Here is a 137,500-nt window from a genome sequence, read left to right on the forward strand (position 1 = left end):
GGGGGGGGGTTGTACTGACTGACACTGTAACAGCTGCCATGGCTGACAACACATCAGCTCAACACCCAGAGAGAGAGAGAGGGGGGGGGGGGTTGTACTGACTGACACTGTAACAGCTGCCATGGCTGACAACACATCAGCTCAACACCCAGAAAGAGAGAGAGAGAGAGGGGGGGGGGGGGGGGGGGGTTGTACTGACTGACACTGTAACATCTGCCATGGCTGACAACACATCAGCTCAACACCCAGAAAGAGAGAGAGAGAGGGGGGGGGGGGGGGGGGTTGTACTGACTGACACTGTAACAGCTGCCATGGCTGACAACACATCAGCTCAACACCAGAAAGAGAGAGAGAGAGAGAGGGGGGGGGGGGGGGGGGTTGTACTGACTGACACTGTAACAGCTGCCATGGCTGACAACACATCAGCTCAACACCCAGAAAGAGAGAGAGAGAGGGGGGGGGGTTGTACTGACTGACACTGTAACAGCTGCCATGGCTGACAACACATCAGCTCAACACCCAGAAAGAGAGAGAGAGAGGGGGGGGGGGGGGGGTTGTACTGACTGACACTGTAACAGCTTGCCATGGCTGACAACACATCAGCTCAACACCCAGAAAGAGAGAGAGAGGGGGGGGGGGGGGGGGTTGTACTGACTGACACTGTAACAGCTGCCATGGCTGACAACACATCAGCTCAACACCAGAAGAGAGAGAGAGAGAGGGGGGGGGTTGTACTGACTGACACTGTAACAGCTGCCATGGCTGACAACACATCAGCTCAACACCCAGAAAGAGAGAGAGAGGGGGGGGGGGGGGTTGTACTGACTGACACTGTAACAGCTGCCATGGCTGACAACACATCAGCTCAACACCCAGAAAGAGAGGGGGGGGTTGTACTGACTGACACTGTAACAGCTGCCATGGCTGACAACACATCAGCTCAACACCCAGAAAGAGAGGGGGGGGGTTGTACTGACTGACACTGTAACAGCTGCCATGGCTGACAACACATCAGCTCAACACCCAGAAGAGAGAGAGAGAGAGAGGGGGGGGGGGGGGGGTGTTGTACTGACTGACACTGTAACAGCTGCCATGGCTGACAACACATCAGCTCAACACCAGAAAGAGAGAGAGAGAGGGGGGGGGGGGGGGGTTGTACTGACTGACACTGTAACAGCTGCCATGGCTGACAACACATCAGCTCAACACCCAGAAAGAGAGAGAGAGAGGGGGGGGGGTTGTACTGACTGACACTGTAACAGCTGCCATGGCTGACAACACATCAGCTCAACACCCAGAAAGAGAGAGAGAGAGAGGGGGGGGGGGGGTTGTACTGACTGACACTGTAACAGCTGCCATGGCTGACAACACATCAGCTCAACACCCAAGAAAGAGAGAGAGAGAGAGAGGGGGGGGGGGGGGGGGTTGTACTGACTTACACTGTAACAGCTGCCATGGCTGACAACACATCAGCTCAACACCCAGAAAGAGAGAGAGAGAGGGGGGGGGGGGGGGGGGGGGGGGTTGTACTGACTTACACTGTAACAGCTGCCATGGCTGACAACACATCAGCTCAACACCCAGAAAGAGAGAGAGAGAGGGGGGGGTTGTACTGACTGACACTGTAACAGCTGCCATGGCTGACAACACATCAGCTCAACACCCAGAAAGAGAGAGAGAGAGGGGGGGGTTGTACTGACTGACACTGTAACAGCTGCCATGGCTGACAACACATCAGCTCAACACCCAGAAAGAGAGAGAGAGAGGGGGGGTTGTACTGACTGACACTGTAACAGCTGCCATGGCTGACAACACATCAGCTCAACACCCAGAGAGAGAGGGGGGGGTTGTACTGACTGACACTGTAACAGCTGCCATGGCTGACAACACATCAGCTCAACACCCAGAAAGAGAGAGAGAGAGGGGGGGTTGTACTGACTGACACTGTAACAGCTGCCATGGCTGACAACACATCAGCTCAACACCCAGAGAGAGAGAGGGGGGGGGGGTTGTACTGACTGACACTGTAACAGCTGCCATGGCTGACAACACATCAGCTCAACACCCAGAAAGAGAGAGAGAGAGGGGGGGGGGGGGTTGTACTGACTGACACTGTAACAGCTGCCATGGCTGACAACACATCAGCTCAACACCCAGAAAGAGAGAGAGAGAGAGGGGGGGGGGGGGGGGGGTTGTACTGACTGACACTGTAACAGCTGCCATGGCTGACAACACATCAGCTCAACACCCAGAAAGAGAGAGAGAGAGGGGGGGGGGGGGGGGGGGGGGGGGGTTGTACTGACTGACACTGTAACAGCTGCCATGGCTGACAACACATCAGCTCAACACCCAGAAAGAGAGAGAGAGAGGGGGGGGGGGGGGGGGGTTGTACTGACTGACACTGTAACAGCTGCCATGGCTGACAACACATCAGCTCAACACCCAGAGAGAGAGAGAGAGAGGGGGGGGGGGGGGGGGGGGGTTGTACTGACTGACACTGTAACAGCTGCCATGGCTGACAACACATCAGCTCAACACCCAGAGAGAGAGAGAGAGAGGGGGGGGGGGGGGGGTTGTACTGACTGACACTGTAACAGCTGCCATGGCTGACAACACATCAGCTCAACACCCAGAAAGAGAGAGAGGAGGGGGGGGGGGGGGGGGGTTGTACTGACTGACACTGTAACAGCTGCCATGGCTGACAACACATCAGCTCAACACCCAGAAAGAGAGAGAGGAGGGGGGGGGGGGGGGGGGGGGTTGTACTGACTGACACTGTAACAGCTGCCATGGCTGACAACACATCAGCTCAACACCCAGAAAGAGAGAGAGAGAGGGGGGGTTGTACTGGCTGACACTGTAACAGCTGCCATGGCTGACAACACATCAGCTCAACACCCAGAAAGAGAGAGAGAGAGGGGGGGTTGTACTGACTGACACTGTAACAGCTGCCATGGCTGACAACACATCAGCTCAACACCCAGAGAGAGAGAGAGAGAGAGAGGGGGGGAGGGGGGGGGGGGGGGGGTGTTGTACTGGTTGACACTGTAACAGGTGGGTTGTACTGACTGACACTGTAACAGCTGCCATGGCTGACAACACATCAGCTCAACACCCAGAAAGAGAGAGGGGGGTGTTGTACTGACTGACACTGTAACAGCTGCCATGGCTGACAACACATCAGCTCAACACCCAGAAAGAGAGAGAGGGGGGGTTGTACTGACTGACACTGTAACAGCTGCCATGGCTGACAACACATCAGCTCAACACCCAGAGAGAGAGAGAGAGAGAGAGGGGGGAGGGGGGGGGGGGTGTTGTACTGGTTGACACTGTAACAGCTGGGTTGTACTGACTGACACTGTAACAGCTGCCATGGCTGACAACACATCAGCTCAACACCCAGAGAGAGAGGGGGGGGGGGGGGGGGGGGGGGGGGGGGGTTGTACTGACTGACACTGTAACAGCTGCCATGGCTGACAACACATCAGCTCAACACCCAGAAAGAGAGAGAGAGAGAGAGGGGGGGTTGTACTGACTGACACTGTAACAGCTGGGTTGTACTGACTGACACTGTAACAGCTGCCATGGCTGACAACACATCAGCTCAACACCCAGAAAGAGAGAGAGAGAGAGAGGGGGGGTTGTACTGACTGACACTGTAACAGCTGCCATGGCTGACAACACATCAGCTCAACACCCAGAAAGAGAGAGAGAGAGAGAGGGGGGGTTGTACTGACTGACACTGTAACAGCTGGGTTGTACTGACTGACACTGTAACAGCTGCCATGGCTGACAACACATCAGCTCAACACCCAGAAAGAGAGAGAGAGAGGGGGGGTTGTACTGACTGACACTGTAACAGCTGCCATGGCTGACAACACATCAGCTCAACACCCAGAAAGAGAGAGAGAGAGGGGGGGTTGTACTGACTGACACTGTAACAGCTGCCATGGCTGACAACACATCAGCTCAACACCCAGAAAGAGAGAGAGAGAGAGAGGGGGGGGGGTTGTACTGACTGACACTGTAACAGCTGCCATGGCTGACAACACATCAGCTCAACACCCAGAAAGAGAGAGAGAGAGAGAGAGGGGGGGGGTTGTACTGACTGACACTGTAACAGCTGCCATGGCTGACAACACATCAGCTCAACACCCAGAAAGAGAGAGAGGGGGGGGGGGGTACTGACTGACACTGTAACAGCTGCCATGGCTGACAACACATCAGCTCAACACCCAGAAAGAGAGAGAGAGGGGGGGTTGTACTGACTGACACTGTAACAGCTGCCATGGCTGACAACACATCAGCTCAACACCCAGAAAGAGAGAGAGAGAGAGAGGGGGGGGGGTTGTACTGACTGACACTGTAACAGCTGCCATGGCTGACAACACATCAGCTCAACACCCAGAAAGAGAGAAAGAGAGAGAGAGGGGGGGTTGTACTGACTGACACTGTAACAGCTGCCATGGCTGACAACACATCAGCTCAACACCCAGAAAGAGAGAGAGAGAGGGGGGGGGGGGGGGGGGGTTGTACTGACTGACACTGTAACAGCTGCCATGGCTGACAACACATCAGCTCAACACCCAGAAAGAGAGAGAGGGGGGGGGGGGGGGGGTTGTACTGACTGACACTGTAACAGCTGCCATGGCTGACAACACATCAGCTCAACACCCAGGAAGAGAGAGAGAGGGGGGGGGGGGGGGGGGTTGTACTGACTGACACTGTAACAGCTGCCATGGCTGACAACACATCAGCTCAACACCCAGAAAGAGAGAGAGAGGGGGGGGGGGGGGGTTGTACTGACTGACACTGTAACAGCTGCCATGGCTGACAACACATCAGCTCAACACCCAGAGAGAGAGAGAGAGAGGGGGGGGGGTTGTACTGACTGACACTGTAACAGCTGGGTTGTACTGACTGACACTGTAACAGCTGCCATGGCTGACAACACATCAGCTCAACACCCAGAGAGAGAGAGAGAGAGGGGGGGGGTTGTACTGACTGACACTGTAACAGCTGGGTTGTACTGACTGACACTGTAACAGCTGCCATGGCTGACAACACATCAGCTCAACACCCAGAGAGAGAGAGAGAGAGGGGGGGGGTTGTACTGACTGACACTGTAACAGCTGGGTTGTACTGACTGACACTGTAACAGCTGCCATGGCTGACAACACATCAGCTCAACACCCAGAGAGAGAGAGAGAGAGGGGGGGGGGTTGTACTGACTGACACTGTAACAGCTGGGTTGTACTGACTGACACTGTAACAGCTGCCATGGCTGACAACACATCAGCTCAACACCCAGAGAGAGAGAGAGAGAGGGGGGGGGGGTTGTACTGACTGACACTGTAACAGCTGGGTTGTACTGACTGACACTGTAACAGCTGCCATGGCTGACAACACATCAGCTCAACACCCAGAGAGAGAGAGAGAGAGGGGGGGGGGTTGTACTGACTGACACTGTAACAGCTGGGTTGTACTGACTGACACTGTAACAGCTGCCATGGCTGACAACACATCAGCTCAACACCCAGAGAGAGAGAGAGAGAGGGGGGGGGGTTGTACTGACTGACACTGTAACAGCTGGGTTGTACTGACTGACACTGTAACAGCTGCCATGGCTGACAACACATCAGCTCAACACCCAGAGAGAGAGAGAGAGAGGGGGGGGGGTTGTACTGACTGACACTGTAACAGCTGGGTTGTACTGACTGACACTGTAACAGCTGCCATGGCTGACAACACATCAGCTCAACACCCAGAGAGAGAGAGAGAGAGGGGGGGGGGTTGTACTGACTGACACTGTAACAGCTGGGTTGTACTGACTGACACTGTAACAGCTGCCATGGCTGACAACACATCAGCTCAACACCCAGAGAGAGAGAGAGAGAGAGAGGGGGGGGGTTGTACTGACTGACACTGTAACAGCTGGGTTGTACTGACTGACACTGTAACAGCTGCCATGGCTGACAACACATCAGCTCAACACCCAGAGAGAGAGAGAGAGAGGGGGGGGGTTGTACTGACTGACACTGTAACAGCTGGGTTGTACTGACTGACACTGTAACAGCTGCCATGGCTGACAACACATCAGCTCAACACCCAGAGAGAGAGAGAGAGAGGGGGGGGGTTGTACTGACTGACACTGTAACAGCTGGGTTGTACTGACTGACACTGTAACAGCTGCCATGGCTGACAACACATCAGCTCAACACCCAGAGAGAGAGAGAGAGAGGGGGGGGGTTGTACTGACTGACACTGTAACAGCTGGGTTGTACTGACTGACACTGTAACAGCTGCCATGGCTGACAACACATCAGCTCAACACCCAGAGAGAGAGAGAGAGAGGGGGGGGGTTGTACTGACTGACACTGTAACAGCTGGGTTGTACTGACTGACACTGTAACAGCTGCCATGGCTGACAACACATCAGCTCAACACCCAGAGAGAGAGAGAGAGAGGGGGGGGGTTGTACTGACTGACACTGTAACAGCTGGGTTGTACTGACTGACACTGTAACAGCTGCCATGGCTGACAACACATCAGCTCAACACCCAGAGAGAGAGAGAGAGAGGGGGGGGGGTTGTACTGACTGACACTGTAACAGCTGGGTTGTACTGACTGACACTGCAACAGCTGCCATGGCTGACAACACATCAGCTCAACACCCAGAGAGAGAGAGAGAGAGGGGGGGGGGTTGTACTGACTGACACTGTAACAGCTGGGTTGTACTGACTGACACTGTAACAGCTGCCATGGCTGACAACACATCAGCTCAACACCCAGAGAGAGAGAGAGAGAGAGGGGGGGGGGGGGGGTTGTACTGACTGACACTGTAACAGCTGCCATGGCTGACAACACATCAGCTCAACACCCAGAGAGAGAGAGAGAGAGGGGGGGGGGGGTTGTACTGACTGACACTGTAACAGCTGCCATGGCTGACAACACATCAGCTCAACACCCAGAGAGAGAGAGAGAGAGGGGGGGGGGGGGGGTTGTACTGACTGACACTGTAACAGCTGCCATGGCTGACAACACATCAGCTCAACACCCAGAGAGAGAGAGAGAGAGGGGGGGGGGGTTGTACTGACTGACACTGTAACAGCTGCCATGGCTGACAACACATCAGCTCAACACCCAGAGAGAGAGAGAGAGAGGGGGGGGGGGGGGGTTGTACTGACTGACACTGTAACAGCTGCCATGGCTGACAACACATCAGCTCAACACCCAGAAAGAGAGGGGGGGTTGTACTGACTGACACTGTAACAGCTGCCATGGCTGACAACACATCAGCTCAACACCCAGAGAGGGGGGGGGGGGTTGTACTGACTGACACTGTAACAGCTGGGTTGTACTGACTGACACTGTAACAGCTGCCATGGCTGACAACACATCAGCTCAACACCCAGTAAGGATTACTCCATCCTCCAGCCCATGAGGATCATCTCATCAATGAAACACCTTTATTTTCAAAAAAAAGTTTAAAACAAATGAGACCAAATTATGAACAGCCACAAATTGCAGGTGTCCAAGTTTAGCGTCAATGACCACCTTGAGTCGCCTCTTATTGTTACAACACACGCTGAATTGGGCACATTTATTAACAATCTGCTACACAACCACTTACCAATTTACTTGAGAATAGAGTTTGAAGTTGAGCAATCCCAATGTACCTGCTGTCTGGGTGCATGATATAATTCAGGCTGCATCACAGTTAAGTTGACCCATCATATAATATGTGGCTTCCTTGAATATTTAAAGTAAATTTAAAATTTAATTTCCAATAGATGATGTTGTGTATGTTTTACGTATATCTCCAAAGGTTTGTGATCGTGATGCATACAAATCTACTTACTATAGAGGTCCCAATAAGGAGGTCATGCAGACCTGACAAATGAGGTCCCCCCTCTCTCTCTCTCTCACAGGGTGTTGAGTTGTAGTGTCAGTACAAACAATTCCCCCCTCCCTTCTCTGGGTGTGAGTGTGTTGTAGTGTCAAACAGTACAATACCTCTCTCTCTTGCGCTCTCTCTCTCTCTCTGTATGTAGTAGTGTGTTGTTGTAGTGTCAATCAGTACAATTCCCCTCTCTCTACGGGTGTTAATGAGTTGTGTGTCAGTCAGTATCATTCCCCCCTCTCTGTTTCCCTCCCTCTGGACGATAGTGTGTTGTTGTAGTGTCAATCAGTACAATTCCCCTCTCTCTCACCCTCTCTGGGTAATAGTGTGTTGTTGTGCTAATCGGTACAATACCCCTCTCTCTCTCTCCCTCTCTCTGGGTAATAGTGTATTGTTGTAGTGTCAATCAGTACAATCTCTCTCTCTCTCTCTCCCTCCCTCCCTCTCCCTCCCCCTGTCTTCTCCCAATGACAGCCACCGCTGTCCGCCGGAAAACAGGCGGACATTAACATCCTGCCGCTGACCTGACTGACTTCTACTCAGCACAACATAGTTACGAACTGCATCCTGCTTTGTGGAAGTGTGAGTAAGCAGTTGTTGACCCCTATACCCATGTGACTCATCTTTGACAAACCAGTAGATACATGAGATAGCTACATGGCACACTTCACGACACAGCTGTGACATACATACATGACATATGTGATTCAGTTACACTGCGCACTTCATGACACAGCTGTGACATACACACATGACGTGTGAATCAGTTACATGACACTTCACAACACAGCTGTGACATACATACATGACATGTGTCTCAGTTGCATGACACACCTCCTGACACAGCTGTAACATACACACATGACATGTGTGTCTCAGTTACATGACACAATTCACGACACAGCTGTGACATACACACATGACGTGTGTGTCTCAGTTACATGACACAATTCACGACACAGCTGTGAGATACATACATGACGTGTATGTCTCAGTTACATGACACACTTCAAGACACAGCTGTGACATACATACATGACGTGTGTGTCTCAGTTACATGACACACTTCAAGACACAGCTGTGACATACACACATGACGTGTGTCTCAGTTACATGACACTCTTCACGACACAGCTGTGAGATACATACATGACGTGTGAATCAGTTACATGACACACTTCACTACACAGCTGTGACATACACACATGACGTGTGTCTCAGTTACATGATTTCACGACACAGCTTTGACATACACACATGACGTGTGCGTCTCAGTTACATGACACACCTCCTGACACAGCTGTGAGATACATACATGACGTGTGTCTCAGTTACATGACTCTTCACGACACAGCTGTGACATACATACATGACATATGTGATTCAGTTACATGACACACTTCACTACACAGCTGTGACATACATACATGACATATGTGATTCAGTTACATGACACTTCACGACACAGCTGTGAGATACATACATGACATGTGCCTCAGTTACATGACTCTTCACGACACAGCTGTGACATACATACATGACATATGTGATTCAGTTACATGACACTCTTCACGACACAGCTGTGAGATACATATATGACATGTGTGAATCAGTTACATGACACACCTCCTGACACAGCTGTGACATACACACGACATGTGTGAATCAGTTACATGACACACCTCCTGACACAGCTGTGACATACACACGACATGTGTGTCTCAGTTACATGACACACCTCCTGACACAGCTGTGACATACACACGACATGTGTGTCTCAGTTACATGACACTCTTCACGACACAGCTGTGAGATACATACATGACATGTGCCTCAGTTACATGACTCTTCACGACACAGCTGTGACATACATACATGACATGTGTGAATCAGTTACATGACACGCCTCCTGACACAGCTGTGACATACACACGACATGTGTGTCTCAGTTACATGACACTCTTCACGACACAGCTGTGAGATACATACATGACGTGTGAATCAGTTACATGACACACCTCCTGACACAGCTGTGACATACACACGACATGTGTGTCTCAGTTACATGACACACCTCCTGACACAGCTGTGACATACACACGACATGTGTGTCTCAGTTACATGACACTCTTCACGACACAGCTGTGAGATACATACATGACATGTGCCTCAGCTACATGACTCTTCACGACACAGCTGTGACATACATACATGACATGTGTGAATCAGTTACATGACACACCTCCTGACACAGCTGTGACATACACACGACATGTGTGTCTCAGTTACATGACACTCTTCACGACACAGCTGTGACATACATACATGACATATGTGATTCAGTTACATGACACACTTCACTACACAGCTGTGACATACACACATGACGTGTGTCTCATTTACATGACTTTACGACACAGCTTTGACATACACACATGACATGTGTGTCTCAGTTACATGACACACCTCCTGACACAGCTGTGAGATACATACATGATGTGTGTCTCAGTTACATGACTCTTCACGACACAGCTGTGACATACATACATGACATATGTGATTCAGTTACATGACACACCTCCTGACACAGCTGTGACATACACACGACATGTGTGTCTCAGTTACATGACACTCTTCACGACACAGCTGTGAGATACATACATGACATGTGTGAATCAGTTACATGACACACCTCCTGACACAGCTGTGACATACACACGACATGTGTGTCTCAGTTACATGACACTCTTCACGACACAGCTGTGACATACACACGACATGTGTGTCTCAGTTACATGACACTCTTCACGACACAGCTCTGACATACATACATGACATATGTGATTCAGTTACATGACACACTTCACTACACAGCTGTGACATACATACATGACGTGTTTGTCTCAGTTACATGACTCTTCACGACACAGCTGTGACATACATACATTAAACCATTTCATTAGTCGGCCAAGAATCACAAAAGGTTGCTCTGGGTGAATGTCCTCAGATCTTTATTTAGTGATAGCGCGAACTAAGATCTGATTTTAATGTGATTTGTCAAAATGTTTTACACAATTTGCTTGCTTTGTCTCTAACAACACATATATCAAAATCTTTCACACACCTTGCTAGCTCTGTCCCTAACCATCACATGTGTGTCGGAATGTTTCACACATCTTGCTAGCTCTGTCTCTAACCAACACATGTGTGTCGGAATGTTTCACACACCTTGCTGGCTATGTTTCTAACCAACACGTGTGTCTGAATGTTTTACACACCTTGCTAGCTCTGTCTCTTACCAACACATGTGTGTCTGACTGTTTCACACACCTTGCTAGCTATAGCTCTAACCAACACATGTGTGTCTGAATGTTTTACACACCTTGCTAGCTCTGTCTCTTACCAACACATGTGTGTCTGACTGTTTCACACACCTTGCTAGCTATAGCTCTAACCAACACGTGTGTCTGAATGTTTCACACACCTTGCTAGCTCTGTCTCTAACCAACACATGTGTGTCTGACTTTCACACACCTTGCTAGCTCTGTCTCTTACCAACACATGTGTGTCTGACTGTTTCACACACCTTGCTAGCTCTGTCTCTTACCAACACATGTGTGTCTGACTGTTTCACACACCTTGCTAGCGATGTCTCTAACCAACACATGTGTGTCTGAATGTTTCACACACCTTGCTAGCGATGTCCCTCACAAATACAGGTGTGTCTGTGTCACAAACCGACAGGAGCCCAGGTTCAACGATATCTGGAGCTGTTTTTGTCAGAAGCAACAAGCATTCGGTTGCCAATTTCGTCATTTCATCTTTCACAGTCTGAGGCGTTACTGTAGTGTCAGCCCCAACATCATACAGAAACTTGAGAAGACATTTCAGCAAGACGTTGGCATGGACTGGGATTCTCGGCCAAACAGTCAGCAGTAGAGACTTCAAAATCGATAACGCATTCAACCTGGACGTCTCTTCGGGCCCATCATAGATTTCCAGGTAGTTGGAGACAAGCCCCACGACACTGGTCATGTGACACACGACACTGATGCCCATGACGTCAATGAAGGCTGGTATGTGAGCAGTGAGCGAGCGCCGCAGGTGGATGTTGTTCTCCATTTCTGAATCGTAAATTATCATCTTGAAGATTTCATCATGCCTGAAACAAAGAAGACATCTTGATCATTGTAAATAAGTACAACTGAGCTTCTGTTTCTGTTTCTGCCTGGCCAGGTAACTGCATGGGAACGGATTACCTGCCACTCTCTGGGGCACCAGTGCCATAAGCCAATTGGCATTTCAAGTGGCCAGACTTTTCTCTGGTTGTAAACAAACATGTCAAACTGAAATCAGAGCAGTTTATGCTAATGGAAGTCATTCAGTGTGATTCACAAAATTGTTTGCATAATTATACTACAAAAGTCCTAATGGCTAAAGTCCCAACAGTGGGGAGTGTGAGAAACTATCTCAAGTAAATGTTGAAATCATAAAAGTCTGCAGAATAAGGCATTTTAGTAAAATGACAAACTTACTTCATGAATGACTTTCACTGTGACCTTGACCTTACACATAGGTCACTCACAACCCTAAGTTTCCAGGCTTATATGGAGAATGACTTCGACTCTTGACATGACATGAATGTGCCAAAATGATATCCCAGGGTTACAACGGAGGTCTAAATGATATGTACATGGTATGATATCCTTGACAAAACCAAGCATCTTTTGGTTTCAATAATTAAATTGTATATGGTACACACAGAAAGAAAGGTCAAGGTGCCCTACTTTTGATATCAAAACATTGGCATCACTTGTCAATCGTAAGTTATCAAACAATATAACAATATAACCACTACAGCCAAAATGTTAAACATACTTTACTAATGACTTTCACTGTGACCTTGGTGATCACAAGCTTTTCACATCAGGGCCCCACCTCAAGGAAGATGTAGCACATTTCATTAACATACAGGAAATGAGTTATTGTTTAAATGAAGTTATCTTTAGGTTATGACATCAAAGATGACCTTGACCTTTGACATGACAGGTCAATGGCACCAAACATAATTCCTAGGGCTATAATGGAGATATACCAGATATAATATCCCTGGGATGTTCCAGTCTCATTAAAATCAGATCTTAGTTCTCACTACCGCTGAACAAAGATCTGAGGACATCCCATTAGGGGTCACATCAGAACAACCTTTCAACTGACCAATCAGAGCGTTGCTTACCAGATCATGAAAGTGACAATCGGAATGTGATTTCTTATCATGCAACCTCGAAAACTTTAACATGGGGTATTCCGAACGATAGTTACAGGCTTAACGACTGAATCCATACAATCTTGACTATGTATTAGCCATTCCAGAATGTTCTTTTGTTCAGGTTTTAAACATTTTTATCAAGAATTTGTCAAAATATGTTTCAAAGCGTAGTTGCCAATTGAAATTAGTGCCGTAGAGCGCGAGAAAGCTGCCTTCTGATTGGCTTATGTTGACTTCTTGTCAGTCATTTCATTGGTCGGTCAAAGTTCGTACATGGTCGGTCTGACACGACCTGTAATGGGATGTCCTCAGATCTTTGTTTAGCGGTAGCGAGAACTAAGAACTTTTTTTAATGAGATTGGGGATGTTCAAGTGCTGAATGGTTTCAAAAGCAGAGTAGAGTAGTGGCTGTCAAACTCAGACAAAACCTAAAAGCATCACATTTACATGGGGCTGCTTAAATAGATAATTTGTCCTTTTTTGGTCAGATATCATTTTTGTCTCTAAAAACTTGACCTATGTACTCATGCCACTCATTAAAATTTCAATTTTGTATGTGTATATATATATATGTAAATACTACTCCACAAGAGTGACTGAGTGAGTGAGTATGGTTTTATGCCACTTTTAGCAATATTCCAGCAATATCACAGTGGGGGACACCAGAAATGGGCTCACACATTGTACCCATGTCGGGAATCGAACCCGGGTCTTCGTTGTGACGAGCGAACGCTTTAACCACTAGGCTACCCGACCGCCCCCTACTCAGTCAGTAAATTGTTCCCGTGGTTATCTTCATGAAGATGAATGTCACTTTATCCCAGAATGTCCATTTTTATTATTGGTCCTCATACTTCCACATGTCTTGCAAGTATGGGAATGATATTTTGTATAATAAATAGCCCTGACTCAACTCAAGCAAGACAAACATAGCCTTTTCCTCAATCTATAAATAAAACTTCCTCTCAAATTGAATAGTTTTATTATGAGACCTCTGCAAATGAGTACAGATAACCATAGACCATGCACATTTGATGGTCATTCAATATCCATTATCATGATTATGCTATAAATTATTTTGTACATTGTTAGTTTTTATCCATTATCACTGATTATGATGTATAAATGCACATTTTGTTATATATATGTTTAAGATGTTTCAGGAGAGATGTTCTAATTGACATCTAGCTGTCTGTTCATTGTTCCTCCACAAGAAAATGGAATATATATTTTCAAAACTAGATAAAATTTCCATGAACCCTTCATAGCAGTAAATGGGTCTTGCACCTGCTTATTAGTCCTTACAAATAGAAATTCCTTATTTCCTCGAGAAATTTGAAAGAGCATACATAAATAAATAAGTTAAGGATTTAGCACTTCTCGGTTTTGGTTGAAAATGTGAAACTGTGAGCGAGGGAAAAGCCTGAGGGCCATAGACCCATCGATGGGCAGGATATGAGCTCGTTGTTTTTTACATTTTCAACCAAACCAAAGGAGGAATGTTTAATCCAACCCATGAACCGTCCTAACATGCTAAATACAAAAAATAACATGATATGTGGAGGTTGGAGGTTTGATTCGTGTCTTGGAATTTTCAAGTGAAAACTTTTGGTGACTTTTTACCAATCAAGCATCATACCTAGGTCTTACAATTTAAATGTAAAATCTCAAAGCAGGTTTATAAACGTCAAATGTAAAACCTAGGACTTACAATTCAAAATGTAAATCCCCTAAGCAGGTCCTGAAAGTAGGACCTCTGACAAAGTTACTATGAGACACGAAGATACATACACTATAACAGGCAAAAGTGGCAGTTGGTTTATAAGGTCCTTTATGATAAATTATTTTTAATTAACCAACGCTGATAACAAAAACAGAAACACACAATGCCCTTTTAGGAAGATGTTAGAGAACAGTAACGATTATAACGTGCTTTGTTTGATGTATATTCTTCAAAAATGTAACTTTGATACAACCAACACAGATTTTATCCATGTTCTTAAATCAACATGACAAACTGTTGTTGTCTCCTCCAAGCCATCTTTCCGCATCTTCCTGGGGCAAGAGAGTTAACTGGCTTTAAAAGTCCAGTTTCCACCCTTGCCAAACTAGGCTGGAATTCCTTGGCTTGATCGTAGCGCCACCACTAGCTGCTACGAGTTATGTCCCTTCTATGCCTCTCCTATGGACCAATCAGATTCTACCTCTCGTATCACTTGCATTTGCTTCAAACAAATTGGTGGCGCCCAGTCAAGACAATCTGATCAATAATCAAGATCTATACTGTGATAAAACAGGTCTTACATCGCAAGGTGCATCAAATCATGTGAGCACCTTGATTAAAAACATGAAAGGTATTAGAAAATATCTGTTGACAGCAAGTTGGCTGTGCAAATGATTTGCAAATCCTGCAATCGACCAAAAGCTGCATGACCGGATTTCGATTTCGTTGCACGATTGTGATTGGACTATGCATAGACTTGTCAGTCAAGCCAAAGCGTAACTCCATAATACCAGCCTAGTTCGGCTAGGGTGAAAACTGGGCTTGGTGGAAAGATGTCTTCCCGAGGCAAGGGAGTTAACAGCATTTGCTTCATACAATATGGCGGCGCCCAGTCAAGACGATCTGATCGATAGTCAAGATCTATATTGTAATAAAACGGGCCTTACATCGCAAAGTGCATCCAATCATTTGTGCACCTAGATTAAAAACAGAAAAAATTCGGAAAATATCAGCTGATGCCAAGCTGACGGTACACATGCTTTGCAAACCCTGCAGTCGATCGAAATCTGTACGTTGAATTTCATGTTGTTTATGAACCGGATGTCTAGTTCATTACTCTATTTTGTTTGGACTATGCACAGACTTGTTAGTCCAGGCAAAAATGTAACTCCGGAATTCCAGCCTTGCTCGGTAAGGGTGGAAACTGGACTTTTACAGTCAGTTAACTCCCTTGCCTCGGGACGACACCTCCAATCAAACAGCTCAACATTGTAATGTCACCCTGTTTACAGAAGTAATAGGAAACACACTTAGTTTGGGGCCTAATGCTCCTTCTGTTGAGTTAGTTACCCAAAGTACTAGTTGAAGGCAGGTAAATATCTTCTTGGTTTGGGCTATATTTCTTATTTTCTATTTCACCATATACATCAGCATCAACTATTGCCCTCTTCTGTGGTAACAAATCTCCAGTAACGACATCCCATTCTTCTCATCTGAGCAAGTTTGACTTTATCACTTTGAATGGTTGGAGTGAAATAAATTGGGAGATCTCACTTCCTAAGTAAGGAGGCAGTGGGGCAGTCTAGTGGTTAAAGCATTTGCTCGTCACACCGAAGATCCAGGTTCACTTCCCCACATGGGTACAATGTGTGAAGCCGATTTCTGGTGTCCCTCGCTGTGATATTGGAGGAATATTGCTAAAAGCAACGTAAAACCAGACTCACTTCCCAAGTAAGGCCTGCTTTGAGGTTTTATTTCTTTTGCATAATACCTAAGGTTTTACTTTGAATCCTATATAAAACCTAATTTGAGGTCTTACTTTTGAACCATATCAATTGAATTCATATTTTTGATTTGTTAAAAGTGAAGACATTTCACATGAAAATTCCATGATGTGAATCGAACCTGCATCCACGTATCACATTTAGTATTTTAACCAAGTGTTTTACCACTGAGACACCAAGAGAGGAGATGAAAGAAGGGTCGACTGAGCACATGGGTTATGGCCGCATGCCTCGCCCCCAGGGTGGTGCACATGCAATGCCGTTACAACATGTGCTAGCATATCAATGCACCTCAGATGAACACACTTGAAACTGGGGTATACGTATCAAATACAACATATTTGAATAATGCATGTAAAACCTTAAAAAAGTACCAGACCTTGAGTGTGGTCAGGCTCGCTGACTTGGTTGATGCATGTCGTCGATCCCAATTGGGTGGATCGATGCTCATGATATCAATCACTGGATTGTCTGGTCCAGACTTGATTATTTACAGACCGCCGTCAAATAGCTGGAATATTGCTGAGTGCGGCGTTAAACAACAAACCAGACCTTGAGTAAATTGTTCCAATACCATAACGTGCACCAAGTATCACTCTGCAATGGTGACCCCCTCCGTGGTCTAGTGGTAGAGCGTCCGTCCGGAGAGCGGAAGGTCCGGGGTTCGATCCCCGGCCGCGTCATACCAAAAGACGTTAAAAGATGGTACTTGTTGTTACCCTGTCTGGCGCTTGGCATTAAGGGGCTAAAACAAGAATTTCTCGGCTCGGAGTATACTGTGTCTGAGTGGGGTATTCATGTTAAACTGCGGCATGGTATCTCAGTGAGCTAGCACAATAAATCGGCATCAGTCCAGACTAGTACAAGCAGCCACACAAACACACACATACATGCACGTCGCTATATAAGTGCAATAATCTTGGACGCGACGTAAAACCCCATTTCACCTCACCTCACCTCTGCAATGGTGTGCCAGTTCTTAGATCATTGATGCCCACATTACCTGCTCATTTCTCTGGAACTTGCTGATGTAGCTGCCCTCTCCACAATGCGGAGGACGAGGAGCAGCGCCGGGTGGAGGACCGTCATCAAGGTGGTGTTCTTTGTGTACAGCTGATGCCTCAAGGCTGCATACACGACATCAGCCCGGCCATACCAGCGTAGTTCCTCATGCGACACATTCTGCAGGATGTGGTACAAACATTTCACACCGACAATCTTGTTCTCAACCGTGAAATCATCCACCATATTGAGAGGCAAGGGTAGAACCTGTCCTAGGTACTCACTGAGCCAGGGGGACTTGGTGTGAAGCAGCACCCACACAAACGAAGCAACAGAAACAGGGTTCCTCCGCCAGCTGTCCCTGGTCAGTACGTGTTGTACTATAGCCAGGTACAGACCGTACAAGGAGTCTGCTGGAGAAGGCAGGTCATGCTTGGTTCCAGTCAGGCTAACCTGGACGGAATGACATAAACACAGCCATAAAATCCAAAGTCAAAATTGTCAAATCAAATAGAAAAATTGTCATAGTCTTATGGTTCTATGATCATGAACTTCAATAACTTGAAATTATTGAGATAATTGATACCTGATTGATTACAATACAGTTATTTCCTAAAACTGAGAAATATTCATCATTGCTCTCCACCAAACCTAAGCTGTGTGGATTTGTGTGAAATCTAATATAATGCTACCACTAGTCACTGACTTATGTACATGTACATAAGGTGAAAGTAAGTAAAATAAACTGAAAAATGTCATATGTATGAAGACACTTAGCATGGAAAGTATTAATCAATCTGAATAAAACAATTCTATCAAACAATATAAAAGGCATGCAGATCAGATCAAGCAATATATATATATACCAATATCATTTGTTAGTTTCTATATTTATTTAAATGAAACAAGTATTAAATAGATTTATATAGAAATAAAATTAATTGATGTCAGATTTTAACTTTTAATGTATGTTTTCACTTTGTTAGCCCATGACCATTTTGACTAGGTGGATCGGGATGATCATACATTCATGTATAAAACGTCAAAGCAAACGGAAGGATGTAAAGTCTTTACACTATTCGTCATATGAAATCATGATATTCTTAATAATCCTCATGTTTGGTGTGCAGAGAGTGTCTCTATGATAATTGGTTGTACCCCAAACCCATTGTTGGTGATTTTCTTTTTGTTGCTAAATGTTTTCTCGAACAAATAGTTGGTTGAAAGTTGTCGTCATACTTTAACATATACCCTGACTGAAGTATAATACTTTGACTGCAGACCCATGAAGATCCGGGGTAGAATGGGTCTTCAGCAACCCATACTTGCCATAAAAGACGACTATGCTTGTCGTAAGAGGTGACTAACGGGATCAGGTGGTCAGGCTAGCTGGCTTGGTTGATGCATGTCATCGATCCCAATTGCGCAGATCGGTGATTATGATGTCAATCACTGCATTGTCTGGTCTAGACTCGATTATTTACAGACCACCGTCATATAGCAGTAATATTGCTGAGTGTGGCGTTAACCAACCAACCAACCAACCAACAAACAAACCTTGACTAATATATACCCACTTGAAGGAGGTCGGAGTAAGCATCTACTCTGTACAGCGTCTTCAACTGCTGCAGCACCTTAGTGGCCTTGAGGACAGAGCTGGCGCTGGTCCATAGATTCTTCACCACATTCCCTGAGGCCAAGTGTACTACATGTGGATTTATCTTTCTCAATGTTCTTGTAACTGCCGCATCTTCAGGTGATATGCACTTCAGTAAGCAGAGGACACTCTCCAAAACATTTTCTGACAGCGCTGCCCTACCTCGGAAGACATCCTTGGTATACTCTGAAGGTTCGACGTCAGATATCTCACAATCGACTGCTCTGTTAATTAACTGATGTAACGTTTCATGTATTGACACTGAACCTAAGCATGATACAACATAAGTGTTTTCAGCATTTTCAACTTGCTTGTTGAAATTTGTCAGTTCAAATTGAAACCGATCTTCGTTAGTTTCCTTCACAACTAATTTCAGTCGCTCGTGCAATGTCTTCCCCGAGAAGGCACCTTGGTCCATCGTAATGTTGTTGAAATTGACGAAAACGCTCAAACTTTACTTGTACCGTCAGTTAAAAACACTGCCTTGACAGCCATGCTCTCTCTGACGACGCCTGGTGGGGTAAAGGGAAGAAATGGAGTTACCTCCCCTACGGTTAGCCCCTCATGTTTGAGGGTTTACCAGGGATCTATCTTAAATTCCTTTTCAGACATCGGGTTTTGCAGTTCGTTTTGACTGAGACTTTCTATGGCATTTATGCCGTTAAGTGAGAGGAATTATATAAGTGATTACAACTGACATGTAATTACTTTAGTGTTGTGACAATGACAAAAATGATAATACGATACGCACATCGTTGGCAAACTGTACCAATGTGGAAGGGGGTTTATGCTGGAAAAGAAATAATTTTAACGTCTTTAATTCAAATCTTTCTATGAGTGGCACAGAATGCATCAGTCAACCCTTGTAAGATATCGGATGGGGTCAACTCATGGTCACTCAATGTTTTTTTTCCCTTTAAAGTCTCTTAAACGGCTTCAATGACCTTAACGACTACCCCCATTTTTGACTGCAAGGAGAAGATATTTGACAATATGGTTGAGGCGTGTAAACTGAAGACAGTAAACGTAAACATACCCTCAGCAAGTAAAACACGTTCTAAAATCGTGGAACAGTGAATATCCTATGTGGAAGATATACATGTGTTTCCTGAATTTCACTGGGATTTGGAAAACACTACAAGGGAGACTATGCCTTTATGTCTGTACATGTATATGCCTGTCGATATGTTCAGTGAAAATAAGCACCGTATTACATAAGTTGAAGAAATAGTTCTTGAAACTAAATTATTTCCATTGAAAAATATCAACTTGAAGTTAATTCGTGTATACTTGATGGTATACATGATTTAATGTTATCAAAATTTGAGACACAAGAATATTTTTTACACACACCCTCCCCTATATTTGTTTTAGCGAATTAGTCTAGTATACGGCTCAAGATGTATTGTGTAAATATCTGCATACGGAATTCGAAAGAATGTCAAAATTTTAAGATGAATATTATTTAAAGCCAACACCCAATTCATGTAAATATTGATGTATGTGTTAACAGCCAAGGTGGTCTGATTATTAATATTTTTCATTTTTAGAAAAAAAAACAATTACCATGATTACATTGGAAACAATAAGAGCAATTTTCCTCAATGTACAGCCATTTGGTTGTAAAAGATGAATTCTAACTGCCCGTCTACAGTACGTTTTAAAAAAAATGTATATAACAATGATATATCTAGCATTGCCATCTATTACTATGCACATTCTTTTCTAATCTGTATTTACTTCCAACAAAACAACTCCCGACATTAAACCAGTGTATGTTTCGAACATACTGTTATACATGATACAATAGTTTGCGATAAGCGAGACATATCATATATGCCACATGCTGATATCTATGTCAAAATATAACATATCTGAGGAAAATAAACAAAAATATCAGTTCCTGTAAAAAAGAATTACCCAAATCAATTTACAGCTTTTATACCGATCAACTTAAATGGTGTCGATTAATATGGAAGTCACGATGTAAGGCATTGATATACAAACCCGGATGTTGATGTGAATACACTCAGGTTGGGGAACACATTCGCCCTCCAGCGTCAACTGTGTGGATATTCCCGCGGAGCTCTGTTTTCTAAGAAGTGGACCACACACCTACGCGGAGTGTCTACGCGGGTTGAAGGATTCCTGGAAAGCGGGAGCTGTCTCGTGCTATAAGTGCACTGGTATATACCGTTATACTGCAAATAGGGTGTGAAAGGGTCAGGCGCAGAAATCTCCCAAACTCAAAACTCTCTACCCTTGATTCATACGAGGTAAGTGTACTTATCGTATCTCAAATGGTGAACATTGTTCGACCTACTACAGTTTAGGTCCAGACGCCGGATGTAATGCCTTGGGTGAAAATGTGATATATTTGGTAATCTTTTAACAGCGAGACTGATTGAATTATATATATACCTGATACCCGAATACCATCTAATTTTTCACCCTGGGTCCCTCTTAACCTGATTCCCGAATACCATCTAATATTTCACTCTGGGCCCCTCCTATATCTCTGCTAAGTCCCTAATATCCAATAAACAGACCCACGAATTCCCGCGTACCAAAAGGTGAGGTCAGGTGAAATGGGGTTTAACGTCGAGTCCAAGATTATTGCACTTGCATAGCGTCGTGTGTGTGGCTGCTTGTACAAGTTCAGACTGATGTCGATTTATAGTGCTTGCCCACTGAGAGACCATGTTGTAGTTTAACATGAATGGGTCACTCAGACACAGTGTACTGACTCCGAGCCGACCAGTCCTTGTTTAGCACCTTAATGTGCAGCACCAGACAGGGTAACAACAAGTACCATCTTTTAACGTCTTTTGGTATGACGCGGACTGTGATTGAACCCCGGACCTTCCGCTCTCCGGGCGGACGCTCTACCATTAGACCACGGAGGCGGTCCTCATACCAAAAGGAAGCTACTCGTATTTAGAGGGTATTCAGAACTCAGAAGTGGGGTTCACGGAACGCAAATAAAGTCGTATTTGGTACACAGATTTAACATTTTTAAAAAACATTATTTGATCTTTTCGATATTTTTCAGTAATTTAACTTTAACTCGCATCCTTTTCTCAATACTTTTGAGTTTAGAGTGCAATTTAGAGTGAAACATTAGATGGTATTTGGGATTCAGGAGAAGGGGAAGCTGGCATCCCACAAAAGGGGGTTTGCAGCCTTTATACTGAACACGAGCCGGTCATTCTTTGTTTTACCCCCTTAACGCCGAGCGCCAGGCAAGGTAACAACAAATATATTCTTTTTACATCCATTCGTCTTTACCGACATTGCGTTCTCAGGACAAACTCTCTATCCACTACACCACCGAGGCAGTCTCATAGTGTTGGCAGAATATTGACGATGTCCTCAACATTTTTAACACGTTGATGTTCCAGGTCAGTCTGATACAGGATACTATTTGAAAATATACGTTTTTTCGGTTTCGAATCATGCACGCGAAAGTGTTTCTGTCACATGCCCGGTTTACTGTTACCTTGAGTGACATCACACCTAAATCTACACGTAAATGCTTACTGACTGTTACAAGCTGGATTTGAACTTGCCTTTTATCCAGAGCTGTGATGTTATCAAACAGATTCATGATTGTAATACTGGTGGTTATAAACATCTAGTGACGTCATCCTATTGTTCTAAGAAGGGGCGTTATATAGAAAACCCCACTGCCCGAGGGATATTCAACAGAAAGACTTCCTGCCCGAGGGATATTCAACAGAGACTCCCTGCCTCAGAGATATTCAACAGAAAGACTCCCTGCCCCGGGGATATTCAATAGAAAGCCTAGCTGATCAGGTATATTCAACAGAAAATCTGATTTATGATATTTATATTTCATTTGAACACAATCCATTTGACACATTACAATTCTAACTTCAGGGTATATCCTGAATGGTGTATGCCAAGTGATGTAGTTCAATACACGTATGCCAGCAAGATATATTTTACGCCCGTTTCCTAAGGTTTCATTGAGTGAGTGAGTGAGTGAGTATGGTTTTATGCCGCTTTTAGCAATATTACAGCAATATCACGACGGGGGACACCAGAAATGGGCTTCACACATTGTACCCATGTCGGGAATCGAACCCGGGTCTTCGGCGTGACGAGCGAACGCTTTAACCACTAGGCTACCCGACCGCCCCTAAGGTTTCATTGAAGTGTGTTCGAAACATACAATTGTTGATACTTGTGTCAAATTCTTTCGGCTTTCAACACAGATAAAACATTGTCCCATGGATTTGGCTTAGAATGTAAACCTCTTTTTCTCGAATTCGTTTTCCCACCCTTCCTCTCACAGCGGCCGTCGGACCGTGTGATGTCCCCTTTCCCTCGTGTTTATATACTCAACCAAGCCATGGGAATAGTGTTTTAACCTTACATACTAAATCCGTAATTGTATGACCTCAAACTATCCCGCTTTAATGACCCGAGTCAAACCGCTTTAGCAAGGAATACATTATATTAAGATGATGTTCCTGTATGTCATATTCACCACAAATGTATGATGCTTCGCATATGTTAACTTTAATCAGTCCAAACTCAACATTAGATGCAAATGAATTGATATACATGTGTAGTTCAAAAATAAAATCTCAAAGCAGGTCTTACTTATGATTTAAAGGAAAAATCTAAAAAGCAAAACCTCAAAGCAGGTCTTACTTCGGAAGTGAGCCCTCCCAATGTATTCAAGTATTCAAGGTGATTAAGTCCAACTTACTCAAATAAGAAAACCCCGAATAGAACAATGGGATGGCGTTACCGGAAGTTATAATCACGGAAGGGGGAAGTAGGGCTAGAAGTATTCTGAGGTATATGGCGAAATAGAACAGGACATCTATATCTTCAAATCGTGGTAATAAATTAATTACAGTCAAACTGAAACAATGCCATCACTTGCCAAGTACAACAGTCACATTCCACACACACACACACACACACACACACACACACACATATATATATATATCTATATCTATCTATCTATATATATATATATATATTTGATGTCATTAGTAACACTGTCAGCGACACCCATGGAAAAAGTCAAAACCGATACGTATTCCTCACTTAGATCCGGCACAGTTCAGGCAGAGTTTATACTTGTCCCTTACCAGACACCATGACGACGTACAAAGTGAGGCTGTACCTGTCCCGCACAACACCCTCCCATACACCGTTCAAAACCTGTCCAGGGGCACGGGTGGCCCAGTCGTCTAAGGCGCCGCGATTCTCTGTGCAGAGTTGCGTCCTTTGGGCACGACAGAAACCTATGATTGTTGCTTCGAATCCCGGTTCGCCCCGATTATGTTTCTAGGTTTGTCAGCACCTTACCCGTGCTCGTGGGTTTCACCGAAGTGGTAAACGTCTGAGACCTGCATCACCCCGCTTTCCTCCCACATTAAGCTGGCACGCCGCGATATAACTGGAATACTGTTAAAACCACTCACTCACAACCTGTCCTGCTCCGACCATCGTGGCGGACGTGTTACAGAAATTAAACTCGATTTATGAATCATGAATGAGTTAAAGGGATAACACCAGGGATATTATTTGTATTGATTTACTGAATTGCTGATAATGGTGTCGAATATTAGATTGTTTTGTTCAATTATTAATATCATATCACAAACGTATTTCGACTGAAACACATGTTTGTGTTGGTAGACAAGACACGTTGGTCATATTATCTTAATTATCGGAGTTGACATATATCAAAAGATGGTAATCGAATTAATTTCGTGTCACCAAAGGCACCTGTTTGTCTTACATGACAGGAGTATGTAGATGGTATTCCGTTCTCCAGAATGTTTCCATAAACAAGGTGAGGTGAGGTGAGGTGAGGTGAGGTGAGGTGAGGTGAGGTGAAATTGGGTTTAACGTCGCGTCCAAGATTATTGCACTTATATAGCGATGTGCATGTATGTGTTTGTGTGTGTGGCTGCTTGTGCTAGCTCACTGAGATACAATGCCGCAGTTTAACATGAATACTCCATTCAGATACAGTTTACGGACTCCGAGCCGATCAGTCCTTGTTTTAGACCCTTAATGCCAAGCGCAAGACAGGTTAACAACAAGTACCATCTTTTATCGTCTTTTGGTATGACGCGGCCGGGGATCGAACCCCGAACCTTCCGCTCCGGGCGGACGCTCTACCACTGGACCACAGAGGCGGTCTTCCACAAACAAATGCCGAGATGTTGATCTGTCGTTCACGACATCGGTATAACTGCACTGCGGTCTTACCTAACTTTCTTCAAGACAGCTATATATACAGTACACGTCATTGTTTCCGGATGTTTATGACATGATGTCCTTACATAATGTGAGTGTTTTTCCAGGTCAAGAGATTGCGATGGCCTGCTGCGTTGACTGCCCCAAACGCTACTTGGTGGTGTTCCTGGGGTTTATCGGGCTTCTTGTTTCCATTGGTTTCCGCACATGTTTTGCTTTAGTCATGGTTCACGTGACCAATCACACATCAGCAGAACGTGAGGATGATTCCTTGTTTCGCAATGTAAGTGTTCAGAAGGGCTGCGATATTTATTTAGAGATAAAACAATGATGCATCATTTTGATTGACGTAGTACAAACTGAGGGAAGCAGTGATCGAAGGCTTTACTATCGTAACCAATGAGGAGTGCTTTATCCGACTTATGAACCGTAGAAATAACTTTTGTTAATATTTGTTCAATATTATGAATAAAATTGCGTTACGGCAGTCAAAAGAAACGCTCGTATAATTTTTCTGTCTAGGAAATATTCGCTGAACGTGGCACCTTCTAATGAACCACATATATTTTACCAGTTCTGTGGTCCAATTGTTAGAATGCATGACTACTGATCTAGAAACCCGTGAAGATCCGGGTTAGCATTAGTCTTCAGCAACCCTTGCTTGTCGTAAGTTGCGACTAACGGGATGGAGTGGTCGGGCTCTGTTCAAATGATACAGGGGCGGTCGGGCAGCCTAGTGGTCAAAGCGTTCGCGCGTCACGCCGAAGACCCGGGTTCGATTCCCCACATGAGTACAATGTGTGAAGCCCATTTCTGGTGTCCCCCTAAAAGCGGCGTAAAACTATGCTCACTCACTCACTCAAATGATACACAGGTTGTAGGAGACTTTTACCATTACCTCTAATACTGACAAATGCGTTACAGTTGCGGATGTGTATGGTTGGGTCGAGTAATGTATTGACGTTGGCAAGATGGTAAGAAATATTCCCTGTTTCTAAGGTATGGCATATTCTCTGTCATGCTGGTTGTCGTAAATATGTTATATCTGGTAATTAAAACACATATTTACATATTTTTGTTCAGTTCTTTCATAACTCCTACGGATATTCTTTATTCTCCGTGACAGTGCACAACAACAGGCACCTCTCGAGACCTGCAGCTGAACATAGATCCAAGTCACGTGTTCCTTTTGCATACTGTATTCTACTGTGGTGGCTTCGTAACTCAGATACCAGGCGGTATTCTGGCTACCAAATACTCCTCTAAGTGGTAAGTTGTATCCTTCAACAATGGCGGTCTCGTCACTCAGATACCTGGCGGTATTCTGGCTACCAGATACTCCTCTAAGTGGTAAGTTGTATCCTTCAACAATGGCGGTCTCGTCACTCAGATACCAGGCGGTATTCTGGCTACCAAATACTCCTCTAAGTGGTAAGTTGTATCCTTCAACAATGGCGGTCTCGTCACTCAGATACCAGGCGGTATTCTGACTACCAGATACTCATCTAAATGGTAAGTTGTATCCTTTGACAATGCAGGTCTAGTCACTCAGTTACCTGGCGGAATTCTGACTACCAGATACTCCTCTAAATGGTATGTTGTATCCTTTGACAATGGGGGTCTAGTCACTCAGATACCAGGCGGTATTCTGGCTACCAAATACTCCTCTAAGTGGTAAGTTGTATCCTTTGACAATGGCGGTCTCGTCACTCAGATACCTGGCGGTATTCTGACTACCAAATACTCCTCTAAGTGGTAGGTTGTATCCTTTGACAATGGCGGTCTCGTCACTCAGATACCAGGCGGTATTCTGGCTACCAAATACTCCTCTAAGTGGTAGGTTGTATCCTTTGACAATGGCGGTCTCGTCACTCAGATACCAGGCGGTATTCTGACTACCAGATACTCCTCTAAGTGGTAAGTTGTATCCTTCAACAATGGCGGTGTAGTCACTCAGATACCTGGCGGTATTCTGGCTACCAGATACTCCTCAAAGTGGTAAGTTGTGTCCTTTGACAATGGCGGTCTCGTCACTCAGATACCTGGCGGTATTCTGGCTACCAGATACTCCTCTAAGTTGTAAGTTGTATCCTTTGACAATGGCGGTCTCGTCACTCAGATACCTGGCGGTATTCTGGCTACCAAATACTCCTCTAAGTGGTAAGTTGTATCCTTGAACAATGGCGGTCTAGTCACTCAGATACCTGGCGGTATTCTGGCTACCAGATACTCCTCTAAGTGGTAAGTTGTATCCTTCAACAATGGCGGTCTAGTCACTCAGATACCTGGCGGTATTCTGGCTACCAGATACTCCTGAAAGTGGTAAGTTGTGTCCTTTGACAATGGCGGTCTCGTCACTCAGATACCTGGCGGTATTCTGACTACCAGATACTCCTCTAAGTGGTAGGTTGTATCCTTTGACAATGGCGGTCTCGTCACTCAGATACCAGGCGGTATTCTGGCTACCAAATACTCCTCTAAGTGGTAGGTTGTATCCTTTGACAATGGCGGTCTCGTCACTCAGATACCAGGCGGTATTCTGACTACCAGATACTCCTCTAAGTGGTAAGTTGTATCCTTCAACAATGGCGGTGTAGTCACTCAGATACCTGGCGGTATTCTGGCTACCAGATACTCCTCAAAGTGGTAAGTTGTGTCCTTTGACAATGGCGGTCTCGTCACTCAGATACCTGGCGGTATTCTGGCTACCAGATACTCCTCTAAGTTGTAAGTTGTATCCTTTGACAATGGCGGTCTCGTCACTCAGATACCTGGCGGTATTCTGGCTACCAAATACTCCTCTAAGTGGTAAGTTGTATCCTTGAACAATGGCGGTCTAGTCACTCAGATACCTGGCGGTATTCTGGCTACCAGATACTCCTCTAAGTGGTAAGTTGTATCCTTCAACAATGGCGGTCTAGTCACTCAGATACCTGGCGGTATTCTGGCTACCAGATACTCCTGAAAGTGGTAAGTTGTGTCCTTTGACAATGGCGGTCTCGTCACTCAGATACCAGGCGGTATTCTGACTACCAGATACTCCTCAAAGTGGTAAGTTGTATCCTTTGACAATGGCGGTGTAGTCACTCAGATACCTGGCGGTATTCTGACTACCAAATACTCCTCTAGGTGGTAAGTTGTATCCTTCAGCAATGGGGGTCTCGTCACTCAGATACCTGGCGGTATTCTGACTACCAGATACTCCTGTAAGTGGTAAGTTGTATCCTTGAACAATGGCGGTCTAGTCACTCAGATACCTGGCGGTATTCTGGCTACCAGATACTCCTCTAAGTGGTAAGTTGTATCCTTCAACAATGGCGGTCTAGTCACTCAGATACCAGGCGGTATTCTGACTACCAGATACTCCTCTAAATGGTAAGTTGTATCCCTCAACAATGCCGGTCTAGTCACTCAGATACCTGGCGGTATTCTGACTACCAGATACTCCTCTAAATGGTAAGTTGTAACCTTTAACAATGCCTGTCTAGTCACTCAGATTCCTGGCGGTATTCTGGCTACCAGATACTCCTCTAAATGGTAAGTTGTAACCTTTAACAATGCCTGTCTAGTCACTCAGATTCCTGGCGGTATTCTGGCTACCAGATACTCCTCTAAATGGTAAGTTGTAACCTTTAACAATGCCTGTCTAGTCACTCAGATTCCTGGCGGTATTCTGGCTACCAGATACTCCTCTAAATGGTAAGTTGTAACCTTTAACAATGCCTGTCTAGTCACTCAGATTCCTGGCGGTATTCTGGCTACCAGATACTCCTCTAAATGGTAAGTTGTAACCTTTAACAATGCCTGTCTAGTCACTCAGATGCCTGGCGGTATTCTGACTACCAGATACTCCTCTAAATGGTAAGTTGTAACCTTTAACAATGCCTGTCTAGTCACTCAGATGCCTGGCGGTATTCTGACTACCAGATACTCCTCTAAGTGGTAAGTGGTATCCTTCAGCAATGGGGGTCTCGTCACTCAGATACCTGGCGGTATTCTGACTACCAGATGCTCCTGTAAGTGGTAAGTTGTATCCCTCAACAATGCCGGTCTAGTCACTCAGATACCTGGCGGTATTCTGACTACCAGATACTCCTCTAAATGGTAAGTTGTATCCTTCAACAGTGGTAGTTGGACATACAGTCGCGGTGGTACAACTCGTCAAGCGGGTCACTGCTGCACCATCACCTGCATCACTGATGTACATTGTCGGAACTGAATACATACAGCTTGTATGCATAAACAAGCCACTACAAGATGATACAGATAAAACACTATACAACAGCCACAGTAAGAGAAACAGAAACCTGCGCCATCTTGCTTCTCTGATAACCTGCCTTGATGATGGCAGAATGAGGTTCATGTTCATAAACCCACTTCCGGTAACAACAGGAATTATCTAGAAAGAATTCTCATTGTTCTGTAATGTCTTGCGATTATGACAATCAATTTCTTACATTTTTTTTTTCATTGTGTGATTTATGTCCTTGTTTTTGGTTCGGCTCCCATTAGTGTCGGCGTCCGTGTTCCCGTCCTATTCCGAGCCATAATTTGACAACCTTCACATATTCATTTGTCAGCTTAACTGGTTCCTTTATCTTGTTTGACATTTGTCAAAAATGTAATTTTTATGTTTCCATGGACAAACAATTCTAGGCTTCGTTTCCGAGCCATGGCCCTGTCAAACAATCTTTGCATAAACTTTTGCCTTTTCATATCATACAAATTTCTTTTTTTTAAATTTTAATTTGTGTATCCATGGAAACTATTTGGACTAAGTCTCAAACAAATAGCGTCTTTTCACGCCAAAACTCTACAACTAATGTATATTTCTGCATGAAACCATGATCTTTCCAGACGATAATTTGCTAGTATTGTTTACAAACACATTGACAGTAACAACTTGAAATAATGTATCCAAAAAAGGAGGGGAGGCGGTTTCTGGTCGTTTCTAGTCGTACATTGTTTTCCCCTTTCACCGGGCGTATCATTTCACATTGTCTCCTCCTCTCCCAGGGTGTGTGGACTGAGTATTGCGGTGAGCAGTGTGCTGTTCCTGGTGCTTCCCACGGCCATCAAGTACAACCTCCCAGCTGTGTATGTCATCAGGGTCCTCCAGGGTCTAGCCGAGGTAGGTTGTCGTCACACAGCTGTATATGTCATCAGGGTCCTCCAGGGTCTAGCCGAGGTAGGTTGTCGTCACACAGCTGTATATGTCATCAGGGTCCTCCAGGGCCTAGCCGAGGTAGGTTGTCGTCACACAGCTGTATATGTCATCAGGGTCCTCCAGGGTCTAGCCGAGGTAGGTTGTCGTCACACAGCTGTGTATGTCATCAGGGTCCTCCAGGGTCTAGCCGAGGTAGGTTGTCGTCACACGGCTGTGTATGTCATCAGGGTCCTCCAGGGTCTAGCCGAGGTAGGTTGTCGTCACACGGCTGTGTATGTCATCAGGGTCCTCCAGGGCCTAGCCGAGGTAGGTTGTCGTCACACAGCTGTGTATGTCATCAGGGTCCTCCAGGGTCTAGCCGAGGTCGGTTGTCGTCACATAGCTGTGTATGTCATCAGGGTCCTCCAGGGCCTAGCCGAGGTAGGTTGTCGTCACACAGATGTGTGTGTCATCAGGGTCCTCCAGGGCCTAGCCGAGGTAGGTTGTAGTCACATAGCTGTGTATGTCATCAGGGTCCTCCAGGGCCTAGCCGAGGTAGGTTGTCGTCACACAGCTGTGTATGTCATCAGCGTCCTCCAGGGTCTAGCCGAGGTAGGTTGTCGTCACACAGATGTGTGTGTCATCAGGGTTCTCCAGGGCCTAGCCGAGGTAGGTTGTCGTCACACAGCTGTGTATATCATAAGGGTCCTCCAGGGCCCAACCGAGGTAGGTTGTCGTCACACAGCTGTGTATGTCATCAGGGTCCTCCAGGGCCATGCCGAGGTAGGTTGTCGTCACACACCTGTGTATGTCATCAGGGTCCTCCAGGGCCTAGCCGAGGTAGGTTGTCGTCACACAGCTGTGTATGTCATCAGGTTCCTCCAGGGTCTAGCCGAGGTAGGTTGTCGCCACACAGCTGTGTGTGTGTCTTTAGGGTTCTCCAGGGTCTAGCCGAGGTAGGTTGTCGTCACACAGCTGTGTATGTCATCAGGGTCCTCCAGGGCCTAGCCGAGGTAGGTTGTCGTCACACAGCTGTGTATGTCATCAGGGTCCTCCAGGGTCTAGCCGAGGTAGGTTGTCGTCACACAGCTGTGTGTGTGTCATCAGGGTTCTCCAGGGTCTAGCCGAGGTAGGTTGTCGTCACATAGCTGTGTATGTCATCAGGGTCCTCCAGGGCCTAGCCGAGGTAGGTTGTCGTCACACAGATGTGTGTGTCATCAGGGTCCTCCAGGGCCTAGCCGAGGTAGGTTGTCGTCACACAGCTGTGTATGTCATCATGGTCCTCCAGGGTCTAGCCGAGGTAGGTTGTCGTCACACAGATGTGTATGTCATCAGGGTCCTCCAGGGTCTAGCCGAGGTAGGTTGTCGTCACACAGCTGTGTATGTCATCATGGTCCTCCAGGGTCTAGCCGAGGTAGGTTGTCGTCACACAGCTGTGTATGTCATCAGGGTCCTCCAGGGTCTAGCCGATGTAGGTTGTCGTCACACAGCTGTGTATGTCATCAGGGTCCTCCAGGGCCTAGCCGAGGTAGGTTGTCCTCACACAGCTGTGTATGTCATCAGGGTCCTCCAGGGCCTAGCCGAGGTAGGTTGTCGTCACACAGCTGTGTATGTCATCAGGGTCCTCCAGGGTCTAGCCGAGGTAGGTTGTCGTCACACAGATGTGTGTGTCATCAGGGTTCTCCAGGGCCTAGCCGAGGTAGGTTGTCGTCACACAGCTGTGTATGTCATAAGGGTCCTCCAGGGCCCAACCGAGGTAGGTTGTCGTCACACAGCTGTGTATGTCATCACGGTCCTCCAGGGTCTAGCCGAGGTAGGTTGTCGTCACACAGCTGTGTATGTCATCACGGTCCTCCAGGGTCTAGCCGAGGTAGGTTGTCGTCACACAGCTGTGTATGTCATCAGGGTCCTCCAGGGTCTAGCCGAGGTAGGTTGTCGTCACACAGCTGTGTATGTCATCAGGGTCCTCCAGGGTCTAGCCGAGGTAGGTTGTCGTCACACAGCTGTGTATGTCATCAGGGTCCTCCAGGGCCTAGCCGAGGTAGGTTGTCGTCACACAGATGTGTATGTCATCAGGGTCCTCCAGGGTCTAGCCGAGGTAGGTTGTCGTCACACAGCTGTGTATGTCATCAGGGTCCTCCAGGGCCTAGCCGAGGTAGGTTGTCGTCACACAGCTGTGTATGTCATCAGGGTCCTCCAGGGTCTAGCCGAGGTAGGTTGTCGTCACATAGCTGTGTATGTCATCAGGGTCCTCCAGGGTCTAGCCGAGGTAGGTTGTCGTCACACAGCTGTGTATGTCATCAGGGTCCTCCAGGGCCTAGCCGAGGTAGGTTGTCGTCACACAGATGTGTATGTCATCAGGGTCCTCCAGGGTCTAGCCGAGGTAGGTTGTCGTCACACAGCTGTGTATGTCATCAGGGTCCTCCAGGGTCTAGCCGAGGTAGGTTGTCGTCACACAGCTGTGTATGTCATCAGGGTCCTCCAGGGCCTAGCCGAGGTAGGTTGTCGTCACACAGCTGTGTATGTCATCAGGTTCCTCCAGGGTCTAGCCGAGGTAGGTTGTCGCCACACAGCTGTGTGTGTGTCTTTAGGGTTCTCCAGGGTCTAGCCGAGGTAGGTTGTCGTCACACAGCTGTGTATGTCATCAGGGTCCTCCAGGGCCTAGCCGAGGTAGGTTGTCGTCACACAGCTGTGTATGTCATCAGGGCCGGACCTAAAATTATACGCATGGTGTCAGGCGACCAAGCAAATACTAGTATCAGGTAAGAAACTAGTTGTAATGTGCGAGAAATCAAACATGACACGTTTCGCCATAAACACAATATTCCTCTAATCACTGGTAATTTTTTCGCTACCATTGCGCATATGCACTTTAAGGAAGACATTTGAGTGAGTGAGATGGGTTTAACGCACCTTTTAACAGTATTCTAGTTTTATCACGGCGTATCAGCTTAATGTGGGAGGAAAGCCCGAAGTGATGCAGGTTTTAGACGTTTACCACTTCAGTGAAACCCACGAGCACGGGTATGGTGCTGACAAACCTAGAAACATAATCGGGGTGAACCGGGATTCGAACCCACAATCATAGATTTCTGGCATGTTCCAGGGACACAACTCTGCACAGCGGCTTGCGGCGCCTCAGACGACTGGGCCACCCATGCTCCCTGAAGACATTTGGAGTACAACCCTGGCCTTGAATATAAGCCAGTTCTTTGAAATAATAGAAACCATTTGTCTGTGGAACAGATTGATACTTTCACTGTAATTTTTATGTGGAACATAATGAACTCAATACTGATATGTCTGGCTTATGATACATAGTAATATCTACATGTGACTGTGTTTCAGGGCTGCTCGGTGCCTGCTCTGAATGGCGTCATATCTGCCTGGGCCCCCAAAACGGAGAGAAGTCGGATGATAACCATAGCATACGCTGGTAAGTGCTCTAATTGTTAACAATAATAGTACATACGCCCGCACGCCAGCACGCCCGCACGCCCGCACGTACACACACACACATAAACACAGACACATGTTAGATGTTACGTGTCAAGTCCTGGATCGATTAATCAAAAAACAGGCTTTACGAACTCGAGGCCAAACAGCCACTCAAATCGATGTTGACTAAAGCCAGGGATACTAATCTGCATGTTCGGCGACAACATGTTTACTACCGTTAACAAATCGACACATTCTACTTAGATGCCAATGGTGTTTAGAGCGTACAGACTGGGGGAACTGTCGATGGTTTCGTGTAATGTTTGTTGATGATCCAAATTCTGAGTGTTTTGAGGCATCCTAACGAACGTCATGCGAACGAAAACGTAATCAAGACAACATGACAGATTTGAAGGAGGGGAATGTCTGTCATGGTTGGTTTGTTGTTTAACGCCGCACTCAGCAATATTCCAGCTTTATGACGGCGGTCTGTAAATAATCGAGTCTGGACCAGACAATCCAGTGATTAATACCAAAAGCATCGATCCACGCAATTGGGATCGATGATATGCATCAACCAAGTCAGCGAGCCTGACCACCCGATCCCGTTAGTCGCCTTTTACGACAAGCATAGTCTCCTTTTATATTACGGCAAGCATGGGTTGCTGAAGACCTATTCTACCCCGGAATATTCACGGGTGACATTGGTTGGGATCACAAAGGCTGCCAGAACGCCACCGCATATCCTCCATGGAATGGTCACTAGACAGCATAGTCGAGACATGATCGGGCGGCATGATCCATTATTCATCAGTTTATCTAAGACGTTCAAGTTTTGACTACACACCCTGTCGTCTGTCTTGGTTGTTTACCCTTACAATGCACCGTCAACATGTCGATTCCTCTTTGTATTTCAGTAATCATCTATTCCAAATATATACCCTTTTATTCTGGAGAGTATATTGTAAAATCGCGTAAGAAAATGTACCAGTACTGTACACGAATGCTGGATGACTAGCTCATAATGCAAATATGTACTGTAACACTATGTAACACTATGTTACACTATGTAGCAATATTGCAACTCTACTCTTCCAGTAACCCGTGAAGATCCGGGGTAGAATAGGTCTTCAGCAACCCATGCTTGTTGTAAGAGGCGACTAACGGGATCTGGTGGTCAGTTTGTTGGTTGATGCATGTCATCGGTCCCAATTGTGTGGATCGATGCTCATGATATCAGTCACTGGATTGTCTAGTCCAGACTCGATTATTTACAGACCCATATGTCAGTTCATTTACTGTAACAAACGTGTAACAATAGCATACAACTTAGTAATATTGTAATATTTTATTTTTATGCGTTCGATGTGTAAGCATATACTAATATCCAAGTATTTTCACACATTTATTGTGTGTTATAAATATTATTGTTTTTTTTATAAACAATTGACATTAAACATTTAAAGTTGACTTAATGAGCAAACGATATGCTGTTATAAAGTAGACACAATGTATGGATAACAACTTCTTTAATTACTGTAAAGGCGACGTTTCGGTATAGATCCCTATGCCGTTGTCAAGCAAAACTGTCTTGTTTGACAACGGCATATTGATCTATACCGAAACATCGCCTTTACAGTAATTAAAGAAGTTGTTATCCATAAAGTGTCTACCTTGTCATCCGTCAACTTCTAAGTAATGCCTTTCACAATTGACATGCTGTTAGCTCCACTGGAAATTTCACAATGCAGGTGCATACATCAGCCCCGCCATCGGCCTCATCACAACGGGCGCTTGTTCCTGCTACGTCAGCTGGAACAGCATCATCTACATCTACGGTACGTGTCTACTTACGTCTTGGTAATTGTGGGGCTATATTTGAAATACATTAAATTATGTTCAAATTGTTTGTACCTATTTCATCATATCAACTGTTTTTTGCCCTGGCCCTGCAGGTGCGTGTGGTGCGGTATGGTCACTGGTCTGGATGGCCTGTGTCTATGACAAGCCGACACTTCACCCTAGACTGGGGGAGCGTGAGAGAGGACTGTTCAACACGGACCACGTCGCCATTAACAGCCCTGAGGCGGAGGTACGGCACCAATCTGTGTATTAAATCAACAAGACGTCAGCAAACTACAAACGTCTGTACAACCCACATCCACAATGACACACAACGCTTTCCTCGATGTCTCATCGATTACAAACCGTGTGTTTGTTATGTTTCAACAATTCTTCATTGAGGGCCAGGGTGGTCGGGTAGCCTAGTGGTTAAAGCGTTCGATTTCCGACATGGGTACAATGTTTGAAGCCCATTTCTGGTGTCCCCCGCCGTGATATTGCTGGAATATTGCTTAAAGCGGCGTAAAACCATACTCACTCACTCAGGGCCATAATATGAAGGTGTGACAACAGACGTTGGCTAATGACAAACTTACGCATTCATTATAAAGTCCCTTTAGTTTTGAGGTGAGGTGAGGTGAAATGTGGTTTAACATTGCGTTCAAGATAATTGCACTTATACAGCGACGAGCATGCACGCGCGTGCACGTGGCTGCTTTTACTCGCCCGGACTAATGCCGGTTTACATCGGTTTACAATGCCAGTGAAAGTCCACCGAGATACCATACCGCAGTTTAACATGAATGCCCCACTCAGACACAGTAAACTGACTCCGATCTGGCCACTCCTTGTTTTAGCCCGTTGATGCCCAGCGCCTGACAGGGTTACAAGTAGTTCTATCTTTTAACGTCTTATCGTATGACGCAGCTGGGGATCGAACCCTTAACCTTCCGCTCTCCAGGCAGACGCTCTACCACCAGACCACAGAGGCGGTCCTTTATATTGTGTCGCCTATTATAAGTTATGAGTAATTGAAAAAGAACGGGTAGTGTTTCATTTATTCCGTCTCAATCTTGTAGGAGGAGATTATTCCGTGGAGGGGTATCCTGACGTCACTTCCCGTGTACGCCATCATTGTCGGCGCCTTCTGTCGGAACTGGATCTTCTCAATGTTGATAACACAGCAACCCCAGTACTTCAAAGAGGTGTTCCACATGACCACAGCTGAAGTAAGTATGTCCGTAGTAAAAGTAAGTTTGCATAAGGGTTATCAGGTATACCCACAGCTGATGTAAGTATGTCTGTAGTAAAAGTAAGTTTGCCCAAAACTTATCAGGTATACCCACAGCTTATGTAAGTATGCCCTCAGCTGATGTAAGTATGCCCACAGCTGATGTAGGTATGTCCATAGTTAAAGTAAGTTTGCCCACAGCTGATGTAAGTATGCCCGCACGGCGGGGGACACCAGAAAATGGCTTCACACATTGTACCCATGTCAGGAATCGAACCAGGGTCTTCGGCGTGACGAGCGAACGCTTTAACCACTAGGCTACCCGGCCTTCACAGCTGATTTAAATATACCAACAGCTGAAGTAAGTATGCCCAAGGCTGATGAAAGCTTTCCGTTTGCCCACATTAACCACATGTATTCCGTGAATACGACTTATTCAGTTTCTCACTTATAACGTGTAATAGGTTTGTTTATTTAGTATAGTGTTAATGCCCAAATACTTGATACAACCGACAAAAAGATGCAACAACACTCACACTTGAACAGGCTCATACATGTACATATTGGAATGGGACAATAATTCGTCACGAAATGTTGGACATATAGATACTTAATCACTGATAGGGTACATTTACATATCTATACATACCAGCTTCATCTCATTTGAAAATCAGTTAATGGAGGTAATATATCGTCTACTGCAGTTCGATGTCACCGACGGTACTGGCACTGACACTGCTGTGCTTACCGTCACTGTCACTGCTGTGCTTACTGTCACTGTCACTGCTGTGCTTACTGTCACTGTCACTGCTGTGCTTACTGTCAATGTCGGTGCTGTGCTTACTGTCAATGTTGTGTTTACTGTAACTGCTGTGCTTACTGTCACTGTTGTGCTTACTGTCACTGCTGTGCTTACTGTCACTGTTGTGCTTACTGTCACTGCGGTACTTACTGACACTGATGTGTTTACTGTCACTGCGGTACTTACTGACACTGCTGTGTTTACTGACACTGCGGTACTTACTGACACTGCTGTGTTTACTGTCACCGCGGTACTTACTGACACTGCTGTGTTTACTGACACTGCGGTACTTACTGACACTGCTGTGTTTACTGTCACTGCGGTACTTACTGACACTGCTGTGTTTACTGTCACTGTCACTGCTGTGTTTACTGTCACTGCTGTGCTTACTCTCGCTGCCACTGCTGTGTTTACTGTTTACTGTGTTCATGTTGTGATGTGTACACGTGTTTCAGATCGGGTTTCTGTCGGCTGTACCCCACGTCCTGATGACAATTGTGGTGATAACGGGCGGTGTTGTAGTAGACAACTTAATCAGACGAGGCCTATTTTCTACAACGGTAGCCAGGAAGCTCTCGGAATCAGTTGGTAGGTCACTGATTTGTCACCACCCACCATGTCTCAGGCATAGGCCGTGCGTACAACTCCGTGAATCCCCGTTCCCAAAAACGCCGCTGTCTCAACAAGCAATAACCACATTTCAGTGAGTGCGTGAATCGTTTTAATTTAACGGCGCATTTACCAGTATGTCAGTTATTTCACGGGCGTGTCAGCTTTCTAACGGTAGGATATCCCACTTGATGCATGGTGAAGCCCAGAAGTACGTGAATGGCATAAGACGTTTCTTTAATACGATACATACCACAATACTTCTTACCTCGCGAAACCATGAATACCACCACACTTACCTCGCGTTACGATCCATACCACCACACTTACCCCACGATACCATGAATACCACCACACTTACCTCGCGTTACGATCCATACCACCACACTTACCCCACGATACCATGAATACCACCACACTTACCTCGCGTTACGATCCATACCACCACACTTACCTCGCGATACCATGAATACCACCACACTTACCTCGCGTTACGATCCATACCACCACACTTACCCCACGATACCATGAATACCACCACACTTACCTCGCGTTACGATCCATACCACCACACTTACCTCACGATACCATGAATACCACCACACTTACCTCGCGTTACGATCCATACCACCACACTCACCTCACGATATGATACCATTATATGCTTCCGTCACGATACGATGAATACCTTCATACCTACTACACGATACGGTGCATACCACAATATCTACCTCATGCTACGATTCATACCACCAAATACTGGCCCCACGATACCATGAATACCACCAAACAAACTTCACGATATTATGAATACTATCACACTTACCTCACAGTACAATGGGTTTGTTGTGGTAATTAACCCTATCCCCTGTGTGATCATATGAAGAAACAAGTTGCAGGTAACCCAGCTAACAGTTTCAAGTCGTGTGGTCATATGAAGGAAGTGGCCCGTGAAGGTCCGGGTTAGAATAGGTCTTCAGCAACCCATGTTTGCCGTAAGAGGCGACTAACGGGATCTAGTGGTCACTATCGCTGACTTCATCCAATTGCTTAGATCGATGCTCATGAAGGAACCATTTCTTGGTTCGGTGTGGAAATTATATCTGTCAACAGTGAGATCATATAAAGGGTCCTGTTGCAGGGTTCGGTGTGGTAATTATCCCTGTCGCCTGTGTGGTCACATGAAGAGTCTAGTTGCAGGGTTCGGTGCGATAATTACCCCTGTCCCATGTGTGGTCACATGAAGGGTCCTGTTGCAGGGTTCGGTGTAGTGATTACCCTTGTCCCCTGTGTGGTCACATGAAGGGTCCTGTTGCAGGGTTCGGTGTAGTGATTACCCTTGTCCCCTGTGTGGTCACATGAAGGGTCCTGTCGCAGGGTTCGGTGTAGTGATTACCCTTGTCCCCTGTGTGGTCACATGAAGGGTCCTGTTGCAGGGTTCGGTGTGGTAATTATCCCTGTCCCCTGTGTGGTCACATGAAGGGTCCTGTTGCAGGGTTCGGTGCGATAATTACCCATGTCCCCTGTGTGGTCACATGAAGGGTCCTGTTGCAGGGTTCGGTGTGGTAATTACCCCTGTCCCCTGTGTGGTCACATGAAGGGTCCTGTTGCAGGGTTCGGTGTAGTGATTACCCTTGTCCCCTGTGTGGTCACATGAAGGGTCCTGTTGCAGGGTTCGGTGTGGTAATTGCCCCTGTCCCCTGTGTGGTCACATGAAAGGTCCTGTTGCAGGGTTCGGTGCGGTAGCTACCTCTGTTCCCTGTGTGGTCACATGAAGGGTCCTGTTGCAGGGTTCGGTGCGGTAGCTACCTCTGTTCCCTATGTGGTCACATGAAGGGTCCTCTTGCAGGGTTCGGTGTGGTAATTACCCCTGTCCCCTGTGTGGTCACATGAAGGGTCCTGTTGCAGGGTTCGGTGCGGTAGCTACCTCTGTTCCCTGTGTGGTCACATGAAGGGTCCTGTTGCAGGGTTCGGTGCGGTAGCTACCTCTGTTCCCTGTGTGGTCACATGAAGGGTCCTCTTGCAGGGTTCGGTGTGGTAATTACCCCTGTCCCCTGTGTGGTCACATGAAGGGTCCTGTTGCAGGGTTCGGTGTGGTAATTACCCTTGTCGCCTGTGTGGTCACATGAAGGGTCCTGTTGCAGGGTTCGGTGTGGTAATCACCCTTGTCGCCTTTGTGGTCACATGAAGGGTCCTGTTGCAGGGTTCGGTGTGGTAATTACCCCTGTTCCCTGTGTGGTCACATGAAGGGTCCCCTTGCAGGGTTCGGTGTAGTAATTACCCCTGTCCCCTGTGTGGTCACATGAAGGGTCCTGTTGCAGGGTTCGGTGCGGTAGCTACCTCTGTCCCCTGTGTGGTCACATGAAGGGTCCTGTTGCAGGGTTCGGTGTGGTAATTACCCTTGTCCCCTGTGTGGTCACATGAAGGGTCCTGTTGCAGGGTTCGGTGTGGTAATTACCCTTGTCGCCTGTGTGGTCACATGAAGGGTCCTGTTGCAGGGTTCGGTGTGGTAATTACCCTTGTCGCCTGTGTGGTCACATGAAGGGTCTTGTTGCAGGGTTCGGTGTGGAGGCAACCTGTGTAATGGCCATCGCGTTCATGGACGACTGGAAAAAGGCTTTCGTTCTACTCTGTGTGGGGGTCGGATTCAGTGGCTTTGCAATCTCAGGTAAAACATCCACGTAAATATCCCAGTGTATGTCAGGTTTCGCCATATTTCATTTTGAAAAAAATATTTTTGTTATCAATGTCAACAATTTTCCGTTATATCCACATATTAAATATGTTAGGCCTTTAGAAGGGCTACAATGTGAAACGTCTTGTCCCCACGTGAATGTGTGTTTGAAGAATGGACCACAATGGGAAAAACTTATTGACATTACAAGCAGTGTCTGTTATAGGTTTAGACTGTAATTGGAAACAGAATGTTGACATTTTAATATTTATCCCCAGAATGTTTTGTGAGGTTTTGCGTGGTCAACAGAGCCAAGTCCAACGCACCACTCTAATTCCAAGTATGCTAAACAAACACTACCCATTTTTGTCAAGTCTTTTCATATGTCTATTTATTCTTTATTCAATAATCAATATCTGCTTTTTACCCATCAGGTTACCAGGTGAATCCTCTTGACCTAGCCCCCAAGTATGCCAGCGTAGTGACAGGTCTGGCTAGACTGGGGATGCTAGGTGCCGTCCTCAGCACCCTAGTTGCCTACTTCGTGAGGGACATGGCCGTAAGTTATACTGTCACTCCCCAACCTTTGTTAAGATGCCACAGCCTTCAGGCCCCGGTTCTCTGTTATTCTCTTTGAGATGAATCGAGGGAAGTTTGTCCCCTGATATAAGTTAGGCCTCCGGTGTCTCTGTGTCCTCTGATACAAGCCCGGTCCCCAGTACCCCTGTGTCCTCTGACACAAATTAGGCCGCCAGTACCCCTGTTTCCTCTGACACAAGTTAGGCCGCCAGTACCCCTGTTTCCTCTGATATAAGTTAGGCCGCCAGTACCCCTGTTTTCTCTGACACAAGTTAGGCCGCCAGTACCCCTGTGTCCTGTGACACAACTTTGGCCGCCAGTACCCCTGTGTCCCTGTCCTCTGATGTATGATAGTTCACCTGTACACGTATGTCCTCCGATGCAGTGTCCTTCTCAGCACCCTGATTGTCTTCAGATGTTGGATAAGCCGACAGTACCCCTGTATGTCTTCTGATAATGCATAAGCCCCCACTACCCCTGTATGTCTTCTGATGTTGGATAAACCCCCAGTACCCCTTTATGTCCTCTGATGTTGGATAAGCCCCCACTACCCCTATATGTCCTCTGATGTTGGATAAGCCCCCACTAGCCCTGTTTGTCCTCTGATAATTGATAAGCCCCCAGTACCCCTGTATGTCCTCTGATGTTGGATAAGCCTACAGTACCCCTGTATGTCTTCTGATAATGGATAAGCCCCCACTACCCCTGTATGTCCTCTGATGTTAGATAAGCCCTCAGTACCCCTGTATGTCCTCTGATGTTGGATACGCCCCAAATACCCCTGTATGTCCTCTGATGTTGGATAATCCCCCACTACCCCTGTATGTCCTCTGATGTTAGATAAGCCCCCATTACCCCTGTATGTCCTCTGATGTTAGATAAGCCCCCACTATCCCTGTATGTCCTCTGATAATTGATAAGCCCCCAGTACCCCTGTATGTCCTCTGATGTTGGATAAGCCCCCACTACCCCTGTATGTCCTCTGATGTTGGATAATCCCCCAGTACCCCTGTACGTCCTCTGATGTTAGATAAGCCCCCACTACCCCTGTATGTCCTCTGATATTGGATAAGCCCCAACTACACCTGTATGTCGTCTGATGTTAGATAAGCCCGCACTACCCCTGTATGTACTCTGATGTTGGATAAACCCCCACTACCCCTGTATGTCCTCTGATGTTGGATAAGCCCCCACTACCCCTGTATGTCCTCTAATGTTGGATAAGCCCCCACTACCCCTGTAGGTCCTCTGATGTTAGATAAGCCCCTGATATCCCTGTATGTCCTCTGGTGTTGGATAAGCCCAAACTACACCTGTATGTCATCTGATGTTGGATAAGCCCCCACTACCCCTGTATGTCCTCTGATGTTGGATAAGCCCCCACTACCCCTGTATGTCCTCTGATGTTGGATAAGTCCCCACTACCCCTGTATGTCCTCTGATGTTGGATAAGCCCCCACTACCCCTGTATGTCCTCTGATGTTGGATAAGTCCCCACTACCCCTGTATGTCCTCTGATGCTGGATAAGCCCAAAGTACCCCTTTATGTCCTCTGATGTTGGATAAGCCCCCACTACCCTGTATGTCCTCTGATGTTGGATAAGTCCCCACTACCCCTGTATGTTCTCTGATGTTAGATAAGCCCCCACTACCCCTGTATGTCCTCTGATGTTGGATAAGCCCACAGTACCCCTTACGTCCTCTGATGTTGGATAAGCCCCCAATATGTTGTCCTTCAAAACAGGAAAGGTCTCCATTCCCCCGTGGTTCCATCGATGCGGGATATGTACCCAATACCCCTGTGTCTCTGAACTAAAATAACACAATATTGGAATATATTATTCGTGATATAATAATGTTTCCAATTTAAATTATTTCGACCATTGCAACCAAATTCCAGGAAGTTCTATTATTGGGTATTTGTAACTGAATCGACGATAGAATGGGAGAAAACGTGAGACATCGTATTTCCGGCTTAGTTTACGAGAAAATACACGTGGTAATTTTAATCCCTGCATATAAGACAATGCTTTTTCAGATGCTATTGTTTTAGCTCTAACCGTCATGATTATGTTATTGCAATATGAACTGGTTGTAACAGTACCTATCTCTGCCCATAGTCTGACCATGCTGACATCGAAACGGCTTGGAAACGACTCTTTATCATCGCCGCCTCCATCCACTTCGGTGGCGTCATCGTCTACGCTGTCTTCGCATCTGGACAGCGACAGCCTTGGTCAGGGTCCTCGTCAACGTTGTCAGTCTCCATTCCTCAACCAGTCGCTAATGACGACGACGATGATTACGAGACCACAAGACTGTTACGGAGGCGCTTACGGCTTCATCGACCTCAGCTTGTGGATGCCGACAGTTATGAGTATGGTTCAACAACTAGATTCCTCAATACTATTTGATATATATACGTAGATACATGTCGCAACCATGTTGTCAAACGTGTCATTCAATACACCAGTATATTGAAGACCCCTTATCAGAAACTGACCGATTTTATTTAGACAACTGCGTTATTGTGAAATGTTATCAATTTTGACGACGACTGCAATGCTTGTATATTTTTGTAGATTATTACATACGAATGAGATAAACTGAGTGTTGGGATTGTACAGATTGTTGTGCTAGTATTGCATCACACATACCACTCAGCCCAAATCGTGTACCGAGGTTTTAAGGGATGTTGAGAGTCACAAAGCACAGCGAGAGTTAATTGTTTGTTGGGTCTGTAGGGGTTATGGCGGTGGTGCGAGTTTTTATATGTATATATGGAACAGCAGTGGTCTGTGAAAATCTCCCATTGTCGTGGGGCTGTGTACATATCGTTGGTAAATAAATCTGATGAATATGTTCTTTGTTTCACTGAGTCAGTGTCTGAGTTTTTACGCCGCTGTTAGTGTCACCTCGGTAAAACCATAAGCATGCTTACGTGATATACGGCTTGATATGAACTTAAGGCATATTTGGAAAGCAGATTTACGGGTTCGAGATCACTTTTATACAACTTATTGAACATTAATGTTCATTTCAAAAGTGATTTGAACGATTGACTCTGCCTGACATCAACAAATGACACGAATCAACATGGCGTCCACCTGATCAACAACTAATACCGACATACAGTTAAACAGCGTGAGTTATCCTTACCCTACATCAAGACTTACATCTGGTACTGACAGTCCCCCTGCTAACACAATACTCTCACAAAATCAACAAGCACCTGATTGGCACAAAACTATCATTACACTTTGTAGTAATGAGAGGAAAATGGAGCGGAGGTTTAGAGAGTTGAACACACTTGTGAGCCAGATGCATGAGAGAGTGAAGAGAATCTGTGTGAATCATGGAGAAGATGATCGGTGTTGTAAAGTTTGTTTGTTTGTTGTTTAACGCCGCACTCAGTAATATTCCAGCTATATGACGGCGGTTTGTAAATAACCGCGTCTGCCCAAGACAATCGACATCGACCCACGCTATTGGAATATGATGACATGCAGCGAGCCTGACTACCCGATCCCGTTAGTCGCCTCTTATGACAAGCATGGGTTGCTGAAGACTTATTCTACCCGGGATCTTCACGGGTAGTGTTGTAAAGTAGAGAGTGTGGGCTAAGGACGGGCGAGTGGGTGAAGTACTGGCGAGGATAGTACTGGTTTCATGGGTACTCAGTATGAGAAGGCAAAGAAAAAAGAAAAGAGAACGTGAATAGACTACAAAAAGATCGTCATGGTGGTATAAATGGATGCACAAAGGCGTTGACTATTTTCATAATTAGGTGGGGAGGATGAAGAATAAGAATAAGAATAACCTAATATGCCATGGGATCTGGGAGGGGAAAATTTGAGGAGATTATCTCAAACTTTATCAGAAAGTAGTTGGAAGTCACAGAGAAGATTTTTCAATACTCAGATCACGCGTCAGGTATTTCTGTGGAAAAAATAATATAATATCTGAATCACAGGCAGGATTTAGAAAAGGCTATCAAACGGTAGCTCGTATTTTTACATTATGCACTCCAACTGAACTTCTCAAAGGTCGGAAAAAGAAAATCATGCGCGTTCATTGATTTGAGAAAGCCTTCGACAGATATTGACAACCTATGGAGTAAACGGGGATTATTTATTTATTGCATTATTCTTTTGTAAATATACATATGCACAAAGCTTAAGCGCCACCCACCATATTTGTGAGCTGTTACTTTTGGCACTTAATGATGACTATTATAACGAGATGTACGATTGTTATAAGCCGTATATGTAAACCTCATGTGATGCAAAAGTTGTCCCAAAGCAAGTTTGTCTTGTGTTCCAAAAGAATATGAGCAGAAAGGAATTTTACCGAAGACCAGAAATTGAAGGATTAGAAAACATTGCAAAACTTTTTTTGTCATGTAACTGTCATGATATCAGCAGACCATATCAGGTGTCACATAGACACCCTAGGGAGTGCAGAGTCTATTGCAAGACAGAAACGTCAGTAACGTGTGTATGATCCACGGACATTGACCACAGCTTCAACCCTACGCCTCATACTCATTACAAGTCGTTGAATGCTTCTCTGAGTGCGGCTTCAAGTGCAGCGAGATTTTGAACTGGGGGATCACGATGTCTGATTTTCCGGCCAAGAATGTCCCAGAGATGCTCAATCGGATTAAGATCCCGACTACAGGCCGGCCAAGGAAGAGTGGCAATAGCTTCTTGACGCAAATAAGCCCAAACTGCCCGAGATCTGTGTGGTCTAGCATTGTCGTCCATGTAAATAGGTCTTGTCTGAAGAGGATGGTTGTCAAAATGAAGGACTACCACTGGACGAAGAACGGCATCTTGGTATTGTTGGCCATTCAGGTTTCCACGAATTGTCACCAGCGGAAGTTTGCAGCCGAAGGAAACACAACCCCATATCATGACAGATCCCCAGCCACATGCTAAGGTCTTCTGGATGTTCCTTGGTGCAAAACGAGTGTTACGTTGCCTCCAAACATGTATTCGACCATCAGCAGTTCGTAGCAGCATTCGACATTCGACAGACAGATGGATCCTTCTCCAGTTGGCCAAGTTCCACCGAGGGGCACGATACTATATCAGACTATTCCGTGCCTCTCAGTCAGTTGAGGACTTTTTACGGGTCTTCTGGCGTTATAACCAGCCGCTCTGAGGCGACGCCTTACGGTCATCGTCGAGAGTCTTTGGTGGGTAATCCACTGCAGTCTTAAATCTGTTGAAGTGGCAAATGGACTGACGAGTGATAACACTGTGATGACGACCCATTTGTCTTGAAATAGGCTCTGCATGACATGCCAACATTTTTCATGCCTATCACTTGCCATCTTTCAGCGTTCGTTAACTTTCTCCTCACCATGGCTGATTTTCAACCTCTATTGGAAGAGGAATCTCACACAGGAGCAAAATGCAACAACGTGTCTGAAACTTGAATTTCACTATTTATAGGGTAGGGGAACTGCAGCAACAAGTAAAGCACGCTTTCCTTGTGGTATCTGGACAAATTTGGGTTCATGAAACTACGGAAGCCTAATTCAGTCATACATCATCATATTTCGTATTTCTGATTCCCACACGTGAAATCAAGAGACTATGAATATGGTGGCGCTTAACTTTTGTGCATGTGTATACTTTAAAGAGGTAAGAAGTAATTATGCTGACATATATTATTTTTGCAAACCAACTATTATTAAAGTAATCAAATTATTTCAGAGCACCTATATTAGATGGTGAAATGGGGTTTAACGTCGCGTCCAAGATTATTGCACTTATATAGCGACGTGCATGTACGTGTGTGTGTTTGTGTGGCTGCTTGTACTAGTCCGGACTGATGCCGATTTATAGTGCTAGCTCACTGAGATACCATGCGGCAGTTTAACATGAATGTCACAGTATACTGACTCCGAGCCGACCAGTCCTTGTTTTAGCCCCTTAATGCCAAGCGCCAGACAGTGTAACAACAGGTACCATCTTTTAACGTCTTTTGGTATGACGCGGCCGGGGATCGAACCCCGGACCTTCCGCTCTCGGACTCCGGGCGGACGCTCTACCAATAGACCACGGAGGCGGTCACCTATATAAGAACCTCACGAAAACACTCTAAATTTTGCCAAAACATCATAGAAACATTAATCTCCGTAAATACTGTCTGGAGCCTGATTGAAAACAAAAGTTCAGTTCAGTAATATTGCGGCAGTGATACGACGCGGGACACAAGAAATGGGATTCATACATTGTACCCGAGAGGGGAATCGAACCCAGGCATTCGGCGTGACAACTGAACGCTTTTTCTGCTGGGCTACCTTATCTAGCTTTTCCGACTTGTACGTAGTCACACGACTTTTCTTCGAAAGTTGTTTGATCAAGGTTACAATATTTAAGGCCTCAGCAAGGCTTTCTGATTCGTCTTATGGTAGACATGTGGTAGACATATACTTGTGGGGTTTTTTTTCAGGTGAACAATTGACTTGCCTTTGCATGTGTTAGTGACGGATGCCATCTGTGGGGCAGGACATGGCCATCACACAACACAAGGCTCGCTAAATACAATGTTTATTTCTAATGCAGGATATTAACCATCCCCAAACACACTCGCGTGATAACCTCTATGTATCTCACTGCAACATGTAGTCACAGGACACACAATAGACTGTGTCTCAGTGTAACATGTAATCACACAACACACAATAGACTGTGTCTCACTGTAACATGTAGTTACACAACATACACTAGGCTGTATTTCACTGTACCATGTAGACACACAACATACACTAGGCTGCATCTCATTGTAACATGTAGACGCACAACACACAATAGGCTGTGTCTCACTGTAACATGTAGTCACACAACACACATTAGACTGTGTCTCACTGTAACATGTAGTCACACAACACGCAATAGGCTGTATCTCACTGTAACATGTAGTCACACAACACACAATAGACTGTGTATCACTGTAACATGTAGACACACAACACACAATAGACTGTGTCTCACTGTAACATGTAGTCACACAACACACAATAGACTGTGTCTCACTGTAACATGTAGTCACACAACACACAATAGGCTGTGTCTCACTGTAACATGTAGTCACACAACACACAATAGGCTGTATCTCACTGTAACATGTAGTCACACAACACACATTAGACTGTGTCTCACTGTAACATGTAGTCACACAACACACATTAGACTGTGTCTCACTGTAACATGTAGTCACACAACACACAATAGACTGTATCTCACTGTAACATGTAGTCACACAACACACAATAGGCTGTATCTCACTGTAACATGTAGTCACACAACACACATTAGACTGTGTCTCACTGTAACATGTAGTCACACAACACACATTAGACTGTGTCTCACTGTAACATGTAGTCACACAACACACAATAGGCTGTATCTCACTGTAACATGTAGTCACACAACACACAATAGGCTGTATCTCACTGTAACATGTAGTCACACAACACACAATAGACTGTATCTCACTGTAACATGTAGTCACACAACACACATTAGACTGTGTCTCACTGTAACATGTAGTCACACAACACACATTAGACTGTGTCTCACTGTAACATGTCTACGCACAACACACATTAGACTGTATCTCACTGTAACATGTAGTAACACAACATACACTAGGCTGCATCTCACTGTAACATGTAGTCACACAACACACATTAGACTGTGTCTCACTGTAACATGTAGTCACACAACACGCAATAGGCTGTGTCTCACTGTAACATGTAGTCACACAACACACATTAGACTGTGTCTCACTGTAACATGTCTACGCACAACACACAATAGGCTGTATCTCACTGTAACATGTAGTCACACAACACGCAATAGGCTGTGTCTCACTGTAACATGTAGACACACAACATACACTAGGCTGTATCTCACTGTAACATGTAGACACACAACACACAATAGACTGTGTCTCACTGTAACATGTAGTCACACAACATACAATAGACTGTGTATCACTGTAACATGTAGACACACAACACACAATAGACTGTGTCTCACTGTAACATGTAGTCACACAACACGCAATAGGCTGTGTCTCACTGTAACATGTAGACACACAACATACACTAAGCTGTATCTCACTGTTACATGTAGACACACAACACACAATAGACTGCATCTCACTGTAACATGTAGTAACACAACATACAATAGACTGTGTATCACTGTAACATGTAGACACACAACACACAATAGACTGTGTCTCACTGTAACATGTAGTCACACAACATACAATAGACTGTGTATCACTGTAACATGTAGACACACAACACACAATAGACTGTATCTCACTGTAACATGTAGTCAAACAACACGCAATAGGCTGTGTCTCACTGTAACATGTAGACACACAACATACACTAAGCTGTATCTCACTGTTACATGTAGACACACAACACACAATAGACTGCATCTCACTGTAACATGTAGTAACACAACATACACTAGGCTGTATCTCACTGTAACATGTAGATACACAACATACACTAGGCTGCATCTGACTGTAACATGTAGACACACAACACACAATAGGCTGTGTCTCACTGTAACATGTAGTCACACAACACACAATAGGCTGTATCTCACTGTAACATGTAGTCACACAACATACACTAGGCTGTGTCTCACTGTAACATGTAGTCACACAACACACAATAGGCTGTATCTCACTGTAACATGTAGACACACAACACACAATAGGCTGTGTCTCACTGTAACATGTAGTCACACAACACACAATAGACTGTGTCTCACTTTAACATGTAGTCACACAACACACAATAGGCTGTATCTCACTGTAACATGTAGTCACACAACACACAATAGAACTGAGTGTTACTGCAAACAGCTGCACTCCGTCGTCAACTGTTTCCGCGGTTGTCTGTGGACTGATACGCCTGCGCTGGGGGAAGCGGAAAGCTGCCCAATGCTATGAGCAGAGAAGAGTGTGTTCATCTTCTACAGGGTGATCCCAGGGCCAGGGAGATAAATCTCCCAAATTCTCCGCTGTCTACCCGTTGTATGATACGAGGTAAGTGGACCTATTATCTCTTACAGAACACAGATCAGAATTATATAGTGAAGCTATCGAAAAAACTGTTGCCATGACTTTTCTGGTTACACATTACAACTATGTCAGATCTTAGAACGTCGTCAATACTGCAAGAGAAGAAATACGTTTTGACACAATCATCTGAACAAGGCGCATGGCAATATAGTCATATACTATTGACAATATAGTCATATACTATTGACAATATTCTACTGCCGCTATAACAACACTGTCCAAGGTCAGTGGGACCCAGTTACCCAACAGACACTGAAAGCGAGGAAAGGCGGAAATGCGTTCAACAATAAAACTGACGCCTATTTTTATTACGTGTTATCGGTTTATCTGTAACAGGAAATTATTTGTAGATTTTGAAAAAAGGTTTTGACCCTGTAAAAAAAGAGCCAAGTTGTGGTCCCTCTTTCAAAGGCGTGGATTAGCAGAAATGGAAAGTTATTGTGTTCTATATAAAGATGTGAAGGTATGTGTTCGAACACAGACCTTATATGGGAAAGTTGTATGAATAACATCGGTGGGGTCACGGGTGGCCCAGTCGTCTAAGGCGCCGCAATTCAATGTGCAGATTTGGGCACGCAAGAAACCTACGATCGTGGGTTTGAATCCCTTTACATACTTCTAGCTTAATCAGCACCATACCCGTGATCGTGGGTTTCACCAAAGTGGTAGACGTCTAAGACCTACGTTACATCGGACTTCCCTCCAACATTAAACTGACACGCCGTGATATCACTGGAATAATGTTCAAACCGGCGTTAAACCACCCTCACCCTCACCCTCACCCTCACTCTCACCCTCACTCTCACTCTCACTCACATCGGTGTTCGCCAAGGATATATACTAAACCTTTTCCTTTTCCCTTTTTCATAAAGGAATTGGCATATTAAAACATAATTGCACCAATGGTATACTACTATATCCGAAACTAACTTGCAAAAGCGAATAAATGTATCAGAAAGTTATTTTGAAGTGTCGAAGCTTACTGTAAATATGGTCAAAACCAGAGTTGTAGTTTTTGACAATGGAGGTAACGAATCTAGAAACCAAAGAATGCACATAAAAATGCATTGCGTGCCAAGAAAATTTTAGTAGGCATATAAAAACATCTTAAAGTTTTGTGCAATATTACATAATATGTTTACCTTTAAAATATCTGATGCAAAGATAAGCCCTATTCTACTGTGTGGATAAGAAATATGCGTAGAATATTTGATTGTTATCGAAAATCTACATGTATGTGCATGTAACATTTGTTTGGGTGAATAATCTAGCACACAAAACGCAATGATACATAGTGAATGTGGATGGTGACTTATGTGTATCTTTAGTTATTTAAAGGTTATTAGATACTTGGTTAATACTTAAGTATGTCTCCGAACTGTCTGTGTCGGAATCTTGTCCTCTGACACTTCTTGTAGATCGTGGAAGATATTGCTTGAGCAAACCGCTTTCTCTGGACTAATACACACAAGTAGCGGCCTTCTGTTATCCTTGGACATATCCTAGGCCATTCTGTGAGCAGGTACGTTGGGGAATGTGTGGCACCGCTATTGACATGACGCTTGGAGAAACATTTTATTGAATTACCACGGCTCTTTGATTCATATTCCACATGCACCTTCCCTATGACCCGAGGCACTTCGGTGACAGTAAAATGTCACTTATCCATCTCTCAAATCGTTTTGACATCAACTGCTATATAAACACTTTCAACCTACGTGGTGGATATAAACACACGTGCGTAATCCAACTATGGCCCAAGTCGAATTCCGTTGTAATAACCACCAGAAAAAAACTTCCGAATGTTCCGAATAATGAACTACACACAACTTTAATACCTTCGCAATGAAACGACTTCAGTATTAGAGAAACAGCACATGGACTGGTCCCGATTTATACAAATTACTTGATCAATCCATCAGCCATGTACTGCCCTGTACTGCCCTGTACTGCGACGATATGTCGGCTACACGCTTGACTTCCTGTGGTTCACGTCAAGGAAGTAACGGGCGGTAGTGATACAATGTGTTGGAAGAGATGACTGATAGAAGAGAATATCCGCAAGTGTCACACTTCACTCCGGAAATGATATTAATAGTAACATGACGAAGTAATTACAACAATCTCACATAAGGTCATTCGTTTGAAATTTGAAGACATCTGTAATATTATCAGCGGAATACAAGGAAGTCGTGATCAGTGAAGTTCACTAAGAGCCAATCATCCTAAACAGTCCAAGAAAGGCCTACGAGGGGTGTCCCATAAGTTTCCGGTCTCAACATGAACGGATAGCCCAAACTCAACCAAACTGCACCTCTTGCTAGAACAGTATCTCTGCACGTGGATGACATGCAAAACATGAATCCCACGTGCTACAAGTTCCTATAAATTGCTATCAAACAGCATGATCCCCTAACATTTCGAAAAAATGGAGAAGACCGAATGTAGAGTCGTTATTAAGTATCTACATTTAAAAATGTTAACGCCAAAGCAAATTCATGATGACATGGTACAAACAGTAGGTGACAATGCTCCTTCGTATAGTACGGTCAAACAGTGGTGTGCTGAATTTACAAGGGGCAGGCACAGCACTGAAGACGAACCACGGTCTGGTCGCCTTGTGAAGTGACTACCCAAGATGAAGTTGCAGCTGTTCTTGATACAATAATGCAGGACAGACGAGTAACTGTTAGACAGTTAGCTACTGCACATGACATGAGTAAAACATCAGTGGAACGAATAATCCATGAACATTTACACATAAACAAGGTGTCAGCCCGTTGGGTGCCCAGAATGTTGACTGAAGAACAAAAACGTCAGAGGGTCATGATTAGTCAACAGCTTCTGGAAGATTTTCGGAGAGATCCACGTGCTTTCATGGCTCATATTGTTACTCAGGATGAAACCTGGGACCTGAGACAAAAAGTCAGAGCATGCAATGGAAGCATGTGACGTCACCAACACCCAAAAAGTTCAAAAGCACATCTTCCAGTGGCAAGGTCATGGCCTCCGTTTTCTGGGACTACGCGGGCGTAATCATAATAGATTATCTACAGAAGGGTTCCACCATTAACGGTGCATATTATGCAGATGAATTGCGCAGATTGCGTAATGAAATCAAAGCAAAGCGTAGTGGTTAACTAAGCCGAGGAATCTGGCTCCTCCAGGACAACGCACCAGTTCACACCGCCCAAGTAGCAGTGAGCGCTGCACATGAATGTGGCTTCAAGATCCTGCCACCCTGCCTATTCTCCAGATCTGGCCCCCTTTGACTTCTTCCTCTTCCCTCAACTCAAATCTGTACTCAGGGGCCGAAGATTTGGGAAAAAATAAGGAGGTCATCACTGCTGTAGAGGAGTTTTTAGGGTCACGTGACAAACAGTGGTTTTTTGACGGGTTAAATATGCTGGAGAAACGGCGGAACAAGTGCATTGAGGTCAAGGGAGATTATGTTGAAAAATAAGTAAAACAGTTTTTATATAAATCGCAAATTACTTTGCGGAAAACTTATGGGACACCCCTCGTATGTCTGTCCAGCCCCGACCTTCCTGACGCACACAGTTCAAGCAGAGTGTATGTCTATCCCGCCCCGACCATCATGTCAGACACAGTTCAAGCAGAGTGTATGTCTGTTATCCCGCCCCGGCCATCCTGACAGACGCAGCTCAATCAGAGTGTATGTCTATCCCGACCCGACCCTCCTGACAGACACAGTTCAAGCAGAGTGTATGTCTATCCCGACCCGACCCTCCTGACAGACGCACTTCAAGCAGAGTGTATGTCTATCCCGCCCCGGCCATCCTGACAGACGCAATACAAGCAGAATTTATACGTGCACCCCCCGGCCATCCTGACGTACACTGTTGAAGCAGAATTAGCATCTGTCCCGCTCGACCCTTATAATATACACATTAAAAACAGAGTCTTTACCTAGCCCGCCCCGGCCATTTTGACGTACTCAAAATATATTTTATTTCTGTTAGTAGTCCACGGGTACATTTTCACAGATACAAGCTACAATATATCTGAGGCTCGCCAAAGTTATGGCAGCACTAACAGCCTATGTCTTAAAGTGTCCAACGTGATAATTGATCAATGGATGTATATTAATGACATAATATTTATCATAGTATATATCTACCGATAGTTTCAGATTACGAGAATATTTTTTTTAATATTTTCCAGGTCAAGATATGGCGATGGCCTGCTGCGTTGACTGCCCCAAACGCTACTTGATGGTGTTCCTGGGGTTTATCGGGCTTCTTGTTTCCATTGGTTTCCGCACGTGTTTTGCTTTAGTCATGGTTCACGTGACCAATCACACATCAGCAAAACGAGACGCCGACACTCTTTTTCCCAATGTTAGTGTTCTTAAGGGTTCCGATTGTAAGATCCGGTTTAGAATAGATCTTCAGCAACTCATACTTGCCGTAAAAGGCGACTATGCTTGTTGTAAGGGGCGACTAACGGGATCGGGTCGTCAGTTCCGCTGACTTGGTTGATGCACGTCATCGTATCTCAATTGTGTAGATCGATGCTCATGATATCAACCACTGGATTGTCTGGTCCAGACTCGAGGAAGTCTCTTGTTGAGACCCGGAGGATGTCTCTTGTTGCCCTCGCAGTGTGGGCATGGGCGTTATCATGCTGAAACTCATGGTTGCGGCGACGTGCCAAATGAGGTTTGACGTGTGGTCTCAAGACTTGATCTATGTACCGAGCTGCTGTAACACCATTGCCCCTCCCTGGACCGACCAAGACCAGTTCCATCCCACACCATGATGCTCGGACCACCCCACGAGTCTCTCTCAACATCACAAGCATCCGAATAACGTTGCCCATGGCGTCGCCAGACTCTCTGCCATCTGCTGTTGAGATACAGTAACTCTTCTCCACTGCTGGTGGCGCCAATGCTGGTGCTGTGTTGCCCACTGAAGACGGTTCCGGCGATTACGTGGGGTCCTCGGTGTGGCCTGTGATAGTGGAAGTGTCTGCTCGTCAATCGTCCACGCACGGTGTCCGCACTATATTGTGTCGCTGGTGTGTCCCCAAGGTCTGTCGAGCAGTTTCCGCAGCAGTAACAAAACGATCTTGAAGACACTATCGCACAATCTGACGATCCTGAAGACCCTGGTCTTCCACTACGTGGTTGGGCATCTTTAGTGTTGGTGGTCTGGTACAATTGCTGGAGGCTGTATATGGTCCTTACGTGGACTTGAAATGCATTGGCTACTTGCCGGGCGGTTTGTCCAGCTTGCAATCGTCCAAGGGCTTGGTGTCGCTGATTTCTTGTCAATCTTGTCAATTCAAAAACGAATGAAAGATATCCGATCTGGATGGATTTTGATTGGGCAAGAAATGGGGGAACGCCTGTACATTTCAATTTGCACGGAACTCACGTGCATCGAGTTACCATGGCCGGTGCCGTGATGCGTTTGGGCGATCGGATTTATTGTCATCTGCTTTGTTTCTTATCAAATTTCATTTTTGTTAAATTTTAGAAACTTTAACAAAAATTACCCTGATATTTAAATGACAACTTTTCATGCAGTGTTACTTGGGGTGGCGTTTCTTTTGCGGTTCAATATATATTGCGTAGTACTAAATCTTCCTACCTCTGTACCTTCATTGCACTGGTAGATGTCACAGCAATGTGTTTATAAACACTGGTTGACAGTGTCAGGGGTTCAAATCGATTAAGGACATCGTGACAGTGGACTTTTGTTTAATTTGGTTCATTAATGTCGAGGGTTTAAAACAGGATGTGATTTGTTTTGCTAATTTCTCTTTCCCAAAACTTATGCCCGTATGTACCCTGATCGGTACATGTAAGGTATATACCGACGTTACACACACTTATGTTCTTGTACGATTATCCCACCTCACAAGTCGAATACCTTTTAGGATAGGATTGCTAGGGTCTGGTAATGTATTGAGATGGTTGGCTGGATCTCTGCATGTTAAGAAATATCCCCTCTCCTTATCATATTATAGGATGACCTTCCCGTATGCCTTCCCGGCCTGTACAGCTGGGTATCAGAAGGGTGAATTATCTAGGTAAATGTATGCTTAATTGTTCGTCTATTTTAACACATGAAAGTATTTTCTTTCTTTCTCCTTGGCAGTGTACAGCAACAGGCACCTCTCGAAACCTGCAGCTGCACATAGATCCAAGTCGTGTATTCCTGTTTTACACCGCTTTTTATTGCGGTACCCTCGTAACTCAGATACCAGGCGGTATTCTTGCAGCTCGCTACTCCTCTAAATGGTAAGTTGTATCTTTTTAACGGTGGCAATTTCGCCACTCAGTTACCAGGTGGTGCTCCTGCAGCTCGCTACATATCTAAATGGTAAGTTGTATCTTTTTAACGGTGGCAATTTCGCCGCTCAGTTACCAGGTGGTGCTCCTGCAGCTCGCTACATATCTAAATGGTAAGTTGTATCTTTTTAACGGTGGCAATTTCGCCACTCAGTTACCAGGTGGTGCTCCTGCAGCTCGCTACTCCTCTAAATGGTAAGTTGTATCTTTTTAACGGTTGCAATTTCGCCACTCAGTTACCAGGTGGTGCTCCTGCAGCTCGCTACATATCTAAATGGTAAGTTGTATCTTTTTAACGGTGGCAATTTCGCCACTCAGTTACCAGGTGGTGCTCCTGCAGCTCGCTACATATCTAAATGGTAAGTTGTATCTTTTTAACGGTGGCAATTTCGCCACTCAGTTACCAGGTTGTGCTCCTGCAGCTCGCTACATATCTAAATGGTAAGTTGTATCTTTTTAACGGTGGCAATTTCGCCACTCAAATACCAGGGGGTGTTCTTGCAGCTCGCTACTTCTCTAAATGGTAAGTTGTATCTTTTTAACGGTGGCAATTTCGCCACTCAGTTACCAGGTTGTGCTCCTGCAGCTCGATACATCTCTAAATGGTAAGTTGTATCTTTTTAACGGTGGCAATTTCGCCACTCAGTTACCAGGTGGTGCTCCTGCAGCTCGCTACATATCTAAATGGTAAGTTGTATCTTTTTAACGGTTGCAATTTCGCCGCTCAGGTACCAGGCGGAATTGTCGCTACAAGATGCTCCCTCTCTCATGACGTGTGATTATAAACATTACTGTATCTTCCTCTCTCAGGACGTTCAAGTATGTATTCTATCTTCCTTTCACAAGAAGTACTCCCTTTCTCATGACGTATATTAAAAGAATGTATCTCCCTTTCTCATGACATGCAATTATACGTGGTATCTCCCTCTCTCAGGACGTGCACTTATAAGTAAAATGTATCTCCCTTTCTCCATCTTCCCGAGGCAAGGGAGTTAATCGAAAGTCCAGTTTTCACCCTTGCCGAACCAGGCTGGAATTCTTGCCTCGATCGTAGCGCTACCAGTGGTTATTACGAGTTATGTCCCTACTAAGCCTATTCTTTGGACCAATCAGATTCTCGTATCATGTGCATATGTTTCAAACAAAATGGCGCCACCCAGTCAAGACAATCTGATCGATAATCAAGATCTATATTGTGATAAAACGGGTCTCACATCGCGAAGTGTGCCAAATCACGTGAGCACCTTGATTAAAAATATGACAAGACTTGGAAAATATCTGTTGACAACGAATTAGCGGTGCACATGCTTTGCAGATCCTGCAATCGACCGAAATGTGCACGACAGTTTACAAACCGGATTTCGATTTCGTTGCGCGATTTTGATTGGACTATACATAGACTCGTTAGTCCAGCCAAAATGTAAATCCATACCAGCCTAGTTCAGCAAGGGTGGAAACTGGACTTTTATAGTCAGTAAACTCTCTTGCCTCGGGAAGATGCCCTTTCTCAGGATGTGTAATCATAAATTTTCTCCCCCTTTCCAAGGGTGTGTGGACTGAGTATACTGGTGAGCAGTGTGCTGTTCCTGGTGCTTCCCACGGCCATCCAGTACAACCTCCCAGCTGTGTATGTCATCAGGGTCCTCCAGGGCCTAGCCGAGGTAGGTTGTCGTCACACAGCTGTGTATGTCATCAGAGTCCTCCAGGGCCTAGCCGAGGTAGGTTGTCGTCACACAGCTGTGTATGTCATCAGGGTCCTCCAGGGCCTAGCCGAGGTAGGTTGTCGTCACACAGCTGTGTATGTCATCAGGGTCCTCCAGGGCCTAGCCGAGGTAGGTTGTCGTCACACAGCTGTGTATGTCATCAGGGTCCTCCAGGGCCTAGCCGAGGTAGGTTGTCGTCACACAGCTGTGTATGTCATCAGGGTCCTCCAGGGCCTAGCCGAGGTAGGTTGTCGTCACACAGCTGTGTATGTCATCAGGGTCCTCCAGGGTCTAGCCGAGGTAGGTTGTCGTCACACAGCTGTGTATGTCATCAGGGTCCTCCAGGGTCTAGCCGAGGTAGGTTGTCGTCACACAGCTGTATATGTCATCAGGGTCCTCCAGGGCCTAGCCGAGGTAGGTTGTCGTCACACAGCTGTGTATGTCATCAGGGTCCTCCAGGGTCTAGCCGAGGTAGGTTGTCCTCACACAGCTGTGTATGTCATCATGGTCCTCCAGGGTCTAGCCGAGGTAGGTTGTCGTCACATAGCTGTGTATGTCATCAGGGTCCTCCAGGGTCTAGCCGAGGTAGGTTGTCGTCACACAGGTGTGTTTGTCATCAGGGTCCTCCAGGGCCTAGCCGAGGTAGGTTGTCGTCACATAGCTGTGTATGTCATCAGGGTCCTCCAGGGTCTAGCGGAGGTAGGTTGTCGTCACGCAGCTGTCTATGTCATCAGGGTCCTCCAGGGTCTAGCCGAGGTAGGTTGTCGTCACGCAGCTGTGTATGTCATCAGGGTCCTCCAGGGTCTAGCCGAGGTAGGTTGTCGTCACATAGCTGTGTATGTCATCAGGGTCCTCCAGGGCCTAGCCGAGGTAGGTTGTCGTCACACAGATGTGTATGTCATCAGGGTCCTCCAGGGTCTAGCCGAGGTAGGTTGTCGTCACATAGCTGTGTATGTCATCAGGGTCCTCCAGGGCCTAGCCGAGGTAGGTTGTCGTCACACAGCTTTGTATGTCATCAGGGTCCTCCAGGGTCTAGCCGAGGTAGGTTTTCGTCACGCAGCTGTGTATGTCATCAGGGTCCTCCAGGGTCTAGCCGAGGTAGGTTGTCGTCACACAGCTGTGTATGTCATCAGGGTCCTCCAGGGTCTAGCCGAGGTAGGTTGTCGTCACACAGCTGTGTATGTCATCAGGGTCCGCCAGGGTCTAGCCGAGGTAGGTTGTCGTCACACATCTGTGTATGTCATCAGGGTCCTCCAGGGTCTAGCCGAGGTAGGTTGTCGTCACACAGCTGTGTATGTCATCAGGGTCCTCCAGGGTCTAGCCGAGGTAGGTTGTCGTCACACAGCTGTGTATGTCATCAGGGTCCTCCAGGGTCTAGCCGAGGTAGGTTGTCGTCACACATCTGTGTATGTCATCAGGGTCCTCCAGGGTCTAGCCGAGGTAGGTTGTCGTCACACAGCTGTGTATGTCATCAGGGTCCTCCAGGGTCTAGCCGAGGTAGGTTGTCGTCACACAGCTGTGTATGTCATCAGGGTCCTCCAGGGTCTAGCCGAGGTAGGTTGTCGTCACACAGCTGTGTATGTCATCGGGGTCCTCCAGGGTCTAGCCGAGGTAGGTTGTCGTCACAAAGCTGTGTATGTCATCAGGGTCCTCCAGAGTCTAGCCGAGGTAGGTTGTCGTCACACAGCTGTGTATGTCATCAGGGTCTTCCAGGGTCTAGCCGAGGTAGGTTGTCGTCACACAGCTGTGTATGTCATCAGGGTCCTCCAGGGTCTAGCCGAGGTAGGTTGTCATCACACAGCTGTGTATGTCATCAGGGTCCTCCAGGGTCTAGCCGAGGTAGGTTGTCGTCACACATCTGTGTATGTCATCAGGGTCCTCCTGGGTCTAGCCGAGGTAGGTTGTCGCCACACAGCTGTGTATGTCATCAGGGTCCTCCAGGGTCTAGCCGAGGTAGGTTGTCGTCACACATCTTTGTATGTCATCAGGGTCCTCCAGGGCCTAGCCGAGGTCGGTTGTCGTCACACAGCTGTGTATGTCATCAGGGTCCTCCAGGGTCTAGCCGAGGTAGGTTGTCGTCAAATAGCTGTGTATGTCATCAGGGTCCTCCAGGGTCTAGCGGAGGTCGGTTGTCGTCACACAGCTGTGTATGTCATCAGGGTCCTCCAGGGCCTAGCCGAGGTAGGTTGTCGTCACACAGATGTGTATGTCATCAGGGTCCTCGTGGGTCTATCCGAGGTCGGTTGTCGTCACACAGATGTGTATGTCATCAGGGTCCTCAAAGGTCTAGCCGAGGTAGGTTGACGTCACACAGCTGTGTATGTCATCAGGGTCCTCGTGGGTCTATCCGAGGTAGGTTGTCGTCACACTTGACATTGCTCTGTTGTACGTTCTTCTTTCAACCTTTCAAAATACATCATTCTGTTTTTCAATACACCCCAACCAACAATCGCATAGTTTTGGAAAAAAAGTTAGTTACCTGTTGTATTTAATCAACATGTGACTGTGTTTCAGGGATGCTCGGTGCCTGCTCTGAATGGCGTCATATCAGAATGGGCCCCCAAAACGGAGAGGAGCCGGATGATAACCATAGCATATGCTGGTAGGTGATCTACTTCATTTGTGTAACGACAAGTGAGTACGACGTGACATGCTGGTAGATGCTCTGATTGTGTAACGATATCGCAAGTTCACAGCTTTACTTGCTAAACTATTAGAGGATATGCCATTAGCTACCCAGAAATAATGGTGGATGGTTCTACTATTGGTGAAGTTGCATAACGTGTCCTTATTACAACAGGTGCTTACATCAGCCCCGCCATCGCCCTCATCACAACGGGCGCCTGTGCGTGCTACGTCAGCTGGAGCAGCAGCATCTACATCTACGGTACGTGACCACTTCAGTCATGGTAATTGGGGGTTATACTTTATAACACCTGCTGCTGACAATGCTTTGTACCTATTCCACCATAATTATAAACTGCCAATAAGATAGTGTCCTGTCTCTGCAGGTGGGTGTGGTGTGGTATGGTCCTTGGTCTGGATGGTCTGTGTCTATGACAATCCTAGACATCATCCTAGTCTTGGGGAGAGGGAGAGAGGACTGTTCCAAACGGATCACTCCTTCAACAACAGCACAGATGGGGAGGTATGGCACCAGTATACTAACTCTACGAAACGTTAGCAAACCACAAATTTCTGAACATCCCAATCTCAATCACGTGCTACGCCCACCTTTTCAACGCTACGTCGATTATAAGCCGTGTGGACCCGTGAAGATCCGGCTTAGAATAGGTCTTCAGCAACCCATGCTTGCCGTAAAAGGCGACTAACGGGACCGGGTGGTCAGACTCGCTGGCTTGGTTGATACATGTCATCGATCTTGCGTGGATCGATGCTCATAATGTCAATCACTGGATTGTCTGCTCCAGACTCGATTATTTTACAGACCGCCGTCATATAGCTTACTTCAGCTGTAGCTGTACTTCATGTATGTCACAACAATCGTTTCAGGCGGACATTATTCCGTGGAGAGGTATTCTGACGTCACTTCCAGTGTATGCCATCATTGTCGGCGCCTTCTGCCGGAACTGGATCTCCGCCGTGTTGTTGACCCAGCAGCCCCAGTACTTCAAGGATGTGTACCACATGACCACAGCCAAAGTACGTACGTCTATAGCTGATGTACACATGACCACAGCCAAAGTACGTACGTCTATAGGTGATGTACACTTGACCACAGCCAAAGTACGCACGTCTATAGGTGATGTACACATGACCACAGCCAAAGTACGTACGTCTATAGGTGATGTACACATGGCCACAGCCAAAGTACGTACGTCTATAGGTGATGTACACTTGACCACAGCCAAAGTACGCACGTCTATAGGTGATGTACACATGACCACAGCCAAAGTACGTACGTCTATAGGTGATGTACACATGGCCACAGCCTAAGTACGTACGTCTATAGGTGATGTACACATGACCACAGCCAAAGTACGTACGTCTATAGGTGATGTACACATGACCACAGCCAAAGTACGTACGTCTATAGGTGATGTACACATGACCACAGCCAAAGTACGTACGTCTATAGGTGATGTACACATGACCACAGCCAAAGTACGTACGTCTATAGGTGATGTACACATGACCACAGCCAAAGTACGTACGTCTATAGGTGGTGTATGCATGTTTAAAGCTAAAACACGTATGTCTACAACTGATGTACGCATGTTTAAAGCTGAAATAGGTAAATTGTTTGATAATTACTTAGAAGTTGACGGATGACAAGATAGACACAATTTTTATGGATAATAACTTCTTTAATACTGGGAAAAGCGACGTTTCGGTATAGATCCTTGTCAAGCAAGACTGAATGAGGGACATAGTAATGAATATATATAGTAGGTGGAGGATTAACAGTAGAGGATTAACAGTAACAACAATTGCATACATGAGTGGGATAACATTGGTAGGTGTTGACAACAAAGGGATGAAGCTGTCACAACACGATGGACAGAGAACACATAGGTGGAAACCAATAGGGACATGAAGCCGATAAACAGGATAAGTGATTATTGTTTGATGAGTTCATAGTAGGCGGATGGGTTGAAATAGCCTTGATCTCTGTTGATTGATTGCTTGTGGCGGCGAATGTGGACTGCTTCTGTTAGTTTTCTTTTAGTGAAATCATGGAGGCTGTTGGCGAGGATTTGGACGTTGTCCCAGTTGATGATGTGATTGGGACAGTTGCTGATATGGTCCGAGATGGCTGATTTGCTGTCGGATTTGATGGTGGAGGTTTTATGCTCTTTCATTCTGGTGTTGATTGGGCGGGATGTTTCACCTACGTAAGATTGTCCACAGTTGCAGTCAATTTTGTACACTACACCTTTAGGCTCTTGGGGTTTGGTTGTGTTCCTGCCGTTGGCTCTTAGCAGGGTGTTGAGGGAGTTGGAGCTGGTGAAGTGGGTGTCGATGTTGGCCTGCTGTTTGAGGAGGCGGCTGATGATGTGGGAAGCTTTTCCTATGAACGGGAAGGCGATGCGGAAGGGCGCTGATTCGGGTTTTCGGGTTTAAGGGTCGCAGGTCTGGGTGTGGGATGGAGTACAGAGGCGATGACTTTGTCGACGAGATTGGGTGGATCATTGTTGAGGTGGGTGAAGACTTGGCGGAAGTGTTCGATCTCAGGTTTGGGGTCAGCAGAGGAAAGGTTGATGGCTCGTTTGGTGAGGGTGGAGATGATGCCAGTCTTGGTTCTAAGAGGGTGGTTAGAGTTGAAGTGGATATACTGGTCGGTGTGGGTGGACACTGGTTTGGATTCTGTTTGTTGGGCTTCTGGAGACGAGGACATCTAGGAAGGGTAGTCGGTTGTCCTTTTTTATTTCGATGGTGAACTGTCCTCGGGGGTGTTGTTGATTAAGATGTTGTAGTAGCAGGGTTGGGTTTTGGTCTTGTTTAAGGATGACAAAGGTGTCGTCAACTTTCCTGTACCAGCAAATATGTTGGATGGGGGATGTTGTGAGGGCTTGCTGTTCGAAGTAGGTCATGTAGATTTCAGTAAGGATAGGAGAGAGTGGGGATCCCATGGGTAGGCCGTGTATTTGTTGATAGTACTCGTCGCCCCAGGTGAAGTAGGTGGAGGAGATACAGGCGGTGGTGAGGGCGATGATGGATTCGGTGGATAGGCTGGTTTCACCTACCAATGTTATCCCACTCATGTATACAGTTGTTGTTACTGTTAAATCCTCTACTGTTAATCCTCCACCTACTATATATATTCTGTACTATGTCCCTCATTCAGTCTTGCTTGACAACGGTATAAGTATCTATACCGAAACGTCGCTTTTCCAAGTAATAAAGAAGTTGTTATCCATAAAAATTGTGTCTATCCTGAAATAGGTATGCCTACATCTGATGTATGCATGTTTAAAGCTGAAACAGGTATGTCTATAGCTGATGTATGCATGTTTAAAGCTAAATTAGGAATGTCTACAGCTGATGTTCGCATGATTAAAGCTGAAATAGGTATTCTACAGCTGATGTACGCATGTTTAAAGCTGAAATAGGTATTCTACAGCTGATGTACGCATGTTTAAAGCTAAAATAGGTATGTCTACAGCTGATGTTCACATGATTAAACCTGAAATAGGTATTCTACAGGTGATGTACGCATGTTTAAAGCTGAAATAGGTATGTCTTCAGCGGATATAAGCATGATTAACGCTGAAACAGGTATGACTACAGCTGATATTAGCATGATTAAGGCTGAAATAGGATATGCCTGCAGCTGATCTAAGCATGATTAACGCTGAAACAGGTATGACTACAGCTGATATAAGCATGATTAACGCTGAAATAGGATAGGCCTACAGCTGATATAAGCATAATTAACGCTGAAATAGGATATGCCTACAGCTGATATCAGCATGATAAACGCTTAAATAGGATATGTCTACAGCTGTTGTACGCATGTTTATAGCTGAAATTGGTATGTCACAACTAAAGTAAATATATCTACAGAAGTAGGTACATCTACGCACACCAGTTTACTAACACCTGAAATATGATCGCAGCTGAAGCAAATATACCCACAGCTGGCGTAAACGTTCTCAAGAGGAAGAAGGTGTGCCTTCACTGACCTGCAGCCATCAACGTTAAAGTAAGGGTGGACTCAGCTGAATTAAATATGGCCTTAGTTGAAGTGCGTTTAAAGCTGAAGTATATTTGGCTATTTTCATATAATTTAAACATGCGCTCTTTGAATGAGTTGAAAATCAAATAGCTGAGTTGTTCCTTCCCAGGCTAGTTTAACTATCTCTTGTCATGCAATTTGTGACGTGCACGTTTCTTGCAGATCGGGTTTCTGTCGGCTGTACCTCATGTCTTGATGACAATGGTTGTGATACCTGGCGGTTTCCTCGTCGACAACGTGATCAGTCGAGGCATATGTTCCATAACTGTCGCCAGGAGGCTCTCCGAAACACTGGGTAGGTCTCCAATACCTCACCGTCAGTCTTCCCCAAGTTAAAGGCCGTGTGCTGTATGGGTGAAATGTGGTTTTTCGTTTATCCCAGGCTGCTGTCTCTTCTTGCACAAACAACACTGACGTGACATCAGATTAAATTCCCCAGCAGACCATAAACAACATGTCTGCCACATAACTGATATCCTAATGCGTCCTAAAACATTAAAACCGTATTGTGATTATGCATTATAGAAACCGTTCTATATCTCCGTTCTGTCATTTGGTGCTATGTATGATAGTTTAATTTTGGTCCGTGAGGAGGCCGACAATATCTGTGAAAAAATGTAAATTCGCGCACAAAGAAATAATTGGATCATGCTTGCTCACACAATCAATTTCCCACGTTACTCTTTTATGCTTGTTAAAGATAATAATTTTTTTGCAAGAGCAACAGTGGAATATCTGATAGTGATGACCAAGTGAGTGAGTGAGTGAGTGAGTGAGTGAGTGAGTGAGTATTGTTTTACGCCGCTTTTAGCAATATTCCAGCAATATCACGGCGGGGGACACCAGAAATGGGCTTCACACATTGTACCCATGTCGGGAATCGAACCCGGGTCTTCGGCGTGACGAGTGAACGTGGTGACCAAGAGATACCATCATTGTAAAGGTTATCATTAAATATCATTACTCGTTAAAGAATCTAACTAACTATCTGATGGGCCAGTTTTGGTTTTGCAAAAAGTGAAAACGACAACAACCATTCCATAATCATAAGAAATTTCGTCCGAAAGCAGAGTCCATTGTATGATTCCAACTTGGTATATCTAATCATAAGCATGTGATTATGTGAGACGAGAGCGTATCCTGCCTGCCCCATCGGTGGCAACCATCATAATCTCATTTAAGTCAATTGATCACCCGAAAAAACACGGGAGCTTAATCATGGTACAATTCAAAATGGGAAATTGCATCATTTTTGTCACTAAGGCGTCAAATATTGAAATGTCATCCACATGTCTACAACAAAACATTTGAAAGCTTCGCTGAGGCCTTGAAAACAACTTTTGAGTAACTGTGGTATGACGCTTGTGTCCCTTCTATGTCCCTCCTATTGACCAATCAGGTTCCACCTCGCATATCACTTGCATTTGCTTCAAACAAAATGGCGGTCAAGCCGATCTTTTCAATATTCGATGTCTATATTGTAATTATAAGCGTTTTACTTCGCGAAGTTCATCAAATCACGTGAGCACCATGATTAAAAACTTGAAAAGATTTGGAAAATATCTGTTGACGCCGAGCTGGTGGTACACATATTTTGCAAATCATGCAATCGACCGAAATCTGCCTGTCAGTTCACGAACGTGATTTTTATTGGACTATAGATAGACTCGTTAGTCAAGCCAAAAATTTAACTCCATAATTCCAGCCTAGTTAGGCAAGGGTGGAAACTTGACTTTTATAGCCTCGGAAAGATGTAAGGACATCAACTGCCAATGAACATAATTTTAATCTGACATAACAAGTTTTGCACAAAAAATACCCTGTCCTGTGCCTAAGGATTTAACCATGAAACTTATTCAATGCACGTTTTGTTACCATTTGTGGCAATTCAACCAAACTGTTGGACAAAAGATAATATACACTTGAAAATTGGATTTGGCCAACCAAAATATTACAAACGATATCAAAACATTATTAGGCTGAAAACAGTTGCCGAAACACTGCACACTTAAGGTCCAAAACACAACTATAATACCCGTGATCAATTGCATAACCATGTTCGTTTGTTTCACCCTCATCCACCATTAAACATGGAAGTTTACTTTATTTTGCCAGGCAGTTTAGACAAACCATGGCGTGATACGTGTTATGAAGTGGTGTGGAGCGGGTAACAATAGCCATAACTCAGTGTGGAAAGCTGCTTTAGCACGTGTTGTTTTCTTTATGCAAAGGCAACAGTATAGTGAAAAGTTAGCTCACTGTCACTCAGGGTTTTTCAAATGGATGGATGTTTTGTTGTTGTTGACAAGGAAGGTTGGAGTAGAGGGTTTATCTTACAGTAGTTGTATAATGCTGTCTGGACTACTCATTGTTATGCAAGGAAAGTGACGAGGTGTAGCAGGTTTGGGAACTTTCCTGATTAGACTCTTGACGCTGAGTAACAATTGGTAATAAGTTAACATCATTTGAGAAGTTATTTATTTAGGTTAATATTTTGACAAAGTGTGGAAGTGAAGAACCGAAATGTGCACCCTTGTCTTTTGTTCCTAGTTGGTCCGCAAAAATAACTGCGCCATGAAACTATTTCGAGTGTGTTTCCCTCGTAGTTTTCGAAGTACGTTCCTGCTCGCAAAACCTTACAGATTTACAGTAAAGTCTTAAGGACATATGTACACAAACGTTCGATGGTATGAATTTACTAAATGTGCCTCGTCTACGTCATTATTAAAAAAAGGGGCGGTCGGGTAGCCTAGTGGTAAAAGCGTTCGCTCGTCACACCGAAGAAACCGGGTTCGATTCCCCACATGGGTACAATGTCTGAAGCCCATTTCTGCTATCCCCGCCGTGATATTGCCGGAATATTGCTAAGAGCGGCGTAAAAACCATACTCACTCACTCATTAGTAAAAGGCCCTTTTCATAACTCGTCCTTTGCCACGTCAAGCGAGTTCGTTTTTCTTGAGATGAGACTTCAACAACAAAATCAGATGATTGATTTGGCTGGATAGTAAGATGTACAGTGACTCATTTACTTCACATTTACCGTTCTTTAATGGTAAAGAGGCTGAAGTATCGCGAATAATTTATCAAGGTATTTACATCTATCTTCAGTGTGATCAGATGATGGGTCCTGTTGCAGGGTTCGATGGGGTATTTACCCTTGTCTTCAGTGTGATTATATGATGGGTCCTGTTGCAGGGTTCGATGTGGTAATTACCCTTGTCTTCAGTGTCATCATATGAAGGATTCTGTTGCAGGGTTTGGTTTGGAGGCAGCTAGCTTGATGGCCATCGCGTTCGTGGGAGACTGGAAAAAGGCTTTCGGTCTTTTCTGTGCGGGTGTCGGTTTCAGTGGCTTCGCAATCTCAGGTAACTCATAATACAGACGTAACGTAGTTTCGTGTAGACGGTGATCAAATATCTAGATTCTTAATGTTAGGACATTAATCTGTTCGTCATGAATGATTACAAAATCCGACTCTTGTCTTATATATTTTCTTCAAACATTAAACACTTTCAACGCTCCCCCTTCAGTGTTCCCAAACCAATAGTGGTATAAGAGTTTTGTGGGAAACATATCCACATTCCAATATTAGCAAGATGAAAGTGTGTATTTGTGTATGTTTTTATGGTTTAGTCTTGTCGGAAAGGTAAACACACATTTTAGACGCAAATGTGAGTAACAGTACAAATATATCAAAGTTCATACGTGTTTTCATTCAATAACGGTTCTTGTTATAACAAAATATTTATTTCTTAGGTTATCAGGTGAATCCTCTTGACCTAGCCCCCAAGTATGCCAGCGTTGTGACAGGTCTATCTAGACTTGGGATGCTGGGGTCCATCCTCAGCACACTGATCGCCTACTTCGCCAGGGACGTCGTCGTGAGTAGTATTGTACTGTAAACTTTCACAATGTGCATTCGCCTTCACCCTCTGTTCGCTGTTATTCCCTCTTTAAGAGTGCTCCGTGAAATCTTGAATTCGTGAAAACACAGTCAGCCGTACGCTGACTTGGCTTGTCCTCTGATGCAGGCCCCGTACGCTGTCTTGGTGTGGCCTCTGATGCAGATCCTGCACGCTGACTTGGCCTGTCCTCTGATGCAGGCCCCGTAGGCTAACTAGGCCTGTCCTCTGATGCAGGCCCCGCACTCTGACTTGGCCTATCCTCTGATGCAGGCCCCGTACGCTGACTTGGCCTGTCCTCTGATGCAGGCCCCGTACGCTGACTTTGCCTGTCCTCTGACGCAGGCCCCGCACTCTGACTTTGCCTATCCTCTGATGCAGGCCCCGTACGCTGACTTTGCCTATCCTCTGATGCAGGCCCCGCACTCTGACTTGGCCTATCCTCTGATGCAGGCCCCGTACGCTGGTTTGGCCTATCCTCTGATGCAGGCCCCGCACTCTGACTTGGCCTGTCCTCTGATGCAGGCCCCGTACGCTGACTTGGCCTGTCCTCTGATGCAGGCCCCGTACGCTGACTTTGCCTATCCTCTGATGCAGGCCCCGTACGCTGACTTTGCCTATCCTCTGATGCAGGCCCCGTACGCTGACTTTGCCTATCCTCTGATGCAGGCCCCGTACGCTGACTTTGCCTATCCTCTGATGCAGGCCCCGTACGCTGACTTTGCCTATCCTCTGATGCAGGTCCCGTACGCTGGTTTTGCCTATCCTCTGATGCAGGCCCCGCACTCTGACTTTGCCTATCCTCTAGCGACACCGTATTATCAGTGGTTCATATTGGGAAAGGGAGGTCACTCTAATTTCAATCGGGAGCTATCTCCGTTGTTTTCGTATTTGCAAGAAATGGCGTCATCCACGCTGTACGTTGTTTGTCCAGCTATTAAATGCCCAGCTTATCCCTAAGGTAAAACGTATTCTTAATTTAAATGTTTGAATGCATTATATATTTATGTTTCCATCCGTACATCTTCTAAGATTGGTTTAGTGCTGATAACCATTTTCTAAAATGTGGGCCCACATTTTTCCCGTCATCTATGGTGATCGAAACAAGTGGGCCCACATTTGTATTTCGCCTAGCTTCGTTAGGTTGTTTCGTTAGTTCTGATAATCAATTCCTAAATGTGGGCAGACGTTCTTCCGTCATATTGATTGCAACAGGAGAGACGACATTTATTCATCGCGAAATTCTACTTAAATATTGATAATCATTTTCTCAAACGTGGGCCAACATTGATCCCGTCATATATGGTGATCGAAACAAGTGGGCCCACATTTGTATATCGCCTAGTGGGAAGACGTTCTTCCGTCATAGTGATTGCAACGGGAGGGACCACATTAAAAAAATCGCCAAGCTTCATTACCTTGGCTTACTTATAACCATTTTCTAAAATGTGGGCCCACATTGTTCCCGTCTAATAGTGATCGAAACAGTTGGGCTCACATTTGTAAATCGCTGGGTTTCATTGGGTTGACGAAGTCATTTAGGCTAGGCCTAGTTGGCTCACATTTGTCATTACTTTGCATGGGTATGTGACAATATATATTATTCTTATTTTGTAATATTGATGGGAAATATCTTTATAAATCATTTCGTGTAACGTTAATTTCACGAAAGGCACAAAAGTCTTTGAAGTTTGAATAACGTCATCATAGCTGACCACACTAGTTTACAAAAATAGTTACAAAGCAAGATCTACTTCAAATTAAATTTACAGAGGCAATACCACTCTTTCTACTTTTTCCAGTATAACACATCAATCTAATCATAAGTATTGGTGGCGATATAAGCCTGAAAATATGTCTACACTTGGATTGATCTCGGACATGATACAAGCCTCAAACGTTTCCGAGAATTTGTTCCATAAAAGGAATAGCTCATGAATATTAATGACCCCACGACCTAGTTTGGCGATGTTCGTAGAAGTGAGTTCTGCTGTATTGCCATCGCATTTGTACATTTTAATCCAATTATAAGTCACAATACTTATTTTAAGTAGACAAAATAGCAGTTCCAAATGCGGGTTTGTTTATTTAGTACATATTCTCAACAACAAGTGCGTTTAGTTTCGAATGTGGGCCCACCTCGAACTTTCGATAAGGTAAACGGAGTTAGCTCCCTTCTCGAACCACCGCTAATGCGGTTTCGCCTATCCTCTGATGCAGGCCCCGTACGCTGACTTTGCCTGTCCTCTGATGCAGGCCCCGTACGCTGACTTGGCCTACCCTCTGATGCAGGCCCCGTACGCTGACTTGGCCTGTCCTCTGATGCAGGCCCCTTACGCTGACCTGGCCTATCCTCTGATGCAGGCCCCGTACGCTGACTTGGCCTACCCTCTGATGCAGGCCCCGTACGTTGACTTGGCCTACCCTCTGATGCAGGCCCCGCACTCTGACTTTGCCTGTCCTCTGATGCAGGCCCCGCACTCTGACTTTGCCTGTCCTCTGATGCAGGCCCCGCACTCTGACTTGGCCTGTCCTCTGATGCAGGCCCCGTACGCTGACCTGGCCTATCCTCTGATGCAGGCCCCGTACTCTGACTTGGCCTATCCTCTGATGCAGGCCCCGTACGCTGACCTGGCCTATCCTCTGGTGCAGGCCCCGTACGCTGACTTGGCCTACCCTCTGATGCAGGCCCCGCACTCTGACTTGGCCTGTCCTCTGATGCAGGCCCCGCACTCTGACTTGGCCTGTCCTCTGATGCAGGCCCCGTACGCTGACCTGGCCTATCCTCTGATGCAGGCCCCGCACGCTGACTTGGCCTACCCTCTGATGCAGGCCCCGTACGCTGACCTGGCCTATCCTCTGATGCAGGCCCCGCACTCTGACTTTGCCTGTCCTCTGATGCAGGCCCCGCACTCTGACTTGGCCTATCTTCTGATGCAGACCCCGTACTCTGACTTGGCCTACCCTCTGATGCAGGCCCCGTACGTTGACTTGGCCTATCCTCTGATGCAGGCCCCGTACGCCTGTTTTGCCTGTCGACTGATAGGTCCCCAGTACCCATGTAACCCTAATGAATCATTTAAGTACCTGGCATCCTTTCTCTGTGTCATAGATTGATATACGAGCTACAAAGACACTGTATCTTTTTGTCACATGCCAAGGATACCCTTACAGCTCAAGCCGTCATGGTTATGTTACAGCAACATGAATTGGTTTAAACACTTACTCTAGTTATCTCTGCCCACAGACAAACGCCGACGTCGCCACTGCTTGGAAACGACTCTTCATCATCGCCGCCTCCATCCACTTCGGTGGCGTTATCTTCTACGCTGTCTTCGCATCCGGACAGCGACAGCCTTGGTCAGGGTCCCCGTCAACGTTGTCAGTTTCCATTCCTCAACCAGTCGCTAATGACGACGACGTCGATGACGAGACCACAAGACTGTTACGTAGGCGCTTACGGCATCGTCGACCTCATCTTCTGGATGCCGATAGTTACGAATATGGTTCAACAACCAGATTTTTCAATACCATTTGATACAAACGTAAATACATGCCGTAATCATATTGTGAAACGTGTCACTTGCAAACGTTTTATGGTAGGCATGCGGATGATATTTTCAATTTGACACGTCAGTTACAAAAAGTATGTCCTTTGCAATTCCTATTTTAATCTGACTTGTACCATAGTTGTTTTAGTTATATTTTTAGTTATTTTTTCAAGTAAACTACTTACTTGCCTTTGCATGTGTTTGTGACGGGTGCCACAAGTGAGGCAGAATACAGCCACCTTTTCGCGAACAGCTGTTGTCATCACTTGATAGTGATTCATAAACACATGTTCATGATAAGGTCGGAAACGTACAATGGACTACATTTCTTATGAATATCGAAAGGGTTTTGTTGCTTGTATTATTGTATATTCATTTAATGGTATCCGCCTCGCGCAATGTCTTGACTAAATTATAATTCCATAACAAGACTAAACATTCTTACTCATCATTCAATGTGCGGTGGCACGTTCTCCTCATTGGTAGCTACACATCTGATAATTTTCATTACAATTTTTATAGGTTTTGTTAAATTATTGTTTACAGCATCTGGTGGAGATGTTGAGATTTTGAAACACACCTCAAACTCAAGCTTGATTCCCTTGATTCCGTTATTAATGGTGTTTTCAAAAGAAATCATGTCCATGGTAGATTATTGGATTGACGAAAATCGTGTTACACTATTCAGCATAATTCACTAATAATTGATTGAAGACATATGCCGTTGTCGGATGCCATTGGATGGCCTACTAATAATCTCGACCCAAACGTCGTTACTGAACTAACTTTATCATTTAGAATTCATCAGATCAGAAGATGATATATATATATATAATAAATAATAGTATTTGTTCATTGAACCACACGTATATCATTGTTCAGGCAGGAATAAAAAAAGAGATAACGTCGTTAAATCTCATCATCATCATCATCATCATCATCATCATCTGCTCTGGAAGAGAGTCATTCATTGTTCATCGACCAGCCCCGGGCTGCGGCAACAAATCAAAACTTAATCTCAACTCCTCTCTCTCCTGAAACGACAACCAACAACTAAAGTCTCCATACCAGTTCCCACACTACAGCCAATCTTACAGTCAGTCAGCGGCAGGCCAAGCAGCCTTCCTCGCCACGATAACTTCTCTTGTTGCCTACTGTGCACTGTTATTAAAACACTGATAGATATGAAACGGTATCTTTGATCACCACGTTTTGTAACAAAAGCCCCATGGGTCACGGAATTAAGTTCTTTCTTTAAGTTTGTCACGTGGAACAGAGGTGTACAAGGTTGGAAAATCAAATGTTTTGAGAAAATTAAACTTGATTCTTTTCTTAGATTGTAAACAGTCAAGCAAATCCTTTGAGTTTGAGAAGAGTCAAATATTATTTTTTTAAATCCAACCCTTATTATTGCTGTTCAGGAAATCAGAAATATCTAGGATAGACCTCGCTGGGCTGTTCATGACGACGCCTGGGGCAGTGTCTACTGCCCATTCAAAATTACACTTAATCTTCCCAATACGTCTTATCAGTCCCCAAACCGAATTCTTGACACCAACACCCAGCGAAAAACTTACAACTTTAAAAAAACAGATTGGCAGCAGTTCACAAAACTATGCAAACTTGACATAGCAAACCTACACAATTTAAACAATGACACCCTTAATACAAACTTCACAAACACAATACAGGACATAGCCTTGAAATGCATCCCGACAACCAAACCACCCAAGTCTAAAGCACAGAAATAGGAAAGGGCTCTTTATCTATCCCAAGGAGAATGGCCAAAACTCCTTTTGGATAAACATCATTCTAAAGAAAGTAATACATCTAAAGAAACAATAAAGGCAGCTAAAGAGAAACATTGGCAAACCTTTTCTAGCACATTAAACATTGGAAAACAAAATACCAAAATTCTAGGCTACAAACAGTAATACAGGCCACAACGGTTAGTGGGCCGAACACTAACCAGGAGACAGCGGACAGTTTGTACTCGAGTCTACAAACAGTAATCAGGATAAAGCGAGTAGTGCGTATCTGAGTCTACAAACAGTAATCAGGATAAAGCGAGTAGTGCGTATCTGAGTCTACAAACAGTAATACAGGCCACAACGGTTAGTGGGCCGAACACTAACCAGGAGACAGCGGACAGTTTGTACTCGAGTCTACAAACAGTAATCAGGATAAAGCGAGTAGTGCGTATCTGAGTCTACAAACAGTAATCAGGATAAAGCGAGTAGTGCGTATCTGAGTCTACAAACAGTAATCAGGATAAAGCGAGTAGTGCGTATCTGAGTCTACAAACAGTAATCAGGATAAAGCGAGTAGTGCGTATCTGAGTCTACAAACAGTAATCAGGATAAAGCGAGTAGTGCGTATCTGAGTCTACAAGCAGTAATCAGGATAAAGCGAGAAGTGCGTATCTGAGTCTACAAACAGTTATCAGGATAAAGCGAGTAGTGCGTATCTGAGTCTACAAGCAGTAACCAAGAGACAATGGGCAGTGCGTATCTGAGTCTACAAGCAGTAATCAGGATAAAGCGAGAAGTGCGTATCTGAGTCTACAAACAGTAATCAGGATAAAGCGAGTAGTGCGTATCTGAGTCTACAAACAGTAACCAAGAGACAATGGGCAGTGCGTATCTGAGTCTACAAACAGTAATCAGGATAAAGCGAGGAGTGCGTATCTGAGTCTACTAACAGTAATCAGGATAAAGCGAGTAGTGCGTATCTGAGTCTACAAACAGCAACCAAGAGACAGCAGGTAGTGGGTGAGGGATACATATAGAGGTTTGGTATATAGTATAGATGGGGATATATGTAGGTGTGTGACATATGGTGTAGATGGGGGATATATATATAGATGTTTGGTATATAGTATAGATTGGGATACATGTAGGTGTGTGACATATGGTGTAGATGGGGGATATATAAAGAGGTTTTGTATATGGCATAGATGGGGATATATGTAGGTATGTGGCATATGGCATAGATGGGGGATACATATAGAGGTTTGGTATATGGCATGGATTGGGATATATGTAGGTATGTGGCATATGGCATAGATGGGGATATATGTAGATGTTTGGTATATGGTATAGATGTGGATATATGTAGGTATGTGGCATATGACGTAGATGGGGGATATATGTAGATGTTTGGTATGTGGTATAGATGGGGATACATGTAGATGTTTGGTATATGGTATAGATTTGGATATATGTAGGTATGTGATATATGACGTAGATGGGGATATATGTAGATGTTTGGTATATGGTATAGATGTGGATATATGTAGGTGTGTGATATATGGCATAGATGGGGATTTATGTAGGTGTGTGATATATGGCGTATATGGGGGATATTTTTCAAATATTTTTTATTCAATTCAGTATATGATATCACAGAGTTATACATTGAGTAGCACGTCATGAGGTATACTTATTAGGTGTAGGTTACATACTTATACAGCAGACAGCAACTTTAAGTTGGCTACAGGTGTCCAACAATGCTTACAAATGGTGAAACGGGCAGGCTACATTTGCCATGTTCATTAACTAAGTGTGAAGCTAAATCCTTACAGCACATTAGCGGAAATTGTTCATAAAAAACAGAGACATATTAACTTGACAAGTCATTTGCCAAATTTTTCCATTTTCTGTCAAACTGTCTTATTGTATTGTTTTTGAGTGCAATTGATTTCTCTATCCGAAATATATCGATTAAGGTCTTCAGAAACTTTTCAAGTGACAATTTGTTTTTTTTAATACTTGATACATGGATATATATTTTGCCTGCCAGTATGGTGTTATTTAACAGTATGTTAGAGTTGTACCCAAGTCAATAACAGAGCATTTTGTAAATGTAAATTGTTTTGAACATTTTGCATTCAGAAAACATTCAACTTTAGCCCCAAACTCTTTAACATGCTTACAATCCTAATATACATGACGTAAAGATTCAGTGGCAGTTTCACAAAATGAGCACAGATCATCATCGAGAATTTTCATTTTAAACAAATCTTTCTTTGTATAGATGTTGCGATAAATAAATTTATATTGAACATCAAGTAATTTTACATCTTTTGTACATTTTCAATATCTGATAAAAACATCCTTCCATGCTGTATCTAACTGGAGAATGGTATCCCATTTTTCACAGGCTGTTTGCTGTTGTTATAGTCTTATCATAAAAATATCTGGAGCCGTCAGGCGCTACAAGTAGGTCCATCAGATTATTCCTAATAGTATCTTTCCAGGATTTGGGTATGTTTAATAGAACTTGGTAATAGTCAATAATTGTGCCTTTAATTTGGTATTTGGTATTAATTTGGTAAGTTCATTAAAGGGCATTATATCATCTTCATTACAGAGATCTTTAATAGGGTAAATTCCCTTTAAAAAACAATTTCTTAAAAGGAAATCGGTTTTTTAAACTGATGGTAACACCAAAGAGGTTCTAATAGTACTTGTTCAATGTTTGTGGAGTTAGCTTTGTGTCTTCTATACAGTGTTCCCCAAGCACCCAAGACATCTCTCCAGTTGAGGTTAGCTAACTGTATACAGTTTTCAATATTGGCCCCAAGAAGGAATATGTTTTTTGTATGTCATCAGGGTCCTCCAGGGTCTAACCGATGTAGGTTGTCGTCACACATCTGTGTATGTCTCCAGGGTTTAGCCGAGGTAGGTTGTCGTCACACAGCTGTGTATGTCATCAGGGTCCTCCAGGGTCTAGCCGAGGTAGGTTGTCGTCACACAGCTGTGTATGTCATCAGGGTCCTCCAGGGTCTAGCCGATGTAGGTTGTCGTCACACAGATGTGTATGTCATCAGGGTCCTCCAGGGTCTAGCCGAGGTAGGTTGTCGTCACACAGCTGTGTATGTCATCAGGGTCCTCCAGGGTCTAGCCGATGTAGGTTGTCGTCACACAGCTGTGTATGTCATCAGGGTCCTCCAGGGTCTAGCCGATGTAGGTTGTCGTCACACAGCTGTGTATGTCATCAGGGTCCTCCAGGGTCTAGCCGATGTAGGTTGTCGTCACACAGCTGTGTATGTCATCAGGGTCCTCCAGGGTCTAGCCGATGTAGGTTGTCGTCACACAGCTGTGTATGTCATCAGGGTCCTCCAGGGTCTAGCCGATGAAGGTTGTTGTCACACAGATGTGTATGTCATCAGGGTCCTCCAGGGCCTAGCCGAGGTAGGTTGTCGTCACACAGATGTGTATGTCATCAGTGTCCTCGAGGGTCTAGCCGATGTAGGTTGTCGTCACACAGCTGTGTATGTCATCAGGGTCCTCGGGGGTCTAGCCGAGTTAGGTTGTCGTCACACAGCTGTGTATGTCATCAGGGTCCTCCAGGGTCTAGCCGAGGTAGGTTGTCGTCACGCAGCTGTGTATGTCGCCCGGGTCCTCCAGGGTCTAGCCGATGTAGGTTGTCGTCACACGGCTGTGTATGTCATCAGGGTCCTCCAGGGTCTAGCCGATGTAGGTTGTCGTCACATAGCTGTGTATGTCATCAGGGGCCTCCAGGGCCTAGCCGAGGTAGGTTGTCGTCACACAGCTGTGTATGTCATCAAGGTCCTCCAGGGTCTAGCCGATGTAGGTTGTCGTCACACAGCTGTGTATGTCATCAGGGGCCTCCAGGGCCTAGCCGAGGTAGGTTGTCATCACACATCTGTGTATGTCATCAGGGGCCTCCAGGGCCTAGCCGAGGTAGGTTGTCGTCACACAGCTGTGTATGTCATCAGGGGCCTCCAGGGCCTAGCCGAGGTAGGTTGTCGTCACACAGCTGTGTATGTCATCAGGGGCCTCCAGGGCCTAGCCGAGGTAGGTTGTCGTCACACAGCTGTGTATGTCATCAAGGTCCTCCAGGGTCTAGCCGATGTAGGTTGTCGTCACACAGCTGTGTATGTCGCCCGGGTCCTCCAGGGTCTAGCCGATGTAGGTTGTCGTCACACAGCTGTGTATGTCATTAGGGTCCTCCAGGGTCTAGCCGAGGTAGGTTGTCGTCACACAGCTGTGCATGTCGTGAAGGTCCTCCAGGGTCTAGCCGATGTAGGTTGTCGTCACACAGCTGTGTATGTCATCAGGGGCCTCCAGGGCCTAGCCGAGGTAGGTTGTCGTCACACAGCTGTGTATGTCATCAAGGTCCTCCAGGGTCTAGCCGAGGTAGGTTGTCGTCACACAGCTGTGTATGTCATTAGGGTCCTCCAGGGCCTAGCCGAGGTAGGTTGTCGTCACACAGCTGTGTATGTCATCAGGGTCCTCCAGGGTCTACCGATGTAGGTTGTCGTCACACAGCTGTGTATGTCATTAGGGTCCTCCAGGGCCTAGCCGAGGTAGGTTGTCGTCACACAGCTGTGTATGTCATCAGGATCCTCCAGGGTCATGCCGAGGTAGGTTTTCGTCACACAGCTGTGTATGTCATCAGGGTCCTCCAGGGTCTACCGATGTAGGTTGTCGTCACACTTGACACTGATATCTCAATGTATAAAGACAGACCGTCGGTTCTACCGTCAGGTTTAGCAGAGGAATTTGTCTAAATCGGATTTGTGTGGGACAGAAAGTATACCCATTAAGATTTCACATTCCTCACTATTTTCACACACAAATAATTCTGAAAAAGCAAATCATCAAAAGTTTTCAAGTAATAATTTATTTAACATGTTACGTATAGTATGCATTGTCTGATATGTAAAAACAATCCTGTAATGTGTATTTTATTACAGACAATGATTATGCGGCACATATGTGAAGGAAGTTAACAATAAATCATGACGGGAAGGACACAAACTATGTGAGTTTAAGGGAGGAATGCCCTAGGCATGTATCGAGATAACATGTTTTTTTTAAATTTCCTGTTGTTTATAGTAGAAAGTAGGTACACAACTGATATATTTCCTGATCACTCAATCTGTATTTCCAGTTCACATTTTCATAATAACATAGACTTTACATGAATATAAATGGCACAGGTGCGACAGCTGTATTGTATAAATATTCACATTTTAGAACAAGGTCGGATATTATTTAACATAAATTTACATTTAAAAAATAGTGAATAAAAATTGTAATTTTAATAATTTCATCATTATTGCTAGAAATGAGAGTGATGAAGTGCTGGAGAGCCTTTTTTTCGCCTGACCGCCTCCGTGGTCTAGTGGATAGAGCGTCTGCCCAGAGAGCGGAATAGCGTCAAAACATTGTACTTGTTGTTACCCTGCCTGGTGGCCAGTATCGAGGGGATGAAACAAGTACTGGTCTGCTTTGAGGATACTGTGTTTGAATGGGGTTTTCCATGGTAACATTCGAGTTGGTATCCCAGGGGGCTAGCTATATGAAAAACAGACATATTATTTCATTTGATCTCAATTGCAATTACATAGAACATAACTACATGTATATCATACACAATCCAGCAAATCTTAATCGCGACCAATCACGAGACGATCAATTATGTCATGTTTAGATATATATCCAATAATAAAAAATGGTATGTCCATTTAATGGCGCCTATGCTCTAAGATTTTGCAACAGGTTTTGGTTATAGAAAAAAATCATATCGTCATTCGATAAAACTAGGGCAAGTTGTTGACATGTAGATAACCTTATGTTATAAATCTTCCTTACAAATATGGAAGGCTTCTCGAATTTGCGTGTCATATGCGTGTTGCTATATAAGGCGCCGTTAAACCCCTTTTCACTAAAACCTCAGTGAAATACTTGTGCTGAAATACATTACAAACATGAGTGCTGAAACACGTTACATGCCTGAATTACATACCTTTATTGAAACACAATAACGCCACTTATAGAACAGCCATCCGTGGTTGCAGAATATACAGTTCGTAAAACTTTTATGTGTGTTCTAGTCTTTGACTTTCTCCATCTGTGTTTTAAACGTGTTTACTCCTACCTTTAAGTGCGTTCTAGTCTCGTCTGCTAATTCCAGCAATGTAGGTCTAGTCCCGTCTACTCCTTCCTCTAGCTATGTGTGTTCTATAGTTTTTCCTACTTCTAGCTTTGTTCTAGTCGCTTCTACTCCTACCTTTAGCTGTGTGTGAGTCCCGTTTCCTACCCCGAGTTATATATATTCTCGCCCCATCAACTCCTACCTCTAGTTTTGTGTATTCTAGTCCCGTCTACTCTTACCTCTAGCTATGTGTATTCTAGTCCCGTCTACTCTTACCTCTATCTATGTGCATTCTAGTCCCGTCTTCTCTTACCTCTAGCTATGTGTATTCTAGTCCCGTCTACTCCTACCTCTAGTTATGTGTATTCTAGTCCTGTCTACTCCTACCTCTAGCTATGTGTATTCTAGTCCTGTCTACTCCTACCTCTAGCTATGTGTATTCTAGTCCCGTCTACTCCTACCTCTAGCTATGTGTATTCTAGTCCCGTCTACTCCTACCTCTAGTTATGTGTATTCTAGTCCTGTCTACTCCTACCTCTAGCTATGTGTATTCTAGTCCCGTCTACTCCTACCTCTAGCTATGCGTATTCTAGTCCCGTCTACTCCTACCTCTAGCTATGTGTATTCTATTCCCGTCTACTCCTACGTCGACGATAAAGAATCGCCGTCCGACTTCTTGGATTGTGCAAGTGAGCGGATCTCCGCACCCGGGAACATTAGGCAGTCGGTCCCGATGTGCGCTTTGTCATGTTACTATCAACCTGTACCATTTCAACTTATTTGAACTTATCAACCATACACATGGCTGCTGTCGACTTAACTTCCCCCTTGAGGCTTGTCTTCCGTCATCACCCCCAGCTACCATCCAAGGGCAAAAACGTATGCGCTTGGACACTATGGTTATCGTCTCTTCTACTCCTAACGTTAACTATCTGCACGGACCCTTCCCGTGCCTTCACTTGCAGCACAGCGGGTCACTTGATCTGCAAGTCCTGCTTGCTCCACCTCCATTCGCTCAACACGACATGTGTACAGAAAACTATGTATCAGGTAACACAATATTCAATCTGCTGATCTCAGATTCTTCAACTGCGTCACATCAAGTCTTTATCGATACGAAGGTTCCAAGGAACTTTCAATTTAAATAATGCTAGATATATGATTAACAAATATTAAACTCATCATTATGTAGGGGGCACGGGTGGCCCAGTCGTCTAAGGCGCAGCGATTCGCTGTGCAGAGTTGCGGCCCTTGGGCACGCCAGAAACCTATGATTGTGGGTTCGAATCCCGGTTCACCCCAATTATGTTTCTAGGTTTGTCAGCACCTTACCCGTGCTCGTGGGTTTCACCGAAGTGGTAAACGTCTGAGACCTGCATCACTTCGGGCTTTCCTCCCACATTAAGCTGACACGCCGTGATATAACTGGAATACTGTTAAAAGCGGCGTTAAACCCAACTCACTCACTCACTCACTCACTCATTATGAAGAAAAGTCTAAAAGTTTAATGCAATTCTCCTAAATTGTGAATGCATGCGTGGTATTATTTTTGTCATATGGAGGCATTGTCTGAGCATGTGACAATATTCCTGTGTTAGTATTCTTTTCAGGACGCAACAAAATATCTCCACAGCAGCGTACCAGCAGGACTATCCAAGACACACTATCCACTTCTAAGCTCAATCAGTCCATACTCATGATCAACCAATTGTCAGCTCTAGGATCTGTCTAAATCTGCAGAGCTACAACTGAGAATATTGTTTGCTTTTATTAATCGATCTTGCAACAGCCCAGTATTATTTACTCTTACGACTACTGGATTTGGGTGCAAGGAGAGATAAGATGTACTGAAAAGAAATAAATCTTGCCCATGTTTCAACATACATCTTAGCTGTGCCTCCAGCTTTGTGCCTCGTTATGAAAATGAAATTAACTCGTGCCTTTGAAAACGTATTGCAACACTGTGTCCACAATTTCCAGAAAAAGAACAACTAGACTTGGTTAGTGAAACATCGTTTTTCATGGTGTGAAATCAGTCACTGACATGCAAATATGATAGCACGGTCCTAATGCACACATGAAGATAATGTACTGATATCGGGGGACTGAACTAAAGATGTGATGTGAAATGGGGTTTAACGTCGCGTCCAATATTATTGTAGTTATATAGCTACGTGCTAGCCAACTGAGATACCATATATACACTATAATGTTCAAGTCAGTGAAGCATTGGAGGTGAGGTGAGGTGAAAAGGGGTTTAACGTCTTGTCCAAGATTATGCACTTATATAGCGCCGTGCATGTACGTGTGTGTGTTTGTGTGGCTGCTTGTACTAGTTCGGACTGATGCCGATTTATAGTGCTAGCTCACTGAGATACCATGCCGCAGTTTAACATGAATACCCCACTCAGACACAGTATACTGACTCCGAGCCGACCAGTCCTTGTTGTAGTCCCTTAATTCCAAGCGCCAGACAGGGTAACAACAAGTACCATCTTTTAACGTCTTTTGGTATGACGCGGCCGGGGATCGAACCCGGACCTTCCGCTCTCCGTGCGGACGCTCTACCACTAGATCACGGAGGCGGCCCTGAACTAAAGACTGCACGGCTATGAGATACATATGCCATAAAAGAAACTGATCATGCTGCCATGGAAACACGCAACACAAAGACAAATGAATATTAAGGTCTTGGCAATCATTCCACTGAACGACATCCCACAAGATATACACAGTTGCTGCAGACCAATTGAATATAAAACGTCAACGCAAGCGAATAACCAGTCCCGAATATCTGCCGATACAGATTCCAGTAGGCGTAAAATAGCCGTGAAAATCGTATGAAAGGATCAATAAAAATCGATGAAGAAACCAGGTGTTCTCGAAAAGGGTAAGCATGTCCTGCCCTGCCTGCATCACCGCCACTCACACGCTGTGTATAACAAAGTTAATGTTTATTTATTGCCTGACGCCGCACAGTTGTTTTCCTGTCCTACGCCGGCGGCCTGTGAACAAATCAAGTCATAGAACAGAAAAAAATCCTGTGACACGATACTGATGATTATGCGGTTATGCAAGGTTAGTCGTTCACCTTTTCAAATGCATAATGTTTCTGAATAGTCTCCTTCACATGTCACTCAGGAATGCCTCGCGTATTGCTAACCACGACATTTTTCAAAGGTTCAACGGCTTGTTATGCTCTAGTGCTCAACCAGTGCGGGAGGATGCTTGTCAGACTCGATATAGTGTCTACCTATTTCATCTTAACGAAGCCTGCTTGTTCAAACCAGAGGTTGTCGATGTATCTTTTGCAGTGCTAAAACAAGCCGACTAAAACGTCCGAAGGTATGTTCGACTTAATAAATTCGTAATCACTTCTCCAGTAAAATTACAGTTTCAAAATTGACAATTTGAACCATTCCCAGGCATATAAAATTCTTTTATTTATTGGCAATGCACATCATACCTGATTTGAATGAAAAACGCTGAAAATAAATTGATTTGCAGCATGATCACAAACTGAATTTAAGGCCTCGAAGTAAATGAGGTTTTGGGTCAGTTGTCCATGACTCCAGTATAACACAGCAGGGTCAGCTGTCCTTGACTTCAGTATAACACAGCAAGGTCAGTTGCCCATGACTTCAGTATAACACAGCAAGGCCAGTTGTCCATGACTTCAGTATAACACAGCAAGGCCAGTTGTCCATGACTTCAGTATAACACAGCAGGGTCAGTTGTCCATGACTTCAGTATAACACAGCAGGGTCAGTTGTCCATGACATCAGTATAACACAGCAAGGTCAGTTGCCCATGACTTCAGTATAACACAGCAAGGCCAGTTGTCCATGACTTCAGTATAACACAGCAGGGTCAGTTGTCCATGACTTCAGTATAACACAGCAGGGCCAGTTGTCTATTACACAGTGGGGACGTAATATCGACTAACACAGTAATGTTCACATTTTCACGTTGTGTTTTCCTCATCGGTTCTCTTGTATTGTATGACATGATGTCCTTACATAATGTGAGTGTTTTTCCAGGTCAAGAGATGGCGATGGCCTGCTGCGTTGACTGCCCCAAACGCTACTTGGTGGTGTTCCTGGGGTTTATCGGGCTTCTTGTTTCCATTGGTTTCCGCACGTGTTTTGCTTTAGTCATGGTTCACGTGACCAATCACACATCAGCAGAACGTGACGATGATTCCTTGTTTCGCAATGTAAGTGTTCAGAAGGGCTGCGATTTGTATTCTTTCAACTAAACCTACGAATACTGTTAAACATTGACGAGTGTATGATTTGGAACGGGGGTTCTGAAAACGAGTGAGTGATTGCTCGACTAAGTGAGTTGGCTTTTACGTCGCTTTAAACAGAATTATCATTAAATCTCGGAGTGTCAGCTGAATGTGGTGGGAAAGAGCGAATTGGTGCAGGTTTAAAACGTTTGCCACCTTGATGAAACCCACAATACTGGTATGATGCTGACAAACCTTGAAACAAAATCGGGGGGAGAAATGGGATTCGAACCCACGATCATAGATCAAAGGGAGGTAACGCTTCATAGCGAATTGCGGTGTCTTAAACGACCGGGCCATCCGAGTCCCCTCTGAATACTAGTGTGTAAAAGAATAAAATAGAACTAAACGTTTCTGATCAAATGAAAACACATGTATTTACTTTTAGGGCACGTTCAATTGTTCACAAGTTTGGCTAGTCTCCCATCACTACGCTAATTCTGTTTAATCCCTTACAACCAAGAGGCGTGTGTTTGACCCCGGTAATAAGTATTAAGGTGGTTGGATGGATCTCGGCATCGTAGCAAACCTCGCCCATCTCCTGATGGTATGTCATAATCTGCGCTGCCCTGCCCACGTGTGTTCTCTCTGTACTGTTCGGTATTGGAAGTATGTATTATCTGGTAATTCAAATATATATTAATTTACATTTTGTCTATGTTAAATGACTCATGCAAATATTTATTACTTGCCCGTGAAGAGATCACCCATTTAATAAACATACAGCTGTATTACACATTGTGTAATACCAAAACGCGTGCTTATGTACTCTCGGAACACGTTTCTAGAACAAATATTGAAAGCTCTCAACATCCCTTGGCTTATTCAACGACATTGCGTGTGGAGATGATAGATCACTGAGAGGAGCTCATGCACACTCGATGACCCCAGCAACCGTGTTGCTAGGCTGACGTCACATGGCATTGTTTCGCCGAAGGATCTTGCAACAAAATTCCACAAATAACGTCATCGGGTATTGTGACGTGATTGTAAACTTTGAGGTGCAAGGCCCCGTTCCACAAGGCGATCGTACGGTAGCGCAACGACAGTCGTTGGTCTAAGTTAAAGTATGTGAGTTGCGATAACCTTAACGCTACGATAATTTTGTAGAACGGACGCCTGAATTCTAAAGGTGTGCCGTTGTATGGTATTAAATTCATACGTTTCAACTTTTGACGTGTGTGAAGTATTATTGTGTTAAACTCAATTGGATTATGCCGTGGATCGTGTAGGTGTCAGCCTATTCACACTCAACAGTATAATTCTAAAAACGTTATAAATGGCAAGTAATAAATAAAATACTAAACTCGCTTCCGTGTAAAACCAATTTTATGAAACTCGTGAAAAGTTGTGGTATCTGACTCGCTTTCGCTCGTCAGATACCACAACTATTCACTCGTTTCATAAAATTGGTATTACACAGGAGCTCGTTTAGTATTCTATATTTATTTAATCTCCGTGACAGTGCACAACAACAGGCACCTCTCGAGACCTGCAGCTGAACATAGATCCAAGTCGTGTGTTCCTGTTGCACACTGCATTCTACTGTGGTGGTCTCGTCACTCAGATACCAGGCGGTATTCTGGCTACCAAATACTCCCCTAAGTGGTAAGTTGCATCCTTCAACAGTGGTGGTCTCGTCACTCAGATACCAGGCGGTATTCTGGCTACCAAATACTCCTCTAAGTGGTAAGTTGCATCCTTCAACAGTGGTGGTCTCGTCACTCAGATACCAGGCGGTATTCTGGCTACCAAATACTCCTCTAAGTGGTAAGTTGCATCCTTCAACAGTGGTGGTCTCGTCACTCAGATACCAGGCGGTATTCTGGCTACCAAATACTCCTCTAAGTGGTAAGTTGCATCCTTCAACAGTGGTGGTCTCGTCACTCAGATAACATGCGGTATTCTGGCTACCAAATACTCCTCTAAGTGGTAAGTTGCATCCTTCAACAGTAGTGGTCTCGTCACTCAGATACCAGGCGGTATTCTGGCTACCAAATACTCCTCTAAGTGGTAAGTTGCATCCTTCAACAGTGGTGGTCTCGTCACTCAGATACCAGGCGGTATTCTGGCTACCAAATACTCCTCTAAGTGGTAAGTTGCATCCTTCAACAATGCAGATCTAGTCACTCAGATACCAGGCGGTATTCTGGCTACCAAATACTCCTCTAAATGGTAAGTTGTATCCTTTGACAATGGCGGTCTCGTCACTCAGATACCAGGCGGTATTCTGGCTACCAAATACTCCTCTAAGTGGTAAGTTGCATCCTTCAACAGTGGTAGACTGCTCATTCAGATACCAGGCGGTATACAAGATAATTCTTAATTAAAATGTGAAGTTGTTTCCTTCACCAGAGGCACTTTTTTCACCTAGGTGAGGGATTTGTGTCGGTGCTTGATGTTTGACGTTGATGAGAGATATACACTACAACGCATAAGATTGTTGGTGTGTTCTGCAGATAGTAAAGAGTTATCCGTTATAGTTAAATCTCCGTGACAGTGTATATAGTGTATGCAGGTGTGTGATGTATGACGTAAATGATGGATATATGCAGGTGTGTCATGTATGACGTAGACAAAGGACATAGTCGGTATGTGTATGTATGACATAGATGCGCGATATATGCAAGTGTGTAATATATGACGTAGAGAAGGGATATAGTCGATATGTGTATGTATGCCATAGATGCGCGATATATGTCGGTGTGAAATGTATGACGTAGAGAAGGGATATATGTCGGTATGTGTATGTATGACATAGATGCGCGATATATGCAAGTGTGTAATATATGACGTAGAGAAGGGATATAGTCGGTATGTGTATGTATGACATAGATGCGCGATATATGCAAGTGTGTAATGTATGACGTAGAGAAGGAATATAGTCGGTATGTGTATGTATGACACTGATTCGCGATATATGTCGGTGTGTGATGTATGACGTAGATGCGCGATATATGTCGGTGTGTGATTTACGTTTTGTTATTTCAATAATAAAAATACGACGTTAGAACTACCCAAGGGCATCAGTTATACTTAAATCTCTTCCAGGGTGTGTGGACTGAGTATTGCGGTGAGCAGTGTGCTGTTCCTGGTGCTTCCCACGGCCATCCAGTACAACCTCCCAGCTGTGTATGTCATCAGGGTCCTCCAGGGCCTAGCCGAGGTAGGTTGTCGTCACACAGCTGTGTATGTCATCAGGGTCCTCCAGGGCCTAGCCGAGGTAGGTTGTCGTCACACGGCTGTGTATGTCATCAGGGTCCTCCAGGGCCTAGCCGAGGTAGGTTGTCGTCACACAGCTGTGTATGTCATCAGGGTCCTCCAGGGCCTAGCCGAGGTAGGTTGTCGTCACACGGCTGTGTATGTCATCAGGGTCCTCCAGGGCCTAGCCGAGGTAGGTTGTCGTCACACGGCTGTGTATGTCATCAGGGTCCTCCAGGGCCTAGCCGAGGTAGGTTGTCGTCACACAGCTGTGTATGTCATCAGGGTCCTCCAGGGCCTAGCTGAGGTAGGTTGTCGTCACACAGCTGTATATGTCATCAGGGTCCTCCAGGGTCTAGCCGAGGTAGGTTGTCGTCACACAGCTGTGTATGTCATCAGGGTCCTCCAGGGTCTAGCCGAGGTAGGTTGTCGTCACATAGCTGTGTATGTCATCAGGGTCCTCCAGGGCCTAGCCGAGGTAGGTTGTCGTCACACAGCTGTGTATGTCATCAGGGTCCTCCAGGGCCTAGCCTAGGTAGGTTGTCGTCACACAGCTGTGTATGTCATCAGGGTCCTCCAGGGCCTAGCCTAGGTAGGTTGTCGTCACCCTTTACACTGACATCTCTCTGTATAAAGACATACCGTTGGTTCTAAGAAGCTTCGATCTAGAAAAAGCGTTGAGGGGCAGATGCCCAAGCAAATTCCCAGCAATTAACTAGCTCCAATATGCGAATAATAGCCTGACACAAGTCGCCATTGACACGATCTACCGTTGCGCACAGTCGCCAGGATAAGAAATACATTTTTAAAACCTGAGTAAAAGCCAGCTCTATGAAATAACAGAGCCCACTTTACATCACCTTCCTGATCACTTTTGATTATGACTACATAGCAATATCTACATGTGACTGTGTTTCAGGGCTGCTCGGTGCCAGCTCTGAATGGCGTCATATCTGCCTGGGCCCCCAAAACGGAGAGGAGCCGGATGATAACCATAGCATATGCTGGTAGGTGGTGTAATTGAGTAATGAGTGAGTTTGGTCTTTCGCAGCTTTTAGCAATATCCTAGCAACATCACGGCGGGGGACACCAGAAATGGGCTTCACACATTGTACCCATGTCGGGAATCGCACCCGGGTCATCGGCGTGACGAGCAAACGCTTTAACAACAAGGCTACCCGACCGCCCCTTAATTGGGTAATGACAGCACATGTCATGCTGCTGGGAGTTCCAATTGTGTCACAACAGCGTATGCCAGAAGATGGTCGAATTGTGTGACAATTGTGTGTTTGTATACAAACACCTGGAAATTAATTAAGCACCACCAAAATTAAAAGGGCAGACAATGATACGTTTTGAAAATGATTTATTTGTATCCATACATTAAAGCGTACAGCCGTGTCCAAACAGCATACCAGTCCCAATACCACTGTCAACGTGCTTTGTGTTGCACACTGCACGTGAAGTACAATACCCATGAAACGTCTGAAACACATATTGGTCGTGAACATTGCAGGTACACATTTCTCAAAAAAGGATGCATATTTATTACAAAGCATTATCACGGCGCGTCGTAAATTTGTCTGAAGCACTAAGATGGAAGATTATTGGAATGAAAAATGCGGGAATGTCTTGTGGAGAAATTGGACGTCAACTTAGACGTCACCAGACTGTAATTTCAAGATGTCTGGAGGCAAGCATTCTACAGACCCATCCATTTGGTGGGGATCGGTAATGGTATGGGGAAGTCTAAACTTGACTTGATATCCTGTGGACGGCAGACATCCCCCTTTTTGAAACTCATGCGTTGGGCGCGAGACCTTCACCATGGATGATAATGCAAGACATCACAAACCACGTGCAGTTGTCGAATGCTAACTTCAGAATGTCAACTAGTCACTTCTTTGGCAAGCAAGAAGTCCAGATCCGCTGATACAGACTGGTTTGAAGCAGTTCTGTATATTATTGCGCCATAACCGTTTTCTCTTTGTTTTGAGTGAACTAGTCAGAGTAAATATCAATATTCCAATTCAAACTCTTGTTTCCTTCATAATAGATGGCTCTGGTGAACAATTAACATCATTGTGATCTGTTATCTCGGACGCATTGTGCACTAGACCGCAAGTAAATTGACTCATTCGCAATCATGAAAATATGGGTGGTGCCTAAATAATTTCAAGGTGTATATATACCGGATGGTGCTATAATTGTGTAATCAAAGATGTGCTGGCAAATTTCACAATACAGGTACATACATCAGCCCCGCCATCGCCCTCATCACAACGGGCGCCTGTGCTTGCTACGTCAGCTGGAACATCATCATCTACATCTACGGTACGAGCACACCTTTTTCTTGGTAATTGTAAAATTCTGTTCAAAGTTGTTCCTACCTATTCCATCATATCAACTGCTTTTTAAAGATGTTGTCCTGACTGCAGGTGGATGTGGTGTGGTGTGGTCACTGCTCTGGATGGTCTGTGTCCATGACAACCCCAGGCATCATCCCAGCCTGGGGGAGACGGAGAAAAGATTGTTCAACACTGACATCACCGTTATTAACCGCCATGATGTTAAGGTAGGGGAACAGACGTTAACTAGCCCTAAACGTATGCATATACTATGAACTCCCTTATGTTGGCCACCTACCAAAACACCTTAAATGTGCTTTTTAGATGTATATCCTATCAATTTTTGTAGACGGAGATTATTCCATGGAGAGGTATTCTAACGTCACTTCCGGTGTACGCCATCGTTGTCGGCACCTTCTGTCGTAATTGGATCGTCTCCATGATGATAACACAGCAACCCCAGTACTTCAGAGAGGTGTTCCACATGACCACAGCTGAGGTAAGTATGACCACAGCTGAAGTAAACAGGGTGAGCCCGAGTTCAGTAGGTGAAGAGACAGCCTTGAAGATGATTCAAAATCAGAAAGACCTTCAACTGCCACCAATAAGGAAATGTTGATAAAATACGCATGATATGATTATGGATGATCGACGGCCACGGTGCATAGCAAATACAGTAAGCATTTTCGTGAGAGAATTGAAAGGTTTCATCACGCTGGGTTCAAAGGCTTCTGATGTACTGATCAGAAACGCTCTTGGTTCATCATCTCCCCTGTGAATTTACGTCGTTTCGAATATCCAGCGAATTTTATTGAGCGAGGCTCATGGATGAGGCTCGGGTTCATCATTATCATCCAAAGACTAAAGAGCAGTCAAAGCAGTAGAAACATCTAACGTCTTCTCCTTCCGAAAAATGCAAAGTCTGTTCCATCAGCTGGCATGGTGATGGCTTCGGTTTTCTTGGAGTCCAAAAGAATCCTAGTGGTGGACTGCATCCCGAAAGGTCAGACCAGTGATGGTCTATAGTATGCTAATCCGTTTAGGCAACTACATAAAATATCAAGGCTAAACCTAGTGGAAAATTCACTAAAGGCGCGTTGTTCCACCGGGATGAAAATGCACCTGTGCACATGTCTGTTTTTGCCAAGTCTGCAGTATATGATTGTGGCTTTGAATTCATTTAAAAATCGCTAGCCCTGAGTTCCACATCTTCCCAAACTTGAAGAAATTTGAAACTTTCTGACAAGCATTTTGCAAATGATGACGGCGTCATTTCTGCTGTGGAGAAATGTTTTACACCATTAGAAGGATGTCTTTTACTCCAGTTTCATCAAGGCATTCTACTATCGTTGGACCTCGTAGGGGATTATGTTACAAAATAAGTAACAGCCAACTCTATGAATCCAGTCCATTATAGGTAGGCTCGGAACATTACACTTGTAGGCTACTAGTTCCCCACACTTTTACTGCTGCGTCTTTTACTTGCATGACCTGATCTGGACATATGTTGCAGATTGGATTTCTATCAGCTGTACCCCACATCTTGATGGCGATTGTGGTGATAATTGGCGGTTTTGTAGTCGACAACATGATCAGCCGAGACATATGTTCCACGACGACAGCCAGGAAGCTCTCTGAATCACTTGGTAGGTCACTGATGTCCCAACATCACACACATCTATGTTGTAGACCGCGAATGGTAGTGTTGAATGTAAGGCCTTGTACATCCTATTCTGCTGTCTCTACCTCACTAAACGATACATACCACCATACGTACCTCACTAAACGATACATACCACCATACTCATCTCACTAAACGATACATACCACCATACTCATCTCACTAAACGATACATACCACCATACTCACCTCACTAAACGATACATACCACCATACTTTCCTCACTAAACGATACATACCACCATACGTACCTCACTTAACGATACATACCACCATACGCACCTCACTAAACGATACATACCACCATACGTACCTCACTAAACGATACATACCACCATACTTACCTCACTAAACGATACATACCACCATACTTATCTCACTAAACGATACATACCACTATACTAACCTCACTAAACGATACATACCACCATACTTACCTCACTAAACGATACATACCACCATACTTATCTCACTAAACGATACATACCACTATACTTACCTCACTAAACGATACATACCACCATGCTTACCTCACTAAACGATACATACCACCATACTTACCTCACTAAACGATACATACCACCATACTTACCCCACTAAACGATACATACCACCATACTTACCCCACCAAACGATACATACCACCATACGTTCCTCACTAAACGATACATACCACCATGCTTACCTCACTAAACGATACATACCACCATACTTACCTCACTAAACGATACATACCACCATACGTACCTCACTAAACGATACATACATGTACCACCATGCTTACCTCACTAAACGATACATACCACCATACTTACCCCACTAAACGATACATACCACCATACTTACCTCACTAAACGATACATACCACCATACTTACCTCACTAAACGATACATACCACTGTGTGAACATATGAAGGGTCTGTTGCCGGGTTCGGTGTGATAATTACCCTTGTCTTCAGTTTGGTAATTAATTTTTGCCAAATAAAATCATGAAAGCATTTCAGTCCTCCGTATACGCTGTCTAGAGCTATTTGAATATTATGTTGCTTTATATAATGATTGCCACAACATCTATTGTTTATTGTGTATTTTTGTAAGTCAGGTTCGGTGTGGTAATTAGCCCTGTCCCCTGTGTGGTCACATTAAGGGTCCTGTTGCAGGGTTCGGTGTGGTAATTATCCCTGTCCCCTGTTTGGTCATATGAAGGGTCCTGTTGCAGGGTTCGGTGTGGTAATTACCCCTGTCGCCTGTGTGGTCACATGAAGGGTCCTGTTGCAGGGTTCGGTGTGGTAATTACCCTTGTCGCCTCTGTGGTCGCATGAAAGGTCCTGTTGCAGGGTTCGGTGTGGTAATTACCCTTGTCCCCTGTGTGGTCACATGAAGGGTCCTGTTGCAGAGTTCGGTGTGGTAATTACCCCTGTCGCCTGTGTGGTCACATGAAGGGTCCTGTTGCAGAGTTCGGTGTGGTAATTACCCTTATCCCCTGTGTGGTCACATGAAGGGTCCTGTTGCAGGGTTCGGTGTGGTAATTACCCTTGTCCCCTGTGTGGTCACATGAAGGGTCCTGTTGGAGGGTTCGGTATGGTAATTACCCCTGTCGCCTGTGTGGTCACATGAAGGGTCCTGTTGCAGGGTTCGGTGTGGAGGCAACCTGTGTGATGGCCATCGCGTTCATGGACGACTGGAAAAAGGCTTTCGTTCTGCTCTGTGTGGGGGTCGGCTTCAGTGGCTTTGCAATCTCAGGTAAAACATCCACGTAAATACCTTGGTGTTGTTAGACTCCGTTACAGCAATGATCTGCTATACCTATCGATAATATATTTGGGACCTATACCTGCGTCTACAAATGTCATGTCCGAAATTCAAGTCATGTATGTTGGAGGAGGCACTGCAGTGGGAAAGAAATAATAAGCAATTTGTGTTATACGATTGAGCTAGGTTTGGAAACGCATAAGTATTACACTAATTAAACTGCAGGTATTGTTGCACAAATATACACTATCCAATATAAAGGTATTTTATTCAAAATGTTGTTTTTTCTCAGGTTATCAGGTTAATCCTCTTGACCTAACCCCCAAGTATGCCAGCGTTGTGACAGGTCTGTCTAGACTGGGGGTTTTGGGTGCCATTCTCAGCACACTGGTCGCCCACTTCGCCAGGAACATGGTCGTGAGTAGAACCATTACTACAAAACGTTCACAAGGTCTCAATGCCTTGACACCTAGTTCGCTGCTGTTCTCACTTTGAGAGGAAGTACCCAGTACCCTAATGTATTCCTGATGCAGGACAGGTCCCAAGCTCATCTGCTTGTCCTGCGAAGCAAATCTCCATACCACTGCGTGTCCTCCGAGAATGGAAAGGTCCACACAACCCGTGCTTGTTGTGCAGATGACCGTTATCGTTTTGAGAACGCCTTCATGGTCCAGTGGATAGAGCGTCTGCCCGGAGTGCGGAAGGTCGGGGATTCGATCCCCGGTTGCTTCATACAAAAAGACGTTAAAAGATAGTATTTGTTGTTACCCTGCCTTGTGCTCGGTATTAAGGGGCTAAAACAAGTACTGGTCGGCTCGCAGTACACTTTGTCTGAGTGGGGCATTCATGCTAAACTGTTGAATGGTCTCTCAGAAGGTTAGCACTATAAAATCGGCATAAGTTCGGACGAGTACAATCAGCAACACTCACACAAACACACACGTGCATGCACGTCACTATATTAGTGCAATCATCCTGAACGCGACGTCAAACACCATATCCCCTCACCTCTTACTCTACCTATGACTTTATTCAGTTATCTGTGAGCTACTTGTTATCCATTACCTTTGTGTTATAAATGTTAAATTGCTGCTTATCACAACACACCATGTATATTTACCTCTCATCACTTGGTTGTAGTCCCTTATAATAAAGTAACGGGGCCCAGTGGTTAAAGCGTTCGCTCGTCACGCCGAAGACCCGCCGTGATATTGCTGGAATATTGCTAAAAGCGGCGTAAAACCATACTCACTCAATCACTAATAAGATAGCAGTGTAAGAATCTACATCGAAACATCGCTAAATGGAATGAACCAGAAAGTGTTTTAAATAAAGTTTATGTTTTATTATGATATCATATACCACGTGGCTCGATGTTTATTCTTTTATTTTTATACAAAACTGTGACCAGATTTTAACTGACTAGTTCTACCAACAGTCAGACGCCGACGTCCCCATGGCGTGGAAACGACTCTTCATCGTCGCTGCCTTCATCCACCTCGCTGGCGTCATCTTCTATGCTGTCTTCGCATCTGGAAAACGACAGCCTTGGTCAGGGTCCTCGTCAACGACGTCAGTCGCCACTACTCATCCAATCGCATGCCACTATGAAAGTGATGGCGAGACCACAAGTCTGTTGAGGAGACACTCACAGCATCGCCGACCTCATCCTCTGGATACAGACAATGATGAATATGGTTCAACCACTAGGTTTCTCAATACTATATAGTATGTAATCAATGACCAAAGAAATAATGTAGCACCCGCACTGAGAAGCGTGTTTGTCAGTTCGTGAACTGGATAAAAATAGCAGCCACTATTTCAACGTCTGATTCTGTTTAGACAATACTATAATCGTGAATTAATTTAAACTGTATTTTATATACCAATGAGCCTTAGTTGTTTGAGGAAGTTGTTAGGGCTGTGGTAGAGATCCACTCATCACAGACCATTGCAGTGATTCTTGGGTGTCGGGTTAGTCGCCATGGTGTCAGTTATCATCACACAAAAGGAGATACTGTTAGTCGGGATTGTTGGGATGTTGTGGTCAGTCCGGAGATTTATAGCCAGCAGTGGGCTGTTGAAATTTACCATAGTCTCTTTAATATTTGGGGATTTTTTTAAATTGTTGGTAGATAATCCCTCCGATAAAGACAACCAGGGTAATACCGACGTATGGATATGTCCAATGCTTCACGACCGCCTCCGTGGTCTAGTGGTAGAGCGTCCGCACGGAGAGCGGAAGGTCTGGGGTTCGATCCCCGGCCGCGTCATACCAAAAGACGTTTAAAAGATGGTACTTGTTGTTACCCTGTCTGGCGCTCGGCATTAAGGGGCTTAAACAAGGACTGGTCGGCTCGGAGTCAGTATACTGTGTCTGAGTGGGGTATTCATGTTAAACTGCGGCATGGTATCTCAGTGAGCTAGCACTATAAATCGGCATCAGTCCGAACTAGTACAAGCAGCCACACAAACACACACACGTACATGCACGTCGCTATATAAGTGCAATAATCTTGGACAAGACGTTAAACCCCTTTTCACCTCACCTCACCTCCAATGCTTCACTGACTTGAACATTATAGTGTATATATACACTTAACGTGTCCAGATACCTCAGCTGGTTGTTACAATGTTCCATTATCTGTTAATTATTGTAGGATGTGTACATATTGTTCGTACGTAAAGCAGTAAGCTCAAGGCGCAGCAAGGAGGGTAATGTTACACTCTCTGGGCATGTTGCATACTTTATTGACTTGCATGCAGCATCACAGCAGACTCGTATGGCTAATATCAAGAAGCAATGAAATGTCACTACAATGAGCGGGACCTTTTATTTAACAAAACAGGAATTGTATGTTTTCTGAATAACACATTGAGGACGACTACGAAGAATGAAATATGATGTTATTCTGTAAGTACATAAAAGCGCAAAAATTCATGCCATAATTATTTAACATCTCTGCTAAAAACAGAGAGGATTGTTCAATTCTGGCTTTACCATGACCATGAGTTTATGAATCAAATGGTGGATATACCAGGTGTTCGCGAAATGGTAAGTGTATCCTGAGCCATCGGTGGCACCTGTCACAAACACATGCAAAGGCTAAGCTAAGGTTCACCTAAAAAACATGGGAACGTTTGGTTCGTCAAAATAGGGTCTTGTAATGGAGATACTTTTTGTCACTGATGCGTCAAATGTCCTCCGCATGGCTGCCATAAAACGTTTTGAAGGCCTCGAATGGTGTTACCCTGATTAAACAACTTTTGAGTGAGAGTCGCATGATGCTTTTGAAATCTTCATAGAGAGAGCATGCTCGATTGTACCTCAAAAGTTGTAAAACCACATGATACACGCCCGTCAGTTGGTACCTACAAGAGAAATAACGTATAACCCTAAAGAGATACTGCTGGCCACACATCACGAATACTCTTCACGATAGCCTAGTACGTACTCATAACTGTTGTAATCAGGTTACTAACGTACTCAGCATCAGTGTGTTACAGACGTCCCAGTGGCAGTGCTGGAATCCATTTGAATTCGTTAATCAGAACTTCCATGTATAGTGGCTACGGTGGTCGAGAGGGGACTCGCTTTATCGACTTTTGTTGTTTCCTTCATTAATAGGGGCTGAAGTGCTTCTTCTTCATTAAAGAGAGCTGAGCTTTTTTCCAGTCACATTCAAAATTAAACCCATGGAAGGAATGTTAAAATTTCCTCACTGTTCACTAAAATATAATAACTGTAGAGATGTAGGTGATTTTAAAACTATCCAATCTGTTTATTTGTACTTGAGGCCTCAGGCCCATATACAAAGTATACAAAGTATATAAAAATACAAATTTTCCATCAAGGTGATGGCGGTTCATCATACTTATATATTCAATGATAAGAGAGTGTACAGTAATTAATGATAACATGCTCTCCTCGCAAGTGAAGCTTTACAGAATTTTAGCAAGTTTTCTACTATAGCTGGATCATAATCTACTATAGCTGGATCATAATCTACTATAGCTGGATCATAATCTACTATGGCTGGATCATAATCATTCATTAAATTAACAAAACATTTGGATGTGCATTTCCTTAAATATTTCTTTGGTACAAAAAGATTTCTCAAATCATTAAAACATGGGCTTTTCATTATTATGTGGAATTCATCCTCTAACTCATTTAAATTACAATTCTGACAGATTCGTTTACTTTTTTCAACATTTTTCCATCTTCCAACATTTATGTAAATTTTTGCACCCCCAGTTCTTAAAAGAGCTAAGTATCTTCTATGCATTAAATATGTTTTGCTATACACATATGGTTCAGCATTTAATGACAATTTGTATCTACTGTAACTATCGAATCTTGTACTTTCTCTTAATTTTGCTTGCCACTCTTGAAAAGAAATATCTCTTAATCTAAGTTTAATCATACTTGTTAAATAATCAATATTACCAACACCTTGAGAGAACCAGACTTCTCCAAGACCTATCAAACATAAAGATTCTCTAACATTTGTTACCCAATTTCTCCTATCACATTCATCTAAGTGTTTTAACATGATATTATACGACTTTTTTGGTATTCTATCATCTGACATCTGTATTAATCTTAGCCAATAATTTTTACATTGCACAAATGAATCAAAATATAACGGATATCTACCACATTCTCCCACAGCCATAGCATTTGTAGTTTGTGACGGTAAGCCAAGAAATCTTTTACATGCATAATTCTGAATTTTCTCAAGTGGATCAAATGTATTTGTGCCCCAAATATCTGCACCGTATAATAAAATAGGCTTAATCTTTACATCAAATATTTTAATGAATATGTCATAAGACAAGCACCCAAGTTCATTTAATGATCTTAAAATTTCATAAAGTGCTAATTTACCCTTTTTTATCTGTACAAACAGTGGCTCATAATACTTGTCTATTATTTATCAATGTATAATTTATATGAACATTGTCTTTCAATATTTTTTCCAGTTCAGTCTACTGTACTTATGATATGAAGTCCTTTTAAAGTTTCAGTATTAATATTAAAGGAAAAATTGGGTGGTATTATGAATACAATTAAAAGATGAATATCGAAAAACATTCAAAAGGTTGCTAGACCATGTTTAATCGTTTAGAGATACAACTTGCCGTTCTATACAACGCTGGTGTCGACGCCAGGGGTCAATAAAACTAGTAACTTTCACAAAAGGGTAAATTAAGTTTCGCAAGAAATCGCAAATAATCAGCGGACTTTTGTGTATAGTTATTGCGAAATAATGTAAAAGGCTTTTGTGTTGTACTGTATGTGATTATTGCTAATTTACTACTATACTACAAAGTAACCACATGTGTGTATGCAAAAGAGACTGCATTCTGTATCTATATCTAACAAATTTATCTACTTCAAAATGTTGTAACTAAGGCAAAAGAGCTGTAAAATTTACAGGAATGGATCACTGAAAATCAGTAAAATCGTTTTTAGTTTACGGCATCATGGGAAATATCGCTTACTCGTTCTATCGCTTTCGTTTTCGCTTTCTCGTCTCGTGTTTTTCGCTTTCTCGTCTCGTGTTATTGCTTCCTCTTCTCGCTTTCTCGCGGACGTTATTTAAGTTGATAAAGCAATGTCCCCTCTCGGCCACCATATGTGCAGTTGTGATGCTTCCGTTAATTTGACACCTACTTCAACACACGAGTTTAGTGATTTTGCCAGAAAATTTATTAATAAGGATTAAATTCCCCTTTTAGTTCCAGAAAGGGGGATTTCCATTCAACCAGTGAAGGGGTGTATTAAAGGGGCACTGATCTAACGCAATTCCCCGGGACTGGTTGTTGCCTTTGTTATTGTTTTTTCCCAGTGAGTACCCGGATGTATAGCAGAAATCTAGACTAGTTCGCGACCTCTGCTGCGCAATTCGTAAGCGCATTAGTCACTTTTATGGATACCGGTAGTAATAAGGGCGTATGGTCACATTGATCAACAAAATGAAAAACAGTTTTCGAGATAATTAGGAAATGTAGGTATCTTTGTGGGTAGCATCGGTAATGGGGACGAAGTTTTGATAAGTCACTTGCTTGGTAATTTTGCGATTTTCCTTTACACTATTTTGATTTGCAACACAAAGTAAATATTTCACCTGAGCATTGTTTTTTTATAGTGTGTATATTTTTTTACTGTCAAAATGTGTAACATATTTATTAAACGTCTAAATATTTTACAAAGTGACTGAAAAACATTTCCATCTGTATTATAATGATACCGAATTCCAAACATTTTGATGTTTAATGTCATCACCAAGAGACTGAAAATGTTACGTTGAAAAGTACATTTCTATGTTGTTTGGCTTCTAATCCAACATAATAATCTGTTGTGATGTTTGTAGGCCCTTTTGATCGTCTTAATCAGATGTTTTAGTCAAAATGACTGAAATATTTACACATTTTATAAATTGCCTGAGAGAATCACATTTTACAAATTGACGGTAATATATACACGCTTACAAAGGAAAAGACCTGTGAAAACAACGTCTATCGCGCATTGAAGAATTTCCCAACCAAGACGTAGAGAAACAAGAACGAATCGGTTCAGATGAAGGAAAACAAAATGCAAATACCATAATTACAACCTACCAAATTTATGTGTATAAATTTTAGGCAGCTTCCTTGTTCGAGGAATGTATCCGTGAATATCAACACAAAGCAACAATATCCCACTGGTCTGCAGCTGTACAAAGACACTTATTCGATGTCACGTGTCTCTGTAACAATCAAATATTTTAAAAGATATATATCGTTTCGGGATATTATAATCCGTGTTCGTTTCTCAACTGATCACTTGGATTGTTTCAGGTGTTAAGTCTCAAGGGTCGGCTGAGAAAGCCCACGTGACAACTATTTTCATAACGTCCACGGTTCCTAAAAAATCCATTGAGTGATAGATAACAATGATCAATCAATCAACGTATTATCAGTTAACTCTTTGAACAAAGTATGTTGTTTTTACATCGGCACGCCATGATATGAGTGTATTCCCTTTGTTTTAGTGAACCCAGACATGTAAACACTCACTTTTGACATATCCACTGTGCAAGATAACAGTGATTAATCAATCAACGTATTTTCTCTTAATCCTTTGATGATTAGGAACGATCCGTTGATTTACAGAAAAAAGTAAATGAACTGGTCATTCATCTCTTGCTGGGCTGCCACGTGCATATTACATAACACACATTTCACCTCACTTCAAACCTGGATTTAGATTGAATAATTACCCCAGACACAATAAATGCCAAATGGGAACCTTTGTCAGGTAATCTAAGTGGTGCTACCACTAATTGTACCTGTAATAAATTCATTAACTGAGTATCAAGTGAATGACGACAAATACACAAGTGTAGGGTTAGACGAGAAAACGTGGATGACAACAAGGGAGTAGTAATCGTATTATCGACGCAATCCGAAATCCGAAAATGCTTTCACTGCATGGATACTTTTTTTTAGTATTAAACTATAATCATCTGGGGTATTTCCAAATGACGACATCCGATGAGCTCCGCCGTTCTTTTTGTCTGTTTGTTTAGGCTGAAGAAATTAATTAACATGCGCCCTTTGTCGAAATCTTTATAGATCACAGTTAACCAATCAGTGTTTATACAAAAATGCGTAAAATAAATATTGCCTCCAGCCTCCAAGTTTATTTAGCTGTCCTTGCAGACGGTAGCCCAGTCTCTGGTCACACTCAGTTGCGTTGCGTATCATCCGGGTACTCACGGGGGAAAAAACAATAACAATGGCAACAACCAGTCCGGGGAATTGCGTTAGATCAGTGCCCCTTTAAGGTCATAGCTGAGATCTGAAATGTGTGTTTTACATTTCTGCACGTAAACTCAAAAGGAAAGACATCGATCCCGATCATGCGAGGATCGACGTTTCGACAGATACCAACGTTGAAAAAATATCAAATGTCGGAAGACCAGTGATATGGAAGGTGCAATGACACTTCTATTATAGACATAAGTGTGAAAGTGTTTACTGTCTGCATCCGGTCGGGTCCAGAAGTCTGTAGAGTGATGGACAGGTGACAGTTGGTCCAGGGCGTATGCAGCTAGGTCTGGATCTGGAACTATGGACACCCTCATATAAAAGACTGACATATAGAGCAATGCCTTGTGGGTAGGCTAATGTATTCCGAGTTTAGGCTAACTCGTTCCTGGTTTGGACTAATCCATTCGCGGTCCAGACCACCCCAATCCCGGAATAAACTGACCCATTTTTCAGTGGGCAAAATCATTGCTGAAGAACATCCATCACTTCCTGATCTAACACAACCCATTTCTGGTCGAGTCAAATCCCAATCCTGATTATAGCCAAGCCATTCCTTGAATACGCTAGCCCATTCCTGCTTCAGGGCAACATGTCCCTGGAATTAGCCCACCCATTCCCCGGATAGACCTACCAAACCAGGGGATAATACTTTTGTCTGCAAGATATGTGGTTGCGATCCGCAGTTATACATGCATTTTTCTTTAGATAAATATATAGACATGAACTGTACTGAACAGTTTGTTTCAACGATTTAGGGTGTGTAGGTAGCCATTAAAATTACTTGCCATTTCCGCCGTTTGTATTGTTCGGAGTTGAATGTTGCGGTGAATGAACTAACTCGGATTCCAGGTGATTGCATTTCACTGAAACATGAAGGTCCACAACAGTAAATACGCTGCATCCTACTGTAACATATAGTTAGACAATACATAACAGACTGCATCTCACTGTAACATGACGTCACACAACACACACTAGACTGTATCTCTTTGTAACATGACGTCACACAACACACACTAGACTGTATCTCTTTGTAACATGACGTCACACAACACACAATAGGCTGCATCTGACTGTAACATGTAGACGCACAACACACAAAAGGCTGTATCTCATTGTAACATGTCTACGCACAACACATACTAGACTGCATCTCACTGTAACATATAGTCACACAACACACACTAGACTGCATCTCACTGTAACATGTAGTCACACAACACACAATAGGCTTTGTCTCACTGTAACATGTTGTCACACAACACACACTAGACTGTATCTCTTTGTAACATGACGTCACACAACACACACTAGACTGTATCTCTTTGTAACATGACATCACACAACACACTAGACTGCATATCACTGTAACATGCTGTCACACAACACACACTAGACTGCATCTCACTGTAACATGTAGTCACACAACACACAATAGGCTTTGTCTCACTGTAACATGTTGTCACACAACACACACTAGGCTGTATCTCATTGTAACATGGTGTCACACAACACACACTAGACTGTATCTCTTTGTAACATGACGTCACACAACACACAATAGACTGTATCTCACTGTAACATGTAGACGCACAACACACAAAAGGCTGCATCTCACTGTAACATGTAGACGCACAACACACATTAGACTGTGTCTCACTGTAACATGTAGTCACACAACACACAATAGGCTGTATCTCACTGTAACATGTAGACGCACAACACACAATAGGCTGTATCTCACTGTAACATGTTGTCACACAACACACAAAAGGCTGCATCTCACTGTTACATGTAGACGCACAACACACAAAAGGCTGCATATCACTGTAACATGCTGTCACACAACACACAATAGGCTGTGTCTCACTGTAACATGTCGACGCACAACACACAAAAGTCTGCATCTCACTGTAACATGTAGACGCACAACACACAATAGGCTGTGTCTCACTGTAACATGTAGACGCACAACACACAATAAGCTGTGTCTCACTGTAACATGTTGACGCACAATACACAATAGGCTGTGTCCCACTGTAACATGTAGTCACACAACACACAATAGGCTGTGTCTCACTGTAACATGTTGACGCACAATACACAATAGGCTGTGTCTCACTGTAACATGTAGTCACACAACACACAATAGGCTGTGTCTCACTGTAACATGTTGACGCACAATACACAATAGGCTGTGTCTCACTGTAACATGTAGTCACACAACACACAATAGGCTGTGTCTCACTGTAACATGTCACACAAGACACAAAAGGCTGCATCTCACTGTAACATGTCTACGCACAACACACAATAGACTGCATCTCACTGTTACATGTTGACCCACAACACACAAAAGGCTGCATCTCACTGTAACATGTCTACGCACAACACACACTAGGCTGTATCTAATCACTCTTACATGTAGTTACATAACACACACTAGGCTGTATCTCACTGTAATATGTACTCACACAACACACAATAAGCTGAGCATATGGCTACAATTGGCATTATTATATATTTGCCCCTGAGACGGAGAAAACACTGTCAAGTGTTGAGGCACAGATTCCTACAGCCACAAGTGTAAAGGTGGTCACTTGCCTCGGAGTCGCTCCTTGTCCTCTGTCATGGCGTCCAGCTGGCCTACATAATAAATGAAGTCATTCATTCATCTTTTGTTTCGTCACAATCATATTATTTGATATCAAGTAACGATTTAGACATTTACGCAATGTCTGAATATTTTGAACACGATGAAAAGTCTACATGCTGAATACACAGATATTTCAAAAGAAGGTCAACTGTCATGGATATAAGGAAGAAGTTTACAGCCAGACTCCATTGTGAACATCTCCATGCTTCACTTCGGGCTTTCCTCCTGCAGGGGCGGTGGTGTAGCTTAGTGGTTAAAGCGTTGGCTCCGAACCAAGGACCGGGTTCGATTCCCCACATTGATACAGTGTGAGTAGCCCATGTCCGGTGTCCCCCGCCGTGATATTGCTTGAATACTGCTAAACGCGGCGTAAAACCACACTCACCCACTTCCTCCTGCATGAGTAAGTGAGTTTGGTTTAACGCCGCTTTTAACATTATTCCAGTTATATCGCGGCGTGTCAGCTTAATGTGGGAGGAAAGCCCGAAGTGATGCAGGTCTCAGACGTTTACTACTTCGGTGAAACCCACGAGTATGGGTATGGTGCTGACAAACCTAGAAACACAATCATAGGTTTCTGGCGTGCCCAAGGGACGCAAGTCTGCACAGCGAATCGCGGCGCCTTAGACGACTGGGCCACCCGTACCCCCTCCTGCATGAAGATGACACGCCGTTATATAGCTGGAATACTGCCCTAAGCGGCGTTAAAACTAACTCACTCACTCATTAGACATACGTATTATATATACCAGGTACACCTACGTCTGAGATTCAGTGAGTGCATCACGAGTTTCTTTTTTTCAGATTCATTCATCTTCAGTTTTTCACACTTCTCTTCATTACGCCGATATGCGTCCCTCAAAGCCTGCTGCGCTCTATCAATCTCTTCTGACAGACAACAAAATACACAAACATGGTTACCCAATTTACATCGTTACAAGTCCATCGTGATATCAGTATCACGACAAAGCCACCGTGAAGACCGTGATGTACTCATCATAACACAATCTTTGAAAATACCGTCTACACAACCTGTATCACTACACAGTTATCAAGATTTATGAAATAAACGGCGTGTGGGAGTTGTTTATCGTACAATAAAAAATTGCAGGGAGAATATACCGCGTCGTTTATTTCTTGTATGAATTATGTACAGCCTCTTTGAGGATGTTAATGAAATGTAAAAGCTTTGAAATATTTACCCGTATTTAAATAATGATGACTCCCTGAATACAAACCGACCACGGCAATGTCGATTGGGGGGGGGGGGGGCTAAGTTTGGCATTTCTCATAATTTTTACGACGATTATATGTTTCTCTTCCCCTAATACATACTGCCATATCTCGCCCACTTTCGGATGCGATCGTTCGGCCATGGCGGTTTTCTGTGTTGCCCAGCTACATCTATGGGAACAACTCACTAGACATTTCCCTCTCAAAATTAATGTCGTCCAATTTACAACGTCATCAAGTTGCGAGTGCATGTTCAAATCTCCAGTAATGACGCCATGATAGAAGAATGTTTTATCGTGAAATGAATCATGCTTCGTTCTGCATTGTTCTTTGCGATTTATAAATTACTTCAGGGAGAATAGACCACTCGGGGCTGCACCCCTTATAGTTTGATTGTTGCTTTCTAGATAACAATGAAATCATATATGACATTTTCGGTGTGAATATGTAGTTTTTAACATGACTATTTGACATGTTTTAAAAAGTTTTTTTTCAATAAATCCCCTTTAAGGAGCGGCAATTATTTGCCATGCATTCTACTCAAAGGCAGGGTGCACATTTCATGTAGCCCGCGAATATATCAATTGGAACACATCTTAGGTAACTTTCTCATCTCGCACAAGCATCATTGAGTTCCTGAAATGAACCGATGTTTATCCAAATGAATTGGTGAAGGGAAGTAACTCGATTTGTTTCTCCGTTTTGGGTAGGTGTAGAGTTTCAACGATTAATAAAGTAACATTTTGGCTCAAAGACTTAGGGCACCCAGGTGTACGTTGGCTCACACTCGGAGTACGTCACAAAGGTTCATCGTATCTGTAACACTATTCATCACATGAGAAATATATAATTATGTGTCTGAATGCCGACCGTCAGTTCGCCTCGACAGAATGGACCTTTTTTAAGTGAATAAGGGATAATCTTCTATAGCTATACATCTTATCACAAAAAGAAGCTGAATTGTTTGATAGGCATCACTGAGAAATTGACGGATGACAAAGTAAAGACATTTTATGGATAACAACTTTATTTACTGTAAAGGCGACGTTTCGGTAAAGATCCTTATACGGCTGCCAGGCAAGGCTAAATTGTCTCTACTTTGTCAATAAAGAAGTTACCTTTAAGTAAGGCTATCCTCTCCTGTTCTTGTCTGTCGTCCTCGGCTTCTCGTTGGGCCGTGTTGGACAAGGCGGCGTTGAGTCGTCTCTCACTGTCAAGCTTCAGGCGCAGCTGAACAGCATCGTGTTGCTCATTTTGCAACTTTCCTGAAAATGTGAAAGTCGATTGTGGAAATGTTCATGTATTCACTGTGACTTTCATACGATGGGGCTTACACGTGTACGTGACCGCCTCCCTGGTCTAGTGGTAGAGCGTTCGCCCGGAGACAGAGCGTCCGGGGTTCAATCAAAGATGGTACTTGTTGTTACCCTGTCTGGCGCTCGGCATAAAGGGGCTAAAACAAGGACTGGTCGGCTCGGAGTCCGTATACTGTTTCTGAGTGGGGTATTTATGTTAAACTGCAGCCGGGTATCTCAGTGAGCTAGCACTATAAATCGGCATCAGTCCGGACTAGTACAAACACGTACATGCACGTCGCTATATAAGTGCAATAATCTTGGACGCGACGTTAAACCCCATTTCACCTCACCTCACGTCACCTCACCTCACCTCACCTCACCTCACCTACACGTGTACGTGTACAATATTGTAAGACTATAACTTGGCGTCAGAGATGACCAGTATTAGAGTGAGTGAGTGAGTTTGGTTTAACGCCGCTTTTAACAGTATTCCAGTTATATCAAGGCGCGTCAGCTTAATGTGGGAGGAGAGCCCGAAGCGATGCAGGTCTCAGACGTTTACCACTTCGGTGAAACCAATGAGCACGGGTATGGTGCTGACAAACCTAGAAACATAATCGGGGCGAACCGGGATTCGAACCCACAATCATAGGTTTCTGGCGTGCCCAAGGGACGCAACTCTGGACAGCGAATCGCGGCGCCTTAGACGACTGGGCCACCCGTGCCCCCACCAGTATGAGAATGATACGCAACACAATAGCGTTAACTGTAGTTTTTTGAAACACTGTGTGCACACAGATCAAATACGACATGCATAATTCCACGTTTCAGTGAAAAGTCTTGTTATTCGGTTACATAACAGAAATAGTGTTTTCAAAATTGAAAGAAATTTAACTTCATAACAAAATATAAACTTTAATCTGACAACTACAGCCAGTTCGTCTCGTTGCCTTTGATATTTGGTGTTGATATGCTTTTTAAATATTATGAATACGAGCTGATATTATTTACATACTAATTTTCTCTCACCCCAGATCTAATTATGTTCATATTTTTTTTATTCAGGTTTAACGGGAGGTACTGTCTAAATCGGACTTGTGTGGGACTGAAAGTATACACACAAAGTATACATATGCCTATTTATTTTTTCTACACACAAATATCTATTTGAAAGCAATTCATCATAAGTGTCAAGTAATAATGTATCTATGACATCACGTATGGTATGCGATGTCTGATGCGAGGAAATATCCTGTAATGTGTATCTGGTTAAAAATAGTGATCATGCAGTATAGAAATAAAGGAGACAAATATTCCAACAAATGAAGGGAAGACCAAACACTCTTTTAATGTGTGAGTTTAAGGGAGGAGGTGAGGTGAAATTGGGTTTAACGTCGCGTCCAAGATTATTGCACTTATATAGCGACGTGCACGCACGTACGTGTGTGTGTGTGGCTGCTTGTACTAGTCCGGACTGATGCCGATTTATAGTGCTAGCTCACTGAGATACCATGCCGCAGTTTAACATGAATACCCCACTCAGACACAGTATACTGACTCCGAGCCGACTAGTCCTTGTTTAAGCCCCTTAATGCCGAGCGCCAGACAGGGTAACAACAAGTACCATCTTTTAACGTCTTTTGGTATGTTGCGGCCGGGGATCGAACACCCGGACGTTCTGCTCTTCGGGCGGACGCTCTACCACAAGACCACGGAGGCGGCTTTAAGGGAGGAATGCCCTAGATATGCGTCGAGATAACATGCTGTATTTAGAACAAGGTCAGATTTCATTCAACAGAAAAAATGATATGCCTAAAAGAATGGTAGATAAATAATGATTGTACTTTTAATCATTTCGTCATTATTGCTAGGCATAAGAGCGATGAAGCACTGAAAAGTTTTTCTTATGGCCACCTCCGTGGTGGAGCGGATACAACGTCAGCCCAGAGAGCGGAATGTCGAGGGTTCAATGCCCGGCCGCTTCATGCCAAAATACGTTAAAAGATGATAGTTGTTGTTACCCCCCTGGTGATCGATATGGAGGAGATGAAACAAAGACTGGGCTGCTCGGAGTATACTGTGTCTTAATAGGGTTACCATGTGACCTTCGACATGGTATCCCAGTGGTTACAAAACTACAAAACAAACAGCATGCGTCCGGACGAGTACAACGGACACATACATGAACACGTTGCTGTGTAAGTGAAATATTCTTTAACTCAACGTTAAAGCCCATTGACTAATGCTGACCATGACTTACCGAGGATGTCTAGGTATTGTGCTTCAGTCTCACGGAGAGTTGTCTTGGTCCGGGCGAGCTCCTCCAGATTCTTCTCGTTCGCCTCGCATTGTTCACTGAGCCTCTGAACCCACGCTGAAACACATTACAAGCGTGAAGTGCACTACCGTTGTTCAAATCTCGTCTGTTCCTACCGTTAGCTGTGTGTTCCAATCTCGTCTGTTCCTATCGTTAGCTGTGTGTTCTTATCTCGTATGCTCCTACCGTTAGCTGTGTGTTCCAATCTTGTCTGTTCCTACCGTTAGCTGTGTGTTCCAATCTAGTCTGTTCCTATCGTTAGCTGTGTGTTCTAATCTCGTATGTTCCTACCGTTAGCTGTGTGTTCTAATCTCGTCTGTTCCTACCGTTAGCTGTGTTTGTTCTTATCTCGTCTGTTCCTAACGTTAGCTGTGTGTTCTTATCTCGTCTGTTCCTACCGTTAGCTAAATGTGTTCTTATCTCGTCTGTTCCTACCGTTAGCTATGTGTGTTCTAATCTCGTCTGTTCCTACCGCTAGCTGTGTGTTCTAATCTCGTCTGCTCCTACCGTTAGCTATGTGTGTTCTAATCTCGTCTGTTTCTATCATTAGCTGTGTGTGTTCTAATCTCGTCTGTTCCTACCGTTAGCTAAGTGTGTTCTCATCTCGTCTGTTCCTACCGTTAGGTAAGGGTGTTCTCATCTCGTCTGCTCCTTTCTTTAGCTGTGTGTGTTCTAATCTCGACTGTTCCTACCGTTAGCACGTTTGCTATCTCCTTATATGTATGTCCTGGTCTCTTTTTCCTTCCTTCCTTCGGCTTGGTGTGATCTAGTGTAGTCTGTTTCCACATTTAGCTATCTGTGTTCTAGTCTCTTCTACTCCATACCTTTATCTGTACGTGATCTGGTGTCCTCTGGTCTTACCTTTACCTGTGTGTGTTCTAGTCTCGTCTACTCCCACCTTTAGCTGTGTGTTCTAGTCGTGTCTGCTCCCACCTTTAGCTCTGTGTGTTCTAGTCTCGTCTGCTCCAACCTTTAGCTCTGTGTGTTCTAGTCTTGTCTACTCCCACCTTTAGCATTGTGTGTTCTAGTCTCGTCTGGTCCCACCTTTAGCTCTGTGTGTTCTAGTCTTGTCTACTCCCACCTTTAGCTGTGTGTGTTCTAGTCTTGTCTACTCCCACCTTAGGCTGTGTGTTCTAGTCTTGTCTTCTCCCACCTTTAGCTGTGTGTTATAGTCTTGTCTGCTCCCACCTTCAGGTAAGTGTGTTCTTATCTCGTCTGTTCCTACCGTTAGCTAAGCGTATTCTTATCTCGTCTGCTCCTTCCTTTAGCTGTGTGTTTGTTCTAATCTCGTCTGTTCCTACCGTTAGCTAAGTGTGTTCTAATCTAGTCTGTTCCTATCATTAGCTAAGTGTGTTCTAATCTCTTCTGTTCCTACTGGCAGCTAAGTGTGTTCTAATCTCGTCTGTTCCTAGCGTTAGCTAAGTGTGTTGTAATCTCGTCTGTTCCTACCGTTAGCTGTTTGCGTTCTAATCTCGTCTGTTCCTACCTTTAGCTGTGTGTTCTAGTCTTGTCTACTCCCACCTTTAGCTGTGTGTATTCTAGTCTTGTCTACTCCCACCTTTAGCTGTGTGTGTTCTAGTCTCGTCTACTCCCACCTTTAGCTGTGTGTGTTCTAGTCTCGTCTGTTCCCACCTTTAGCTGTGTTTTCTAGTCTTGTCTACTCCCACCTTTAGCTGTGTGTTCTAGTCTTGTCTACTCTCACCTTTAGCTGTGTGTGTTCTAGCCTCGTCTACTCCCACCTTTAGCTGTGTGTTCTAGTCTCATCTGCTCCCACCTTTAGCTGTGTATTCTAGTCTTGTCTACTCCCATCTTTAGCTGTGTATTCTAGTCTTGTCTACTCCCACCTTTAGCTGTGTATTCTAGTCTTGTCTACTCCCACCTTTAGCTGTGTGTTCTAGTCTTGTCTACTCCCACCTTTAGCTGTGTATTCTAGTCTCGTCTACTCCCACCTTTAGCTGTGTATTCTAGTCTTGTCTACTCCCACCTTTAGCTGTGTGTTCTAGTCTTGTCTACTCCCACCTTTAGCTGTGTATTCTAGTCTCGTCTACTCCCACCTTTAGCTGTGTTTTCTAGTCTTGTCTACTCCCACCTTTAGCTGTGTGTTCTAGTCTTGTCTACTCTCACCTTTAGCTGTGTGTGTTCTAGCCTCGTCTACTCCCACCTTTAGCTGTGTGTTCTAGTCTCATCTGCTCCCACCTTTAGCTGTGTATTCTAGTCTTGTCTACTCCCATCTTTAGCTGTGTATTCTAGTCTTGTCTACTCCCACCTTTAGCTGTGTATTCTAGTCTTGTCTACTCCCACCTTTAGCTGTGTGTTCTAGTCTTGTCTACTCCCACCTTTAGCTGTGTATTCTAGTCTCGTCTACTCCCACCTTTAGCTGTGTATTCTAGTCTTGTCTACTCCCACCGTTAGCTGTGTGTTCTAGTCTCGTCTACTCCCACCTTTAGCTGTGTGTTCTAGTCTTGTCTACTCCCACCTTTAGCTGTGTGTTCTAGTCTTGTCTACTCCCACCTTTAGCTGTGTATTCTAGTCTTGTCTACTCCCACCTTTAGCTGTGTGTTCTAGTCTTGTCTGCTCCCACCTTCAGGTAAGTGTGTTCTTATCTCGTCTGTTCCTACCGTTAGCTAAGTGTATTCTTATCTCGTCTGCTCCTTCCTTTAGCTGTGTGTTTGTTCTAATCTCGTTTGTTCCTACCGTTAGCTAAGTGTGTTCTAATCTAGTCTGTTCCTACCGTTAGCTAAGTGTGTTCTAATCTCGTCTGTTCCTACTGGCAGTTAAGTACGTCTAATCTCGTCTGTTCCTAGCGTTAGCTAAGTGTGTTGTAATCTCGTCTGTTCCTACCGTTAGCTGTATGCGTTCTAATCTCGTCTGTTCCTACCTTTAGCTGTGTAGTCTAGTCTTGTCTACTCCCACCTTTAGCTGTGTATTCTAGTCTTGTCTACTCCCACCTTTAGCTGTGTTTTCTAGTCTTGTCTATTCCCACCTTTAGCTGTGTGTTCTAGTCTTGTCTACTCCCACCTTTAGCTGTGTGTGTTCTAGTCTCCTCTACTCCCACCTTTAGCTGTGTGTTCTAGTCTCATCTGCTCCCACCTTTAGCTGTGTATTCTAGTCTTGTCTACTCCCACCTTTAGCTGTGTATTCTAGTCTTGTCTACTCCCACCTTTAGCTGTGTATTCTAGTCTTGTCTACTCCCATCTTTAGCTGTGTGTTCTAGTCTTGTCTACTCCCACCTTTAGCTGTGTATTCTAGTCTCGTCTACTCCCACCTTTAGCTGTGCGTTCTAGTCTTGTCTACTCCCACCTTTAGCTGTGTGTTCTAGTCTTGTCTACTCCCACCTTTAGCTGTGCGTTCTAGTCTTGTCTACTCCCACCTTTAGCTGTGTGTTCTAGTCTTGTCTACTCCCACCTTTAGCTGTGTGTTCTAGTCTTGTCTACTCCCACCTTTAGCTGTGTATTCTTGTCTCGTCTACTCCCACCTTTAGCTGTGTGTTCTAGTCTTGTCAGCTCCCACCTTTAGATGTGTGTTCTAGTCTCGTCTACTCCCACCTTTAGCTGTGTGTTCTAGTCTTGTCTACTCCCACCTTTAGCTATGTGTTCTTGTCTCGTCTACTCCCACCTTTAGCTGTGTGTTCTAGTCTTGTCTGCTCCTACCTTTAGCTATTTGCACAGAACCTTCCCGTTCCTTCAATTTCAGCTCACAGTGGGTCACTTTATCTGCAAGTTCTGCTTTCTCCACTTCTGCCTGCTCAATGCGATCTGTGCCCAGAATAATATGCATCAGTTGACAAAAACAATTCTCTTTGGCCTCAACTGCTACAATATTAACATCATGTCAAAACCGCAACAATACTTACATCATTCCTCAACCAACACAATACTAACTCAGACCTCAACAGTTACATAATAACATCAGGCCTCAACCGCGACCGACATTAAAATCAGGCCTCAACAACTACAGTTTCAACATCAGGGCTCAACCGCACTAATACCAACATCAGGCCTACACTATGAGGATCAAACCTAAACCGAAACAATATTAACACCAGACCTCAACCGCCAAAATAATAACACCAGGCCTCAACAGTTACAATAATAACATCAGGCCTCAACCACCACAAAACTAACATTTATGCGTCAACCGTCACAGTATTAACATTTAAGCCTCAACCGACACAGTATTAACATCAGGCCTCAATAGCTACAATATGCAAGCCCAGGTCGGCACAGTCAACCTGTGTAAGTGACTATAAAAGGTTCGAAGGAACGTTCAAATTCAATAATGCTTGATACATAATTATAATAATTCCTTTGATAAACAAAAACTGATCTCATCATAACGTAGAAAAGTTAATAATTATGCTGATTTGTATGTAGTTCTCTCAAAGTAGATATTGGGGAGTTCTCTCCAAGACACATGAAATGCTGCAAGTGTTTACCTGTCAACTTTGCTTCTTGTGTCTGCCATCCCTTCCCAGCAACATACAGCTGGACATTCTGACTGTCAATCTGATCTGAAATAGTGATTGTAACAACCCCGTGAACCACCATGCTTTGTACCTGTGTGTAGGTAACAGCCAGTCGACACACATTTTTCTGATGGCCTGAAATCCTACTGATGCAAGTTCTACCACACGATAGGATATCATGATCAACTATAACGTTGATATTATATACAGAAACAAAAGAATGGATATAACTCTTGTGCTGGTCCATTTTGCGGTGATTCAGGTAAGTCAAATATACAATGTTCTTGTATGAGGTTTATTTTTTTTATTTTCACTTAATCCAAGTATCAAATAACGAATAAACTGCTGACGTACAGAATGAAATAAAAAAAACAACAAATGTCAAGATTTCCTTTCAATCCAGTGGGGTGTGCTTATAATCAAATGTGATTTTCAGATAAGAATATCTAGGACTATACATTCAAGGAACCTATTCCATTGGCTGCTTTAAAAAAAGTTAGATTAGATTGGGCGTATTTGAGGTCTTCAACTGTTGAGCTTAGGACCTGCGTAATGTTTTAAGACTTGGCACAAAAAGTTGTTCAGTTGTCGTGAATGTTTATAAAGCCCAGGCTTTTGGAATATATTTTCTGCAAGTTCCAAAATCGTAGTTCAACAGATTGGGAGGTACCAAACCTAAGGCACCGAGAACAATGGGGAGTCGGACAACTTGGTACTTGGTATGCAAGCGTGACATTTCGAAAGCGAGGTCTGCATATTGGCCATGTTTTCCCTCAATCTTGACAATCACATTACTGTCAAAAGGGACAGAAAATTCAATGATATTAATGATTTCATTGGATTTATCAAAAAGGACAAGATCGGGATTGTTAGCCTGGATATGTCTGAGTCTATATACGGGCCTATTCCAAAGGATTTTGTATTTATCATTTTCCATGACGCCCTCTACATATTCCGGGTCGTACCATGGATGGACCTCTGTGTCAAAACCACAAGCATAGCGGAGACGGTAATAAAATGATCGAGCCACCCCATCATGTCGCTTAAGATACTGTGTCTGTGCCAAAGCTGGGCATCCACTCGCACTGTGTTTGGCTGTCTCATTAAATTCATTACATAATCTACATTTCATATTCACATTTTGATGCAAAATCACACATTGACCGTTTCGAGTTGGAAGTGACTGATCCTGAACAGCAAACAGAAAGCCTTCAGTTTCACTTTTCAGCCCAGACGACTTCATCCAAGCGAAGGACTCTGCGGGATGGCTGACCTTCTCAACACACTACACATAAACTCGATGCAGTGGTCGTTCAGAAATCCTCTCCTTGAAAAACTGAGTCTGGGCCGACTTGATATGGCACTTCGCTTGGTTGACACTCATTTCTATATCGTCCAGCAGTACAGAACCATCAACAAAATCAACATCGACATTGAGATTATGTCCCACATCCTTGGCTCGTTTTAGAAAACTGTGGAATGCCTTGTTTTATATTATTATTATTTTTTTATATATATTATTAATAATATTGTCATTACCATCATCATCATCATCATCTGAGCGCGTAGAGAACTACTTTAGGAGAATTTATTGAAAGTGAATATTTACCCTGAAGATGTTTCCGCTCCGACTCATGTTCACGAGACATGCTGGTCAGTTGGCCCTTAACTTCTTCGCACTGAGCACTGACCACAGCTGTGGGCAAACAAATACAGTCACATGATGTAAAGATCAGCATTGCATGTCAAAAGAAAAGTCGTCACAGGTTGTACTGTTTACCATCGGATGTCTGAACTGAAGCCGTCGCATGCTGTACTGATTATCACTTCATGTCAAAAGAAAGCCTTCATATGTTGCACGTGTGTGTGTGTGTGTGTGTGTGTGTGTGTGTGTGTGTGTGTGTGTGTGTGTGTGTGTGTGTGTGTGTGTGTGTGTGTGTGTGTGTGTCTGTGTGTGTGTGTGTGTGTGTGTGTGTGTGTGTGTGTGTGTGTGTGTGTGACTAACGTCTTTTGGTACGGCTACGTTTCGTCTTCAGGGCAGATGCTCTGTCTACAAGACCTCGAATCAAGCGGCTCCAAATTAAAAAATTATCAGAGGCATATATAATCAGTGGTACTACATCAAATTTCTAAACAGAGTAAGTTTATCTCATATATCGCCATCAGGCATGTGCAACTATGATTCATCACTAGTTAGATCAGGAGTTAGTATTTACATCCCTAATATTTATTCAACCATAAATTTATCGTCATGATATTGCAGATACGGACCAACATCACGTGTCTGCGACGGTGTCAATACGCACCTCGAACTCTAAATTTCCACTGCTGGTCGCATGTCAGTTGAAAAGCGTGTCGCCACTGCAGTCGAGCTGAAGCACCATATTTAATCAGTATTAATCAGTATATCCGCTATACCACCACTCCACCACTAAACTGACATCACTACACCAACACACTGCAACCACTCCACCAACACCATTACACAAACACCACTATACCATTACACAAACACCACCGCATCATTACACAAACACCACTATACCAACACACTGACATCACTACACCAACACACTGCCACCACTCCACCAACACCATTACACAAACACCACTACACCATTACACAAACACCACCGCATCATTACACAAACACCACTACACCAACACACTGACATCACTACACCAACACACTGCAACCACTCCACCAACACCATTACACAAACACCACTACACCATTACACAAACACCACCGCATCATTACACAAACACCACTACACCATTACACAAACACCACTACACCATTACACAAACACCACCACACCAACACACTGACATCACTACACCAACACACTGACATCACTACACCAACACACTGACACACTCCACCAACACCATTACACAAACACCACTACATCATTACACAAACACCACCACACCAACACACTGACATCACTCCACCAACACCATTACATAAACACCACTACACCATTACACAAACACCACCACAACAACACACTTACATCACTCCACCAACACCATTACACAAACACCACTACACCATTACACAAACACCACCACAACAACACACTTACATCACTCCACCAACACCATTACACAAACACCACTACACCATTACACAAACACCACCACAACAACACACTTACATCACTCCACCAACACCATTACACAAACACCACTACACCATTACACAAACACCACTACACCACTACACCATTACACAAACACCACTACACCATTACACAAACACCACTACACCAACACCATTACACAAACACCACTACACCAACACCATTACACAAACACCACTACACCATTACACAAGCACCACTACACTATTACACAAAAACCACTACACCATTACACAAACACCACTACATCATTACACAAACACCACTACACCAAGACACTGACATCACTACACCAACACACTGACATCACTACACCAACACACTGACACCACTCCACCAACACCATTCTACAAACCCCACTACACCATTACACAAACACCACTACACCAAGACACTGACATCACTACACCAACACACTGACATCACTCCACCAACACGCTGACACCACTCCACCAACACCATTACACAAACACCACTACACCATCACACAAACACCACTACACCAACCCACTGACATCACTACACCAACACACTGACATCACTCCACCAACACGCTGACACCACTCCACCAACACCATTACACAAACACCACTACACCATTACACAAACACCACTACACCATTACACTGACATCATTCCACCAACACCATTACACAAACACCACTACACCATTACACAAACACCACTACACCAACACAATGACACCACTACGCAAACACAAGTACACCGACACACTGACACCACTACACCACATACACCAACACACTGCCAGCACTCCTCGAACACCCACCACTAACACTACATGACCACCACACTGCAACCACTCCACCAACATCATCTACACCAACTCCACCCACACTGCCACCACACTTCCAACACCACGCCGCCAACACCACTCCACCAAAACCACTACACCAACACCACCACATTGCCATCGCACCACTCCACCAACATCACCCACGTCACTACGCAGTCACCACTCCTCCATCATCACTCCACGAACACCACAACACCAGCACACTGACACCACATCACCATACTACACCATCTCTACACTGTCCCTACGCCACCACCAATTTAACCCTAGTTAGAACTGTGTATGATAGAGAAGTGCACCTTACCTTTCTCCCGCCGTAATCCCTGTATGTCCTCGTAAGCTTTTTCTAAAAGTAGAAACATCAGACAGTTTTTGTTTGTAGTTGAACACCTCAACCCGCAAACTAAATGCTGAACTGCTGGGCAAAAGAAAGCATACATGTAAAAGGGGTTTGACCAAAACTTACAAATAGATGTTATCAAAACCTTACTTGGCTGAAAACAGTCGCCGAAACACTGCCAACTTAAGGTCCAAAACAAAACTACCAAACAAGTATCAAATACATCACCATCGACTAACCATTTGTTGCTGTTTCATTTTCAGTCACCATCAAAACTTGTTGTTCACATGTACTTTCTCCAGACAGGCAGTTTATGTCAGGGAATGCAGTGGTTGATGTGTGATCCGTCGATGACGGAATCAAGCATGTCATCTAATCTACCCAATGCAATTCAGTCGCCTCTTACGACAAAAACGCTGGGATAATCCCGGGACCACAGTTACTGTGCAGAACAGTTTATGATCTTCAAAAGCACCTTCAGCTATATCACAGCAAGAAGTCGGGTATTGACTTGGTAAAAAGGATCAACTCTGTCAGTGTACGATAACACTTATCACACTCAACCACCCTTTGGACCCATATGTGCCTGGTATACACAAAGGGCGTACATATAAACAATAAATACTTCAACGTTCCAACAATTAGTTTCTGTACCTTCTGTCACTCGCAGTTGTTTTGCTTCCTCAACGGCTTGTTCTACAACAAATAATCAATTGTTACAAACAACACAAGACACAATTCGCGAACAATTAACGATATTTCTTGTCTAAAGACTGACTGACTGAGTATGGTTTTACGCCGCTTTTAGCAATATTCCAGCAATTTCACGGCGGGGGACACCAGAAATGGGCTTCACACATTGTACCCATGTCGGGAATCGAACCCGGGTCTTCGGCGTGACGAGCGAACGCTTTAACCACTGGGCTACCCGACCGCCCCTCTTGTCTAAAGAGAGATTACTTGAAAGACTTAATGGTTTTCTAACCTTTCTTTTTACAATCCTCGTTCCATCTTGAACTGCACTCGGCAAACGATTTGTTTAGTGCCATTAGCTCGTCAACTTTTTTTCCAAATGATAGTTCTGCTGCATGCAGCTTAGACTTCATTTCTTCCAGTCCTTTGACCTTGTCATCGAATTGTTTCCTAAGTTGATTTAACTTGTCATTTGTAGATTCGAGTTCAGACTTGGTATTGTCCAGTTCTTTGTTCTTATCACGTAGTTCTTTCTCAAATTGCGTTATCTTCTCTTCTTCCTGTACTCCATCTGAGCCCTTTTTCTTTAACTCGTCCTCTTTTTCTTTCAAATATTGTTTTGTAGATTCGAGTTCAAACTTGATATTGACCAGTTCTTCGTCCTTATCACGTAGTTGTTTCTTAAGTTGTGTCAGCTTTTCTCTTTGGTCTTCCTCATTTCGTTTCTTTTCAGCTTAAGTATTGAAAGCTTGTATTAGACTTCAAATCATACAATATTAGACACATACCATAGGGTATTTGCAGAACAGTATACAAAATATAGAAATCTAATTACACTAACAGATCTTTAAGTCGACACTTGAAGTATTTAAGTGCAAGTTGTGGCCATGTTATTTGTGAGTGAGCGAGTATGGTTTTACGCTCTTGTTAGTATTACTCTAGCGCTAACACGGCGGAGAACACCAGCAATGTGTCTCGCTAAATTTACACATGTGAGCGAATGAGCTTTAAGCCCTGGTCATATGGGCTGTATATACTTATTGCAACACTCGTATAATTCAATCGCTTATTGATTGTAAGACCTAGGGCGGTCCAACCTGTCACGCGTCAGGTATGCGACGCCATGCTCTCATTCATGTGCTACTGTATTGTGTGTAGGCGGTTAGGTCATGATAACATACATATGGCAGCGCTGAGTGACGGGTGCACAAAAGAACACTAATGCTTGTGTTACTGTGATGTAATACAAAGCAACGAACCCTGTGTGACTGTCGTATAACATACCACTGAGGTCGATATATGACTGTAATATAACAAACACTGAATCCTGTGTGACTGTCGTATAACATACCACTGAGGTCGATATATGACTGTAATATAACAAAACACTGAATCCTGTGTAGCTGTCGCATAACATACCACTGAGGTCAACTTGACTGTTAGATAACAAAACACTGAATCCTGTGTGACTGTCGTATAACAGCCAACTGAGGTATATATAACTGTATTTTTTCAACATTGCGGGTACGCGGGTACCTGTGATGGTGTGATCTGTGAGACCTGGTTCCAACTTTGCTGACATGCTTCAATTAACATGGCAATCCGCACACACCAACAGCGGTATTCCCCGTGTGCCCACTCGACACACATTTTCACTGTGCATGGCGTGCAGGTCTACCATGTTTCCGACTCACCACGCCGGTCAATACTTATCACACATAGCGGAGTTTTAGATAGTTACGTGTGACTTCAGTTTGCGCAAGTTTTTCATACTTTTATGCACGTTTAGATGATGTACACAGGCATAGCCCACACTTATTAACAGCCACTTACCTGGGGAAGCCATAGCGACGACCTTACCACAAAACGAAAGTACAAGTTGCATGGTTCAAGGAAGCACTAAACACGTGATAGTTGAATACAAAGAATATTTTGAATGACTAGTATTGATTTGAGACATTCATTTATTATTCATCACGCTTTTGTGTTTATTTGTTTTTATTGATTGTTTATTCGTTGTTTTAGTTGAACTTTATTGATTGTTTATTAGTTTGTTGCTTTAGTTGTACATTGTTTTGTTTTTTGTTTGTATTTGTGTTGATTCGATTGTGTGTTAATAATTGTATTTGTTGATCTTAGTGCTTATGTAACTTCGTATTCGTTTGTTTGTTTGTGTTTTGTGTGTGTTTTTATTCATTTATATATTTATCTATTTGTCCATATTTTCAACACTTTCTCTTTGCCCACATTATGATCATAAACTATATTTCTATATATCTGATCCCGATGTAAAGGTGTGTACCCGCCATTGTTCAGCATCACTTGCCGACTTCCCCTCGGATGCGATAACAATCCCTACTCAAAAAGCTTCGATCGTCACCGTTCTGCTTACTGAGTATTATTTGCTTAAATTTGCATGTTTGTTTGTTTGTTTGTTTGTTTGTTGTTTAACGCCGCACTCAGTAATATTTCAGCTATATGACTGCGGTCTATAACTAATCGAGTCTGGACCAGAGAGACAATCCAGTGATCATGATCATCGATCCACGCAATTGGGATACGATGACATGCATCAACCAAGTCACCGAGCCTGACCACCCGATCCCGTTAGTTACCTCTTACGACAAGCATGGGTTGCTGAATATTCTCACCTGGATGAGCGAGTGAGTGAGTTGGGTTTAACTCCGCTTTTAACAGTATTCCAGTTATATCACGGCATGTCAGCTTCATGTGGGAGGAAAGCCCGAAGTGATGCAGGTCTCGGTGAAACCCACGAGCACGGGTGTGGTGCTGACAAACCTAGAAACATAATCGTGGCGAACCGGGATTTGAACCCACAGTCATAGGTTTCTGGCGTGCCCAAGGGACGCAACTCTGCATAGCGAATCGCGGGGCCTTAGACGATTGGGCCACTCGTGCCGCCAATAATAATTATAATAGTTCATTTATATGGCGCTCTTATCCATGCATAAGCATGCTCAGAGCGCTTAGATATTTATTACCCCGGTCAGTGGATCAGTGTGCACTCAACAATCAGTCTCAGCTCCCTGGGGAGTATACAACCCAACCTGCTTGCTAGGCGCTAGAAGGGTAACAACTACATTGTTGTCTCATCCTACCGGGTTCCCATTCATTGCTTGGTGAACAGAGGCACAATTCGAACAAGGTCACTTGCCCAAGGAGACACCACATGGTCTACACGTGCTTGAGTGTGGGGAAGGACCAAAGCCCTGGAAACCCGAAACACGGTCTCACATCCAAGGACTCTCCGCGACCGACGTTGCTGATTTGTGACATGTGCGCTGTGCATAGGACCACGTGCCACCACCATTTTCTAGATTGTGAACGACGTGACTTCCATATTAACATATATAATCGACTGTTCTCTTGTGTGCGACAGGGTTGTTTTCTTAGTCCTAGTTTATTTTAATGGGTTCTTATATGAATTGCTTGTGTGATATTATTGGTCAGGGATTGAGTTGTACCCTAGCCTCTTGTAGGTATGCATGCTGTTATATTTGCTCATGGTGTTATTCTTGTGAGAATCTATACTCTTAAAATCATCCAGTCCAGGTTTACAGTTGTAACGACACAAGTTTTCCTTTAACATGTTCATTGATATTCTCAGGGAGGATGGTAATACATAGATTAGTGTATCATGTATCTGGCCTACATAATATGAACAGCGTAAAACACTGCAAACACGAAAACGTCGTTTTTTTCCGTGTATGGTCATTGGACGGAAAAACGACTAAAAATTCATTAAAATTGATTAATTGGTGAGCGTCTAGAAAGTGTCCAAAAAAGGGTCGAGTTTTTCAAGCGTACAATGGACGGAAAAACGATGCTTTTTGCTCCGCCTTGTACAACTGTTAACGGCCAATCAGATGGCGCTGGTCCACCGACGCACGTGATTCCTAAGGCTTCCTTTCGGAAGCTTTAGGTTTCGTATTTCTGGCATGCCTTGCTCTAGTATCTGTCGCGCGCAGTGCAGCGAGATTTGCAGATAAGCCAGTTTTAGGATATGTAACATGTTAATGGAATTCAGACACGCGCCAAGAAGTCAAACCAAACAATGTTACCAAGTTTATTGTGGTAACATATCCCTCGGCTATGAACAGTTACCCCTATCGGATAATGGATTGTGTTTCATTTGGTTATAACAATAACTAATTTTTTAATGTGAAGTTTACAAGATATACGGCTTGGACGAGAGGTCGGTCACATGACGTTCTTCACGTGACTGTATTCTTGAAATGGCGTAAACACTGACTACTTCCACATTCCTGGGGAAAACCCTTGGAATTCCCTGGTACGAATTCATACAGAAGCGTGGTCGCATGCCCGATTAAGGATACCCTCGCTACAACCCATCCCAGAGAAAAAAAATCGGAAAAAAATCCAAACTATCGTAGTGACAATCTACAGCAATCTATGAATTTACCTGAGAATCTATTTGACACATCTTTACAATTACCTTTCAACGATCGGCCATTTGATCAGTGATGACAAAGGCTTGAAATAGCCACAGGTTAATTAACACGTTTATCGTGTGGGCCATTTTGACGTATTGTACTTTATGTAAATGTATTACGACGCTCTGTCATTGTAATTGACTTACTGAGGTAATTCTGTAAAAGATCTTCTCATCTAATGAGGATATTGTTTGGAATATATTTCTTGTAAACATACTATAACATATGTTCCTCGCTTTGGGGGGATATATTTTATTCCGGGATGGCCTATTAAAGCTAGTAGTAAGTCAAGGCACCATGCGTGTATATGATCTGTTAATATATGACATTGTGTTTAAATTACGGTTTGGGGCGTTAAAAAATACACTGACGCAAGTATATTCTATTCAAATCAATTGGATAATTGACGCCCTTACAAAAACAAGCAAAACGTGTCAAAATTAACAAAAGCGCGACTATTGGCCATTTGTCGCATTGTCGCTCTTTGAATAATCCTTTTCTTTATTTTACAATAGGGCGACGATGCCGTAACGCGACATTTTCAAGGTCCAAATATGTCGCATTGTCGCCCCACAAATGTGTATTAAAGGCGTAAAGTTCAGTTAATGTTACAGTTAGGAAGCGGTAACCAAGTTACATCTGTCGTAGAAGTTCAACCTGATACATGTACGTCTTGAAATGAAAACACAAGTCCGTCCGCGAGTCCATAACGTTTTATTGTGAGCTCTTCTCTAAAAGTGCTTAGTGTTCAACTCCCAGTTCCAAGCACGTAGTACCTCATCAACAATCCACATACCTCTAGTGCAGCGGTCTTCCGAAAGATCTTACTCTTGACCGTATTAGACAACTGACGAGTGCACGCCTGACCCGTGACCTCGTTGCAAACCTCATGAGGTGTTTGCCGAAGGGAGAGGGGTAGGAAATGTGTGCTCCAGCCAAGCGCAGAGCTCGCGACACACTGTATACTGAATGTTGTATACAGTATATTGCAGTTGATATACTGTATACTGCATGTGATACCTATTTGCGGAAATGTTACAACTTTCAAGATTCAAGATTCAATTTGCATTTATTTCATATACAACAGACCGCCGTCATATATCACTGGAATACTGCTGAGAGCGGCGTTAAAACAATTTGTTTTCATAGTGGAGCGCTGCAGTCATTTAAAATAGAACCGTATACATATGTAGTACCAACTCACTCACTCTGTTTCGAATATTCAGCAGAAAATATATTATTAACCAGGTCTTTGGGGAAGAGATATCAGATTTTTATAAGCAGCCACATAGGGATGATAAAGGACCGCTCGCTGATTAGGTTCTTGTTTACTTAAGAGCAGAGTTGGCCATGTTAGATGATATAACCAAAATCCAGGAGCTCCGGCTGGGGGCAAACTGGTCTTGTTAGTGTATGGTATGAGCTGTGACGTTGACCCAAGAGAATAATGTAAAAAATGAGACTAACTCAAGTCTATAATGATTGGGAAAGTCTAGATTTCCACAGCTCTAGCCTGAAATTAAGAATTGTTCTATGCTCCATTTTATATATATTATTTTCATTTTGTAGACATGGATGGACCAACCAGGAGAGAAATTGATGGAATATTAATATCACATGTTACCACTGATCCAGTTAAATTCATCACACAATAATATATTAGTATTTGACATTACGGCATTTCATTAATAGAGCATGATCATGTACATGTTCACTGTAGTAATGTACACACCAGTCAACTTGATTATAATTTTTATTATAGTGTAGCGCGGCATCAACGATTACTTTATGATATCCTCACTTGTCATCGATGTATTGACATCGAAGAATGGACGACAATTCGAAATTCTTATAAATAGCTTCAATAGGGACAGCGCCGGTGTCAGTACAATTTTCCTAGTTAAAAATATGTATGTACAAAATATAATCTGAAGCAGACAAAAACAATATTGTTTTTATTAATGCTCACTTTCATGGATAGAATTGAGGCAATCTAGGCTTGCCAAATCGTTCTAGACTTGAGCTGGATTCCTTTTAAATTTAATTTTTAAACTTATCCTATCTCACACTATGCATCTCTCTTTCTTCTTTCGATTCTGAGTGGAAACGTATCTGAAATAAAAGTTTCCAGCTTCTAAAGTTAATTAACCCTGTCATACCTCACATCGTCACGGTCACCTCCCAGATCTGGGTCATGCGCGCTATGCATGCTGGTTGACCTTCTTGCACTGATCACGTGTCTATCCCAGTCAACTCATTCTCTTTCAAATCGCCACGCAGTGGTGACGTATTGTTATTACAGGAATCCATTTTGGGTTTTTCTTTTCGCTTGCAAGCGATCTTCATATTTTTGTCGTCTAATTGCCTGCAATTTTACTTATATCCCTGTTTGGGATAGTTATTCATCATAATGGACGAGCAGTCCACACGGAGACCTGTCTGCACTTTGTGCCGACGTGTTTTCTCTCCGTCTGACCCTCATGCCCAATGTTCGGATTGTCGTGGATTATGCAGTTTTTTAGAGCGTTGCGAGCTCTGCTCCGATCTACCAGATGAATCCTTCAAACTGTACCTGCATAAATGTCGGCGTCGGGTGTCAGATCGTCTCTCTAAGACTGCAGAAAAATCCACGAAAGCCAAGAAAACACCGGTCAAGAAAGCGAGATCGGCCCGATCACCCTCACAGGCGGGCCAGAATACTAGGGATCAAACTGGTCCCATGATCTCGTTAGACGATGAGGGGGTCTCTGACTCTTTTCTCACAGACGACATGTCTAAGGTATCCACGAATCCACCTTCAAAGTCGAACCTACCCTCCACATCCCGAGACTCGGACATTCGACGAGTCCTCTCGTTAGACACGAGTGTGGATGACCGGCTTACGTCAGCCAACGTATCCAACCCGACCGAGGTTCGTACTTTCGACTCGTCGTTTTCTACGACTAACATGGAGCTCGCTCCTGTTTTACCTTCGGAGGGTACACATGGTACTGGTACCTCGGTCGACCCTATAAGTTTGGTCCGTCGTTCGAAATCTCCCATACCACGATCTTCGCAGGATCGATCCTCTCAAGACCATGAGTCGTATGACAACTCATCGGATCAAGGTTCACGAACCTCCCATTCCCGAGAGGATTCACAAGACGATAGACATTCGTCCCGGGATCGACTAGCATCGACAGTCAGTGCACTTTATTCAGTGCAATCATCGGGGGATCGGCATTCAGACTGGGACCAACGGACTTCTCACCCTCGACACCGAGATGATTCACCGAACATCCAACCATCTAAGGTTCCTCGTACTTCCGAACCTCGAACCTCCGAACACCGAACCTCCGAACACCGAACCTCCGAACTTGGACCCCCGAACCTCCGAACCTCCGAACCTCGAACCTACGAACATCGGGCCTCCGAACCTCGATCCTCCGAACTTCGAACCTCCAAACCTCGAACCTCCGAACCTCGAACCTCCGAACCTCGAACCTCCGAACCTCATCGAACCTCCGAACATAACCGACCCTCCGAACCTCGTCAAACATCCGAACCTCGTCGAACATTCGAACATCGTCGAACCTCCGAACGTCGCTGTACTCCCGAGGTGCGACAGTCACGTTCGAATCGTACATCTTCGGACAAACAAAAGAGATTCGAGCCTCGTCGAACCTCTGAGGTTCAACGAACATCATCGAACCGAACTTCGAAGGACATACGGACTCCTAAGTATCGACACACTTCAAAGGAGGTTCAACGGGACACGAGAGTTCATAAAACCTCAAAGGAACAGAGACATTCGAGAGACTCGAATATGCGACGTTCACCTACAGATCGTTACTCGTCTTATGACAGGCGAGCGGATTATCGCTCATCCCCTTATCATGTCTCACGAAGAGACTATTCAGACCCATCACGTCTAGGCTCGGAGGATGAACGCTACAACGAGTCTATTAGCCATTCATCCTACATGTCTCGATCTTCTCCTTCACTCACCCATCCGGAGTTTCGACTAAGAGATTACCCTCACACTTTTGATTTTCATCAACGTGGTGATTACCCATGGAACACTACTTCATATAGTGCCTACGCACATGAGTTGGAACGACACCCACACTACAGGGATCCCCAACCTCCATGGCATGGGTATCCTCATGATCCAGATTACAGACCTTATCGGTCAAGCTACATTTCCTCTTCTCGTCATGAGGATTCTCCTCGGCGACATAGAGATAGACCACTCAGATCAGCTACCGTTAGTAGATGTCCTTCACCTAAAGTTCTACTTCACCTACTCGTCGTACCGGCTCCCCATCGCCACCTCCGGTTCGACGCCCTCCTGTTTCCTCTGAATCACAGACTCCTGCAACATCACAAGCTCCATCTCAAGCTATCCCTACATCATGGATCCCTAGCGAACTTTCTGCTATTCCAGCAGAACAGATTCGTTCTCTGTTACAGGCTGTAACAGCAGTATGTCTTCCCCAACAGGCACCTGCTGTACCAACTACGGTACCTCTATCTGCATCGACACCCACTACATCCCTTTCAGTGGATCAACCACCAGAATCAGAGTCATAAGACCACTATACCTCCCCAGCTTCGTCTTCTGGGAGCTTCGACATAGCGGATCCGATCACTGTACTTATCTGGATAGCAGATAAGTTACAATTGTTAAAAAGCACTTCAACGGAGGACACTTTATCATCATTTGTTGTGCCTTCAGCCTCGTCGCCGAACATCACACTCCCACCGAGACCAGTCCTACAGGATATGGCCACCAATTTAGACAATGCATTTGGATCCTTTCGCCGTCTTCGTGATCGGCTTCAATCTCCACGCTTTGTATTGGCGGATGCAGGGACTCATGGCTTGTCTACGATTTCTCCGGAACTAGATGGTGACATCGCAACATTAGCTCCTAAGCGTCCGTACTCAGCTTCTTCAGTGGATGACAGGGACCTCGTTCACCTCGACACCACTGTTCGAAGGACCCTCCCGTTGGTCTCCACTATTTTATCAGCAACTGAAGCACTTTCGTCGGCTCTAGCTCATGCATCTTCCTCAGAAGAATCCTGTATTCGAGGTGCTGTGACCCTCATCCAGGATAAAACGACAGCTATACTAGACCTCCTTGCTCACCATGCGGGATCTATCACCTCTCTTCGTAGACGGGGGGTGTTACAAAATTGCTCATGGGATGATCAATTCAAGAACAGGCTGAACCAAATGCCATGGTCAACACCCTCCCTTTTTGCTGGGCGCATACAGGAGGTCGCCCATGAAGTCCAAAGAGACACTTCCCTGCAAGTCACTGTTGACTTACTTCGTCTCCAGAAAAATCAACTGGAAGAACAAAGGAAAGACCGAAGACGACCAACCTTTACTCCTTCTCAACAAGACCTTAGAGAAGTTTGAGTAATAGGTCTGCTTCTTTTCGTGGCCGTGGCCGAGCACGCCAACATCAGCGAGGAGGGAAATCAGGCGGACGCACCGTCTCCTTTTCAGGGACTAAAGGAAACACTAACTCTCCTAAGCCAGGAGACACTAACCACAAATGACTCACTACAACAGCAGGACGACTGGGACCTTCCGACTCCAGCCATTCCGATTTTCTCGTCTCCTGTAGGCGGAAGACTATGCACGTTCGCTTTAAACTGGACCATCCTAGACGACCCATATGTGTCTCGTCTCCTACAAACAGGTTATCCTCTACCTCTTGCCACCACACCTCCGACGACGTGCAAACCGCCTCAACATCTGTATCCAGCCAAACAACTTCCAGTTCTCATAGACACCATAAACACGTTACTTGTAAAGAACGCAATAGAGTGTCTGGGCACTCAGCCAATGACACCAGGGTTCTATTCTCCAATTTTTCTGGTTCCCAAGAAAAACAGTCCTCAACTACGTCTCATCTTCAACATGAAAACCTTCAACAAACTATACCTAGAGACTCCTCCACACTTTCGCATGACATCAATCGCTCTACTACGAACGATTATTCATCCCGGCGACTTCATGATCAGCCTAGATATACAAGACGCGTACTTACACGTCCCTATCCTGCCAGAGCACCGCCATTTTCTTCGGTTTGTGTTCCTAGGCCAACACTACCAATGGCGAGTGCTCCCATTTGGAATTTCTTCGGCCCCGTGGCTATTTACTCGCCTCACAAAACCCATCGTCAAGTTCCTACACACTCGAGGCATCGTCTTCGAAACGTACATCGACGACTGCATTCAAGCCAACAAGGATTCGAACACGTTCCATTGGCCAAATCCAACGCCACGTTCCATTGGCACTCAAACAGCCAATTTCCTTACGTCAATGGCAACAACTTCTCGGTCTCCTAACATCAGCACAAGCCCTCACCAAGAGAGGTCAACTTCACTTACGGCCAATCCAGTGCTTCCTCAAGCCCTTCCTTCAGGACGACGATTGTCAGGTTCTAATATCTCTTCCAAACCATCTACACCCACACCTCAAATGGTGGTTAACTCCATCAAATGTCTGCGAAGGAGTCTCCTTGCAACCATTCAGCCCGACCCTCCACCTGTTCGTCGACGCCTCAACCGTCGGATGGGGAGCTCATTGCCAAGACCTACAAGTGGCAGGGCGGTGGTCATTAGAAGAAAGCCAGCTTCACATCAACAATCTAGAATTCAAAGCAGTGATTCTGGCAGTGTCTCATTGGTCAACACTCCTTCAGTCCTCCACACTAATGATTCAGTCAGACAACCTATCGGTCGTGTGGTACATAAACAAGATGGGATCCACCAAGTCAACGTCACTTCTATCTCTAGCACTCGACTTCTTCAAACTGATCGATTCACTCAACATTCAAGTTCGAGCGAGACATATTCCCGGCATCGCCAACGTCATAGCCGACTCCCTGTCCCGACCCGACAAACCATCTCCCACGGAATGGCGTCTACATCCCGTGATTTTTCAGTGGATTTGCCAGTTATTTCCGTGCCCAGACGTCGACCTCTTCGCAACCCGCTTCAATACTCAGCTATCCCGGTTCGTATCTCCTATCCCAGACCCCCTAGCCTGGGACCACGATGCGTTAGCAATCCCATGGGAAGGACTACATGCTTACGCCTTTCCCCCAACCGGCATTCTACATCGGGTTCTACAGAAGATATCAACGACCAATCGCCTCACTCTACTTTTGGTCGAGCCCTACTGGCCAACACGCAGTTGGTTCATAACGCTCATTCGTCTCGCAGACAGAAAGTTTTACCATCTACCTCTTAGGGACGATCTTCTGCATCAACCACACTCTCAGCTCCGTCATCCGTCGCCAACAACCCTCAATCTATGCGTTTGGCGCATTTACAGAAATCATTGATAGCTAAGGGTTATTCTGAACGAGTGGCCAAGACCATTGCGGGGCCCCCACAGGTCATCTACTAAAGCACTATATGACCATAAATGGAAGGCATTTGAATCGTTTTGTCATTCACATGACATTTCCACACCTGCCACGGCATCCCCGCAACAAATTGCTGAATACCTTCACTATCTTCGATCATCTCGTAAACTAGGTAAAAAGGTTCGACTCTAGCTACCTATTTAGCTGCGATCAATTCTGTCATCGCAACTACAACGGGCACTAAGATTTCAACAATCGCCGAATTACAATCATTGATCAGATCGTACAAGTTGGCAGACCAAACATCACGTTTTCGACCACCAACTTGGGATCTAAACATCATACTTCGCCATCTAACGTCGGCCGAGTACGAACCTCTCGCCGAGAAAGATTTCGAACACATTTTATTTGAAGACAGTTTTCCTTCTGGCCCTTGCAACGGCGGCTCGAGTGAGTGAAATTCACGCTTTAGACGTCAACAGAGTGCGTTTCGAACGAACTGCACATGGGAAAGTATTTTTGGGACTACGATGGGATTTCATCGCCAAAAATCAACTCCCTGGTCAACCCGATCGACTATTCAGTATCCCACCATTGACTGCCCTCTTAAACCCTGACGAAGACATATCGTTGTGTCCGGTACGCGCACTTAAAATCTATCTGGAAGCGGCGAAACCACTTCGTCGATTACGTAAGAGGTTATTCATCCCGCTCTCTGCGGCAGCTACTACGGAGGTATCCCGTACCACAATCTCGTTTTGGATACGCTCAGTGATCCTTCGAGCCTACACCTTCGCTGGCCTACCTGCTCCAGTCGCATCTAATCCTCACGAAACCCGTGCTGTCGCTTCCACCATGGCACTTCACAGTAATTGCTCCTTGACCGCAATTATGGAGGGATGTTTTTGGAAATCCGATACCGTGTTCGCATCCCATTACCTCCGAGACATCTCAGTGACGGACGTTCAAGGCCTTCACCAGTTTGGACCCTTGGTACTCGCACAACAGATCTCCAAGACACACCTGCGCAGATAGGGAGATGTATAACCAGATTTTCATTACATTACATCCATCTCTATTTATAATAAACATTTGTCATGATTATTGGTGTTTATTGTATTCATTCGGGCTTCCCAGACTGAGTATCCGGTTGGAGGGTATAATCACTCGTCTGTAGAGACCTTGGTCTTCAACTTGAAGTCGTCATTAGACGCGGCCGATTTCGGTGTCCCGATCCCTTATTTCAAACACCTCTACTTTAGGTATGTGTGTTGAGTAACGGATCGATGATCCTTTTGTGGATATTGTTGATCGTTTCCTCTTCTCGTTTTTTACCCATCGATTCAATCACTGACATGATTGAGGGTTTGACGAAGCGATAAAAGAGATGCCGAGCGGGTCCAACCTATCGTCCTCTGGAGATAGGAATACCCCGTCTTGTAGATTCGACGACTGGATGTATACTCTCTCGAATATAAGTCGTACTCGTTCGTTTTAGACATGCGATTACGCTTGATTACGTTTGAACATGTTACACATGTTGTACCCGACTTATTGTGTTTCAGTTGTTCACGTATCAGGATCTCAACATTCTTTGAGAGTGTTCTTCTTATCCTGTCTACGAGTTGTTGTTTTTGTGTGTTGTTTTTTGTTTTTTTTGTTTTTTGTCTTACGACACTTAACTGTGTTACTGTATTAAGTATTGTACCACTGTTAAGTTCCAGCTTCCTCGTAAATATCCTACGGTTGTGATCTATAGACAAGGGAGTTGCGCCCCACTATCCAACCGTGGGATAAAATGCATAGTGTGAGATAGGATAAGTTTAAAAATTTGAAAATTTTATTATAAATTGTATATTTATATACTTATCCTATCTCACACGTTATATGCCCACCCGTCCATCCCCACATCGCAATTCCTTAGTCTATATGCTCTTGAAAGAGAATGAGTTGACTGGGATAGACACGTGATCAGTGCAAGAAGGTCAACCAGCATGCATAGCGCGCATGACCCAGATCTGGGAGGTGACCGTGACGATGTGAGGTATGACAGGGTTAATTAACTTTAGAAGCTGGAAACTTTTATTTCAGATACGTTTCCACTCAGAATCGAAAGAAGAAAGAGAGATGCATAGTGTGAGATAGGATAAGTATATAAATATACAATTTATAATAAAATTTTCAATTCTCTATGGTCTGGGAGACGAACGGGCGTCAGTATCGCATGGAGAACTGGGACAGCCTTAATCAGTGTAATCGGATATGTTGTGGAGTTTCGGTTTTGGGCTGTTTGCTGAATAGTCAAGGGCTCACGAACAAGGGCACAATGTAGAGATTAAATCATTACCACCTCTCTTTATATCAGATATGTTATTGTGATTTGAAATCTCTTTTGGAGAATTGCGAGTTATGTATACTCTGTATTCTTTCGTCATGGTAGCATATATATTTTCTATGTTGCTTTTTGAATTATCCACAAAAAATGAGAACTACAATGTAAACCTCTCTCTGGAGATATACAATAATACTACTGAAGGGCATATCTGAAAAATGGGACTTATCGACAAATATTTCTTTCTTAAATACTACCCGTTACAGGCATTCTGATCATTATATTATACTTTGTACAGTTTTAAAAGTCAAATAATAGCAAATTGTGTATCTTTCTACATTTTGAATTAATTATAATTTCTGCAATAAAACCTAAGCATCAGATAGTGATATAAACGAATATGATCTATACTGTGATAAATGAATTATCAATTTCGTATTATGAATTAGATAAACAGAAATATGATAGTAAAACAAATTATTTTAATCTGTTCGTGTGAGTAGGTAACGAGAGATCTAGGCAACTCACTAACGTAGCCATTTGTGAAAAATGAAATATTAAAAGTTTAGGGGTTTATAATGTACATTGAATGACAGGGAAGAAAGCAACGCAATAATTAAATTATGAATCAAATTATGTTATAAATATAACAGAATATATAGAAAATATAAGTTAATTTTCTCATTGTTGGAAGGTGTTTAATAATAGATTTTGTTTCATTGTTTGTTGTTTAACGCCGCACTCAGCAATATACCAGCTATATGACGGTGGTTCGTAAATAATCCAGTCTGGACCAGACAATCTAGTTATTATCACCACGAGCACCGATCTACGCAACTGGGATACGATGACATGCATCAACCAAGTCAGCGAGCCTAACCACCCGATCATGTTAGTAGCCTTCGTACAAGCATGGGTTGTTGAAGGCCTATTCTAACCCGGATCTTCACGGGTATTTTTTTAAATAATAAGGTACAATGAAATTCTGTATATGTCCATAATAAGTGTATATAAGTAAATGGATAATATGTCCATACACGCCAATTAAATGGGTTAGACTGCATATGGTTCAATGATGAGTTCTTTCACAAGTCCATATTTCAAGACATGTATTTGATATTCATAATAACTCCACAAAAGCTACACAATGGCGACACAACGGTACCGGCATCACAGATACCAATAATACATGAGATCCATATAATTACTTTAAAGTTAAAACATGTATCTAAATAGAAAATTAGAAGGATGCACTTCCGACATTTTTCGTATTTTGTTTTCGTTTGGAGAGAGAAGTTGTGATTGGTGTCTGATGGGTGCAAACAGGTGTTCCCTTCCGGCCAGGCCTTACACGGCAATGCTGTAGCCCAAAATGAAACAAGCCTAGATGTTCAACAGGTTCAGGCTGAAATTTCCATCCCACTTGGGCTCCTTTTAAATTTAGATGAATTAGATGAAATGAATTAAATATTACAGCACTGGTGAATAGGTTATATGCGCATGTCAGCGTCGTTCCTACAATATCCTTTTATGCAAAATACATATATACTGATGAATTAACGTAGTAATACTACGCAAATATATGTCCACGTGATTTTTATTCGTGCTTTAAGCTCTTTTTCTACCGGAGATTCTGGGGTGTTACATCACACCAGAAAGCAAGGTCCAAATTCAAGTCATAATTTCATGGTCCGTCTTGTATGTTGGAAACCAATATCGCAATATGGCTGAATATTGCTAAACGTGGTATTAACCCGATTACTCAAATAATTATTCCATTTTCTAAAGTCATCTACGAACACTATCTTTAAGGAGGTATATCTATATCATCCAAATGTCCATACATATATGTCCACATATATATGTATAAAGCAAGTCGTCCTGCACTCTTCCTTAAATGCTAAGCATTTCCCCTGTTTGTATTTATATATGTAAATATCGTTTTAATGTAATGCTGATGCAGTGAACGTACCACAGACCTGATGCTAGAATAACATCTAATTTCTGAAATGAACATATTTTACAGAAAAAAACAGTTGTTAAACAATAGTTATAAAATATAAAAACAAGGAGCCAAGAGACTTTCTTCATTTTGCCAAATATTGGGCTGTGTTGGACATATTTGTTTCGGGGTCTGTATGACAGACAAACCTGATGCCTTTAAGTATAAAGATAAGTAAGTCTAGCTGTTGTATATTTTCAAATATGTTCGTGATAACCCAACCTTGAAAAATATTGAAAGATGAGTGGTAACTATTTATGTCATTATTTCAAATTAGAATGATAGCACATCAGGAAAGCATGGCACTTTAATATACGTATCTTGTTAACCCAATAGTCTTTTTTAAGTAAGAGCAACATGTATATCGAGAGTATATGTTTGGTGCGTGACTTATCACACAGTACTTTCAGAAAGTGTGCATATTCTGTTTATCGGCAATAAATAACATAAGACGATTCACACGGGTAAATACGATTTACTTCAGAACTAGTATAGATTACTTAAGGTTAGGGGGAAATGTATGTAATTAACAGAACTTTTGCCGGGTTTAAAGGATTTGGGTCCTGGCTTGGGCTTTGCGTTGGACGTGTAGACGGCATTTCCAGGTTTGACGTATCAATGACCAAAATGATGTCTGATGCAATTATCTGCCTTTTCGGGTGAACAATTGGCTTGCCTTTGCATGTGTTTGTGGCGGGTGCCACTAGTGGATCGGAATGAGCTCGTTTTTGCGAGCACCAAGTGTCATCATTTATTATGATGAATCATGAAACATGCTCCTGATGTTGTCGTGATCGTAATTGGCGCTACTTTTGGCAAGGGTTTCTCATGATAATGGAAATGCTAATGTCGCTTTTGTTGACTGATAAACATGAAAAGATGTAATGTTAGTGTATATGGTCAGGTAATTAAGAAACAAACGACGAGTGAGAGTTGTTTATTGTACGATAAACAGCGACCACGACTCGTTTATTTCTATATGAGATATCAACATTACTTACAGCCTCTTTGAGGGTGTTAAATTAGGAAAAAATACACGCTTAAAAATATTTACCCGTACTTAAATAATGATGACTCCTTGAATAGAATCCGACAGCGGCTATGCTAGATAAATCTTTTAGGATTTGAGTTTGGTCTTTCCTGCATATTCTCACAATTTTCTCGTCTATTATCTGTACCTTTTCTCCCAAAACCGATTGTCATATGACTCTCACTTTTGGATTCGATTGTTCGGGCACTGCGTTTATCTACCTTCTCCAGCAACATTTATTGGGAACAACTCACTAGACACATACCTCTCCAAAATAAGGTCAAATTTACGACATTTTCAAGTTGCGAGTGCATGTTCGAATCTCCATAAATGACGTCATGATAGAACAATGTTTTATCGTGAAATAAATATCGCTTCCTTCTTTGTTCTTTGCGATTTATCGCGTAGCTATCTTATATCATCAAATGTCAATTTCTCATTGCTTTATCATGACGTATGCGTGTCATAACCAATCATGTAGCAATAACATACACAAATATCGATGACTTCGACGTAGAATAGTGTCATGAAATATGATTATCCTTTGGTGTGCAATATTTCTGGTTGATAAATCTAACATATTCTTACTTTTAAGAATAGCGACTATACATTATTATATCCCTTATCAGGTCTCTGTAACATTTGCAAAATGATACAAATTTAAAAATACAACTGAACCTAAATGTATGTCCGTTGTAATATCCTTACGCTGCTGAGTGCGGCATTAAACAACAAGCAAACACAACCTAATATCTTTAAGAATTATGTTAACATTTCCGATGCTAAGAATAATCTCATAATCTCCATACCCCTTTCTCTCTGTTTATTATGAAAACATAATAACTTTTTTTTAATAATCTGAAGGAATAATAATGGCAATACTATCATAATTATCATCATTATTTATGTTACTTATCCTCAAGTGAAGTAGTCCTCCACACTATATATACATTCAGTGAAGACGCCCATTAACATATTAACTGTGTAACATACATTAATGGAAATTAGATGAACAGTTGAAGTTAGCAAATGATATTATTCGGTCGAACGTCTATCAGCCATCTATTCTATTCATGAAGAACATTTCACGTGGGACCAACAGAGG

General features: G+C 44.0%; 4 protein-coding genes and 1 long non-coding RNA gene across 19 annotated transcripts; 2 read left to right on the forward strand and 3 right to left on the reverse strand.

Moving 5' to 3' along the window:
* Nucleotides 1-10,111: 10,111 nt before the first annotated feature.
* On the reverse strand, nucleotides 10,112-20,752 carry LOC124145031 (TELO2-interacting protein 2-like). Of its 5 annotated transcripts, XR_007221966.1 has the most exons (5): nucleotides 19,259-20,750; nucleotides 17,683-18,134; nucleotides 11,438-12,065; nucleotides 11,286-11,337; nucleotides 11,138-11,233 (listed from the first exon to the last, which is right to left on the reverse strand). XR_007221966.1 is itself a non-coding variant. In XM_046514675.2 (3 exons), exons 1-3 carry the CDS (start codon nucleotides 19,754-19,756, stop codon nucleotides 11,558-11,560), a joined length of 1,458 nt encoding a protein of 485 aa, XP_046370631.1. In that variant the 5' UTR covers nucleotides 19,757-20,750; the 3' UTR covers nucleotides 11,407-11,557. The 5 variants fall into 5 exon arrangements, 1 of the variants encoding a protein (XP_046370631.1); XR_007221965.1 differs by lacking the exons at nucleotides 11,138-11,233; nucleotides 11,286-11,337 and adding an exon at nucleotides 10,112-11,131; XR_007221968.1 differs by having other exon boundaries at nucleotides 11,138-11,337; nucleotides 11,490-12,065; nucleotides 19,259-20,752.
* A 620-nt stretch (nucleotides 20,753-21,372) lies between these two features.
* On the forward strand, nucleotides 21,373-44,760 carry LOC124145029 (vesicular glutamate transporter 3-like). 5 transcript variants are annotated; one of them, XM_048399070.1, is made up of 13 exons: nucleotides 21,373-21,614; nucleotides 23,000-23,154; nucleotides 25,698-25,873; nucleotides 26,717-26,859; nucleotides 30,607-30,721; nucleotides 34,085-34,172; nucleotides 35,926-36,012; nucleotides 36,130-36,266; nucleotides 37,096-37,245; nucleotides 38,505-38,637; nucleotides 41,216-41,326; nucleotides 41,767-41,891; nucleotides 44,032-44,760. In XM_048399070.1, exons 3-13 carry the CDS (start codon nucleotides 25,712-25,714, stop codon nucleotides 44,323-44,325), a joined length of 1,545 nt encoding a protein of 514 aa, XP_048255027.1. In that variant the 5' UTR covers nucleotides 21,373-21,614; nucleotides 23,000-23,154; nucleotides 25,698-25,711; the 3' UTR covers nucleotides 44,326-44,760. The 5 variants fall into 5 exon arrangements, with proteins under 5 accessions (XP_048255027.1, XP_048255019.1, XP_048255012.1 ...); XM_048399062.1 differs by lacking the exon at nucleotides 23,000-23,154 and adding an exon at nucleotides 31,157-31,177 and having other exon boundaries at nucleotides 30,607-30,700; XM_048399055.1 differs by lacking the exon at nucleotides 23,000-23,154 and adding an exon at nucleotides 32,358-32,378 and having other exon boundaries at nucleotides 30,607-30,700.
* A 6,103-nt stretch (nucleotides 44,761-50,863) lies between these two features.
* On the forward strand, nucleotides 50,864-77,263 carry LOC124145030 (vesicular glutamate transporter 3-like). 3 transcript variants are annotated; one of them, XM_048399013.1, is made up of 13 exons: nucleotides 50,868-51,001; nucleotides 52,456-52,559; nucleotides 55,223-55,398; nucleotides 57,163-57,305; nucleotides 58,903-59,017; nucleotides 61,574-61,661; nucleotides 61,860-61,946; nucleotides 62,071-62,207; nucleotides 62,573-62,722; nucleotides 65,922-66,054; nucleotides 69,016-69,126; nucleotides 69,518-69,642; nucleotides 72,911-77,261. In XM_048399013.1, exons 3-13 carry the CDS (start codon nucleotides 55,231-55,233, stop codon nucleotides 73,199-73,201), a joined length of 1,548 nt encoding a protein of 515 aa, XP_048254970.1. In that variant the 5' UTR covers nucleotides 50,868-51,001; nucleotides 52,456-52,559; nucleotides 55,223-55,230; the 3' UTR covers nucleotides 73,202-77,261. The 3 variants fall into 3 exon arrangements, with proteins under 3 accessions (XP_048254969.1, XP_048254970.1, XP_048254971.1); XM_048399012.1 differs by lacking the exon at nucleotides 52,456-52,559 and having other exon boundaries at nucleotides 50,864-51,001; nucleotides 72,911-77,262; XM_048399014.1 differs by lacking the exons at nucleotides 50,868-51,001; nucleotides 52,456-52,559; nucleotides 55,223-55,398; nucleotides 57,163-57,305 and adding an exon at nucleotides 57,317-57,551 and having other exon boundaries at nucleotides 72,911-77,263.
* Nucleotides 77,264-95,725: 18,462 nt separating this feature from the next.
* Nucleotides 95,726-121,045, reverse strand: LOC124145027 (tropomyosin-like). Of its 5 annotated transcripts, none has more exons than XM_048399027.1 (15): nucleotides 121,018-121,045; nucleotides 119,477-119,917; nucleotides 119,146-119,187; nucleotides 118,456-118,497; nucleotides 116,492-116,557; nucleotides 115,795-115,881; nucleotides 114,156-114,230; nucleotides 113,371-113,475; nucleotides 109,664-109,777; nucleotides 107,224-107,370; nucleotides 105,635-105,760; nucleotides 104,821-104,862; nucleotides 103,002-103,079; nucleotides 102,425-102,508; nucleotides 95,726-96,067 (listed from the first exon to the last, which is right to left on the reverse strand). In XM_048399027.1, exons 1-15 carry the CDS (start codon nucleotides 121,028-121,030, stop codon nucleotides 95,979-95,981), a joined length of 1,551 nt encoding a protein of 516 aa, XP_048254984.1. In that variant the 5' UTR covers nucleotides 121,031-121,045; the 3' UTR covers nucleotides 95,726-95,978. The 5 variants fall into 5 exon arrangements, with proteins under 5 accessions (XP_048254984.1, XP_048254975.1, XP_048254996.1 ...); XM_048399018.1 differs by having other exon boundaries at nucleotides 102,425-102,514; XM_048399033.1 differs by lacking the exon at nucleotides 95,726-96,067 and adding an exon at nucleotides 97,211-97,767.
* On the reverse strand, nucleotides 109,913-113,364 carry LOC125381673. Its single transcript, XR_007221970.1, has 2 exons — nucleotides 111,207-113,364; nucleotides 109,913-110,838 (listed from the first exon to the last, which is right to left on the reverse strand). It is a non-coding gene; the product is annotated as an uncharacterized LOC125381673 (long non-coding RNA).
* Nucleotides 121,046-137,500: the final 16,455 nt, after the last annotated feature.

Source organism: Haliotis rufescens, unplaced genomic scaffold, assembly GCF_023055435.1.
Source record: "Haliotis rufescens isolate VD_foot unplaced genomic scaffold, xgHalRufe1.0.p SCAF_1, whole genome shotgun sequence".
Classification (NCBI taxonomy): Eukaryota; Metazoa; Mollusca; class Gastropoda; order Lepetellida; family Haliotidae; genus Haliotis; species Haliotis rufescens.

Coding starts and splice junctions, on each gene's coding strand:
- LOC124145030 (XM_048399012.1), top strand. CDS start 50,902: ATGAGCAGAGAAGAGTGTGTTCATCTTCTACAGGGTGATCCCAGGGCC. Junction 59,018..61,573: donor TCCTCCAGGGCCTAGCCGAG/GTAGGTTGTCGT, acceptor ACTGTGTTTCAG/GGATGCTCGGTGCCTGCTCT. Junction 69,643..72,910: donor ACTTCGCCAGGGACGTCGTC/GTGAGTAGTATT, acceptor CTCTGCCCACAG/ACAAACGCCGACGTCGCCAC.
- LOC124145031 (XM_046514675.2), bottom strand. CDS start 19,756: ATGGACCAAGGTGCCTTCTCGGGGAAGACATTGCACGAGCGACTGAAA. Junction 18,135..19,258: donor CTTACTCCGACCTCCTTCAA/GTGGGTATATAT, acceptor CATTCCGTCCAG/GTTAGCCTGACTGGAACCAA. Junction 12,066..17,682: donor AGTTCCAGAGAAATGAGCAG/GTAATGTGGGCA, acceptor TCTTTGTTTCAG/GCATGATGAAATCTTCAAGA.
- LOC124145029 (XM_048399070.1), top strand. CDS start 25,712: ATGGCCTGCTGCGTTGACTGCCCCAAACGCTACTTGGTGGTGTTCCTG. Junction 30,722..34,084: donor TCCTCCAGGGTCTAGCCGAG/GTAGGTTGTCGT, acceptor ACTGTGTTTCAG/GGCTGCTCGGTGCCTGCTCT. Junction 34,173..35,925: donor GATAACCATAGCATACGCTG/GTAAGTGCTCTA, acceptor TTCACAATGCAG/GTGCATACATCAGCCCCGCC.
- LOC124145027 (XM_048399018.1), bottom strand. Junction 104,863..105,634: donor GCACTCACTGAATCTCAGAC/GTAGGTGTACCT, acceptor TTTATTATGTAG/GCCAGCTGGACGCCATGACA. Junction 102,515..103,001: donor CAATACAAACGGCGGAAATG/GCAAGTAATTTT, acceptor GGGTGTCCATAG/TTCCAGATCCAGACCTAGCT.